The 137,388-nt window shown below is 57.2% G+C and overlaps 6 protein-coding genes across 11 annotated transcripts in view; 5 read left to right on the forward strand and 1 right to left on the reverse strand.

The window, feature by feature from the left end:
• UBL7 (ubiquitin like 7) overlaps positions 1-9,843 on the forward strand; it is an 11,037-nt gene extending 1,194 nt beyond the window's left edge. For 2 of the 3 annotated variants that reach the window (XM_064389289.1, XM_064389291.1), the window contains exons 2-11: positions 1-23; positions 470-589; positions 1,106-1,188; positions 1,287-1,371; positions 2,682-2,739; positions 4,727-4,860; positions 4,977-5,026; positions 5,599-5,766; positions 6,381-6,503; positions 9,464-9,843. The exon at positions 1-23 is cut by the window's left edge and continues 172 nt beyond it. In XM_064389289.1, coding sequence (XP_064245359.1) covers positions 1-23; positions 470-589; positions 1,106-1,188; positions 1,287-1,371; positions 2,682-2,739; positions 4,727-4,860; positions 4,977-5,026; positions 5,599-5,766; positions 6,381-6,503; positions 9,464-9,601 — 982 coding nt within the window. In that variant the 3' untranslated portion in view covers positions 9,602-9,843. The remainder of the gene's footprint in view (positions 24-469; positions 590-1,105; positions 1,189-1,286; positions 1,372-2,681; positions 2,740-4,726; positions 4,861-4,976; positions 5,027-5,598; positions 5,767-6,380; positions 6,504-9,463) is intronic. The other variant, XM_064389290.1, reaches the window with a different exon arrangement.
• An 11,254-nt stretch (positions 9,844-21,097) lies between these two features.
• SEMA7A (semaphorin 7A (JohnMiltonHagen blood group)) lies at positions 21,098-49,334 on the forward strand. The gene is made up of 14 exons (XM_064389286.1): positions 21,098-21,327; positions 37,451-37,584; positions 38,641-38,691; positions 39,232-39,327; positions 39,404-39,488; positions 40,441-40,551; positions 42,353-42,492; positions 42,742-42,920; positions 43,015-43,123; positions 43,615-43,813; positions 44,839-44,954; positions 45,536-45,687; positions 46,779-46,846; positions 47,849-49,334. The coding sequence occupies exons 1-14, from the start codon at positions 21,213-21,215 to the stop codon at positions 48,193-48,195; spliced, it is 1,902 nt and encodes a 633-aa protein (XP_064245356.1). The 5' UTR covers positions 21,098-21,212; the 3' UTR covers positions 48,196-49,334.
• A 3,458-nt stretch (positions 49,335-52,792) lies between these two features.
• LOC135280908 (cholesterol side-chain cleavage enzyme, mitochondrial) lies at positions 52,793-68,265 on the forward strand. The gene is made up of 9 exons (XM_064389298.1): positions 52,793-55,412; positions 56,694-56,849; positions 58,716-58,915; positions 61,483-61,686; positions 62,876-63,036; positions 63,738-63,904; positions 64,131-64,209; positions 65,694-65,885; positions 66,661-68,265. The coding sequence occupies exons 1-9, from the start codon at positions 55,132-55,134 to the stop codon at positions 66,781-66,783; spliced, it is 1,563 nt and encodes a 520-aa protein (XP_064245368.1). The 5' UTR covers positions 52,793-55,131; the 3' UTR covers positions 66,784-68,265.
• An 8,148-nt stretch (positions 68,266-76,413) lies between these two features.
• ISLR2 (immunoglobulin superfamily containing leucine rich repeat 2) lies at positions 76,414-80,461 on the forward strand. Of its 2 annotated transcripts, none has more exons than XM_064389280.1 (2): positions 76,414-76,554; positions 77,410-80,461. In XM_064389280.1, exon 2 carries the CDS (start codon positions 77,416-77,418, stop codon positions 79,507-79,509), a length of 2,094 nt encoding a protein of 697 aa, XP_064245350.1. In that variant the 5' UTR covers positions 76,414-76,554; positions 77,410-77,415; the 3' UTR covers positions 79,510-80,461. The 2 variants fall into 2 exon arrangements, with proteins under 2 accessions (XP_064245350.1, XP_064245349.1); XM_064389279.1 differs by lacking the exon at positions 76,414-76,554 and adding an exon at positions 76,624-76,919 and having other exon boundaries at positions 77,097-80,461.
• A 4,464-nt stretch (positions 80,462-84,925) lies between these two features.
• LOC135280903 (immunoglobulin superfamily containing leucine-rich repeat protein-like) lies at positions 84,926-88,440 on the forward strand. Of its 2 annotated transcripts, none has more exons than XM_064389287.1 (2): positions 84,926-85,306; positions 86,207-88,440. In XM_064389287.1, the coding sequence occupies exons 1-2, from the start codon at positions 85,169-85,171 to the stop codon at positions 87,458-87,460; spliced, it is 1,392 nt and encodes a 463-aa protein (XP_064245357.1). In that variant the 5' UTR covers positions 84,926-85,168; the 3' UTR covers positions 87,461-88,440. The 2 variants fall into 2 exon arrangements, with proteins under 2 accessions (XP_064245357.1, XP_064245358.1); XM_064389288.1 differs by having other exon boundaries at positions 86,210-88,440.
• A 1,258-nt stretch (positions 88,441-89,698) lies between these two features.
• On the reverse strand, positions 89,699-113,424 carry STRA6 (signaling receptor and transporter of retinol STRA6). 2 transcript variants are annotated; one of them, XM_064389178.1, is made up of 18 exons: positions 113,142-113,424; positions 108,473-108,613; positions 107,632-107,710; positions 106,456-106,541; positions 105,038-105,174; positions 103,793-103,959; positions 102,807-102,929; positions 101,392-101,459; positions 101,222-101,298; positions 100,259-100,320; positions 99,006-99,186; positions 96,864-96,939; positions 95,584-95,717; positions 94,446-94,563; positions 93,406-93,507; positions 92,341-92,504; positions 91,486-91,623; positions 89,699-90,652 (listed from the first exon to the last, which is right to left on the reverse strand). In XM_064389178.1, the coding sequence occupies exons 2-18, from the start codon at positions 108,592-108,594 to the stop codon at positions 90,435-90,437; spliced, it is 2,052 nt and encodes a 683-aa protein (XP_064245248.1). In that variant the 5' UTR covers positions 108,595-108,613; positions 113,142-113,424; the 3' UTR covers positions 89,699-90,434. The 2 variants fall into 2 exon arrangements, with proteins under 2 accessions (XP_064245248.1, XP_064245249.1); XM_064389179.1 differs by having other exon boundaries at positions 89,700-90,613; positions 113,142-113,421.
• Positions 113,425-137,388: the final 23,964 nt, after the last annotated feature.

Consider the following 137,388-nt stretch of genomic DNA (forward strand, 5'->3'; position numbering starts at 1 on the left):
CATGCCGGACCCCGAGCTCATCGGTGCGTGCCCCGCCGCCGTCCCGCCGCTTGGGGACACCCGCGGCCCGTCCTCGCCGCGGCCGGGACGCGACATCCTGCTGGTGCTGGTGGTGGGAGGGCTCGGTGTTCATTCCCCGTTTCCTTGGGATCGCGGCGCTCCAGCCGCGGCAGTGCCCTTGTTCGGGAATATTCGGGCTTTCCACCAGCCGTGTGTCCTTGCGAGAGCTCTCCTGAGAGCTGGGAGGGAGGTCAGCTCTTACGCAGGAGGTGATTCTGCCAGCTCCTCTAGATCAGCTCCGTGATTTCCCTCCTGGTTCTCAGCTCCACAGCTTTCCTGTGTTGTTCCCTAGCCAGCTGGAGCAGCTACAGCTGCTCAGTAACCCCTCGGGCTCTGAGGCACACCTAGAGACCCCCAGCTGGTTCTGAGAGCACCACAGGTGTTTATCTTCAAGTGTTTCTCCCCCCAGACCTGATCTACTGTGGCCGGAAGCTGAGGGATGACCAGACCCTGGATTTTTATGGAATCCAGTCTGGCTCCACTGTCCATGTCCTGCGCAAGTCCTGGCCTGAGCCTGACCAGAAACCAGGTGAGGAGCTGTGGGGATTGCCCTGTGCATTCTCCTTGGGATGTGCTTTATTAGGGACTGAGGAACAGCTTCTCTAGGGATTCACTGAATGAATCCCTGTGTTTTAGGAACCCTCCCAGCAGCACCTGGGTGTTGGTTTTCCTGCTGACACAAGAGTTAAGGAGTGAGCTGTGCAGCATGGAGGGGGATCAGCCCTTCCTTAATTGCCTGTGATCCATTCTAGGCATTGCCAGGGGATGTGGAGCAAAGCCCCAGGGATGAGCAGGCTGCTGTGTGCCTGACTGTACAAAGAGAGGAGCTTGAGCTGGCATTCCTGTAATGGCACACGTGGGAGGATATTTCTGACTATTTTTATGATCTGAGAATGCAGCAAGTCATTACTCTGCAGTGCCTGCACCCCATCCAAGGATGTGAGAGCATCCCTGTTGCAGCATGGAGGTCCCAGTGGGCTGTGGAATGGCTTTGAGGGCTGACAAAGGCCCAGCTGTGTTTTGTTGTGCTGTTTTGTCCCCTCAGAGCCCGTGGATAAGGTGGCAGCAGTCCGGGAATTCCGTGTGCTGCACACTGCCCTGCACAGCAGCCCTGCCTACAGAGATGCTGTGAGTGCTCTGCTCCTGGGGGAATTCAGCTGTCCCCTCCCTCTGGGGACAGTCCCACAGTGGGGGACATTCCCAACCTCCTCTGCTTTCCCTGGCAGGTCTTCAAGATGCTGGGAAACAAGGAATCCCTGGATCAGATCATTGTGGCTACTCCCGGCCTCAGCAGCGACCCCGTGGCTCTGGGTGAGTCTGGCTGGGATGCACAGGATCTGAGGAAAGGCTGGATTCCTGATGGGGAAGGGACAGACACAAATCTAGGTTGAATTCCTGATAGGGAGAAGAGAGAGTTAAAAAACACCTTCATTTTTTTGTCCCTTTGTGGTGCGTGAGTCAGTGACTGTGCAAGTGTCAGTTTTGCTCCATTGGTGATGTTTGGGAATGGATCCTGACTTCAGAAGGGTCAGGGAAAGAAGGGATGGAGCTCTCTGCTTGGTTGCAGAAGGGTCAGGGAAAGAAGGGATGGAGCTCTCTCTTGGCTTCAGAAGGATCAGGGAAAGAAGGGATGGAGCTCTCTGCTTGGTTTCAGAGGGGTCAGGGAAAGAAGGGATGGAGCTCTCTGCTTGGTTTCAGAGGGGTCAGGGAAAGAAGGGATGGAGCTCTCTCTTGGCTTCAGAAGGATCAGGGAAAGAAGGGATGGAGCTCTCTCCTTGGCTTCAGAAGGGTCAGGGAAAGAAGGGATGGAGCTCTCTCCTTGGCTTCAGAAGGATCAGGGAAAGAAGGGATGGAGCTCTCTCCTTGGCTTCAGAAGGATCAGGGAAAGAAGGGATGGAGCTCTCTGCTTGGTTTCAGAGGGGTCAGGGAAAGAAGGGATGGAGCTCTCTCTTGGCTTCAGAAGGATCAGGGAAAGAAGGGATGGAGCTCTCTGCTTGGTTGCAGAAGGGTCAGGGAAAGAAGGGATGGAGCTCTCTCCTTGGCTTCAGAAGAGTCAGGGAAAGAAGGGATGGGGCTCTCTCCTTGGCTTCAGAAGAGTTGGGAAAAGAAGGGATGGAGCTCTCTCCTTGGTTTCAGAAGAGTCAGGGAAAGAAGGGATGGGGCTCTCTCCCTGCTGCAAAGTTCTCCAAAGTGGTTGATTAAATCCAGCCTGCTCTGGGATGGTGGCAGCCCAAGGCAGGTGGAATTTGGGATACCACAGAATGGTTCATGAAATCCAGCCTGCTCTGGGATGGTGGCAGCCCAAGGCAGGTGGAATTTGGGATGCAGTCACAGCCTGGCTGCAGGGAGCTGGGGCCCAGCTTCCATCCTGCCCTTGAGGTGGGGCACCCATGGATCTGCAGGAAAAGCCCTGTCCCTTTTGTCCCTTGGGTGTGTGGCTGTGACCACACAGAGCCTCTCCAGGAACACAAAGGCTTCAGAGGAACAATGGGAGTATTTGTGGTGTTTACTCATGACTCACTTCCTGGAAAACAATTCCTATTTATTTGTCCTTGTGGCTTTTGTGTGACTGGCTCCTGTGTGTTGTATCCTGTCTCACTGTGTTTCCTGGTCTTTTCCAGGAGTTCTGCAGGACAAGGATCTGTTCTCTGTGTTTGCAGACCCCAACATGCTGGACACGTAAGTTCCCCAAGCTGGGGCAGTGATTCAGCAGTGCCTTTGTGTCCCTGTGTGTCACCTGGGTGGGACAGAGCTCTGCTCCTGCCTGCCAGGCTGGGTCATTCCTCTCAGGAACCACAGATCCACCGCCTGGGTTAATCCAGAGGGTGTTTGGTGGGAGGCAGGGCCATCATCACCTCCAGATCAGGCTTCAGGCCTGGATGAACTTCTCACAGAGAGAGCTGCTCCCATGAGAACCTTGGAAAAGTCAGCATGGGTCCAGAAGGGTCCTTGGTGAGCTGAGACAAGGTCTAGTGTGGTGCAGTAGAGGATTCTTGGAGAACTGAGGAAAGGTCCAGCATGGGATCCAGAGGATCCTTGGTAAACCAAGGAAAGGTCTAATGTGAATCCAGAAGGATCCCTGGTGAACCAAGGCAAGGTCAGGTCCGGAAGGATCCTTGGAGAACTGAGACACGGTCCAACATGGAGTCCAGAAGGAGCCATGGTGAACTGAGACAAGGTCCAACATGGGGTCCAGAAGGGTCCTTGGAGAACCAAGGAATGGTCCAGTGTGGATCCAGCATGGCTCCAAGGCCAGGTCCAGCGTGGATCCAGCATGGCTCCAAGGCCAGGTCCAGCGTGGATCCAGCATGGCTCCAAGGCCAGGTCCAGCGTGGATCCAGCATGGCTCCAAGGCCAGGTCCAGCGTGGATCCAGCATGGCTCCAAGGCCAGGTCCAGCGTGGATCCAGCATGGCTCCAAGGCCAGGTCCAGCGTGGATCCAGCATGGCTCCAAGGCCAGGTCCAGCGTGGATCCAGCATGGCTCCAAGGCCAGGTCCAGCGTGGATCCAGCATGGCTCCAAGGCCAGGTCCAGCGTGGATCCAGCATGGCTCCAAGGCCAGGTCCAGCGTGGATCCAGCATGGCTCCAAGGCCAGGTCCAGCGTGGATCCAGCATGGCTCCAAGGCCAGGTCCAGCGTGGATCCAGCATGGCTCCAAGGCCAGGTCCAGCGTGGATCCAGCATGGCTCCAAGGCCAGGTCCAGCGTGGATCCAGCATGGCTCCAAGGCCAGGTCCAGCGTGGATCCAGCATGGCTCCAAGGCCAGGTCCAGCGTGGATCCAGCATGGCTCCAAGGCCAGGTCCAGCGTGGATCCAGCATGGCTCCAAGGCCAGGTCCAGCGTGGATCCAGCATGGCTCCAAGGCCAGGTCCAGCGTGGATCCAGCATGGCTCCAAGGCCAGGTCCAGCGTGGATCCAGCATGGCTCCAAGGCCAGGTCCAGCGTGGATCCAGCATGGCTCCAAGGCCAGGTCCAGCGTGGATCCAGCATGGCTCCAAGGCCAGGTCCAGCGTGGATCCGGAAGGATCCAAGGCCAGGTCCAGCGTGGATCCGGAAGGATCCAAGGCCAGGTCCAGCGTGGATCCGGAAGGATCCAAGGCCAGGTCCAGCGTGGATCCGGAAGGATCCAAGGCCAGGTCCAGCATGGATCCAGAAGGATCCAAGGCCAGGTCCAGCATGGATCCAGAAGGATCCTTGGTGAACTGAGGCAAGGTTGGCTCTAGAAGGGTCCTTGGTGAACTGAGGCCAGGTCCAGTGTGGATCCTTGGTGTTCCAAGGCCAGGTCCAGGGTGGATCCGGAAGGATCTTTGGTGAACCGAGGTCAGGTCTAACACAAATCTAGAAGGATCCAAGGCCTGGTCTAGTGTGGATCTAGAAGGATCCTTAGTGAACCAAGGGCAGGTCCAGCGTGGATCCAGAAGGATCCTTAGTGAACCAAGGGCAGGTCCAGCGTGGATCCAGAAGGATCCTTGGTGATCCAAGGGCAGATCCAGCGTGGATCCAGAAGGATCCAAGGGCAGATCCAGCGTGGATCCAGAAGGCTCCCTGGCTGCCTGGAGGCGTTTGTGCCGGGCAGCAGAGGTGGCGGTGGCTGTGCCCGGGGTGCCTCAGGGCTGGTTCCTGGGTTGCCCCGTGCCCTCGCTCAGCTGTGCCCGTGTGTGCCCAGGCTGATCCCGGCTCACCCTGCCCTGGTGAACGCCATCGTGCTGGTGCTGCACTCGGTGGCGGGCAGCACGCCCCTGCCAGCCGCGGACACGTCCTCGCGGGCCATGGCCTTGGGCTCCTACCGGGACATGCCAGGTACGTCCCCTGCAGGGGGAGCTCAGTGCTGGGCCTGTCCTGGCTGCTCAGCCAAAAACTCCAGCTCCCAATTCCTGCTGGTTTGCCACGTCCTTTCATTCCCCTTCCTGCTGCAGGTGGCTTTCTCTTTGAGGGGCTCTCTGATGATGAAGATGACTTCCACCAGGTAAGCAGCCAGGTTGGGTGAATACTTCTTTTTGGGTTTAATTTGTAGCCCTGAGACTCCCAAGCTCTTCTGTTTCAGTCTGGTGAGCAGCACAAGCTTCTCTGGCTCCCCAGGGGGATGTGGAGACAAACATATTGATCCTGGCTGCTTCCATGCTGCTCAGGAGAGGGTTTTCCTCAGTACTGAACACACAACAGGAAAATGGAACAGAGGAAATGCTCTCACAGCAAAACTGGAGCGTGGGAATGTTGATCCCTGCCTTTCTACACTCTTCCTTTCCATAGGACAAAGGGTTCTGTAAGAAAAACTGGATATTTGGGTCCAAACGTGCCTGTAACAGGGAATTGTTTTGTATCCACCACCCTGGTTTGGGGCTGGTGGATGATAGAGTGAGAGGTTTCCTGCCAGTTTCCACAGCTGACTCTGTGGGAAAAAGCACATCCCACTGGCATGTTTGTCTTCCAGAACTTCCACCCTCAGACATTTGGGTTTGGTAGGACAGAGACCTGTGGTTTGCCTGGGACACAAACACAGAGAGGTCACAGCTGGGGCTTTTCTCTCTCTCCACGCAGAGCACGAGGTCCACCCCTTCCAGCAGCACGTCCGGCTCGCGCCCGGCCTCGCTGGGCTACGCGGGGGCGGCGGGGCCGCGGCCCATCACCCAGAGCGAGCTGGCCACAGCCCTGGCCCTGGCCAGCACCCCCGAGAGCAGCTCCCACACGCCCACCCCGGGCACACAGGTAACGCCTGGGCTGCCACAGCTGGCTCTGCTTTCCTCAGGGACGGGTGCTCTTCCCTTTGATCCCACGCCTGGCACCCAGGGGACAGCCACCACCAGCCCTGCTCAGCCCTGGCACACCTGGCTGTGCCTTACCTCAGGAACAGGTTCTCTTCCCTATGATCCTACCCTGGGCTCCCAGGGAATGTCCAGCACTGGTTCTGGTCAAGGCTGGCAGACCTGGCTGTGCCTTCCCTCAGGGATGGGTTCTCTTCCCTTTGATCCCACCCCTGGCACCTATGGAACAGCCACCACCAGCCCTGCTCAGCCCTGGCACACCTGGCTCTGCCTTCCCTCATGCAAATCCACATGATCCCTATCTGATCCCAGCACCCAGGGACAGCCAGCACCAGCCCTGCTCAGGGCTGGCACCCCTGGCTCTGCCTTCCCTCATGCAAATCCATGTGGTCCCTGTCTGATCCCAGCACCCAGGGACAGCCAGCACAGCCTGGATCAGCTCTGGGACACCTTCCTTCCCCCCTGGAGGAGCTCCCTTCCCCATGGGATGGAGGGGAGGGGGTGCTGCAGGTGTTGCTCTGTGCTGGTTCCTTCTCCTGATGTGTCACCTCCTCCTAGGGTCACTCCTCGGGGACGTCCCCGATGTCATCCAGTGTGCAGTCGGGGACACCCATCACCAACGACCTGTTCAGCCAGGCCCTCCAGCACGCCCTGCAGGCCTCGGGGCAGCCCAGCCTCCAGGTCAGTGGAATCCTGCATCCCCTGGCATCTCCCAGCTGCCTCCTGTGGTGGCACATCAGCCTGGGAGGGCCATCACTGGTGCCTTTTTGGGCTCCCTAAAAGCAGAGGCCAGACAGAATTAAGGGAATAAAAAGCTGTTCTGTTTATTGAAGGGCCATTTGGGACAGGTGAAGCCCCATCCAGGGGCTTTACCCAAAAATGGACCACAGGTCATGGGTTTTCATATCTGTAAGTTGGGTCCCTTTGCATTTTGGGGGTTAATCTTCTAATTAAACCGTCAGGTAATAAAGTCATTTACCCCAAGTTTCTAAAAACAGGAGCCATACAACATTAAGAGAATAAAAAGCTGTTATATTTTTGAAGAGCCTTCAGGTACATTTTGAGCAAATAAAGCCCTCCTAGGGGCTACACCCAAAATGGACCAATGATCTCAGGTTTTCAGACTTCTATAAATTTGGTCCATTTTTATATTGGGGGCTAATCTCCTAATTAGACCTTCAGGTAATAAAGTCATTTACCCCAAATTTCTAAAAACAGAGGCCAGACAACATTAAGAGAACAAAAAGCTGTTCTGTTTATTGAAGGGCCATTTGGGGCAGGTGAAGCCCCCCACTCCAGGGGCTTTACCCAAAAATGGACCACAGGTCATGGGTTTTCATATCTGTAAGTTGGGTCCCTTTGCATTTTGGGGGTTAATCTTCTAATTAAACCTTCAGGTAATGAAGTCATTTACCCCAATTTTCTAAAAACAGGAGCCATACAACATTAAGAGAATTTAAAGTAATTATATTTTTGAAGAGCCTTCAGGTACATTTTGAGCAGCTAAAGTCCCCCCAGTGACTACACCCAAAAATGGACCACAGGTCACAGGTTTTCATTTGGTCTGTTTGCATATTGGGGGTTAACGTTCCAATTACACCTTCTGGTAATGAGTAATTTACCCTGAATTTCTATAAATGGAGGCCAGACAGAATTAAGAGAATATAAAGTAGTTATATTTTTGAAGAGCCTTCAGGTACATTTAGGACAAATGAAGCCTCCCCAGGGGCTACACCCAAAACTGGACCACAGGTCACAGGTTTTTATACTTCTGTAAGTTTGGTCCCTTTGCATATTGGGGGTTACTTCATTACCCAAAGCTTTAATTAGAAGATTAATTTACTCCAAGTTCGTAAAAACAGAGACCAGACAAAACTAAGAGAATAAAAAGCAGTTATATTTACTGAAGGGCCTTCAGGTACATTTAGAGCAGATAAAGCCCCCAGGGGCTACACCCAAAAATGAACAATAGCTCATGGGTTTTCAGACTTCTGTAAATTTGGTCCATTTGCATTTTGGGGGTTAATCTTCTGATTAAACCTGTGGGTAATGAAGTCATTTACTCCAAGTTTGCTGCTCCAGCTCACTTTTGTTTACATTTCTGGGGCCTGAGGCAGGGAGGTGTCCTTGATTGCCAGGCCTGGAGAGGAATTGTTGTGTCTGCCCAAAATGGGAAAGCAGCAGCTCACGCTGTGTATGGAGTTTAGAATTATACAAAGAATTGCAGGATTACAAATACATGAAAAATATAAAAGCTAAAATCCTAAGGCAGCATCACAGCCACTGCAGAAGAACTGGGTGGAACTGGGATGGAGGTGTTATAAATGCATGTTATATTTTGGCTTTTTGCAAATATTGAGATTAATACTGTATGTATAATGTTAAAATAACTTTTATTTCTGCTAGTAACAAAAAACTTAGACATAGTAATAGTAGTAGCTAATCTAGTTATAAATGAAATAATAAATTAATCTAATAAATAAGCTAATAGTTTAATCCAGATAACATCCAGTAGACATATAATGAAGACCTTGCTATTAATGTACCATCAACATTTACTGTCTGAAGAAAGTACAGATTAAAGCCCAGACTAAAAGTAATAAAGAAAAAAAGCCAAAACCACAACTAAGAAACATGCATAGTCTAAAAAAAATCAAACCCAAAGAAGAGCCATACAAAATAGTTCCTAAAATAGATAACTAGTTTATAGAAAAAAAGTAAATATACATAAGAATCTGTGAATATCCAAGCTAATGTAATAGAAAAAGTATTTTTAAAATGTCCCTGAAGGTAAGTGTGCTCTTGTCTGAGTGCCAAGGTGCACCCAGCCATAATCTTTACTTAACTATCTTTATCTCCTATTGTCCTTTATTAAACTTTCAAATTTTACCAACTAAATAAACCACGTTTTTCACAGAGGGGTGGTGGCTTTGGGGACTTTGCAGCATCACTGAGCTTTCAGGAGCTGTTTGCACAGCAGCTGGCTGAGGTGGGTGAGAAACATGTTCACTCAGCTGTGAGCATTAAAAAAGTTTAATGAAGGACAGTGGGAGACAAGGACCACAGAGCAAAGGTTATTGTGGCATCAGCCAAGAGCCCCCTGTTATCTTCAGGGATACCCCTTAAATACCTTTAATTACATCAGCCCTCTGCATACTCACAGACCCTTATGCATTGTAAATTTTCCCCAAACTAGTTTACACATTCCAAGAATTGTTTCGCATGGCTCCTCCTCAGTTCCACCTTTTAGCTCACGTGGATTCCTTGGCTGTGGTTTCAGTCCCTTTTTGTCCCCTGCAGTTTGGGCCTGTCCCTCACTGCCCGCAGAGGGTGAGTGCTGCTGCTGGCAGATGTGTGCAGGGTGCCCATCCTGTGCCACTGGGTGCTGTCCCATGCCAGCAGGGATTGTCACACACTGATGTCAGCTTAATGAGCACTGAGCTTAATGAGCAACAGAAATGAAATCCATATCTTTATAACAAAGGTACTGTAGCACCACACAGATAGAATCCCTTCAATATTTACAAAAAGCCAATATTATGATGTGTGTCTCTAACAGCTGGGACACTGGGCAGTGGGAAGAGCTGCTGCTTTTTCTGCTGGGGTTCTCACCCCAAACCTGTCCTGTTTGCTGTGAGCAGAGCCAGTGGCAGCCCCAGCTGCAGCAGCTGCGAGACATGGGCATCCACGACGACGAGCTGAGCCTGCGGGCCCTGCAGGCCACAGGAGGGGACATCCAGGCTGCCCTGGAGCTCATCTTTGCTGGGGGGGCTCCCTAAACCCTCTGCTGGACTGGTGAGTTGTGCTGAGGCAGCAGCTGGGCTGGCTCTGCTCTCCTGTGGGGAGCACTGAGGGCAGCTCCAAATCCTCTCTCCGACCTCCTCAGGACTCCAGCACCAAGCCACCTCTTCCCTTCTCCGTGCTGAGACGTGGCCCCTCCAGTTGTACCATGTTTTATCTGTCCCCACCCTCTGCCTGTTGTTTCATTCCCTGGATTAAAGGGGCCCTGCTCAGTTCCCTGCCTGCTGTGTGGGTCGTGCTCTGTCCTGGCTTGTGTTGCAGGTTCCAGCAGGGCAGGAAGGGGAAGCATTGCTGGCCAGGGGTCTGAGTACAAATCACAAACACGTCTCAAGCAGTTCATTTTCCAGCATCACTCTCATTACATGGTTATGACAATGGGAAGATGCCAGCAGCAGACAAAGCACTCAGTGTTACAACTCACTTGAAAGTTTTGTGGCCAATCACACAAAGCAAAGACATATTGACAGCAGTTCTACCCAAGCACTGTAAGCACACATACCTCTGGTTAAAACAATGTTTCCTTATTTCAAATACAATACATGCTTGTAAGCTTTAAGATACAATGCACAGGGCTCCATTATTAAGTTAGGAGTTCCTCATATCTTGCTAGATAGACTTTTCTGTAGCTTTGGAAGTTATTCTAGCCAAGTGTTAATGCACAGGCCATTGTTCTATTTGTCCTTATTTTCTACTTCTTATATAACTTTTCTGCTGACAAATCTTATGGCTCTGTTTGCAGTTGGCTCACTTAGCTCTAATTACAGTTCTGCTGTTTCTGAGGCCTGCCTTTTGCAGCTTTCCCAAAACCCTCAGATTTTAAGGATCCCACAAATGGAACTGCAGGGAAAGCTCTGCCTCGGTGGGATGTGGTGCTTTCAGCAGAGGGCACGGCCAGCACGAGGTGACAGTGACAAAGGAATGACAAGGGCTGAGTGGGAGCTGGAGAAATGCCCGGTGTGGCTTCCACCACGTGCCGCGGCTGCAAAGCCAATTAACGGCGTTTGCCTGTAATTGCAATCAGTGGGGGCAGCGAAAAGCCAGGCCTGGAGCCGGGCCCGGCATGGCTGGGATTGAGCCGGGGTTAACGAGGCGTGAAAACGGCAGCGGGCTCTGGGAGCAGAGAGCCTCTCCTGCCTCACCTGCAGGCTGCCGTGCCCCCTGATCGCTGTGATCCTCGCTGATAGCATCGCGGTGTCACCCAGCACACCGGGATTGTTCTCTGCGGGGACCCCTGCGCTGATAGGCTTTAATCCTGTCGAGAGGATTAATGGCCCGAGGGGAGGAGGGAGGGGCTGCTTTTGTGCTCAGCCTGGAGCAGATAAGATGTGATGGACATAAATGGCTCTCTGCTCTCGGCACGCACACGGATTTTGTGTGTAAGGAAACCGATTAATCCCTTCCCATCCCTGGATCCCTTCGCAGGGGCAGGACAGAGCACATGCACAGCCCTCCCTTCCCCAGAGCCCTGCTTCTAGCCCCAATCCTCTGGGATAACCACGGATTAGCCGGATCACAGATGCTCCTGCCCAAAGCTGGGAAGCATTTGCAGGCTCTCCCGGCCACCAGCACGTCCAGTTTGCCTTCCTGCACCACCTGAATTCTCAGTTTAGGGCTCAAACTGGAGCAGCACGTCCAGTTTGCCTTCCTGCACCACCTGAATTCTCAGTTTAGGGCTCAAGCTGGAGCAGCACGTCCAGTTTGCCTTCCTGCACCACCCGAATTCTCAATTTCAGGCTCATTGCTGTCCCAAAACGGTGTTTTTCGTGTCACTCCTGGGCTATTTGATCCCTCTGTTGACCCACGTTTGGCACGAAGCCGTTCTCGCTGCTATTTCTGCTTCCCAACGCCCCCAGCGAGCTGAGAACTGCCTGGATTTTTTGGGTTTTTTTGGGCTGGAAGTGACTTTTCCCAGATTTCCTTTCCCAAAGGCAGGGCTTGGCTGGGAGCAGCAGCTCAGGCACAGGCAGTGGCTGCAGCAGAGCAGAAGTTGGCAGCGCTTCCCTTGCCGTGCCTGAGCACAGGGGGAGCTGCGGGGAGGGGGAGAGGCTCTGCTGCCTCCTGCACGGCTGGGCAGCCTCGGGGCTCTGCTGCAGCAGCTCCTGCAGCAGCTCCTGCAGCTCGGAGGGGGCTGGGAGTGGTTCTGCAGCCCCGGGGCTGCACATTCCTGCTCCCAGCCTCACGTGGCAGGGATGCTCAGGGGCTCTGCAGGGGCAGCAGAACAGCAGGGAAAGGCTTGAAAGGACAGGGTTAGGCTGGGACCAGGCAGGAATTGTTCTCTCTGAGGGTGGGCAGGCCCTGGCACAGGTGCCCAGAGAGGCTGTGCTGCCCCTCTGTCTCCAGCCTGGAGGGTGTCCCTGCCCATGGCAGAGGTGGAATGGGGTGGCTTTGGGGCCCTTGTCACTAATTGTGAGTGGCTGAACAAAGAGCAAACTGAAGCCTGTTCCTTGTGCTCCATCCCTGGAGGTGCCCTGCCATGTTGGGAGCAGGGTGGATCTGCTCTGCTGGGCTCTCAGTTCATCCCTCTCCTGCCCTCTCCGTTCTCCAGCCCAGCACCCTGGCTGGGCTTTACTGGGAGCAGACTGGGAAGTGGGTGTTGCCTGACCCTGGAAGAGCAGGAGGTCAGGCCACAGTTCCCCGACAGGAACCTTCTGTTTGTGACATCAAAGAGCTGCTCTTGGTCTGCTTCCCTGCTGGCCTGGCTGGGGCTGCCAGGGGAAGCTGGGACAGCAGGGATGGATGGCAGCAGCTGCTTTTCCTCCCCTGTTTTCCATAATCCTGTTTTTCATCCCACTGCTGGACACCTGGAGGGGGTGGAGGTTTGGCTGGGCCCTGCACCATGTGTTTTCTGGAGCCCTTCTTCTCCTTGTCTCTCTCATTTTGGGCTGATTTGTCTCTGCTGGTTAATTTTCCAGCAAAAACAGTGGAGAGGAGGCAGAGCAGAATCTCCCAGGTGGCTTTTGCAGTGTCTCAACCAACGTTGGACAGATTTCCATGGGATAATGTTGGCTCCTTGCTCCCCCAGCCTGACTATTCCCAGTTTGTCCCAGTCACACGTTGCCCTGAACACATAAATTCCAGAAAATCAGTGAAGGTGACTTTCCCTGATGCTCCAGGATTTGTTGGGCAGGTACATCCAGCAGGAGCAGCAGCAGGAATTTGTCTGGCACAGCCTTTGCCCATCAGCTTTCTTTTTTGCAGAGGTTTCCTGGCTGCTCCCAGCTTTGTCCTTGTAGGAAAGGCCAAAACACATCAAAAATTTGAGTTTTTCTTCCTTTCCCAGCTCCATACTGGTCCAGTGGGCTCAGGGGTCTCAGGGAAGGGACAAAAGAAGAGGGGACAGAGGTGTCCTTGGCAATAAGGACATTTTGGTCTTACTCTTTCTCAGGGAAACTTTGGAGAAAGGAGCAAAGTTCTGATTTTGGGACAGCTGATGAGGTGAGAGCAGGGAGACAGGGCAGGTGACACATCCCAGTGACCTGTGTCCTGTGGGGTTTGCTCCCTTGCCTGCCATGAATCTCCATTTTCCTGTTAGAAGTGACAAAAAAGGAGCTCTGATTTCAGCCCTCAAAGCTCCCTTTTAAGGTTACAGAGTTGAGAGGCCCCACGTGATCCACAATAAAAACCAAGCAACTATTTTAATTTGGTGAAAGCAGAAATGGGCTGCAAATGTCACCCCGTGAGAATATTTCTATTTCCTTATGTTCCCTTTTATATTTATAGTGTTCTAATATTCATAAACGTGTCCCAAAATCCCTTTGAGAGGCTTTCTCCCCCCCAATCTCTGAAATAAGTGCTGATTTAAGAGCAGGGTCTGCTGGTTCAGCAGGGATGAATTAATTCAGGGGTTGAGTTGGAGCTGTGGGGTTCCACTCCAGGAGCCATAAAAGCATCACAGGGGATCCAGAATTCTTTTTTTTTTTCCTGCAAGAGCCAAGAACAGAGACTGAAGCAAAACTTTGGAGCGGGGTGAGCAGAGAAAAACCCATTTCTAAGAGATTTTCCAGCATCTGGCTGTCAGAGGCTGGGGCTGTCAGAGGGTGTTGAGAACAGACCCCACACGAGGTTTGTCCTTAAACTGGTCAGTCTGTGGCCTCTGTGTCACCCTGGGGTGGCCTCAGGTGCCAAGGCTGTGCAGCAGCTGGACAGGAGGAGCTGTGGGGCACGTCCTGGCTCCCAGGAAAGCTTTGAGGGCTCCTTTTGGGGCCCACTGGGGCAGCAGGAAGTGACAAGGACAAGGCAGCCAGCAAGGGCTTTGTCCTCCAATGTCACTGGGGCAGGAGGACATGACAAGGATGGGGCAGCCAGCAAGGACTTTGTCACCTGATGTCACTGGGGCAGCAGGAGGTGACAAGGACAGCCAGAGGAGCAGAGCAGTCAGGAACAACGTTGTCTCCTGATGTCACTGGAGCAGGAGGAATGGGTTTCTTTTGGGGTGCCTGTGGCCACAGGGGCCTGAGGAGGTGACAAGGACAGGGCAGCCTGGAAGGTCATTGTCCCTTGATGTCCCTGAAGCAGGAGGAGCCAGCCCAGAAGGTCCCAGCATTTCCCTCCATGCTGCTGGATTAAAGTTCTGGAATGTTCTGCCCAGGGAGGTGCTGCAGTCCCCATCACGGGGTGTGTTTAACAAAGCCTGGATGTGGCACGGGGTGCCAGGGGTCAGTTGAGCTGTTGGGGCATGGTGGTGATCTTGAAGGTCTCTTCCAACCCAGTCATTCTGTGAATTCTGTGGTTTTGCTGCTCCTGAGCATTCCCCTGCATGCTGCAGGATCTGTGTGCTGTTCCTGTTTCTCTGCATGGAGCTGGATTAAAGTTCTGGAATGTTCTGCCCGGGGAGGTGCTGCAGTCCCCGTCCCTGGGTGTGTTGAACAAAGCCTGGATGTGGCTCTCAGTGCCAGGGGTCAGTTGGGGTGTTGGGGTTGGACTCGATGACCTTGAAGGTCTCTTCCAGCCTGGTCATTCTGGGAATTCTGTGGGTCTGTGCTGCTCCTGGGGAGGGAAGCAGTGCTGGCCCCTCAGGATCCCCTTGTGGGGTTTGTCTGGCTGCCCTGCAGCGCTCTGACCCTGGAGGATTCTCAGTTACACATCATTTAATCACCCCAGCTCCTGCCAGCTGCTGTCTGCTCAGATGAGTTCCCAGCTGTTTTAATGCCTTGGGAAGGCTGACCTGGAGCAGAGGCTAGACAGAGCTCAAGAATAAAGCAGGGATTTATTAAAAGCCTCCATGGATCCACCTTGGGCAGCACAAGAGCCAGGGCTACACCCAAGATGAACCAAAATGGTCACAAAATGGACAGCTGGTCATGGGGTCTCTCACTTTCATCAGTTCTGCTTCATTTGCATATTGCAGTTAATTGTCCAGTTACAGCAGTTACAGCTTTAAGTTATGAAGCCCATCCTGCTTGTTTTTCTCTCTTCAGCCCACGTTGTTTGTGCCCTTGGGGCTGAGATCTGGATCATTTGTCCTTGGTCCCCAGCTAGAGCAGGAATTGTTTTGTCTCCCTGCTCTGTGAGGAGAGCTCACCATCCCATAATATGAAGCCCAGACCCACACACTAAAGCAGCACAGAATGTGAAAAATAGAAAACCCAAACTTGAGGCATCCGCTTTGTTCTCCCCCCACCCCATTCCTCATTCCTTTTTTCCCTTTTTCCTCCCTGAGCCGATCCCTGTCCCAGAGGGGCCCTGTGGGACCGGGCTGGCCCCACAGCAGGTGACAGGCAGCACCAGGAAGGACAGATGGCACACGGGCAGAAAGGGAAGCTCTTCCTGCCCAGCCCAGTGGAAAAACGAGCCAAAGGGACTCTGGGGACATCCTGCTGGAAGAGGTGGAGAACTCCCTGTGTGTGCTGGTCCAGTGTCACCACAGCCACCGCCCCTCTGCGTCACTGGGCCCGGGGGTGGCTCTGAGGGGTCACAGTGGGGAGGAGAAGCAGGACCGGGCCCTTTTCCCCCTTTCCCCCCCTTTTCCCCCCCTTTTTCTCTGTCTGTCCCTTCCTGGCGAGACAGATAGCGCTGCTGGAAGCACTCCAAGGTCATGGCCAAGGAGTTTGCTTTTCCTGAGCAGCTCGGCTTTATGAGGCCAGAGAGGGCTCTGGCTCTGGGCCCAGAGCTCCTCCACATCCAGGTGAGTTTGTTTGGACTCCCTGCAGAAGAATGTGGGCTGAAACTCCAGGCAGATTGCAGAGGGGTCAGACCTCAGCCAGCTGTGTGCAGGAGAATTTTGTGCCTCTGCTGGGGCTGGTAAGGGGAGGTTATCACCTTGGTTAGGGGATGGTGGTGCTGGACCCTCCCTGGGCATTCCAGAGCTGCTGGCAGATGTGGGAATCCCATTTTGGGGAGCCTGAGACGTGGCCATTCCCACTGCAGTGCTGCCCTGGAGCTCAGCACGCAGGGAAAGCAGGCTCAGGACTGCAGAACACTCTGACCTGCTGGAACCTCACAGGGACATGGAGCTGACATGGAGCTCTCATGGTGGGAGAGTGGTGAGCAGAGCCACCCATTGCTGTCCTTTTTGTTGTTCTAACCTTGCTTCACTGCGTGAGACTCCACACTGGATTTTGTTAACTCTGCCCTTTTGGCACCCCTGCCTCGTTTCCTGCCCCACCAGTGAGTCCCCTCTTGTGGGAAATGAAATTGTAGAAAATTCTCCGAGTTTGATATTTGTTTACATGCAAATAGTATGTTTGTACAGTGTGTAGATTTACATACTATGTCAACAAAAATAGTAGGTTTACATAGTATGTATTTGTGTGTAAGCAAATATCAAACTTCTATCAAACTCGGAGAATTTTCTACAAATTCATTTCCCACGCTCTGTGAGGATGTGACACCCTCAGGTGGTGCTCCAGAGCGGCTTTGGTGACAAGGGTGGGCTGTGGCTGTGGCCTGTCCTCAGGCAGGACCTGTGGCCAGTAAATCACGTTGTGACACTGGCCTGGAAGGTCCTGGGCAGGCCCCTGGGCTTTCCTTTGGAGGCACGGGAGGAAGGGGACTCCCAGCTGGGGTTTTGTGCTGCTCTCAAAATCACTGAGTGCAAACCAGCTGGGTCACAAGTTCCCTTCTGGCCAAATCTCTTGGGAAATCTTTTCTGGGGGGGGATGAAATCTGCTGGGAAATCTCATCTTGGGGGTACGTGGCTCTCCACCCCTTTCCTGAGTGGTTTGTAAAGCTCTGGGGGTGGCTCTGAGCTCATTTGGGCCCCTTTGGTGGCACTTGTGCTGTGCTGTCTTTTGGCAGAACCCAGGGGGAACTTGTGCCAACTGCACAGAGCCCCCAGACTCAATCCAGCTTGAGGAGAGTTGGGAAGTTCCCAACCTCTGCAGGGCCGTGGCCTTGGAGGGGGATGGTTGAGGTTTTTTGGTTGCTGCATACCAGGAATGTGATCTGGGGGGGAGAATTTAGGTGTGGAGAGCAGAAACTGCAGCAGCTGATGAAGGATCTGCTCTGCTCGCTTCCCTCCTCACTCTGTCAGCTGGGAATGAAGGGTCTGTCAGCACCAGCAGGAGCTGTGAGGGGGATTTCACTGATTCCCACTCCCAAGGCAGCCTTCCCAGGCAGCCTGTTCCCAAAACGAGCAGTGGGAGCTCTCGTCTTCCAAAAGTTCTGTCCCAGCCTCCCGGGCTGTCAGCCCCGCCCACAGCTTTAGCACAGGATTTTCCAGGTGCAGCATCCCAACCTTGTCTGGGAAGAGTGATGGAAAAGGATGAGGATGTTCCTCATCCCCTTTCTCCAGCTCATCCCAACCTTGCCTGGGAAGGGCTAATGGAAAGGAGGGATGAGGAGCATCCTCATCCTGTGTCCAGATGATCCCAACCTTGCCTGGGAAGGGCTAATGGAAGAGGGGATGAAGAGCATCCTCATCCTGTGTCCAGATGATCCCAACCTTGCCTGGGAAGGGCTAATGGAAAAGAGGGATGAGGAACATCCTCATCCTGTGTCCAGATGATCCCAGCCTTGTCTGGGAAGGGCTAATGGAAAGGAGGGATGAGGAACATCCTCATCCTGTGTCCAGATGATCCCAGCCTTGTCTGGGAAGGGCTAATGGAAGAGGGGATGAAGAGCATCTTCATTTGGCCAGCTCATCCCAATCTTATCTGGGAAGGGAGGATGGAAAAGGGGATGAGGAACATCCTCGTCCTTTCTCCAGCAGATCCCAACCTTGTCTGTGAAGGGAGGATGGAAAAGGGGATGAGGAACATCCTCATCCTGTGTCCAGATGATCCCAACCTTGTCTGGGAAGGGCTGGTGGAAAAGGAACCTCCTCATCCTTTCTCCAGCTCATCCCAACTGTGTCTGGGAAGGGTCATGGAAAAGGGGATGAGGAACGTCCTCATCCTTTCTCCAGCAGATCCCAGCCTTGTCTGGGAAGGGCTAATGGAAAAGGGGATGAGGAGCATCCTCATCCTGTGTCCAGCTGATCCTAATGGAAAAGGGGCATGAGGAACATTTTCATCCATTGTCCAGTTGATGCCAGTGGAAAAGGGGCATGAGGAACATCTTATCCTTTGTCCAGCTCATCCCAGTGGAAAAGGGGGATGAGGAATATCCTCATCTTGTGTCCAGATGATCCCAATGGAAAAGGGGCATGAGGAGCATCCTCATCTTGTGTCCAGATGATCCCAACCTTATCTGGGAAGGGCTGATGGAAAAGGAACCTCCTCATCCTTTTTCCAGCTCATCCCAACCTTTTCTGAGAAGGGAGGATGGAAAAGAGGGATGAAGAACATCCTCATCCTTCATCCAGCTCATTCCAATCTTGTCTGGGACAGGAGGATGGAAAAGAGGGATGAGGAACATCCTCATCCATTGTCCAGCTCATTCCAATCTTGTCTGGGACAGGAGGATGGAAAAGAGGGATGAGGAACATCCTCATCCATTGTCCAGCTCATTCCAATCTTGTCTGGGACAGGAGGATGGAAAAGAGGGATGAGGAACATCCTCATCCATTGTCCAGCTCATCCCAGCCTTGTCTGGGAAGGGCTGATGGAAAAGGGGATGAGGAACATGCTCATCCCAGTCTTATCTGGGAAGGGATGATGGAAAAGGGGAATGAAGAACATCCTCATCCTTTGTCCAGCTGACCCCAATGGAAAAAGGGGATGAGGAATAGCCTCATCATTTGTCCAGCTGATCCCAATGGAAAAAGGGGATGAGGAACCTCCTCATCCTTTGTCCAGCTCGTCCCAACCTTGTCTGGGAAGGGCTGATGGAAAAGGGAATGAGGAACATCCTCGTGCTGTGTCCAGCTCAGCAGGGTCCCTCTGGCAGTGTCACACCTGCCTTGTGGCACAGCAAAGGTCCTGCCTGGCTTAGCCAGGGCTGAGATTTCTCTTGTTGTTCCTTTTTTCCGTGGAAGATGGTGCTTCCAAGGGTCACATTCCTGGCCGGGGGAAGGTAACAGATCTGGTTTTGTGGATAAAATCACCACACGCCTGCTCGGGTGCCAAGTGCAATCCGAGCTCTTTGGGTTGCCTGGGCCACAAACATGATGAATAAAACTGTTCTTCTTGGGGGAAAAAAAAAATAAATCTGTGTTTCTGACAAGATTCCTGGGGGAGGCTGCCTCCTGATCCGTGCTGGAAGCGAGGCGCATGATCTGGGAGAAAGCTGCTCACGAGTTCTGCTGGGGAAGTTCTGATCCCAGAGTGGAGCAGATGGAAATTTCTGCAGGAAGGGGCTGAGCTGCTGCCTGGAATCTGATGCTGCCTGCTCCTGAGCTACCAAACTCAATCTGGGAGCTGCTTCCCTGCTTTGGGAAGGGTGTTCATCATTCCAGCACCTCCTGCACAGCGGGCCAGGCTGGAAACGGGCTCTGGGGAGCTGTGCTGCTCTGGAAGGTTGGGTTTTCCTGGGGGTGGTGTTCTCCACATCCTGCCCATCGCCTGGAATCGCTTTCCCACGCAATGAGCTCATGGTTCTGGGAGCCAGGCTCCCCCCTGGCTGCGCTCACCCTTCCCTGCGAGGCTGCCCAGAGCACCTGGAGGCGCTCCAGGATGGGCTCGGAGCACCCTGGGACAGGGGGAGCTGTTGGGCACCAAGGGCCCTTCCACCCCAAACCACTCTGGGATCCTGCAGACACTCCTAAAATTCTGAGGGAGCTTGAGTCCTGAAACCTCCTTTTTCAGGAGCACTTTGGGGGAAGAAACCTCCTTTTTCAGGAGCGTTTTTGGAGAAGAAACCTCCTTTTTCAGGAGTGTTTCTGGGGAAGAAACCTCTTTTTCAGGAGTGTTTTGGGGGAAGAAACCTCCTTTTTCAGGAGCGTTTTTGGAGAAGAAACCTCCTTTTTCTGGAGCGTTTTTGGGGAAGAAACCTCCTTTTTCAGGAGCGTTTTGGGGGGAAGAAAACCTTTTTCAGGAAGAAAACTCCTTTTTTCCTGCTGGAAACCAAGTGATAACAGGGTCTGACGGCTCAGGGAGCAAACAGGGACCTGCAGCTGCCCCCGGGGCAGGTCGGGCTGAGCTCAGAGCGCTGCAGGGCTGGGAATCACCACGGCCAGAAGTGAGTGTGTGCCTTCCCCCTGTAATTACCCCTGTAATTACCCCGGCAGCTGCGTGGCCGAAGAAAGATGAACCCACACACACAAAGAAGCGCCGGGAAATCCCTGTGGCTCCTTCAAATTCACCATTAGGCGGCTCATTAATTTATTTTTGCTTCCCTCAGCGTGCCCCCTTTGCCCTGCTCGTCCCTGCAGGAGCGGAGCGGGGCCGGGGCTGAGCTTCAATCGCCGCTTTAAAGGGCACAGCTGCGGCTCCATCCCGGTGGGCTTCTCCCATTCCGGTCACGTCCCGCTCGCTCTCCGTGCTCGGAATGCCCCGCTCCTCTCATTAACCACAGCCACAAAGGCTCCCGGGCCTCCCCGGGGGGACCTTTGCGACAAAAAGGTGACCGTGCCACCCGCGGGGTGTCCTTTGGGAGAGCGGCCGCGTCACCAAGGTTCGGGATGCTCGGGCAGGGCTCACCGTCCTGCCGGCTCCCGGAGTGTGACATCCACTGGGGATGTCATTCCCTGCCACGTGTGCTCGGGAGAGGGGGTGTGACAGCGCGGGGAGCCCGTGGTGACACTCGCGTGTCCCTAGGAGCGGCCCTTCCCTGCTGCATCCCGCTCCTCCTGGATCCAGCTGTGCCGCTCCCCATCCAGCTGTGCCGCTCCTGCCACCGCAGCTGGCTCGGGGCACACAGCACCCCCGTGTCACAGCACCCCCGTGTCACAGCACCCCCTCTGTGCCCTATTCTCGGCCCCATTTCCGTTCCCCTCTCACCCGTCCCATCCTCTTTCCCCTCCGCAGCCCCCGCGGGAAGTTCTTCGCAAACCCCGGCCCCGCTGCGGCTTTTCCGCGGGGGACAAAACCACCGACCCCCTCCCCGAGGGGAGCGAGGAAAACCCAAAAAAAGCCCCCGAGGGCCGCGGTGGAAGCCGTGCGGAGCTCAGGTGTGCGGAGGCGAGCTCGGGCTGTCTCTCCCATTTTCCCTGCGCAGGGCCCGCCCTCCAGCACCATTGGCTGCGCCCGGCCGCTCGCAGCCTTTTGTACGCGGCGAGATGCGGCTGTCAGCCCGCCCGGCCGCCGGCCCCGGCTCGCTCCCGGACTAGGAATGGGCAGCAGGAAGTCGCCTGTTGCCCTCCTGGTGGCCCTGTGGCTCGGCCAGCTGGGCGCGTGGGCAGCGGGGCGCCCCAAGGTGAACCCCCGGATCATCGCGGCTCCCCAAGGTGAGTCCGGGCTGCGCCCTCGGCATGCGGCTGCTCCCCGCGCCGGCTCCTTCCTACCTGGGGCTCGTCCTCTGAGCACTCCGGGCTATTTTTATTTCTTTTGTGTCCTCGGGGAGGCTTTTGGCTCTCGTTAAAACGCCTGTGGGCTGAGGCTGCTGGCTTTTAATTGGCTTTTTAAACAGTTCTTTCTTTTTCTTTTATTTATTTTTTTTTTTTTTTAGTGGTTTAAAAGCATTTTCCTACGAGCTGGGGATGTTAAAGGCTGTCGAAAAGCGCTTTTTTCCCCCCTATCTGCTGGGTATATTAAAGGCTGTCAAAAGCTCTAACATATTTCTTAACTTGCAGCTCTCCAGAAAGGAGAAGTGTGTATTTACATAGTTAATGCGCTTATTTATCTGCTTGAACTCGCCCTGCTCGCTGCAGACGAGTTTGGGGAGTAAATATTTGCCGAGGACCGCTGGTCTCGGGGAAAAAATTTACAAACGGCACGTAAGGACTTTGTAACCAGAGTGGATCTGAGCGAACCCGAACAAAGAAATGTTTTCAAGGCTCCGAGCCTGGTGTGCCGGCGCTGGTTTCATCCCGAGTTTTGGGATGAATCCCCTCCAGGCTGGCTGGAACAAAGCCCCGTTGGCTGTGCCGGGCGGGCTCTGCAGCACAAGGGCTCCTCTGTTGCTCCCCATTCCCTGGCAACTTCCGAGAACGCCCATTTCCCCCGCTCCGCTCCGTGCCATCTGTTCTCCTCCGCTGGCATTTGCGTGCCCTTCCCCGGGCTGGCGGAGCGGGGAGGGGGTGCTGGCCGTGTGCGCGCCTCGGGGGTGGCCTCTGCTGTCACCTTGTCACACAAAGGGGAGCGGCGCCGGCACGCAGGGCAGGGGAGGCTGCTCCGCTATGGCGTCACCGGCGGTGGCTGCGGGAAAAGGGGACGGGGCTGCTGCTCCGGGGACATCCCCCTGTCCCCTACAGCGGTGGCTGGAGACTGAGGGACACGGAGGGGCGGAGTGGCCGATCCCCACCTGTGTCCCCGCACAATGCTGTCACTCGTCGCTCACCCGTGCCTGGGTGGCACTGAAAGCTGCTAGCACCTGTCACCGAAACCAATCAGGGCGTTCATTTACTCTCTGTGCTTATCTGTGCCTGTAATTATTTCGCAGAACTCGGCGGGGCCCCGGGCTAGGCGGGATTGCAGTCAGGGAGCGAGCCGTGTCCTATTTCACATCTCCTTGGTGTCACCTCTACCCTCCCGAAGCAGTAGCGAGGAGGAGGAGGAGGGTGAGGGAACGGGCAGGGGCTGCTGTGGCCACAAACCCCGCTGAACTTCCCGTGGCCCGGGCACGCTGAAAGCTCAGCATGTTCGGCGTTCCGGGCTCCGCACGTGGCTGCTGCAGCTGCAGCCGGCTCCCAGCCCGGCCCTCGCCCACCGGGCGGGGGGATGGAGCCGCGGCGCTGATTTCCAGCTCGCAGGGCTGCCTTTCAGCTCGCAGCGCTGATTTCCAGCTCGGCCCCCCGTTCCTGGGCGGGGGGAGCAGCGTTCCGGGCCCGCTGCTGCCTTTGCAGTGGTGCAGGGCTGGCCCTGGCTCTGCGGGAGCTGGCAGCTCTCCCCTAATTAAATTTCTTCCACGCCACGGCCCCGCACAGGCAGCAGGTGATGCGGCTCGGCAAAGGCACCTCCACGTGCCCCAGCCCCGAGGAGGGCAAGGGTGCGGAATTGTGGGGCTGGGCAGAGCCGGGCTCTCTGCAGGAGCGATCCCTCCCTGCCTGCAGCGCAGGGAATCGGGCAGAGCTGCAGCTGCTTTGCCATCCCGCGGCCTGGATCCCCTCACCAGCACCGTGCACGGCGAGTCTGTGACACCAAAAGGCTCAATTCCACCGCTTTGGTGACATCTGGAGCCTCCTGGGCTCTGCCAAACCCTGCCCTCGCTGCAGCTCCCGCTGCTTTGGCCCCCAGTTCCCAGTAAGAAATAGCAGAGGGGACGTGGGCAGCTGGGACAAAACACACCCAGGCCGGGGTGGCACAAGCCTGAGCTCACCCCTGCAGACCGAGGAGCACCGCGGGCCTGTCCTGCTGCTCGGAGCCCCTGCATGAACAATTCCCACCACTCTGGAGCACGGTGCTCTGCAGCTCCGTGGGCCCTGCAGCCCCACAGGGGGCCAGCTCTAGGTCACCGTGGGCAAGTGGTCACTGCCGAGCACTCCTGGCTCTGCAGGGTTCCCTCCTCTCACGGAGCCCGGAGCAAAGGTCAGCTCCACATCACCGCTCGAGGCGTTTTTGCCGGCAGGGCCTTTGCCCGTTCCCTTTGGAGGCTGACCCGGGAGTGTCCCCGGCTGCTGCCCGTCCCCGTGTCCCTGCGGAGTGTCCCCATCATCCCTTCCCTCCCCATCCTCCCCTGCCTCCCTGGATTTTCCCCTGCCCGGCTGATGTGCTTTAGGAAAGGTGCAGCCGCATCCCACGCGGAGCTTTCCCCGTGTCCCGGGGAGGGTGACAGCGGAGGGGACAGCCCAGCCCGGCTGTCTCCTGACCGGAAAGTCACCGAGCATCGCAAAACGCTGAGCGTGGCACGGAGCCTGGGGCTGCTGCAGGCCGGGCTGGAGCTGCTGCCACGCTCAGCAATTCGTGCCTGCTCAGCCACACGTGCAGAGCGCCGGGGAAAACTCATCCCACCGCGGGGTGGGCTGGGCTCCGACTGTTTAATTGCTCCCAACTCATTAACAGGTGAGCTGCAAGCCGAGATAAGGAGGTCCCCGAGGGAAAGGCAGGATTAGACACTTGACCCTTGGCTGCCTCGGCGGGGTGAGCTGGCTCCAGCCGCCCCAGGGTACAGCGGGCACTCGGATTGGCACTTCTGGGAATCCGCCTGGAGCAGCTCCTGGGCTCTGCCGGCCTTGGCTGCCTCCTTGCCTGGGAGAGCTGTGTCAGCAGGGCTGGCGGGGAGCTCTACGTGCCCTGGCACAGCAGGGCTAGATCCCCCTGGAACCTTCTGGAAAGAGCTGCAGGGGGGTTTGGGATCGGGGGTGGAGGGGCAGGACACAGGGAATGGCTCCCGCTGCCAGAGGGCAGGGATGGGTGGGATTTGGGAAGGAATTCCTGGCTGGGATGGATTTCCCAGAGCAGCTGGGGCTGCCCCTGGGTCCTGGCAGTGCCCAAAGCCAGGTTGGACATTGGGGCTTGGAGCAGCCTGGGACAGTGGGAGGTGTCCCTGACTGTGGCAGGGCATGGGCTGAGATGATCCTTGAGATCTTCATCTCCTCCTGTTGTGGCAAACGAGGGATTTCTGGTGCCAGCAGCAGCTTTTCTCCTCGGTGACAGCATCTCTGGGGTTTTTTGTGGTCCCGTGGTGTGAAACATCTTTGTAGGACACTTTCCCACCAAGCTCTCAGAGCATCACCATTTCCAGGAGAAAGCTGCTCGCTTTCCCAGCAGTGCTATTTTCTCCTTTTTCACAGGGTTGGGGGATGCTGGGAACTGAAAATGTTGGTTGGGGAAGAAAAAAAAAAGAAAAAGAAAAAAGAAATATGTTTTGCTGTGCGCAGATTGAAAAAGAAGAAAAGCAAACCAAACAAATGGAGTGAATCACAGGCACCTCCTGTTGCAAGAGCACGACACAAAAACAACAGGCAGGGCACGACTGGTGGAAGTTGTGGCTGGAAAAGGGAGCCAGATGCCAATTCCTGACCAAGCTCCCAGCTCTGCACCAGCCAATTTGGGGACAGAACTGCTGCAGACCGGCCTGGGAAGGTGTTCTGTGGGTGATGCAGTCGGTGCCTTAAATGGGACACACTAAATTTAGACCCGAGTGCTTGAGTACAAACTAAATCTGAGCTTGAGCACGGAATAAATCTAAGTCCAAGGTGCTTTTTAGGGAAAATCTCACATCCTAAAACGGGCTGGGAGGTGAGCGAGGAGGGGCAATGGGTTCCAGCCGGCTCCGTGGCTATTCCAGGCTGCTCCAGAAATAGGGCTGCTTCCTCCTGCCGGGCACCCTTTTGCTACCAGCCCAGCCCCACCCGTGTGGCACGCCGTGGGAGTGCCGGGGGAGCAGGATGTGGCGGTGTGATTTAAGTGTAAGGTTTGGGTGATGCAGCCCTTAATGACAGCTCTCTCTGTCACCTGTCCCCTCCCCGCCTCGCTTCACGGGGTCAGGGCAGCGATGATTCCACGTCTTGCTATGCATGGGGGTAAATATTCCCGTCTGGAGGGTGGGAGGGAGAGGGCACGGCGAGTTTCGGGAGTTTGCTTGAGGAATTCGGGGCCGGTCCCAGCTACACACCTGCCCTCGCCCTGCCCCGGCCTGAGTTTTGGGAAGTCTGCTGTCACATTCCTGCCCCCGGGGCTTTCCGAGGCTGGGGAATGCGAGCTGTGGGCAGGGCTGGACGTGAGGGGAATGGGAAATCCTTGTCCCGGCTCAGCGGGCACGCACAGGGTGCTGGGGAGGGCTCGGGGCATCCCTGGCACAAACCCGGGATGGCCCAGGGCTGGCACCCACAGGGAGAGCACGGCAGGTGGGGGAGCCTCCAGCAGCAGGGGGCTGGAAAGGCATGGTGGGGATGTTCCTGATCCCTCTGGGAAGGGCATGGCTGATCCCACTGGGAAAGGCACGGTGGGGCTGTTCCTGATCCCTCTGGAAAGGCACGGTGGGGCCATTCCTGATCCCACTGGGAAGGGCATGGCTGATCCCACTGGGAAAGGCACGGTGGGGCTGTTCCTGATCCCTCTGGAAAGGCACGGTGGGGCCATTCCTGATCCCACTGGGAAGGGCATGGCTGATCCCACTGGGAAGGGATGGTGGGGCCATTCCTGACCCCACTGGGAGGGATGGTGGGGCCATTCCCAAACCCATTGAGATCCTTCTCAGTCCCACTGGGAAGGGCACAGCAGGGCCATTCCTGATCCCACTGGGAAGGGCATGGTGGGGCCATTCCTTATCCTTCTGGGAAGAGCACAACGGTGCCCTTCCTGACCCCGCTGGGATCCTTCCCAATCCCTATGGGAAGGGCACCATGGGGCCATTCCTGACCCCACTGGGAAAGTCTTGGTGGGGCCATTCTTGATCGCACTGGGATGGATCCTTCCTGCCTCCACTGGGAAGGGCACAGTGAGGCCATTAGCAACCCCACTGGGATCCTTCCCAATCCCTCTGTGAAGGGCACAGCAGGGCCATTCCTGATCCCACTGGGATCCTTCCTGACCCCCCTGTGCCCAGCCCTGCCCAGGAAGGGTTTTCCAGCTGTGGGGAGCTGGGATAGGGATTGGATGGAGCGTGGTTGTTCTGCTGCTGGAGCTGCTCAGGGCAGCTTTTCCCCCTGGAAGGCCTTTCCTGGGAAATCAATGCCTGGGTTTGACTTTCCTGGGCTGGGAGGGGCTCCCCGGATCCGCCGAATCCATCCTTTGTTGCATTGACACAACATCCAGCAGTGCCTGTGCCATTGTTGGATAAAATTCCATCATCACAGCCTGGGGCCGGCGCTGCAGAGCGGAGCCTTTGCAGAGTGGCAGAACCTGGCTCTAAATTTAGCCCCTGCAGCCGTGGGGTGCAGCCAGGAAGGCCGGACCTGCCGGATGGCACAAATCCACGGAATCAAAGGCTCCGGCCTCGCCTTGCAGCTCCAGTGCTGCATAATTATGGGGGGAGCGAGAGTGGGGCCGTGTTAGTATTCATGGAATTGCTGCCGAGCCCGCCAGCCAGGGGTTTGATGTTTAACAAGGAGAATTCCAGCGTTCCCGGAGCCCCGGCTTTGAATCCAGGGCCTGTTCCCCGCAGGATGAGGGTTAGGGGTCTCTTTTGTTGCTGGCTGAGTGGGTGTTTGGGATCAATTCCAGCTCCAGCTCGGAGCAGGGATATCACCAGCACAGCTCCCAGAAGAGCTCTTGGGATCCCAAATCCCAATCCCAAACCCAGCAGCTCAGTTCCCAAACCAAAAGGGATTTTTCCCCCTCAAGGCGCTCCTAGGAATAGCTCGGGAATGGTTGACGTGCCGGGATATTTCCTTTCGGGAGCGTGCCTCTGAAAAAGCGCATTTGTGTGCTCCGAGAGCGCTCTGCAGCGTGGCCCTGCCGGGCATCGGGATCGCCGGCTTTTGTGGGATGGATTATCCCCGTTAATGCGGGCTCCATTGTGTGCCCGGCTCGGGAGAAGCTGGGCAGGGCAGGGAGCGCCCCAGGGCACGGTGGGCACCGGGAACACAGGAACAGGGAAAAGCTGGGCAGGGAGCACCCCAGGGCACGGTGGGCACCCCAGGAACAGGGAAAAGCTGGGCAGGGAGCACCCCAGGGCACGGTGGGCACCCCAGGAACAGGGAAAAGCTGGGCAGGGATCCCTCAGGGCACGGTGGGCACTCCGGGAACAGGGAAAAGCTGGGAAGGGCAGGGAGCACTCCAGGACACGGTGGGCACCCCGAGAGTGCAGGGACGTGGGGGGGAAAGGAGCAAGGGAAAAGCGGGATGGAGGAATTCCCAGCTGGAGTGGAAAACCCCGCTGGGTGAGGATGTTGGTGGTCCCGCAAGGCCGTGCCTTTCCCTCGGAGAGGAGCTCGGAAGGGCTGGGGAGGCAGAGATGAGATGGGATGAGATGAGATAAGAGAGAAAGAGAACACAGAGCTCTGTTGGCGGGTGATGAATCGCTGCTCATCTCCAAAGCGGCTCGGGGGGATGAGAAACTCCGGACGAGCCCCGGGGCCGCGCCTTGCCGGGATCTCGGGGTGAGGCAAGGTGTGAGATGGCTCAGGCTGCTTTCACATCTCTTCTTTTGGGGTTTCCCGCCAGCTCCTGGGCCCCTTAGTGGGTTTTTTTTTTTATGTGTCCCCCCAGTCCCTCTCTCCCCGCCTGTGCTGGTTCTGAGTGAGCAGCTGGAGCTTACCCCAGCTGGAAAACGGGAAGGAAAGCAGCCCACAGCCCCATTCCCTGCTTTTGGGAACCGCAGCCTTTCCTGCAGGATGGAGGGAACGGCAAAATTCCCGTCAGGGCTTTTACCCGGCCCGGGCTGATGGGAAAGCACTTTGGAAAACCTTTTAACTGCTCCTTCCCGGGATGCGGCTGAGGGAAAGCCCGGCCCAGGCATCGCTGCGAGCCTGGCCCTGCCCTGCCCTGCCCCAGAGGCTCGAGAGAGGCTGGGCTGCCTTTGGAACACCGGGAATTCCACCAGGACTCGCTGATCCGCGTTCCAGCTCCGCGGTGGGATGGACACGAAGCCGCGGCAGGGAGTTCCCGGCTCACTCCTTCGGCCAGGAGCTTTCTGTCTGGTTTCCCCTGGAGATTTTGGGGGTCCCTGCTCCTTTCAGGAACAGGGGAGAGCAGGAAAGCAGGGACAGGTGGCCACGATCCTGTCAGCTCCGAGCTGAGCAGGAGAGGGGAGCGTGGAGGGGGCAAAAGTGGGGCCAGGGTGGGGTTTGGACCCCGAGGGAGCTCCTGAGGGATGGGATGGAAACCTGGAGGGATTGAAAGCTGGGCCAGGGTGGGATTTGGACCCGGAGTGGGCTCGTGGGGGGATGGGACAGGAACCTGGAGGTGTCATTGTCACTTCTGCTCTGCTGCTTCTGCTTCCTTTGAGAAATGACTCAGGTTGGGGCACGGGGCAACCTGAAACACGACAGGGCTGCTCTGGGGTGATCCCTCAGCCCTTCCTCCCAGCCTCTCCTTCTCCAGAGGGGTTCCCTGGGGACTCTGGGGGAGCAGGACCCTGCTCCTGGGGCGCAGCCCCGGCAGAGGCTGGGGACAGGGGGGGACAGCAGGGAGGAAGTGGCCTCCACGCATTCTTGCCTCTTGCGTTTCTCCTTTCGCCTCCTTCTCGGAAACCCCTCCAGAAAATGTGAAATGTGTCACTTCTCACATTGGTGTGGGATGGTGGTGGCAGCGTGCTGGGACCTCACAGCCACAACCCTTCAAATTTTCTGTGACAGGTCAGAGCAAACCTGCCCAAAACTGAAATGCCTCATTTACAGCCGGGCTGTTCCTATAAAAAACCCCTTTGCTGCAGGCTCTGTCCCAGGAGCCTGCCAAGGCTGCCTGAGGCGTCCATCCCGTGGGGATGGGACACTCCTGTCCCACCAGGCTGCCTGAGGGTGGCAATGGGACACTCCTGTCCCCGCTGTGCCCCTCCCCTCAGTGTCACACTGTTCCCTCGTGTCACTCTGTTCCCTTTGAGCAAAGTCACGCTGGAAGGAAAACTTAGCACAGCAGCTCCTTGGAGACATATTTCCCCTTCCTGAAATGCCTCATTTTGGGAATTTATAGAATGTCTAAAAAAAAAAAAGAAAAGAAAGAGAAAATGCAGCTTGGCTTCTTGCTGGCATCCTGCTGGAGCTCGGGGAGGAGGGAGGCAGCGGTGTGGTGAATCCAGCCCTGCTCTGGGGACAGAGGGGACCTTGGGCTGTCCCTCTGTCCCTGGGAGAGGGTGGGGAGGTGGGGAATGCAGGGATTGTCCTCCTGGCCTGGGGAAATGACGAAACTCCAGCCGCACTGCGGAGTTTGGGAGCTGGGATGGAGTCCTGAGCGTCTCAGGGAGTGGCTCTGAATCACAATCCCGGGAGAAGGGGACGGGGCTGCTGTCACTCATCCTGTGGGGAGCGGGACAGGGATCGGTGTCGTCATATCCTGACTGAGACAGGGATTGGTGTCATCACATCGGGAGTGGGACAGGGATTGGTGTCACCTCATCCTGTCTGACACTGGGACAGGGATTGGTGTCACCACATCGGGAGTGGGACAGGGATTGGTGTCACCTCATCCTGTCTGACACTGGGACAGGGATTGGTGTCACCACATCGGGAGTGGGACAGGGATTGGTGCCATCACATCCAGACTGGCAATGGGACAGGGATCGGTGTCACCGCATCGGGAGCAGGACAAGGATCGGTGTCATCTCATCCTGTCTGACACTGGGACAGGGATCGGTGTCACCGCATCCAGGCGCTCCCGGTTGCCATCCCCGCGGCAGGGTCGTGCGGAGAGCCCGGCTCGCTGGCCCTGACCAGGCGGGATGAGGGCTCAGGTGACATCCGGGGCCGCTCCCGCATTCCCAGCCCGTCCGTCAGCGTTTCCTGCTGCCTCCAGCGCCGGTCCCAGGCGGACGCGCTGTCACCGAGGTGGGAACGTGTCACGGCGCTGGGGAAAGGAATCCGAGCTGGGGAACGTTTGGAGGCTGCGCGGGCAGCGGAGCAGGTGGCAGTGCCATCGGGGCCACGGCAAGTGACAGCGCTGCCACGCGTCACAGCGACACTTCCCGGGGACCGCCTGGGCGCTGCCAGCGCTCGGCACCGTGCCCGTGCCAATCCCGCTTCTTCCCGTGCCAATCCCGTTTCTTCCCGTGCCAATCCCGCTTCTTCCCGTGCCAGTCCCGGTTTGCCACGTGCCAATCCCGGTTTGCCACGTGCTGGTGGCTCGGCCGCGTGTCCCCGTTCTGCGACAGGGACAGGAGAGCTGGGGGTGGCACAGCTCAGCCGAGGGGCCGTGTGGGAGCGGGCAGTGCCAGGGGAGGGCAATTCCAGGGACAGGGAATTCCAGAGAAAAGGGCAGTTCCAGGAGGGGACAATTCCAGGAGAGGACAATTCCAGGGAAAGGGCAATTCCAAGGAGAGGGAATTACAGAGAAAAGGGCAATTCCAGGGAAAGGGCAATTCCAAAGAGAGGACAATTCCAGGGAAAGGGCAGTTCCAGGGAAGGGGCAATTCCAGGAGGGGACAATTTTAGGGAGCAGGCACACTCCCTACCCCGCTCTCCCACCTCACATTCCAAGGTTATTCCCACTTTGTAGGCATTTATGGGCAGGAAATGAAGGATCTGCTTCGTGCCCACCCCAGCTCCCAAAATCCAGGTTCTGCTCCCACCCCACTTCCACTTCCATTTATTTCAGATAAATATTTCAGATAAATGTTTAATTTCAAATCCTGATTTTATCCCTTGGGAGCATCCCCTCCACCCTGCTCTGCCCCGCCCCAGCACAGCATTCCCACAGAATTCCTGTTGGATTCAACCCTTTCCTGACTTCCAGGTGGGACAACTGGGAGGCGTTTTAAAACCTTTTATTCCATTTTCAGTCTCGTGTGGAGGGCGAGGCAGTACAGATTTATAAACCACGCCATAGCAATCAGGAGAAGTCAGAAAAGAGCTTAATCCACCCAATTCCTTTTTCCCCCGGAGCCGGGAGCGGTGCGAGCCGGTGACTCAGGAGCGTCTGGGCTGCGGGAGGCGCTGCCAGCCGGGAATGCTGGAGCCGGGACAGGAGAGGGGAGGGGAGGGGAGGGGAGGCGGCGCTGACTCAGCCCCAGCGGGCCGGGAGATGGGGTTTGCCGCGAGAGGCTGCAGCCCACGCTGCCCCTCTGCTCCGGGGGTGGGAACAGCCGGCTCCGGGATGCTCTGGAATGTTCCAGGGTGCTCCGGGATGCTCCCGGATGCTTTGGGATGCTCTGGAATGTTCCAGGGTGCTCCAGGATGCTCTGGGATGCTTTGGGATGCTCTGGGAGTTCCAGGATGCTTTGGCATGCTTTGAGATGCTCCTGAGTGCTTTGGGATGCTCCCAGATGCTTTGGGATGCTTTGGGATGCTCCAGGACACTCTGGGATGCTTTGGGATGCTTTGGGATGCTCTGAGGTGCTCCAGAATGCTCCCAAATGCTCTGGGATGCTCCAGGATGCTCTGGGATGCTCCCGGATGCTTTGGGATGCTCTGGAATGTTCCAGGATGCTCTGGGATGCTCCAGGGTGCTCTGGGATGCTTTGGGGTGCTCCCGGATGCTTTGGGATGCTCTGGAATGTTCCAGGATGCTCCAGGATGCTCTGGGATGCTTTGGGATGCTCTGAGAGTTCCAGGATGCTTTGGCATGCTTTGAGATGCTCCTGAGTGCTTTGGGATGCTCCCGGATGCTTTGGGATGCTCTGAGGTGCTGCAGAATGCTCCCAAATGCTCTGGGATGCTTTGGGATGCTCTGGGATGCTTTGGGATGCTCTGGGATGCTCCAGGATGCTCTGGGATGCTCGGGGATGCTTTGGGATGCTCTGGAATGTTCCAGGATGCTCCTGGATGCTCTGGGATGCTCTGGAATATTCTAGGATGCTCTGGGATGCTTTGGGATGTTCCAGGATGCTCTGAGATGCTCCAGGATGCTTTGGGATGCTCTGAGAAGCTCCGGGATGCTCTGGGATGCTCTGGGATGTTCTGGGATGCTCTGGGATGTTCTGGGATGCTTTGGGATGCTCCCGGATGCTCTGGGATGCTTTGAGATGTTCTGGGATGTTCGAGGATGTTTTGGCATGCTTTGAGATGCTCCTGGGTTCTTTGGGATGTTCTGGGGTGCTCTGGTGCTTCTCAAGGGGCTCTTGGTCCCGCAGGGAGCCGCTTGCTCTGTCACCAAAGGTTGGATGCAAAGTGGGATTACTTCCCTCTCTCTGTGAAAAACACGAGAATGCACACAAGTGAATTTTCACTCTCCTGTGAAAATGTAAAAAGTTTAATGAAGGACAGTAGGAGATGAGAACCACAGAGCAAAGGTTATTGACACTCAGCCAAGAGCCCCCTGTTATCTTCAGGGATACCCCTTAAATACCTTTAATTACATCAGCCCTTTGCATACTCACAGACCCTTATGCATTGTAAATTTTCCCCAAACTAGTTTACACGTTCCAAGAATTGTTTAGCATGGCTCCTCCTCAGTTCCACCTTTTAGCTCACGTGGATTCCTTGGCTGTGGTTTCAGTCCCTTTTTGTCCCCTGCAGTTTGGGCCTGTCCCTCACTGCCCTCAGAGGGTGAGTGCTGCTGCTGGCAGATGTGTGCAGGGTGCCCATCCTGTGCCACTGGGTGCTGTCCCATGCCAGCAGGGATTGTCACACACTGATGTCAGCTTAATGAGCACTGAGCTTAATGAGCAACAGAAATGAAATCCATATCTTTATAACAAAGTCACTGTAGCACCACACAGATAGAATCCATTAATTTTTACAAAAAGCCAATATTATAATATGAATGTATAAGATCTCCATCACATCTGGAGCATCTCCCAGCTCTCATCCCTGCTCCCTTCCCTCCCCAGCATCCTCCGGGATGTCCCTGTCCCCGATCTGATGTCCCCTCTCCCCAGCATCCTCCGGGATGTCCCTGTCCCCGATGTGATGTCCCTGTCCCCAGTGTGATGTCCCTGTCCCTGCTGTGATGTCCCCGCTCTCTTCCCTCCCCAGCATCCTCCGGGATGTCCCTGTCCCCAGTGTGATGTCCCTGTCCCCGATCTGATGTCCCTGTCCCCAGTGTGATGTCCCTGTCCCCACTGTGATGCCCCTGTCCCCAGTGTGATGCCCCTGTCCCCGATCTGATGTCCCTGTCCCCAGTGTGATGTCCCTGTCCCCGCTGTGATGTCCCTGCTCCCTCCCCTGTGGCTCTGCCCAGCACAAAGCCGCCCTTTCTCCATTCAGGCCCCGGAGCAGGGACATTTCCAGGGACAGTGGTGCCATTGATTGCCGCCCGGGCCGCGGGGCTGGCGGCAGACGCCGGGCACGGGGGCTCGGAGGGGTCAGCCAGGCCCTGGGAATGAGCCCTGTGTCCCCTGGAGTTCAGGGATGGATTTGGGAGCAGGGGTGACGGCAGGGCCAAGCCCTCCAAGGGCAACGGCCTTCATTTCCAGCGTCAAAAGCAGCTTTTGAGAGATGTCCCATTCCTTGGGGACACAGTGGGACACGGCCCTGTCCCTGGCAGTGCCCAAGGCCAGGCTGGATGGGAATTCCAGCACCCTGGCACAGTGGAAGGTGTCCCTGCCCTTGGCACAGGGTGGAACGAGATGAACTTTAGGGTCCTTCCATTCCCAACAATTCCATGCTTTTATGGCACTGAGATGATGCCCTCTGCCTCCTCATCTTCATCTGATGCTGTTCAAACCCCAGACCCGCAGCTTGGGGTGCAGGAATGTTCCCCCATCCCACCAGGGGATCAAACCCCAGACCCACAGCTTGGGGTGCAGGGATGTTCCCCCATCCAAAGGATCCAAACCCCTTCCCTAACCCATGCTGCTGCAGGCAGAGCAGGACTTGGAACCAGCCCTAGAGGACTCAGGACCAGCCCTAGAGCACTCAGGACCAGCCCCACAGGGCTCAGGACCAGCCCTACAGGGCTCAGGACCAGCCCTAGAGCACTCAGGACCAGCCCCACAGGACTCAGGACCAGCCCTAGAGCACTCAGGACCAGCCCCACAGGGCTCAGGACCAGCCCTACAGGGCTCAGGACCAGCCCTAGAGCACTCAGGACCAGCTCTGCAGGGCTCAGGACCAGCCCCACAGGGCTCAGGACCAGCCCTACAGGGCTCAGGACCAGCCCTAGAGCACTCAGGACCAGCCCCACAGGACTCAGGACCAGCCCTAGAGCACTCAGGACCAGCCCCACAGGGCTCAGGACCAGCCCCACAGGGCTCAGGACCAGCCCTACAGGGCTCAGGACCAGCCCTAGAGCACTCAGGACCAGCTCTGCAGGGCTCAGGACCAGCGCTAGAGGACTCAGGACCAGCGCTAGAGGACTCAGGACCAACCCTACAGGCACCCCAGCCCTACAGGGCTCAGAACCAGCTTTGTAGGACTCAGGACCAGCTCTGCAGGGCTCAGGACCAGCCCCACTGGGACCCCAGCCCTACAGGGACCCCAGCAGCCGCTCCTGGAAGCTCCAGCCGGCTCGGTTGCCAGCTCCGAGCCCAGCCCGGCTCGCTGGAGGCTGGCAGAGCTGTTTCCTCTCTCGGCTCTGATTCACGGCGGTCCCCGGGGAGCTGCAGGATAAACAACAACCTCGGCGCCGGCCAAATGATTGTTTAGGGCTGCTTTGTTTTGGGCTCGCAGCTCGGCAGGGCTCGGGGAGCTCAGGAAGAGCCCCCAGAGGAGCCTCAGGGCAGCCGGAGAGAAGTGTGGCAGAGGAGGAGGAGGAGCTGAGTTTGGAGCTCAGACTCAAACTTGGAGATTCGCCTGGGTTAGCAGCGATTTGGGGGCTGGGGTTTCAAACCCAGTGAAGTTTGGGGAGGTCTGGGCAGACCCCCCCGAGGCGTGTTGGTGATGGGGTCACGGCACTTCAGGGGGGATTTTGGGAAGGGAATTGTGCCTCTGCTGGCTGCAGAATCAGCCTGGAAGGTTCTGTGCCAGCTTCTCCAGCTCGGGCTCAGCGGTCTCCAGAGCCTCTGGGCACAGGGGCAGGAAGGGACGGTCCCAGGGGAACGGCACAGGAAGCTGTCCCCTCCTTGTGTCCCCAAATCGGACCTGGGCGGTTCTGGCAGCTTCCCCAAGCCCTGCTGGGAAAACTCTGCTTGTTTTAAGGGATGAGGGGCCCGCAGGAGGTGGGAATAACCCCACACCCGGCGGGAATTCTGCGCCCCGGTGACCTCCGAGGTGCCTCTTGCTGGCGGGGCAGAGGCAGCGCCGGGCCGGGCAGTGCCAAGTGCCAGCCCTGGCAATTAAGAGCCACGCGCCGCTGATTAATTGCCCGGCGGTGCCTGCCAGCTCCAGCGGCGCTCCCGGCCTTTGGCCGAGCGCTGGGAATGCTGCCCAGGGCAGAGGCCGCTGCCTTTGGGAAAGGGAAAAGCGGGAATGGCGAGCTCGGAGTGCCGGGTGGAGGGCAGCCCCGAGCCCCGGAGCCATCCCCGGGCACTCCTGGGCATTTTGGGATCCCGGGGGGGAGCAGGGCCGGCCTCGCCCAGCCCAGCTGGGCACGCAGGGGAACGGAGCGGGTTTGTAGGGAAGGGGGGCTGGAGAAGGTGGGATGTGAAAGAGGAAGGGCAGAGGGGCAGACAGACGGGTCTGCTGCCAGCTGGGGCGTCTGAGGGCTGGCTGCCACTCTTTGTTCCTGTCTGGGACACGGAGCCTGGGGGTGGTGGCTTTGGGTGAATGTTTCTGCTGTCAGACCTGGGCTCTGGCCTGGGATCCACACCCTGTCCATCCTCCTGGAGATCCACACCCTGTCCATCCTCCTGGGATCCAAACACTGCCCATCCTCCTGGAGATCCAAGCCCTGTTGATCCTCTTGGGATCCCAACCCTGTCCAACCTCCTGGAGATCCAAACCATTTCCATCCTCCTGGAGATCCAAACCCTGTCCATCCTTGTGGACATCCACAGCCTGTCCAACCTCCTGGATCCTTTCTGGATCCACACCCTGTCCATCCTCCTGGAGACCCAAACCCTGTCCATTCCTCCTGGGATCCAAACCCTGTCCATCCTCCTGGAGATCCACACCCTGTCCATCCTCCTGGAGATCCACACCCTGTCCATCCTCCTGGAGATCCACACCCTGTCCATCCTCCTGGGATCCAAACACTGCCCATCCTCCTGGAGATCCAAGCCCTGTTGATCCTCTTGGGATCCCAACCCTGTCCAACCTCCTGGAGATCCAAACCATTTCCATCCTCCTGGAGATCCAAACCCTGTCCATCCTTGTGGACATCCACAGCCTGTCCAACCTCCTGGATCCTTTCTGGATCCACACCCTGTCCATCCTCCTGGAGACCCAAACCCTGTCCATTCCTCCTGGGATCCAAACCCTGTCCATCCTCCTGGAGATCCCAACCCTGTCCATCCTCCTGGAGATCCACACCCTGTCCATCCTCCTGGAGATCCACACCCTGTCCATCCTCCTGGAGATCCAAACCTTGTCCATCCTCCTGGAGATCCAAACCCTGTCCATCCTCCTGGAGATCCAAACCCTGTCCATCCTCCTGGAGATCCACACCTTGTCCATCCTCCTGGAGATCCACGCCCTGTCCATCCTTCTGGAGATCCAAACACTGCCCATCCTCCTGGAGATCCAAGCCCTGTTGATCCTCTTGGGATCCCAACCCTGTCCAACCTCCTGGAGATCTAAACCGTTTCCATCCTCCTGGAGATCCAAACCCTGTCCATCCTTGTGGACATCCACAGCCTGTCCATCCTCCTGGATCCTTTCTGGATCCACACCTTGTCCATCCTTCTGGTGATCCAAACCCTGTCCATCCTCCTGCAGATCCACACCCTGTCCATCCTCCTGGAGACCCAAACCTTGTCCATCCTCCTGGAGATCCACACCCAGTCCATCCTCCTGGGCAGGTCCTTTCTTTCCTCCTGGAGGATGGACACGGGCAGGGGCAGGGATGGGATCCGCGGGTGCCCCCAGAGCAGCTCCCTGAGCTGTGTGCCCTTCCCAGGTGCCAAGGAATATGTGTTCCCACGGAGGGAGAGGCTCCCCGTGTTCTTCCACCAGGAAAACACCTCCTCCATCTACGTCGGGGGCGAGGGGAGGCTCTACTACTACGACTTTGCAACGCGCGAGAACTACACGGTGAGGAGGCGCTGCTAACGGGTGTGGCAGCAAAACCCCAAAAAAGCCTCTGGGATCCATCTCCTGGCCACCATTCCGGGCCTGGATGAGCCTGCTCTGTGCCCAGCCGGCTCCATCCTGCCAGGGAACAAAATCCCAGCAGGAAAGAACGGGTTAAAATTAGGGTTGGGGTTAGGGTGAGGTTTAGGGTTATGGTTAGTATTGGGGTTGCGGTTAAGGTCGGGGTTGGGGTTAGGGTTGGGGTTAGGGTTAGGCTTAAATCTTCCCTGTTGGCCATGAGCAGGTGCTTCCTTGGGTGGGATTCCTCTGGGTTAGGGTTAAGTTTAGGGTTATGGTTAGGATTAGGATTAGGGTTAAATCTCCCATGTTGTCCACGGGTGGGTTTTACCTTGGGTGGGATCCTTTCAAGGTTCTCACTGCTCCACACAGAGGGTGTTTCCAGCCAGAGATCTTTCCTGGATCCATCCTGGATGTTTCCAGGCTGGAGATCTTTCCTGGATCCATGCTGGATATTTCCAGCTGGGGATCTTTTCTGGATCCATGCTGGATCTTCCTAACCAGGGATCCTTTGTGGATCCATCCTAGGTATTTCCAGCCAGGGATTCTTTCTGGATCCATTCTGGATGTTTCCAGGCTGGGGTCCTTTCTGGATCCATGCTGGATTTTTCCTACTGGGGATCCTTTCTGGATTCATCCCAGATGTTCCCACCCATGGATCCTTTCTGTATCCATCCCAAATGTTTCCAGCCTGGGGATCCTTTTGGGATCCATCCTGGATGTTTCCAGCTTTAGATCCTTTCTGAATCTATCCTGGCTGTTTCCAGGGGATCCTTTCGGGATCCACCCTGGATGTTTCCAGCCAGGGATCCTTTCTGAGAGCAGCAATGCTCAGATTCCGTCACTGGCATCCAGCCCGGCCTTCCTGCGGGGTTTCAGGCACCAGGGGTTGGGGACAAGGACACCTCGTGGGTTTTGGTGACCTTGTGGTGCGCTGAGCCCACCCCTGGTGGCATGGGGAGAGCAGGAATGGAAACGTTTCCCTCTCTTTTATCCTAGGAAGAGTTCCCGGTGAAAAATGAAGGCCAGTGCGTGTCCTCCGGGAATCTGGTAGGTCCCACCCGTGAGGGGACAGTGGGGTGGCGTGGGCTGGAGGATTTGGGTTGAGGAGGGAACAGTGGGATGGGGAGGATTTGGGTTGAAGGAATAACGGGATGGGGAGGATTTGGATTGAAGAGGGAAGAGTGGGATGAGGAGAGCTGGAGGATTTGGGTTGAAAGAAGGAACAGTGGGATGGGGAGGATTTGGGTTGAAGGAGGGAATATGGGATGGTGAGGATTTGCATTGAAGGAATAATGGGATGGGGAGGATTTGGGTTGAAGGAGGAAACAGTGGGATGGGGAGGATTTGGGTTGAAGGAATAACAAGATGGGGAGGATTTGGGTTGGAGAGGGAACAGTGGGATGGGGAGGACTTGGGTTGAAGGAGGAAATATGGGAGGGGGAGAGCTGGAGTATTTGGTTGAAGGAGCTGCGTGTGCTCCTCATGAGCTCCCTCTGGACGAGGAGATCTGGGAAAACCCAGGAGGGATCTGGGCACTGGTGTGGTGCTGGGGGCTCAGTGCCAGTGCCAGGCTCCTCTCCCCGGCAGGAGGACAGCCGGAATTTCCTGACCCTGGTGGAGCAGTACGGGGACGGGCTCTTGGTGTGCGGGACCGGCGCCTGCGCTCCCACCTGCTGGAACGTGGTACGGACCCTTCCCCCAGCCTGGGAGGGCAAAACCCGGCCTGACCCCACTCAGGATCCCTTCTGTCCTTCCCCAGACCCAGAGGAAGGAGAGCCCGCCCTGGGATGGGAGAGGGATCGCTCCCTTCACCCCCGACTCCAACACCCTCGTCGTTGTCGATGGTAAGTGGGATATTTTCCCATTTTCCTGTGGTTTTGTTGTGCTCAAAACCTTCCTGGGACAAACAGCAACCCCCTGAGGCTGCTCCAAGGGCTTTGTCCCCTTGGCTCACCTCATTTTGTCCCCGTGGAAATGCACATCCCTTTGGGACAGAGGCTGGAGATTCCCACCGGGGCTGGGATGGGGACACTGGAAATCAGGAATGCCTTGGGTCAGGAGAGACCTGAATTGGGAATGCTTTGGGAATGTTTTGGGTCAGGAGGGACCTGGGAAGGAGGGACCTGAACTGGGAATGCTTTGGGAACGCCTTGGGTCAGGAGGGACCTGAATTGGGAATGCTTTGGGAATGCTTTGGGTCAGGAGGGACCTGAATTGGGAATGCTTTGGGAATGCCTTGGGTCAGGAGGGACCTGAATTGGGAATGCTTTGGGAATGCCTTGGGTCAGGAGGGACCTGAATTGGGAATGCTTTGGGAATGCCTTGGGTCAGGAGGGACCTGAATTGGGAATGCTTTGGGAATGCTTTGGGTCAGGAGGGACCTGAATTGGGAATGCTTTGGGTCAGGAGGGACCTGAATTGGGAATGCTTTGGGTCAGGAGGGACCTGAATTGGGAATGCTTTGGGTCAGGAGGACCTGAATTGGGAATGCTTTGGGTCAGGAGGACCTGAATTGGGAATGCTTTGGGTCGAGAGGGACCCGGGAAGGAGGGTTCTGAATCAGGAATGCTTTGGGTTGGGACAGACCTTGGAAGGAGGGTCTGCAGTGATCCCACTGCTCCAGGCCTGCTGTGGGGACAGGTGAGGATCCTTCCAGGAATCTGTCCCTGCCACCCTTCAGGGACAGGGTGTCATGACTGGGATTCCTGTTCCATACCCACCATCCCAGTGATGCCCAGGAAGTCCTGGCTGCTTTCTCTCCTCCTCATGCTCTCCCCACTCCCTGCTGTCCCACAGGCCAGGACATCTACTCCACCATCAAGAAGAGCCAGCAGAATGGGAAGATCCCTCGATTCCGCCGTGTGAGGGGCGGGGGAGAGCTCTACACCAGTGACACCGTGATGCAGAGTGAGTGGGGACATTCCCACTGGGGGGACATTCCCACTGGGGCGATCCCCACTGGACTCTGCCCCCCCCCAGCTGGCTGGGGGCAGGAGAAGCTCCAGAGCTTCTCGTGGGGGCTGATTGATGTCAGATTGAGCAAAACTCGTTGGTTTTGCTTGCTTGCTTTCGCAACGCCTGTAAATCCATAAAAAAGGAATGTTTGGGTTGCTTTAGCCAAGTCTGCAGGCTCAGACACCAAATGTTTGACCAGTTTGATCCCAAACAAACCCTTTGTGACCTGTTTGGTGTGCCAGTGCCAGCCAAGGAGTGGCCAATACCCAGTGGTGACAATTATTGGTGTGAGGCTGCCAACGAGACCAGTCCCATAACCAGCTGGTGTTACCCTGATCTTCTTAGAGCACCTTCTGAACCTCAGGAACTGGAAATTCTGGGTTCTTTGGCAATGGAATTTTGTGCTGAGGGCGATCCACAGTTAAATGTTGCTCCCCACCAACTCCAGTTTGTGGTGCAGCTCTACTGCCCCAGTGCCCCCTAAGCTTAATCCAACAGATCAGGTGCCCTTGGTGCCAGCCAGGAGGGAGCCAGCTGTCTCCTTCCCCTGACCCCTGTCCCAAACCAGCACAAAAGTGACTTCCCTGTCCTTGGGGCTGGCCCGTCCCTCCTGCAGGGTGGAAGGAAATTGGGTTGTGCAAAATGCCCGGCAGCTGCCCCGCGGCGTTGGGCAACTTCCAGTGCGGGCAGGGGCCCGGGCAAACCCCAGCCAGGGCCAAACCCGGGGCAGGACAGGGAGGGGACACCAGGAAAGGACCCTGCTCCACTTCCCTGGGCTTGTGGTGGCTGCTGTGGGGGGGAAATGGGGGATTGTTGAGATAAAAAACGGAATTAAAATGACAGTGGGATAAAACAGGGAGGGGGAAACCAAACCAGACCTGAGAGCCCCAGGGCTGCCAGGCTGATCCTGGGACATTCCCTGGCATGGGAACAACAGGGCTCTGATCCCTGGAGGTTCCCTGCCATGGAAACAGCAGCTCAGGATGCTCAGAGCGACCCAGGGGTGCATTAACAGGAATGGTGTTATGGGATTTTCCCAACACACAGCACGATTGCTCCTCCTGAGGGATCTTCCTTCCTTCCTTCCCACACCAGCTCCCAGAGCCAGGAGGGACGCGGGGTTCCGTGGCTGCCCCAGGCTCCAGGGAGTGATTTCCTGCAGGGAATGGGTCTGTGCAGTCAGGCAGGAGGCACTGGGAAGGTGGCACTGATGCCTCAGGTTTAGCTTTTATATTTTCAGATTTAGTGTGTGGGTCTGGGCTTCACGTTAGGGGATGGTGAGCTCTCTGCACAGAGTGGGGTGACAAAACAATTCCTGCTCTAGCTGGGACCAAGGACAAATGATCCAGATCTCAGCCCCAAGGGCATAAACAATGTGGGCTGAAGAGAGAAAAACAAGCAGGATGGGGTTTCATAATCTAAAGCTGTAACTGGACAATTAACTGCAATATGCAAATGAAGCAGAACTTATAAAAGTGAGAGACTTTGGTTGTCCATTTTGTGACCATTTTGGGTTCATCTTGGGTGGGTTCTTGTGCTGCCCAAGGTGGATCCATTGAGGACATCCTTTTAATAAATCCCTGCCTTATTCTTGAGCTCAGTCTCAGTTCCAGCTCAGCCTTCCCAAGGAGGGGCAGCCTGGGCTGAGATCTGTCCTTGCCCTCTGCCACAGCCGTGTCCCTCTCCCTGCCCTGTCCCCACCGCTGGCTCCCCCGATGAAATCAGGTCCAAGCTCTGTCCCTTGCCTCCCCAGACCCTCAGTTTGTCAAGGCCACCACGCTGAGGCACGAGGAGCCTCACCAGGACAAGATTTATTACTTCTTCCGCGAGGACAACCCGGACAAGAGCCCCGAGGCGCCCCGGAACATCTCGCGGGTGGCCCAGCTGTGTAAGGTACCTTGGGGACAGGCTGGGGTGACAGCCAGCACAGCTCCAGGGGGGACAGGGGACGTGCCAGCTCCCCTGGGCTTGCCCGGGCTTGGTTTGGCCCCTCTGAGTGGGGCACAGCCTCGTAGGGGAGAGAATTCCCCTCTCTGTCTCACCGGGATGGCAGGACCGGGATTGTGGCAGCACCCCATCAGGACGGGCACTTTGGGGTGTCCCCCCAAACCCTGACTCCCTCCCTGCTGTCCCTGCCCCCAGGAGGACAGGGGAGGGACCAGCTCCCTCTCAGCCTCCAAGTGGACCACGTTCCTCAAGGCCACCCTGATCTGCGTGGACCCCGTCACCAAGGGCAACTTCAACTGGCTGCAGGACGTCTTCTTCGTGCCCGCGGGCGACTGGCGGCGCTCCAAGGTCTACGGGCTCTTCACCAACACCTGGTGAGGGGCCCTGGCCCAAAGCCTCCCTTCCAGCCCTCTTCTTCCTCTGGCAAACATGCCCGGTGTCCCCCTGACCCCATCGTTGTCCCCTCAGGGGAAGCTCTGCCGTCTGCGTCTACTCCTTCGGGGACATCGACACCGTGTTCAGGACATCGCGGCTCAAAGGCTACAACGGGCCCAGCCCGGAGGTCAAACCTGGCCAGGTGAGGGAGGGCCCGGGGGACCCGGGGAGGGGACACGGAGCGAGGGACGAGCTGGGAACGGAGGGAGGCTGGAAAAGGTGCGATCCCTTTGTGGAAAGCACGGGGACAGAGGATCTCAGAGGGCACCTGCCACGGGCACAGGGACAACACCCGCGGGGCAGAGCTGTCCCCTTCCCCCGCCGTCCTCAGCGCCCCGCCCGCCTCTGACTCCGGTCCCTTTTGTCCCCTTCTGTTCCCTCTGCCTGCAGTGCATCCCGTCGGGGCAGCACCCTGATTCTGGTCCCTTTTGTCCCCTTCTGTTGTTCCCTCGGGGCAGCACCCTCTGACTCTGGTCCCTTTTGTCCCATTTTGTCCCCTCTCCTGCAGTGCAGCCCCACGGGGCAGCACCTTCTGATGGTCCCCTTTGTCCCCATCTGTCCCCTCTGCCGCAGTCTCGGGACAGCACTCTCTGACTCCGGTCCCCTTTGTCCCCTCTGTCCCCTCTCCCGCAGTGCGTCCCCTCGGGGCAGCACACGCCCAGCGAGACGTTCAAGATCGCGGACAGCCACCCCGAGGTGGAGCAGCGGGTGGAGCCGCTGTCCCCGTCCAGGAGCCCCCTGTTCCACAACAAGCACCGCTACCAGAAAATCGGCGTGCACGAGGTGGCCGCGGCCGACGGGCAGCGCTACAACGTCCTCTACCTGGCCACAGGTGCGGGGACGGGGACAGGGGACGCTCCCCGCGGGCAGGGCTGCCTTCCCAGCCTGGCATATGCTCGTCAGGCAGCAGCGAGCTGCCAAATTTCGGGAACAGCTGATGGCTGCCAGGCTGGCTGTGTGGGCACAGCCGGGCAGCGTCCCAGGCACGGGGGAGGCGGGCACGCTTCGTGCTGGGGGGCAGAGATCCTTCCCCAGGGAGCAGCTCCGTCGGTTTTTGGTGCTTCCCGAGCTGTCCGGGTGCCTCCCACCCGTGGGATGTGTTCCCTGGCACTCGTGGAGGGACCTGCAGGGGTTTAAATTGCTGGTTTTGTGATGGGGAAAGTGCAGCCGGCGCTCGGTGGGTGGCTGGGGTTGGATTGGGGCCCACGAGTGGTGGGTTTGGGATTTTACAGTTAGAAATAGAGAGAAACAGGGAAACTGAGCAAGAGAGTTGGAAACAGAGAAATAGAGACAGTTAGAGAGAAACTGAGAAATACAGAAACAGAGAAACAGAGCGAGAGAGAGAGAAACAGAGAAACACAGTTAAAGAGAAAGAGAAACAGCAATAAATGGAGAAAAACAGAGAAATAGAGAAACAGAGATACAGGAACAGAGTAACAGGGAGAAACAGAAATATAGGAACAGAGAAACAGAGAGAGAAGCAAAGAAACAGAGAGAGAAACAGAGCAATAGAGTTGAAATAGAGAGAATCAGAGAGACAGAGCAATGGAGAGTTTGCAGCATCCTGGGTCTAAATGCAGCCAATGCCCTGCAGGGTGCCCCTGGGCAGCCTGATCCAACAGGAAGGGCTGTGGGGTGGACATGGAGTCACCTGGGGGTCCTGCAGGAGCTGGGCTTCCCCTCCCCCTGGCTGAGGGGAGAAGGGATCCCTTTGGGAAGGGGGAAGCACGAGGATTCCCAGCCCAGCTCCCTGGGGTGCTGCCCTGCCCTCGCTGGGTGCCAGGTGCAGGTGGCACCTCCTGGCAGCGTCACCCCTCTCAGGGTGCCTCACCAGGGCTGTGCCCGCTCTCTCCCCAGACAAGGGGTCCATCCACAAGGTGGTGGAGCTGCCAGACGGCGTGCAGAACATCGTGGAGATCCAGGTGTTCCCCAACAAGGATCCCATCCAGGCCATGATCCTGGACCACGCCAGGGTGGGTCCCTGCTCCAGGGGTGGGTCAGGCATGGATGGGTCAGTGCCAGCTCCGGGGTCTGGGAGTGAAATCATGGAATTATTTGGGTGGGAAGGGACCTTTAATGACCACCCTGTGATGACCCCATGACCTTCAATGATCACCCTATGACCTTTAATGATTCCAGTCCCACTTTCCACTGTCCCAGGCTGCTCCAAGCCCCAGAGCCCACCCTGGCCTTGGGCACTTCCAGGGATCCAGAGGCAGCCACAGCTGCTCTGGGAATTCCATCCTGGTCCCTCCCCACCCTCCCAAGGAACAATTCCCAATTCCCAATGTCCCTCTGGCAGTGGGAAGCCATTCCCTGTGTCCTGTCCCTCCAAATTCCCTCTCCAGCTCTCCTGGAGCCCCTCCAGGCCCTGGCAGGGCTCTGAGCTCTCCCTGAGCCTGCTCCTCTCCAGCTGAGCACCCCCAGCTCTCCAGCCTGGCTCCAGAGGGGCTCCACCCTTGGAGCGCCTCCATGGCCCCCTTCCAGCAGCTCCAGCCCCTTCCTGACCTCCCCTGGGACACGGAATGACAGCTCCTGTGCTCTCCCCCCGCAGGCCGTGCTCTACGTGGGCTCCAGCAGCCGCGTCCTGGAGCTGCCCATGGACATGTGCGGCGCCTACCGCAACAACTGCCACAGCTGCGTGCTGGCCAGGGACCCCTACTGCGGCTGGGCCAACGGCTCCTGCCTCTCGCTGGCCCTGCGCCGGTGCGTGGGGCCACTCCCACCCCAATCCCACCGGGAAAACACCCACACCCCCAGCATTGCCCTCCCGGGCTGAGTGCGCGAGTGGGTTTGGGGTGGGTGTGCTGTCCGCGAAGGTTTGGGGTGCTCTGGGTGGATCCGTCCCTCCCTTGAAGGGTTTTGGGCATGCAACCCCTCTCCCCAAGAGTTTGGGGTTGTCTCCATAGATCCCTCCCTCCCTTGGAGGGTTTTAGGCACTCCCAGAAGGTTTGGGGTGCTCTGGGTGGATCCGTCCCTCCTTTGAAGGGTTTTGGGCACCCAACTCTTCTCCCCGGAACTTTGGGGTTCTCTCCATAGATCCCTTCCTCCCTTGGATGGTTTTGGGCACCCAATCCCTCTCCCCAAAAGTTTGGGGTGCTCTGTGCAGATTCATCACTCCCTTGAAGGGTTTTTGGCACCCAACCTCTCTCCCCAAGACTTTGGGGTTCTCTGCATGGACCCATCCCTCCCTTTAAGGGTTTTAGGCACCCAGCCCCTCTCCCAGAAAGTGTGGGGTGCTCTGTGTGGATCCATCCCTCCCTTGAAGGGTTTTGGGCACCCAGCCCCTGTCTCTGAAAGTTTGGGGTTCTCTCCATAGATCCCTCCCTCCCTTGAAGGATGTTGGGCACCCAACCCCTCTCCCCAAGAGTTTGAAGTGCTCTGTGTGGATCCATCCCTCCTTTGAAGGGTTTTCAGCACCCAGTCCCTCTCCCCAAAAGTTTGGGGTGCTCTGCGCATATTCATCACTCCCATGAAGGGTTTTGGGCACCCAGCCCCTGTCCCTGAAAGTTTGGGATGCTCTGTATGGACCCATCTGTCCCTTGAAGGGTTTTCAGCACCCAACTCCTCTCCTTGAAAGTTTGGAGTGCTCTGCATGGATCCATCCCTCCCTTGAAGGGTTTTGGGCACCCAACCCCCGTCCTTGCTGCTGGGTCTCACGTGGGTCATCTCCAGCCTTCTGAAATTGGGATGGGAGGGGGAGATTCCCGCTCATCCCACTGCTATGGGGGATTCCCATCCCTGAATTGCCGCTTCCCAAAGTTCTCTTGGTGCTTATTCCCATTCCCATCCCCCAGGGATGTGCTCCAGAACCTGAACTTGGACTCATGGCGAGGAAGCTGCCAGAGGGGCGACGTCAAGGAAGGTACACGGAGGTGTTGTGGCTGGGGGAGGAATTGTTGGATTCTCCAGGCTTTGGATGGGTTGGGTGGGTTTGGATGAGTTTGGGTGGGTTTGGATGAGTTTGGGTTGGTTTGGATGGGTTTGGATGGTTTTGGATGAGTTTGGGTTGGTTTGGATGGGTTTGGATGGTTTTGGATGAGTTTGGCTGGGTTTGGACAGGTTTTAATGAGTTTGGCTGGGTTTGGATGAGTTTGGGAGGGTTTGAATGAGTTTGGATGGGCTTGGACAGGTTTGGATGAGTTTGGATGGATTTGATTGAGTTTGGATGGGTGTGGATGGGTTTGGATGGGTTTGGATGAGTTTGGCTGGGTTTGGACAGGTTTGGATGGGTTTGGGAGGGTTTGGATGAGTTTAGATGGGTTTGGACAGGTTTGGATGAGTTTGGACAGGTTTGGACAGGTTTGGATGAGTTTGGATGGATTTGATTGAGTTTGGATAGGTTTGGATGGTTTTGGATGAGTTTGGATGGTTTTGGCTGGGTTTGGACAGGTCTGGATGGATTTGGATGGGTTTGGATGGATTTGAATGAGTTTGGATGAGTTTGGATGAGTTTGGATGAGTTTGGATGGATTTGGATGAGTTTGGATGAGTTTGGCTGGGTTTGGACAGGTCTGGATGGATTTGGATGGGTTTGGATGGATTTGAATGAGTTTGGATGAGTTTGGATGGGTTTGGATGAGTTTGGATGAGTCTGGACAGGTCACTTGTCTTGGTTTGAAAGCCAGGTGTCTGCTGAGGAAGGCAGGAGTCTCCCCTGAAATGGAAAATGTAAACCCCCTCCCTCCAAATTATCAATACAATTTTGAAATTAAGGGGCTCTCAGGCAGAGACATGGGAGCAGGACTAACGGGGCAGAGCAGAAGTTTCGAGGAATTCTCCCTCAGAAGCCACCTCTGAGGCTTCCCCACCCCACCAAAACCCAAACTACCCCCGACTAACCCAACCTCCCACCGCGTCCCCGCAGACGACTTCAGGAACATCTCGGTGATGCCCCTGTCCCGCTACTACCTCAACTGCTCCATCGAGTCCCACTACGCCACCTACAACTGGTACCACGAGGACGTGCTCATCAAGAGCTGCAACACCTCGCACCCGCAGCACGACTGCTTCCACTTCATCCCCAGCGTGCGGCGCGAGCACTACGGCCACTACGTGTGCGTGTCCGAGGAGGATGGCTTCCGCCAGGCGCTGGTCAAGGAGCGCCTGCTGGACCGCCAGCGCTTCCTGTGGCAGCGCGGCCGCGCCCCGGCCCCGCTGGCCTCGTGGCTGCAGCTGCTGCTCGTGGTGGCCCTGGCCGAGCTCTTCCACTGAGGCCGAGCCGCCCGCCCTGCCCGCGGCCGCGGGGCTTTCCGCGGCTCCGTGCGCCCTCCGCGCCGCGAGGAGGGGGGACGCGGCCGGCCATGCATGCGCTGATGCTCGGGGCGAGGCCGCTCCTTGCATGTGATGAAGATGAGGAGGAGGAGGAGGAGGAGCCGGCCCTCGGCCTCCGGGCTGCGGGGTGCCCGCGGGGGCCGCTGCCTCCCGAGGTTTTGGGGGGTGATGTTGGGGTGGGCAGCGGCTGGGGCACCCCCGGCGAGGCCCCTCCTGCTGAGGGGGGCTCGGAGGCCCGAGGGGGGCTCGGTGCGCTGTTTTTTGGTGTGGGAGGGAGGTCGGGAATCGGCGCCGCCGAGTGGGAATTTGCATGGAAAAGCCTCGGAAGGTGGCTGGATTTGGGGTGTGGGGCGGGGAGGGGAGGTGGGAGCAGAGCCCGGAGCGGAGCGGGGGGCGCCGGGGGGATGCTGGAGACGCACAAATCCTCTGCGGGCAGCGGGGGCAGCGCAGGGGCCGGGCCCGCTCCCACCCTGGCCCCGGCGTCCTCAGGGAAAGCGGCCGCGGATCTCAGGCACCGGGGGGCCGCGCCTGTCCCCGCTCTGTCCCTGTCCCCCCGGGCCGGGCTCGGGCTCCGCTCCCCCCGCGCTTTCGGAGGTCTCGGAGCGAGACTAAACTGTGAAAATCGGGATTTTCTCCCTGCAAAGGGGGGTCCCGCTCCTTGTCCCAAGCTTGCCCAGCCCGGAGCGGCCCGGCCCCGGGCGGGGACAGCCAGGGGACATCCCTGCCGTGCTTCCAATGCCTGTCCCGGCTCGGGAGAGCCGCGGGGCCACGGGCAGCGGGCCAGAGCTTCCTACTGCACTACATCCCCGAGATGTTCCCGTGCCCAGCCCAGGACAGAGCTCACAGCCCTTCTCAAAGCACTTTAACTTTGTGGACTAACAGATATTTATTATATCGACTGCTCGTTTCTGTCTTGTAGGATTTTATAATATTACAGCAGGCGGGGGCGGATCACAGGAGATGGAAAATTTAAAAAACCCACCACAACAGCTACCAAAAAAAAAAAAAACAAACCAACCCCAACCCTTTCAGACCTGTAACCAAAGCGGATGGTTGGAATAAAGAGTGGAAGAAAAGCAGGAGAGTTCTCGCTGGGAGTGACGGGGCCGGGATCTCCCCCGGCCTTTTCCGTGTCCTGCTCTCTCCAGCCCCGGCTTTGCTGCTCCTGTTTCGGGCCAGCGGCAAATTCCCGCTGGAAATCCCAAAGGAGGGAGCGAGCAGCAGCCCTGGGCAGGGAGGGGCGGGAATAGCGGCGGGGGTCCTGCTGTGGAGCCTGCCTGGGATGCTCGGGATTTTTGGGAAAAGCGAGCTGGGAGGAAAAAGGGCTGGGATGGGGCTGGAGGCGGCGAGGAACGGGAATTGGGGATTTTGGAAGGTGCTAAAAAGGCAGGAGCGGAGGAAGCCTCCGGCAAATCCCCCGGCGCAGAGGCAGAGCCGGCTCGGGGCTCCTCCCGGTCCGTGTCCGCTCCTCCCGCTGCTCCTGCCGGGAATGTTTCGGGATGGGTGAAGGGGACTGCGGTGACGCAGCGCTGGGGACACGGCGGTGGCACTCACGGGGGCGAGGTTTGGCGGCCGAAAGCGAAACCTTTCCCTGCCTCCATCCCTCCCTGGCACAGAATTCCCGCTGGCGCCGGGGCCGTGCGGGAAGGGAGGAGGCAGGAGCGGGGAATGGCGATTCCCGAGCCGGGAATTTCGGCAGCCCCGTGGGGTGGGAACGCGAGGAGCCCGGAGCCCGGGGGGAATTTTTGGGTGCAGCTCACGGACTCCGAGCTGTTCCCATTCCCAGCTCCACCGGCGGGACCCCAAAGCTCCAAAATCCCTGGAAAGACGCTCGGGAGCAGCGCACGAAGAATTCCCACCCTGGAATGGGTGGGAGCGGGCGCAGGGAGCCAGAATTCCAGTTTGGCCGCCCCAAATCCCTTTCCTTGCCCAAAATCCCGGCTGAGAGCGGGGGCCGGAGTCCCCGGGTGACAGCGACACGGGCTCGCAGGACAAAGCAGCCAGGACAACCCGCGGAGGTTTTTGCCGGAATCCCCGAGGAAAGCGGCGCGGGCCGAGCCCTGCGGGTGTGTTTTTATCCCGGGACACGCTCCCTGAAACCCGGCCAGCCAAAACCCGGGATTTGTTGTGGCCTCGGGGCTGCCCGGGGGAGCCGCGATGTCCCCGCGCTGTCACCTCGCTGTCGCGGGGGTTATTCTGGGATCTGAGCTCCAGCACATGGGGTCAGATATTCCAGCAGCCTTTCCAGGCTTTTCCCGGCACGGGCGGAGCAGCGGCGAGCAAAACCCACCAGGAGCTTTTGGGGTTTTAACCCCAGGGCCATTTTGGGGCTATTCCACACGCTTCAAACAAAACCACCAGGAGTGTTTGGGGTTTTAAGCCCAGGATCATTTTTGGGGCTATTCTGTGGTATTTCCCAGGACGAGGGAAGAGATGGATCTGACCCCATGTTTTCAGAAGGCTGATTTATTATTTTATGATATTATATTATATTAAAAGAGTGCTATATAAAACCTATACTAAATTATATAGAGAAAAGAAAAGGATACATCAGAAGGTTTAACAAGAACGATAATGAAAACCCGTGACTCCTTCCAGAGTCCTGGCACAGCCCGACAGTGATTGGTCATTAAGTCAGCACAATTAACATGAAACCAATCAAGCGTGCACCTGTTGGTAAACGATGTCCAAACACATTCCACAGCAGCGAAACGCAGGAGAAGCAACTCGAGTAATTATTGTTGTCATTTTTCTCTGAGGCTTCTCGGCTTCCCGGGAGAGAAATCCTGAGGAGGGATTTTTCAGAAAATATCTCAGTGACGTTATTGCACACGCTTCAAACAAAACCCGCCAGGAATGGTTGGGGTTTTAATCCCAGGGTCATTTTTGGGGCTGTTCCAGCCCGGGGGCAGCTCCAGGAGGAGGATTTGTGTGTGGGACCATCCTGTGTCCTCATGGAGTCCAGGCAGGGACAGGGAGGGATCCAGGTGGGATCTGAGGGGATCAAGGTGGGATCTGAGAGGGTCCAGGTGGGATCTGAGAGATCCAGGTGGGATCTGAGAGGGTCCAGGTGGGATCTGAGAGGGCCCAGGTGGGATCCAAAAGGGATCGAGGTGGGATCTGAGGGGATCAAGGTGGGACAAGGGCTGGGCAGAGCAGGGAGAGCGGTCCGAGCGGGAACCGCGGCGCTTTCGGGGAAATGAGATGGCCCGGGAGAAACCGGGGGAAGTAAAACTCGGGATCATCCCACAGCGGCCCCTTCCTCCTCCTCCTCCTCCTCCTCCTCCTCCTCCTCCTCCTCCTCCTCCTCCTCCTCCTCCTCCTCCTCCTCCTCCCCCCGCGGGCTGGGACGCCCCAAACCCCAAAGGCCTCTCAGCTGTGAACCCCGGCAATAAAGGAGCGAGCAGAAATTCGTTTTAACGGAGAAAGGGAATAAAACCCGTCATTTTTAAAATTCCAGTTTCACCTCAGAGCCCACCCTGGACCCCCCCTCTGGATCTGGAGCATCCCCAAATCCCTGAGGGGTGCTGAGGAGGAGGGTGAGCCTTCCTCCCGTGCCAGGGAAAGCCCTCCAGGGCGCGTTTGCCACCCAAACGTTTCGTTTTCAACACGGTTGTGACAAAAATGAGTCCCGGGGGTTCTGGGGGGGATTTCACCGCCGGGGTTTTCCCGGACGAGGAGCCCGGCATGAAAACCCTGCGGGGAAAAGAAGAAATTGGGGGAAAATCCCTCAAATCCAGCGGGGAACCGAGCGGGATGGAGCCCCAGAGGGACCCTGTGGGGCGGGGGGCTCTCTGTGGGGCAGGGGGGTCCCTCTATAGGGCAGAGGAGCCTCTGTGGGGCAGGAGGGTCCCTCTATAGGGCAGAGGAGCCTCTGTGGGGCAGCGGGGTCCCTCTGTAGGATTTCTGGGGCAGGGGGGTCCCTTTAGGACAGTGGGGGGTCTCTATGGGGCAGGGAGGTCCCTCTAGGGCTTTCTATGGGGCAGGGAGGTCTCCATAGGTCAGGGGGGATCCCTGTGGGGCAGGGGGGTCTCTGTGGGGCAGAAGAACCCCTCTGTAGGATTTATGGGGCAGGGGCGTCCCTGTAGGACAGGGGTGCATCTATGGGGCAGAGAGGTCCTTATGGGGTTTTGTATGGGGCAGGGTGTTCCCTCTGGAGGTTCCTATAGGGCTTTCTGTGGGGCTGGGAGGTCTCTGTAGGACAGGGGCACATCTATGGGGTAGGAGGGTTCCATGGGGCAGAGGGGTCCCTGTAGGGTTTTCTGTGGGGCAGGGGGGTCTCTCTGGGGCAGGGTCCCACCGAGAAAGCCCTTATAGGATTTCTGTAGGGCAGAAGGGTCCCTGAGCTGCTGCTGTAGGGCAGGGAGGTCTCTATAGGGCAGGGGGGTCTCTGTGGGGCAGAGAGGTCTCTATAGGGTTTCTATGGGGCAGGGGGGTCCCTCTAGGGTTTCTGTGGGGCAGGGGGGGGTCTCTATAGGGTTTCTGTGGGGCAGGGAGGTCTCTATAGGGTTTTCATGGGGCAGAGGGGTCTCTGAGCTGCTCTGTGGGGCAGGGATGTCCCTATAGGGTTCCTGTGGTGCAGGGAGGTCTCTATAGGGTATTTATGGGACAGGGAGGTCTCTGTAGGGTTTCTGTGGGGCAGAGGGGTCCCTGTGCAGCAGGGGCAGTTTCGGGGTCAGGAAGCGAAGCCGCAGCTCCAGGCTCGGGCCCCCGGGGATGTGGCAATGTCCCCTGAGTGTCCCCTCCGGGCCATCCCATCCCATGGGCTCGGGGGGCAGAGACCCCAAATCCCTTCCCGGCCCCAAATCCCTTCCCGGCCCCAAATCCCCGCTGCAGCGGGGCGTGCCCGGGTCCCCGGGGGAGGGGTGGCCCTGGTGTCACCCGCTGGCCCCAGAGGTGACAAACCCCGCGGTGTCACCTCCCCCGCGCGGCCGGAGCGCTGCGGAGGGGCCGCTGGTGGCGGCGGGGGTGGCACCGGGGACAGGGCCACGCGGGGAGGTGACACCGCGGGGAGGTGACACCGCGGGGAGGTGACGCGGCTCTGTCCCCGCTCCTGTCACCGCGGCTGGGGACGAAGTGTCGCCGCGGGTCCCTTGGCACCGCCGAGCCCTTCCGGAGCCCCCGGCAGGGGACACGGCTGTCCCCTCGAGCTCCGCGGGTGGCGGAAAGCTCGGTGGCTTCTCCGGCTGGGGACAAGGGCAGGACCCGTGAGGGGACACCCGTGTGACAGGGGACACCCGTGTGACAGACGACACTCACAGGGGCGGTGCTGGCGTGTCCCCACCCTGCGGGAAGGGGCTGCAGGGGGTGCGGAGGTGACACACTGATGGGCTGTGACGTCAGGGGTGGGGACAATGGCTCGGCGTGGAGCTGCGTGTCCCTCGGTGTCCCTCCGTGTCCCCTAGTGTCCCTTCATGACCCTCGGTGTCCCTCGGTGTCCCTCTGCATCTCTCTGTGTCCCTCAGTGTCCCCCCGTGTCCTTCCATGTCCCTCCATGTCCCTTGGTGTCCCTGAGTGCCCCTCAATGTCCCTCTGTGTCCCCCAGTGTCTCTCGGTGTCTCTCCATGTCCTGCACTGTCCCTCAGTGTCCCTCGGTGTCCCTCCTTGTCCCTCGGTGTCCCTCCTTGTCCCTCGGTGTCCCCTGGGCCCTGCCCCGTGTCCGTGGCAGGAGGGGACACAGCGGGTCCCCCCCAGGACGGTGACAGTGCCGGGGGACAGGAGGGGTGGCACTGTGCCACCATGTCCCCAAGGCGTGGGGCTGCAGCCAGCGGGGTTTGGGGCTGGGCCAGCAGTGGGGACAGGGACAGCGGGGGACACGTCCTGGCCCTGGAGAGGTGACAGGGGGGGACAGGGACCATGGGGCAGGAGGGGACAGCCCGTGTGCCCAGTCAGGGGACAGCGCTGTCCCCGCGGTGGCACTGACGGGCCCGGCGCGCCCCCCGGTGCTTGTCGCCGGTGTCGCATCCGCCGCCAGCCCCGCTCGGGGTCCCCGCCGCTCGTCCCTGTCCCGGGGACACCCCAGAGAGGGGACCCCGTGTCCCCTCCCCACTGTGCCCCACCCCAGCGGGAACTGTCGCACCTGGGGACAGGGGACAGGGGACAAGGGACACGGGACAAGGGACAAGGGACAAGATTCATCCCCGGCTCGGGACACCCCAAAAGCCATTCCCTGCTCCCACGGGGAGTTTGGGGTTTTGGGGTTTGAGATTTGGAGTTTGGGGTTTGGGTTTTGGAGTTTGGGGTTTTGGGACTTGGGATTTGGGGTTTGGAATTTGGAGTTTGGGGTTCGGGGTTTGGGATTTGGGATTTGGAGTTTGGGGTTTTAGGCTTGAGGATTTGGGGTTTGGGGTTTGGAGCTTGGGATTTTGGCTTGGGATTTGGGGTTTGGAATGTGGGGTTTGGGGTTTTGGGTTTTGGGGTTTTGAGTTTTGGGGTTTGGGATTTGGGGTTTAGGATTGGGGTTTGGGATTAGGGGTTTGGGATTTGGGACTGGGGATTGGGGTTTGAGATTTGGGGGTTTGGAGTTTGAGATTTGGGGTTTGGAATTAGGGATTTGGTGTTTGGGATCAGGGTTTGCTGTCTGGGATTTGGGACGGAGCCCTCAATGCCGAGCCCGCCCCCGGCACGTGAGGCGCCCCCAGCAGTGGCACCGAGTCCCCAAGGCCACCCCCGGCGGGGTGACCCTGGCTGGCGGCCCCCAAGGCTGTCCCGGCCGGGGTGACGCGCCCCGTGCCTCGTTATCATTTTTGGGGCACATCCCTCCCTTCCGCCAAGGCCACCGTGTCACCTGGCGGCGGCGGGGCTGTCCCCGCGGGGCGGGGCGGGAGCGGCTCGGTATAAGAGCGAGGTCCCCGCGTCCCTCGGGGCCACCTCCCCATGCTCGCCCAAGCTGTCACCCAGCGCGGGGCCCTGCGGGGATGTCCCCGAGCCGCGGCCGCGCGGGGTCGCTGGCTCGGGGGGGCTGCGGGCGCCGTCCCCCCGGCTGTCCCCCCGGCTGTCCCCGCGGCTGTCCCCGCTGTCCCCAGGCCCTTTGACCAGGTGCCCGGCGAGTGGCGGGCGGGCTGGCTCAGCCTGTACCGCTTCTGGCAGGAGGGCGGCCTGGGCACGCTGCACCTCAGCATGGCGCGCAACTTCCAGCGCTTCGGGCCCATCTACAGGTCAGGCGGTGTGGCCTCCGCGTGTCCCCCTCCGTGTCCCCTCCCCGTGTGCCCTGCCCCTGTCCCCTCCCTGTGTGCCCTGCCCCTGTCACCCCCTTGTGTGCCCTGCCGGCTCCTATGTCCCTGTCCCCTCCCTGTGTCCCCTCCTGTGTCCCCTCCCTGTGTTCCCTGCCCGGTCCCCTGCCTCTGTCCCCACCCGTGTCCCCCACAGTGTCCCCAGCCCGTGTCCCTTCCCTGTGCCCACTCCCCGTGTCGCCTTGCCGATCCTCTGCCCGTGTACTCTCCTCCTGTCCCCTCCTTGTGTCTTGTCCCCGAGTCCCCTGCTCGTGTCCCCTCCCTGTGTCCCCTCCCTGTGTCCTCTCCCATGTCCCCTGCCCTGTCCCCTGCTCGGTCCTCTCCCCGTGTACTCCCCTCGTGTCCCCAGTCCCTGTCCCCTGCTCCTTTTCCCTCCCCCCGTCCCCTGCCCGGTGCCCTGCCCGTGTCCCCTCTCGTGTCCCCTTCCCTGTGCCTCCTGCCGGCGTCCCCTCCCCGCATCGCCTCCTCGGTCCCCTGCTCGTGTCCCTTCCATGTCCCCCCACCCGTGTCCCCTCCACCTGTCCCCATCTCACTCCTCTGCTTGTGTCCCCTCTTTGTGTCCCCTCCCGTGTCCCCTCCTGTCCCCAGCCCAGCCCCGCTCCCAGTCCGGGGCTGAGCTGCTGGAGGAGCCTGGCCCGGCTTGGGGACACCGTGAGGGACAAGAGGGGAGGGGACAGGGACCGCGGGGTGGGAGGGACAGGTCCTGTGCCCAGGGAGGGGACAGGGAACTTGGGACGGGATTTGGGGACAGATGCTGTGCCCAGGGAGGGGACAGGAAAGCTGGAGCAGGGGGACACACATGTAGGGCCCAGGGAGGGGACAGGGACCGAGGGGTGGGAGGGGAAAGGGCTGTGAAGGTCAAGAGGGGACAGGGACTGCGGGTCAGGGGGACATCCCCTGTGTCCTGTGGGGGGACAGGGACTGTGGGACAGGGCCCTGTGGATGAGGGATTTGGGGATAATGGGGGACAGGACACTGTCATGGGGACAGGACACTGTCATGGGGACAGAACAGGACATTGCCATGGGGACAGGACCTTGCCGTGGGGACAGGACACTGCCATAGGGACATGCCACTACCGTGGGGACAGGACATTGCCATGGGGACAGGACAGGACACTGCTGTGGGGACAGGACACTGCCATAGGGACATGCCACTGCCGTGGGGACAGGCCGCCCCCAGGGCACTGGCGCTGCTGGTCCCCAGGGAGAAGCTGGGCGTGTACGAGAGCGTGAACATCATCAGCCCCGCGGACGCGGCCACGCTGTTCCAGGCCGAGGGGGCCCTGCCCGAGCGCTTCCGCGTGCCCCCCTGGGTGGCCTACCGCGACTTCCGCAACAAACCCTACGGCGTGCTGCTCAAGTGAGTGGGGACCCCAAAGCCCGAGGGGCACCCCGACCCTCCGGGGAGGGGGACCTCAAATCTGGGCTCCTCAAGGGAGTGGGGACCCCGTATCCCCAGTAGCGGGGACCCCAAACCCCCAGCAGTGGGGACCCCAAACCCAGGCTCTTCAAGGGAGTGGGGACACCAAATCCCTTCCAGTGACTGGGGATCCCAAACCTGGGCTCCTCAAGTAAGTGAAGACACCAAATCCCCTCCAGTGAGTGGGGACCCCAAAGCCTCCAGGGGCACCCCAACCCTCCAGGGAGGGGGGACCTCAAATCTGGGCTCCTCAAGGGAATGGGGACCCCGAATCCCCAGCATTGGGGACCCCAAACCCAAGCTCCTCAAGCGAGTGGGACACCAAATTGGCCCTGGACACTCCTCCAGCAAGTGGGGACCCTAAATTTGGGCTCCTCAAGGAGTGGAAACCCCAAATCCCGGCTCCTGACACTCCTCCAGTGAGTGGGGACCCCAAATCCAGGCTCCTCAAGGAAGTGTGGACCCTAAATCCCCTCCAGTAAATGGGGACCCCAAATCCTCTTCAGTGATTTGGGATCCTAAATCTGGACTCCTCAAGTGAGTGGGGACCCCAAGTCTGTTCTCAAGTGAGTGGGGACCCCAAATCCCCAGAAGTGAGAACCCCAAACCCAGGCTCCTCAAGCAAATGCTGACCCCAAATTCCTTCCAGTGAGTGGAGACCCCAAGCCTGGGCTCCTCAACTGAGTAGGGACCCCAAATCTGGTCTCCTCTAGTGAGTGGGGATGACAAATCCCCTCCAAAGAGTGTGGACCCCAAATCTGGGCTTCTCAAGTGAGTGGGGACCCCAAATCTCCTCAAGTCATTGGGGAACCCTAAATCCCCCTCAAGTGACTGGGGACCCCAAATCCAGGCTCATCAATTGACCCCAAACCCCAAGGAGTGGGGACCTCAAATCTGGCCTCCTGTCACTCCTCAAGTGATTGGGGATCCCAAATCCCCTGCAGCGAGTGGAGACCACAAGTCTGGGCTCCTCATATGAGTGCAAACCCTTAATCCCCTCCACTGAGTGGGGACCCCAAAACCGGGCTCCTCAAGTGAGTTGGGAGCCGAAATCCCCAGAAGTGGGGTCCCCAAACCTGAGCTGCTCAAGTGAGTGGGGATCCCAAATCCCCTCCAGTGAGTGCTGACCCCAAATCCAGGCTCCCCAAGTGATTGGGGGACCCCAAATCTGGGCTCCTGCCGCGACAGTCCCAGGGCAGGGTGCGGGCACGACCGGAGGGCGTTGGGGACCCTGGCTGTGTTTTGGGGCCCTGGGCCGTGTTTTGGGGCTCTGGGCCGCGCTTTGGGGCTCTGGGCCGCGCTTTGGGGCCCTGGGCCGTGTTTTGGGGTGCCATGGGCCGTGTTTTAGGGCCCTGGGCTGCACTTTGGGGCCCTGGGCCGTGTTTTGGGGCCCCGGGCCATGTTTTGGGGCCCTGGGCCGTGTTTTGGGGTACCCTGGGCCGTGTTTTGGGGTGCCATGGGCTGTGTTTTGGGGACATTGGCCGTGTTTTGGGGTGCCATGGGCCGTGTTTTGGGGTGCCCTGGGCTGTGTTTTGGGGCCCTGGGCCGTGTTTTGGGGCCCTGGGCCGTGTTTTGGGGTGCCATGGGCCGTGTTTTGGGGTGCCCTGGGCTGTGTTTAGGGCCCTGGGCCGTGTTTTGAGGCCCTGGGCCGTGTTTTGGGGACATTGGCTGTGTTTGGGGCCCTGGGCCGTGTTTTGGGGTGCCCTGGGCTGTGTTTGGGGCCCTGGGCCGTGTTTTGGGGCCCTGGGCCGTGTTTCGGGGTGCCATGGCCGTGTTTTGGGGTGCCATGGCCGTGTGCCCGCGCAGGACGGGCGAGGCGTGGCGCTCGGACCGGCTGCTGCTGAACCAGGAGGCGCTGGCCCCCGCGGCCGTGCCCGCCTTCGTGCCCCTGCTCAGCGCCGTGGGCGAGGACTTCGTGCGGCGCGCGCGGGCCCAGGCGCGGCAGAGCGGCCGCGGCTGCTGGACCGGAGACTTCAGCCAGGAGCTCTTCCGCTTCGCCCTCGAGTGTGAGTGACACCTGGCCCCAAAAAACCTAAAAAAACACAAAAAAACCCATAAAAACCAAAAAAATCCACCGCCCCCCCAAAAAAACCCAACCAACCAACCAACAAACCAACCAAAAAAAAACCAAACCAAAACAAAAACAAAAAAATCCCCCCAAACCCCCCAAAGCCCCAAATCCCAAATAAGCCCCAAAAAACCCCTACACATCCCAAAAAACCAATCCCCCAAAAAACCCCCAAAACCCTAAAAAAACCCCAAACCCCAAAGAACCTCAAAAACCCTAAAAATTCTAAAGCCACCAAAATCCCCTCCCAAAAAAACCCACCCCCTCTCAAAACCACAAAAAAATCAAACCCCGCCAAAAAACAAAACAAAAAACCAACCCAAAACCCTAAAAAACTGAACCCCCCCAAAAAACCCTAAAAATTCTAAAGCCACCAAAATCCCCTCCCAAAAAAACCCAACTCCCCCCCAAAACCACAAAAATCTCAAACTCCACCAAAACCAAAAAAAACCCACCCCAAAATCCCCCAAAACCCAACCCTCCAGAAAAAACCCCCCAAACCCCAACAGCCCACCCCAAAATCCCCAAAACCCCCCAAAAAACCCCAAAACCCCAAAAAACCCCAAAAACCCTAAAAAACTGAACCCCCCCCAAAAAACCCTAAAAATTCTAAAGCCACCAAAATCCCCTCCCAAAAAACCCAAAGCCCCCCCAAATCCCCCCAAAACCACAAAAAACTCAAACCCCGCCAAAAAACAAAACAAAAAAACCCCCAACCCCCCTCCCAAAAGCCCAACCCTCCACAAAAAAACCCCAAAATCCTCCAAACCCAAAAAACCCCCAAAACCTCAACAGCCCACCCAAAAAACCCCCAAAACCCCCAAAACCCCAAAACCCCAAAACCCTAAAAAACTGAAACCCCCCCAAAAAAAAACCCTAAAAATTCCAAAGTCAGCAAACCCCCCCCAAAAACACCCCAACCCCCCCAAAGCCCAAAAAAACAAACAACCCTCCCCCCAAAAATTTCCCCAAACCCCTAAAAGCCCCAAAACAAAAAAAAAACAACCCCCCCCCAAAAAAAAAACAAAAAAAAAAAAAAAACAAAAAAAAACCAAAAAACCCAAAAAACCAAAACCCCCAAAAGACCCCAAAAAAACTCCCAAAAAACCCTAAAACTCCCCAAAACCGCCAGCCCCAGCCTCAGGCATTGGCCAAAGGACAGCAAAGAAGGGTGGCCCCTCCCCGGGTGCGCTGTCCCCTCCCCGGGTGCGCTGTCCCCTCCCCGGGTGTGATGTCCCCTCCCTAGGTGGCCTGTCCCCTCCCCGGGTGTGATGTCCCCTCCCTAGGTGGCCTGTCCCCTCCCCGGGTGTGATGTCCCCTCCCTAGGTGGCCTGTCCCCTCCCCGGGTGTGCTGTCCCCTCCCCGGGTGCGCTGTCCCCCAGAGCAGCCTTTGTCCTCTCGTGGCCCCCAGCTGGTGACATGCCAGCCCCTCAGGGACAAACAGGAGGCCAAGCCAGGTCTCCATGGCCACGGCAAGGCTGGAGGTGGCCTTGGGGACAGGGACGTGTCCCTGACGGTCACTGGGAGCGCCTGGGCCAGGTCTCCATGGCCTTGGGGACAGGGACAGGTCCCTCACAGCCACTTGGAGCACCTGGGGCTGGTCGCTCTGGCCATGGGGACAGGGATAGGGACAGGGCATGTTCCTGATTGTCCCTGTCCCCAGCCACGTGCCATGTGCTGTACGGGAGTGCCTGGAGCTGGTCCTTGTGGCCATGGGGACACGTCCCTGACTGTCCCTGTCCCTGTCCCCAGCGGTGTGCCATGTGCTGTACGGGGAGGTCCTTGTGGCCCTGGGGACTGGTACAGGGACAATGACATGTCCCTGACTGTCCCTGTCCCTGTCCCTGTCCCTGTCCCCAGCGGTGTGCCATGTCCTGGGGAGGTCTCTGTGGCCATGGGGACATGTCCCTGACTGTCCCTGTCTCCGTCCCATCCCCAGCAGTGTGCCACGTGCTGTACAGGGAGGTCCCTGTGGCCATTGGGATGAGGACAATGACAATGACGTGTCCCTGACTGTTCCTGTCCCCGTCCCCTGCCGTGTGCCATGCACTGTACGGGGAGATCCCAGTGGCCATGGCCATGGGGACAGGAACAATGGCATGTCCCTGACTGTTCCTGACTGTCCCTGACTGTCCCTGTTCCCAGCAGGGTGCCACGTGCTGTACAGGGAGGTCCCTGTGGCCATTGGGATGAGGACAATGACAATGACAATGACAATGACAATGACGTGTCCCTGTCCCTGTCCCCAGTGGTGTGCCACGTGCTGTACGGGGAGCGCCTGGGGCTGGTCCTTGTGGCCATGGGGATGAGGACAGTGACAATGACAATGACAATGACAATGACAATGACAATGACAATGACGTGTCCCTGACTGTCCCTGTCTGTCCCCAGCGGTGTGCCACGTGCTGTACAGGGAGTGCCTGGGGCTGGTCCCAGTGGCCATGGGGATGGGGATGGGGACAATGACAATGACAATGACAATGACGTGTCCCTGTCTGTCCCCAGCGGTGTGCCACGTGCTGTACGGGCAGCGCCTGGGGCTGCTGCAGGATTTTGTGCAGCCCGAGGCGCAGCGCTTCATCGAGGCCGTGTCGCGCATGTTCCACACCACGGCGCCCATGCTGTACCTGCCGCCCGCGCTGCTGCGGCGCCTGCGCAGCCGCACCTGGCGCCAGCACGTGCAGGCCTGGGACGCCATCTTCTACCAGGGTCAGTGCCACCCGCCACCTCCCCTGCCACCTCGCCCTGCCACCTCTGGGGACACCTCGCCCTGTCACCTCACCCTGACACTTCTGGGGACACTCGCCCTGTCATCTTGTCCTGCCACCTCATCCTGTCACCTCACCCTGCTAGCTCGCCCTATCACCTCTGGGGACATCTCTGGGGACACCTCTGGAGACACCTTGCCCTGCCACTCTGCCCTGCCACCTCACCCTGTCACCTTGCCCTGCCACCTCTGGGGACACCTTGCCCTGCCACCTCACCCTGTCACCTCTGGGGACACCTCGCCTGGTCACCCTGCCCTGCCACCTCACCCTGTCAGCTTGCCCTGCCACCCCTGGGGACACCTCACCCTGCCACCTTGCCCTGTCACCTCATCCTGTCACCTCACCCTGACACCTCTGGGGACACCTTGCCATGCCATTTCACCCTGTCATGTGACCGTGTCAGCTCGCCCTGCCACCTCTGGGGACATTTCTGAGGACACCTTGGGGGACACCTCATCCTGTCACCTCTGGGGACACCTTGCCATGCCATTTCACCCTGTCATGTGACCCTGTCACCTCACCCTGTCACCTCTGGGGACACCTCACTCTGTCACCTCTATGGTCACCCCATAGCCATTCCTCCACCTCTCAGCCTTTCCCAATCACCCCACAGACACCCAAACCAATCACATAAACACCCCCATAAATCCCGCTGCAGCCCGTCCTCCATCGTTCCGTTTCTCCAAACACCCAACCTTCCTTCAAAACCTCCTCCAAAACTTTTTTCTGACCCAACCTTCCTTCAAAACCTCCTCCAAAACTTATTTCTGACCCAACCTTCCTTCAAAACCTCCTCCAAAACTTATTTCTGACCCAACCTTCCTCCAAAACCTCCTCCGAAACTTATTCTGACCCAACCTTTCTTACAAAACCACCCCCAAAACTTATTTCTGACCCAACCTTCCTTCAAAACCTCCTCCAAAACTCATTTCTGATCCAGCTTCTCTCTCAGCATTGTCCATCCTCTTCCCCAACACTTCTAAATCAACATTTCTTACCTCAAAATTTACGCGTAGATATTAAAATTTCCTACAAATCCATTTCCCTCTGGGAGGTTTCACCTCCGCGGTGAAGCCGCTCCCAGGGCGGTGACACTGACGTGTCCCCGGGGTGTCCCCGTGTCCCCTCAGCGGACCAGTGCATCCAGAACGTGTACCGGGACCTGCGGCTGCGGCGCAGGAGCAGCCGGGAGCACGTGGGCATCCTGGGCAACCTCATCCTGCGCGACAAGCTGCCCCTGGACGACATCCGCGCCAGCGTCACCGAGATGATGGCCGGCGGCGTGGACACGGTACGGGCCTGGGGACGGGACAGGGAGAAGGTCCTGGGTGGGACAGGGAGAAGGTCCTGGGTGGGGACAGGACAGGGAGAAGGTCCTGGGTGGGGATGGGTGGGACAAGGAGAAGGTCCTGATTGGCACAGGGAGAAGGTCCTGGATGGTGATGGGTGGGGCAGGGAGGGAGAAGGTCCTGGATGGGGCAGGGAGAAGGTCCTGGTTGGCAAAGGGAGAAGGTCCTGGCTGGTGATGGGTGGGGTAGGGAGAAAGTCCTGCTTGGTGTTGGGACAGGCAGAGGAAGGTCTTGGTTGGTGATTGGTGGGACAGGGGGAAGGTCCTGGTTGGTGATGGGTGGGGCAGTGCCAAGTCAGGGAGGAGAAGGTCCTGGCAGCACCAAGCAGGTCCTGGCAGCTCTGAGCAGGTCCTGGCAGGGTTCAGCAGGTCCTGGCAGGGCTCAGCATGTCTTGACAGCCCTGAGCAGGTCCTGGCAGCCCTGAGCAGGTCCTGGCAGGGTTCAGCAGGTCCTGGCAGGGCTCAGCATGTCTTGACAGCCCTGAGCAGGTCCTGACAGCCCTGAGCAGGTCCTGGCAGGGCTGAGCAGGTCCTGGCAGGGCTGAGCAGGTCCTGGCAGCCCTGAGCAGGTCCTGGCACCATGGAGCAGGTCCTGGCAGGGCTGAGCAGACCCCGGCAGCTGCGTGCCCCGTGTCTGTCCCCAGACGTCCATGACCCTGCAGTGGGCCATGCTGGAGCTGGCGCGGGCCCCGGGCGTGCAGGAGCAGCTGCGGGCAGAGGTCCTGGCAGCCAAGCGCGAGGCGGGCGGCGACCGCGAGAAGATGCTGAAATCCACACGGCTGCTCAAGGCCGCCATCAAGGAGACACTCAGGTGAGGAGGAGGAGGAGGAGGAGGAGGAGGGGCTCAGGTGATGGGTGGGGCAGGAAGGGAGAAGGTCTTGGGTGGGGCAGGAGGAGGAGGAGGAGCTCTGGTGAGGAGGAAAGGCTCAGGTGAGAAGGAGGAGGAGGGGTCCGGTGAGGAGGGGCCGCTCAGGCGAGGAGGTCACAGCGCCCTCCCCGGAGTGTCCCCAAAGCCCGCGGTGGCACGTGTCGCGCAGGCTGCACCCGGTGGCTGTGACCCTGCAGAGGTACACCACGCACGAGGTCATCCTGCAGGACTACCGCATCCCGCCCGGGGTGAGGGACACCGGGACATGGGGACAGCGGGGACAGGGGGACAGGGGGAGGTGGGGACATGGAGACAGCGGGGACAGGGGGGACAGGGGGACAGTGGGGACAGGGGGACGTGGGGACAGAGGGGACACGGGGACAGCGGGGACATGGGGACAGGGGAGACAGGGGGAGGTGGGGACACCGGGACATGGGGACAGCAGGGACAGGGGGAGGTGGGGACATGGGGACAGTGGGGACACGGGGACATGGGGACAGCGGGGACACGGGGACACGGGGACATGGGGACAGGGGGGACAGGGGGACAGGGGGATGGTGGGACATGGGGATATGGGGACAGGGGGGACATGGGGACACAGGGACACAGGGAGGTAGGGATGTGGGGAGATGGAGATGCAGGGATGCAGGGAAATGGGGACATGGGGAGGAGGGACACAAGAATGTGGGGAGAGGGGGACACAGGGACAGGGGGGTGTGGGGACACGAGGACACTGGGATGTGGGGATGCAGGGACACAGGGAAATGGGGACACAGGGACACGGGGACATGAGGACATGAGGATGTGGTGACACGAGGACATGAGGACATGAGGACACAGGGACATGAGGACATGGGGACATGAGGACATGGGGACAACAAGGATGCAAGGACATGAGGACACGAGGGCATGAGTACATGAGTACATGATGATACAAGGACATGATGATACAAGGACACGAGGACACAGGGACATGGGAACATGGGCTCATGAGGACATGAGGACACGAGGACATGAGGACATGATGATACAAGGACACAGGAACATGTAGACACAAGGACTGGGGACACGAGGACACAAGGACATGACATGAGGACATGAGGACATGAGTACATGATGACACAAGGACACGAGGACACGGGGACATGGGAACATCGGGACACAAGGATGTGGGGACATGAGGACAAGAGGACACGAGGACATGAGGACATGATGATACAAGGACACAAGAACATGGAGACACAAGGATCAGGGACACGAGGACATGAAGACACAAGGACATGAGGACATGAGGACATGATGATACAAGGACATGATGATACAAGGACACAAGGACACAGGGACATGGGAACACGGGGACATGAGGACACGAGGATACGAGGACATGAGGACATGATGATACAAGGACATGAGGACCTGGAGACACAAGGATCGGGGACACGAGGACATGAGGACACAAGGACATGAGTACATGATGATACAAGGAGATGATGATACAAGGACACGAGGACACGGGAACATGGGAACATGGGGACACAAGGATGTGGGGACATGAGGACACGAGGACATGAGTACCTGATGATACAAGGAGATGATGACACAAGGACACGAGGACACAAGGACATGGGAACATGGGCTCATGAGGACACGAGCATACGGGCACATGAGGACATGGGTATGCAGGGACACGGTGACACAGTGACACGGTGACACGAGGCCCTGTCCCCCGCAGACGCTGGTGCAGGTGGGGCTGTACGCCATGGGCCGCGACCCCGCCGTGTTCCCGCAGCCCGAGCGCTTCCGGCCGCAGCGCTGGCTGGCCGCCGGCCCCAAGCCCTTCCTGGGGCTCGGCTTCGGCTTCGGGCCCCGCCAGTGCCTGGGCCGCCGCATCGCCGAGCTGGAGATGCAGCTCTTCCTCATGCACGTGAGTGTCCCCTGTCCCCGGCGCCGGGGGACAGCGCCGTGGCTGTGGGGGTCATCCTGCGGGGTCCCCAGCATGAGGGGACAACACAGCGACCGTGGGGTCTGTCCCTGTGGAGTCCCTGACGGGAAGGGACATCACGGTGGTCACAAGGTTCATCCTGTGGGATCCCTGATGCGAGGTGACAGAGTGGTGGCCGTGGGGTCCATCACACAGGTCCCCAACATGGATGGCTGTGGGGTCCTTACCCATGGGGTCCCCAACACGAGGGGACAGCGCGGTGCCCGTGGGGTCTGTCCCACAGGGTCCCCAACATGAGGGCAAAGTGTGGTGGCCACAGGGTCTGTCCTGTGGAGTCCCCAACATGAGGGGACAGCACGATGGCTGCAGGCTCCATCCCCTTGGGGTCCCCGATGTGAGGGGACATCATGGTGGTCACAGGGTCCATCCTGCAGGATCCCTGATGTGAGGGGACAGAGCGGTGGCCGTGGGGTCCATCACACAGGTCCCCAACATGGATGGCCGTAGGGTCTGTCCCATGGGGTCCCCAATGCCAGGGGACAGCACGGTGGCTCCAGGCTCTGTCCCCACATGAGGGGACAGCTCAGTGACCATGGGGTCTGTCCCCATGGAGTCCCTGACACGAGGGGACAGCGCGGTGGCCCAGGGTCCATGCTGTGGGATGCTGGCCCGGCTCAGCTCGGAGTGGCCTCGGAGGTGGCCCCGGGCCTGTCCCACGGTGTCCCCAAGGCCCCAGCGCCGTGTCCTCCCCGCGCAGCTCCTGGAGAACTTCAGGATCGAGACGGCGCGGGCCGTGGAGATCGGCACCAAGTTCGAGCTCATCCTGGTCCCGGACCGGCCCATCCAGCTGAGCCTGCGGCCCCTCGAGGGCCAGCCCTGAGGAGGGGACACGGGGACAGCGCCGCACCCGCGGTGGCGCCTGGGGACAGGGGCACGCTGCCAGGGCCGCGCTCTGGGGACACAGAGGGGGAGGGGAGGGGATGGGGGTCCCCTCTGGCTCCGGGGTCCCACCGAGCTGCCCCGAGCCCCTGGAATGTCCTGAGCCTCTGGAGTGTTCTGGAATGTTCTGGAATGCTCTGGAATGTTCTGGAATGTTCTGGAATGTTCTGCCTGGCTTCGCTCCATGGGAAGGGCCGGGAGGGGCTGGGGGCACGGGGGGGGCACAGGGGACATCCAGAACCTCTCTGGGGGCAGGGGACACCGGGGACACTGGGGACACAGGGGACACTGGGGACACTGGGGACACTGGGGACATTGTAACATGGGGGGCATTGGGGGCATTGGGGGGACTGGGGACACCATGGGGACAGTGGGGATAGTGGGGACAGTGGGGACACTGGGACAGTGGTGACAGTGGGGACACTGGGGACATTGGGGCATTGGGGACCCTGGGGACACCAGGGACACTGGGACCCTGGGGACACCAGGGACACTGGGATACTGAGGACATTGGGGACATTAGGGACACCGGGGACACTGGCTACACTGGGGACATGGGGAGTCACTCCCAGGGGAGGGCTCTGCAGTGGGCAGTGACACACTGGGGACACTGGGGACATTTGGAACACTGGGGACATTGGGGACACTGGGGGTACTGGGATACCGGGGACATTGAGGACAGTGGGGGTACTGAGGGACATTGGGGACACTGGGGACACTGGGGACATCGGGGTCAGTGGGGACAATGGGGGACACTGGGAGTCACTCCCAGGGGAGGGCTCTGGGGTGGGCAGGAGTCACTGGGGACATTTGGGACACTGGGGACACGGGGGACACCGGGGACATTGGGGACATTGGGGACATTCTCCTCCCATGGGAAGGCTCTGGGGGGGGCAGGGGACACTGGGGACACTGGGGGTCACTCCCAGGGGAGAGCTCTGCAGTGGGCAGTGACACATTGGAGACACTGGGGACACTGGGGACATTCCCAGGGACGGGCTCTGGGGTGGGCAGGGGGACACTGGTGTCACTGTAGGGTAACTGTAGGACACTGGGGACACTGTAGGACATGGGGGACACTGTAGGACACTGCAGGACACCGCTGTCACTGCAGGTCACTGCAGGTCACTGCAGGTCTCTGGTGTCACCACTGTCCCCTGTCCCCGGCTCACCAGGGCCAGCCCGCGCTCCCGCAGGCGCGTCCCCAACTCCTGCTGCTCCCGGGCCCGGCTCCGGGCGGCCTCCTGCAGCTGGGACAGACCCCAAGGGGCTGGGACAGACCCCAAAGGGCCGGGACAGACCCCAAAGGGCAGGGACAGACCCCAAAGGTCAGGGACAGACCCCAAAGGGCCGGGACAGACCCCAAAGGGCTGGGACAGACCCCAAAGGGGCTGGGACAGACCCCAAAGGGGCTGGGACAGACCCCAAAGGGACGGGAGAGACCCCAAAGGGCTGGGACAGACCCCAAAGGGCCGGGACAGACCCCAAAGGGCTGGGACAGACCCCAAACAGGCCGGGACAGACCCCAAAGGGCTGGGACAGACCCCAAAGGGCCGGGACAGACCCCAAAGGGCTGGGACAGACCCCAAAGGGCCGGGACAGACCCCAAAGGGCCGGGACAGACCCCAAAGGGCAGGGACAGATCCCAAAGGGGCAGGGACAGACCCCAAAGGGACTGGGGACACCAAATGGGCTGGGACAGACCCAAATGGGCTGGGGACATCAAAATGGGCAGGGACAGACCCCAAACTGCCATGGGGACCCCAAAATGGGCTGGGACAGACCCCAAATGGGCTGGGACCCCAAAATGGGCTGGGGGACCCTGAAATGGGCTGGGGACCCCAAACCAGGCAGGGGGACCCCAAACCATGATGGATGATCCCAAAAACATGCTGCGTGATCCCAAACAAGCTACATGACCCCAAACACTCTATGTGACCCCTCGCCCCCTGTGTGACCCCCAGCCCTCCCGCGGTGCCCACCTGCCTCTCCAGCGCCCGGGCCCGGCCCTGCGCCTCCTCCAGCCGGGCCAGCAGCTCCAGCTTCTCGCGGGCCCCGCGGAGCCGCTGTGGGCACGGCAGAGCGGCTGGGGACCGCCCCGTGCCACCCCCGTGCCAGCCCCGTGCCACCCCCGTGCCACCCCTGCCAGCCCCGTGCCACCCCCATGACACCCCCGTGACACCCCGCTGCCGTGTCCCCTCTGTCCCCTGTGTCCCCCGTGTCCCCTGTGTCCCCCGTGTCCCCTGTGCCAGCCCCGTGTCCCCGGTGCCAGCCCCGTGTCCCCTCCCGCTCTCACCGCGGCTCCGGGCGGCTCCTCCCGCTTCGGGGCCAGCAGCGCCGCCAGGGTGGCACCTGTGGGGTGGCACCTGAGAGCTGGCACCTGTGCGGGGGCACCTTCGGGGGAACAGCGGGACGTGTCCTGTGTCCCTCTGGGCGCGGGGACAGGGGGACAGCGAGCGCCGGCCTGTGCCGGGCCCGGGGCTCGGGAGTGGGGGATCCCTGCCAGGGGGGACAGGGGGTATGGGGACATCCCTGAGTGTCCCTGTCCCTTTCTGCCCACCCCGGACCATAATAGGGAGGACTGGGGACATCTCTGAGGGTTGGGGACATCCCCAAGGGTCTCTGTCCACTCCTGCCCACCTGGACCATCCCAGGGACCCCACAGCCGGGTTGGGGACACCCCGGGTGTGGCTGTCCCCTCCTGCCCACCCCGGCCCATCCCAGGACATTGGGGACACCCCGGCTGTGGCTGTCCCCTCCTGCCCACCCCGGCCCATGCCAGGGACACTGGGGACACCCCGGCTGTGGCTGTCCCCTCCTGCCCACCCCGGACCATCCCAGGACATTGGGGACACCCCGGCTGTGGCTGTCCCCTCCTGCCCACCCCGGACCATCCCAGGACATTGGGGACACCCCGGCTGTGGCTGTCCCCTCCTGCCCACCCCGGACCATCCCAGGGACACTGGGGACACCCCGGCTGTGGCTGTCCCCTCCTGCCCACCCGCGGCTCTCTCGGCGCTCCTGTCCCGCAGCAGCCGCTCCATGGCCTCGATCACCTGGGCACAGGCACCGCTGTCGCCGTGTCCCCAGCGCGGTGCCAGGGCTCCGTGCCCAGCCCGGGCCGGCCCGGGGGGCTCGCGGTGTCCCCGGCCCGTCCGTGTCACCCGAGCCGTGTCACCCGAGCCGTGTCACCTTGTCCCGCTGCCGGCGCCGCTGGAGCAGCAGCAGCTCCTGCTCGCGGTCGTTCTTCTGCGGGGAGAGCGGCCCGGGAGTGCCGGGCACGGCCCGAGCCCGGGGCAGCCCCCGGTGCCCGCGGGGCCCTACCCGGATCAGCTCGTTCTGCAGCCGCTGCTCCCGGGCCCGCCGCGCCCGCAGCTCCGCCGCGCCCGCCGCCAGCTCGCGGGACAGGGTGGCTGCGGGGACAGCGCTGTCACCGCCGGGGATGGCAGTGCCCTATGTCCCCAGGGTGGCTGCGGGGACAGCGCTGTCACCGCCGGGGATGGCAGTGCCCTATGTCCCCAGGGTGGCTGCGGGGACAGCCCTGTCACCGCCGGGGATGGCAGTGCCCAGCGTCCCCAGGGTGGCTGCGGGGACAGCCCTGACACCACCGGGGATGGCAGTGCCCAGTGTCCCCAGGGTGGCTGCGGGGACAGCGCTGTCACCACCGGGGTGGCTGCGGGGACAGCCCTGTCACCACCGGGGTGGCAGTGCTCAGTGCTGCGCCCGTCCCCAGGGTGACACACCATATCCCTGTCACCCACCCCCGGTGGCAGTGTCCAGTGCCCTGCCCGTCCCCAGGGTGACACACCATGTCCCTGTCACTCATGTGGGTGGCAGTGCCCAGCATTTCCTGCCCGTGCCCAGGGCACTGTGCCTTGTCCCTGTCACCCGCAGCTGGCAGTGCCCTGCCCGTGCCCGCACGCACCCAGCCTGTCCCGGGTCAGCGCGTCCAGCTCGGTGCTGCGGAGCTGCGCCGGCTCCCGCCCCTCCATCCCATGGAGGTGGCACTGCTGTGCCCGGGTGTCCCATGCAGGTGGCACTGAGTGTCCCATGCGGGTGGCACTGGGTGGCAGTCGCGCGTCGCCGAGCGGGGCTGGCTGTGACAAGGCAGTGCCACCACCAGGTGTCCCCTTCGCACAGCGGCTCGCGGGCTGGCGCTGCTCTGGGGACACGGGGACACCGACACGGGGACACTGATCGTGTGACATTGGTGACGCTGACCCTGTGACACTGGGTCAGTGTGACACTGTGAGACAGACACCCTGTGACACTGACACGATGACCCCGACACTGTGACACTGACATTGGTGACACTGGGGACATTGACACTGTGACACCGTGACACTGACCCTGTGACACTGATGCTGGTGACACACTGGTGACACTGACGCTGTGACGCTGACCCTGTGACACTGACACGTGTGACACTGACACTGTGACACTCACCCGGTGACACTGGGGACACAGACGCGGTGACACTGACACGGTGTCACTGCCATTGTCACACCGCCATTGGTCACGAGCCCACCAGGCCCCCCCGCGTGTCCCCCCGAAGGTCCCTCGGTCACCCCTGGGTGGGCTCAGGTGGGAGGGGAGACAGGGAGAGATGGGAATGGGAGCAATCCCAAAGGATCAGGACGTCATTCCCAATCCCACAGCAATCCCAAAGGATCAGGACGTTATTCCCGATCCCACAGTGATCCCAAAGGATCAGGACATTGTTGCCAATCCCACAGTGATCCCAAAGGATCAGGACGTTATTCCCAATCCCACAGTGATCCCAAAGGATCAGGACGTTATTCCCAATCCCACAGTGATCCCAAAGGATCAGGACGTCGTTCCCGATCCCACAGTGATCCCAAAGGATCAGGACGTTGTTCCCGATCCCACAGTGATCCCAAAGGATCAGGACGTTATTCCTGGAGTCCTGGGCTGTGGGATCAGGATCTTCTTTTCCCTGCCCCTATCCTGCCCCAAAGCTCATCCACCCCAAAAAACGGGGCTGGCACTTCCAGAGGGGCAGAACACCTCCCAGAAAAACCCAAATCCTGGAAAAAGTTGTCTAAAAATACTGCAAAAATCCTACTGTCCCAAAATTCCCTTCCCTGCCAGGAAAATCCCATTTTCTGGGTGTTTTTAGGGCCATGAACGGCTCTGCTGGAATGACATTGAGGATCCCGATGGGATGGGATAAATGATTCCCAGCCCCATCAATCAATTCCCAAAGGATCACTGGGAAAAGGGAGCCAGGAGAGGGAGAGGGGGAAACGGGATGGGAACATAATGGGATAAATCTGGGGTGGGGATGGAAATGGATCTGTGCCCTCCATGGATCCATGGATCCATCCATCCATACATGGATCCATCCATCCATCCATCCATCCATCCATCCATCCATCCATCCATCCATTATCCATCCATCCATCATCCATCCATCATCCATCCATCCATCCATCCATCCATCATCCATCCATCCATCCATCCATCCATCCATCCATCATCCATCCATCCATCCATCCATCCATCCATCCATCCATCATCCATCCATCCATCCATCATCCATCCATCATCCATCCATCCATCCATCCATCCATCCATCATCCATCCATCCATCCATCCATCCATCCATCCATCCATCCATCCATCATCCATCCATCCATCATCCATCCATCCATCCATCCATCCATCCATCCATCATCCATCCATCATCCATCCATCCATCCATCATCCATCCATCCATCCATCCATCCATCCATCCATCCATCCATCCATCATCCATCCATCCATCCATCATCCATCCATCCATCCATCATCCATCCATCCATCCATCCATCCATCCATCCATCCATCCATCATCCATCCATCCATCCATCATCCATCCATCCATCATCCATCCATCCATCATCCATCCATCCATCCATCCATCCATCCATCATCCATCCATCATCCATCCATCCATCCATCCATCATCCATCCATCCATCATCCATCCATCATCCATCCATCCATCATCCATCCATCATCCATCCATCATCCATCCATCCATCATCCATCCATCCATCCATCCATCATCCATCCATCCATCATCCATCCATCATCCATCATCCATCCATCCATCATCCATCCATCATCCATCCATCATCCATCCATCCATCATCCATCATCCATCATCCATCATCCATCCATCCATCATCCATCCATCCATCCATCCATCCATCCATCCATCCATCCATCATCCATCCATCATCCATCCATCCATCCATCCATCCATCCATCCATCATCCATCCATCATCCATCCATCCATCATCCATCCATCCATCCATCCATCATCCATCATCCATCCATCATCCATCCATCATCCATCATCCATCCATCATCCATCATCCATCCATCCATCCATCATCCATCATCCATCCATCATCCATCATCCATCCATCCATCCATCATCCATCCATCCATCATCCATCCATCCATCCATCCATCCATCCATCCATCCATCATCCATCCATCCATCCATCCATCCATCATCCATCCATCCATCCATCCATCCATCCATCCATCATCCATCCATCCATCATCCATCCATCCATCCATCCATCCATCCATCCATCCATCCATCCATCATCCATCCATCATCCATCCATCCATCATCCATCCATCCATCCATCCATCCATCCATCATCCATCCATCATCCATCCATCCATCCATCATCCATCCATCCATCCATCATCCATCCATCCATCCATCCATCCATCCATCCATCCATCCATCCATCATCCATCCATCCATCCATCATCCATCCATCCATCATCCATCCATCCATCATCCATCCATCCATCCATCCATCCATCCATCATCCATCCATCATCCATCCATCCATCCATCCATCATCCATCCATCCATCATCCATCCATCATCCATCCATCCATCATCCATCCATCATCCATCCATCATCCATCCATCCATCATCCATCCATCCATCCATCCATCATCCATCCATCCATCATCCATCCATCATCCATCATCCATCCATCCATCATCCATCCATCATCCATCCATCATCCATCCATCCATCATCCATCCATCCATCCATCCATCCATCCATCCATCCATCATCCATCCATCATCCATCCATCCATCCATCCATCCATCATCCATCCATCATCCATCCATCCATCATCCATCCATCCATCCATCCATCATCCATCATCCATCCATCATCCATCCATCATCCATCATCCATCCATCATCCATCATCCATCCATCCATCCATCATCCATCATCCATCCATCATCCATCATCCATCCATCCATCCATCATCCATCCATCCATCATCCATCCATCCATCCATCCATCCATCCATCCATCATCCATCCATCCATCCATCCATCCATCATCCATCCATCCATCCATCCATCCATCCATCCATCCATCCATCATCCATCCATCCATCATCCATCCATCATCCATCCATCATCCATCCATCCATCCATCCATCCATCATCCATCCATCCATCCATCATCCATCCATCCATCCACCCATCCATCCATCATCCATCATCCATCCATCCATCCATCCACCCATCCATCCATCATCCATCCATCCATCCATCCATCCATCATCCATCCATCCATCCATCCACCCATCCATCCATCATCCATCCATCCATCATCCATCCATCATCCATCCATCCATCCATCATCCATCCATCCATCCATCCATCCATCCATCCATCCATCCATCATCCATCCATCATCCATCCATCCATCCATCCATCCATCCATCATCCATCCATCATCCATCCATCCATCATCCATCCATCATCCATCCATCCATCATCCATCCATCCATCCATCATCCATCCATCCATCCATCATCCATCCATCCATCCATCATCCATCATCCATCATCCATCCATCCATCCACCCATCCATCCATCATCCATCCATCCATCATCCATCCATCATCCATCCATCCATCCATCATCCATCCATCCATCCATCCATCCATCCATCCATCCATCATCCATCCATCATCCATCCATCCATCCATCCATCCATCATCCATCCATCCATCATCCATCCATCATCCATCCATCCATCATCCATCCATCATCCATCCATCATCCATCCATCCATCCATCCATCATCCATCCATCCATCATCCATCCATCATCCATCCATCCATCATCCATCCATCCATCCATCCATCCATCCATCCATCATCCATCCATCCATCCATCCACCCATCCATCCATCATCCATCCATCCATCATCCATCCATCATCCATCCATCCATCCATCATCCATCCATCCATCCATCCATCCATCCATCCATCCATCCATCATCCATCCATCATCCATCCATCCATCCATCCATCCATCCATCCATCATCCATCCATCATCCATCCATCCATCATCCATCCATCATCCATCCATCCATCATCCATCCATCATCCATCCATCATCCATCCATCCATCCATCATCCATCCATCCATCCATCCATCCATCCATCCATCCATCCATCCATCCATCATCCATCATCCATCCATCATCCATCCATCCATCCATCCATCATCCACCCATCCATCCATCCATCCATCATCCATCCATCCATCATCCATCCATCATCCATCCATCCATCATCCATCATCCTTCCATCCATCCATCCATCCATCCATCCATCCATCCATCATCCATCATCCATCCATCATCCATCCATCCATCCATCCATCCATCCATCCATCCATCCATCCATCCATCCATCCATCATCCATCCATCCCGGGCAATGGGATCAGGCTCTGATCCCGGCAGGCTCAGCTCGGGGCGGTGCCGCTCTCTGTTGCGACTCAGCCGTGTCGGTGACCCCGGCAGGAGCCGCTCTCCCCCCCCAGTCCCCGCCGAGCCCCCGGTCCCGGCCGCGGGGCGGGGACTGAGGAATCGGGGTCGGGAGCGGGAGCGGCGGGCGGGAGCGAGGCGGGATCGATCCCGCTCGGATCGATGGCTCCTGCCCGGGGCCGGGCACACCGCGCTCCGCGGATCCCGCTTTCCCGCGGGGGGAGCGCTCCCGGGGCGGCCCGCGGGAGCAGCGTCCCCCCCGCTCCCGTCCCCGTCCTCCCTGCCGGCTCAAGGCGCGCTGAGCGCCCGCACGGGCCGGCATCGCCCCTGGAATTCCCGCATGGATCGGGAATGGCAGCACGGCAGAGTCCGACCTGCTCTGCCTCCATCCTCCGAGGGTGCGCGGGCGGGACGGGAGAGCCGCGCCCCGACGGCATCGCCGCCGCTCCGGGGCAAAGCGGGATCGGCGCAGCGGCGGCGGAGCGGCGGAGAACGCCCGCGGGCCGAGCAGCACCGGCGCCTCCGCTTTTTTGGGGGGTTATTTCTGCGTTTTCGGGGGTACCGGCGGTGCGGGAGCGGCCGCGGGCGGCGCCGACCGGCTGGGTGGGTGGGTGGGTGGTGGGCTGGGAGAAGGAAGGGGGTGGCGAGCGGGCGGAGGGGGAGGCTGGCAGAAATGCAAATCGCTGCCTCTCGCTGTGCCTCGGCAGCCCAGAGCCCGCACGGCCCCGCCGCCGCTCGCAGCTCAGCCCCGGCAGGCGCGGGGGCAGCGGGCGGGGTCCCCCCGGTCCCCCCGCCCCTCGGCCGGCTGGCAGGAGGAGGATGAGGAGCGCCGGGAAGGGCTGAGGGTGGCGGAGAGGCACCTAGGAGAGGGTGAGTGGCGGGGACAGGGCGACAGGAGAGGGGGAATAGGGCGGGGATGAAGTAGGGAGAGACGGGGGAGAGAGGGAGGGGAGAGCTGGAGGGAAGGGAGAGCAGAGGGAAGCGAAAGAAATAACTGGGGAAGGAGGGATGAAAGCAGAGGATAAAGAAAATGGAGGTTAATTAGTTGGTTATTTCGCGGGGGGAGTGGCGGAGGGAAAGCCTGATAGAGCCGGGGAAAAGAAAGTGAGAAGGGTGGGAAGAGCCGGCTGGGAAAGGGGGAAGGAAAAACCTGATCGAGCCGAGAAATAGAGAGTGAGAAGGGTGGGAAAGGGAGAAGAAAAAACCTGATTGAGACGAGAAATAGAGTGAGAAGGGTGGAAAGAACCGGCCGGGGGAGAGGGAAGGAAAACCTGATTTAATCGGGAAATAGAGAGTGAGACGGGTGGGAAAAGGAGAAGGAAAAACGTGATCCAGCCGGGAAAAAGAGAGTGAGAAGGGTGGGAAGAGGAGAAAGAAAACCTGATTGAATCGGGAAATAGAGAGTGAGAAAGGTGGGAAAGGGAGAAGGAAAAACCTGATTGAGACGAGAAACTGAGAGTGAGAAGGGTGGGAAGAGCCGGCCAGGGAAGGAGAGAAGGAAAAACCTGACGGAGCCGAGAAAAAGAGAGCGAGAAGGGTGGGAAGAGCCGCCGGGAAGGGGAGGAAAGCGGGGGAGAGGGCGAGCAGGGGATGCGCGGGAGGCAGCGGGCGGCAGCCGGGGGGAGCCGGGCACAGACAATGGGGCGCGGCCCCGCCGCCTCCACCTCCCGCCGCCGGGCGGGGCCGGGGCGCGCTGGCGCTGAGCCCCGCGCTGTCCCCTGCCAGGGGGACATGGCCCCGCTGCTGGCGCTGCTGCTGGCGGCCCTGCTGGGCTCGGGCCGGGCGTGCCCGGAGCCGTGCGCTTGCGTGGACAAGTACGCGCACCAGTTCGCCGACTGCGCCTACAAGGAGCTGCAGGCCGTGCCCGCGGGGCTGCCCTCCAACGTGACCACGCTGAGCCTGTCGGCCAACAAGATCAGCTCGCTGCCCCGCGGCGCCTTCGCCGAGGTGACCCAGGTGAGCTCGCTGTGGCTGGCGCACAACGAGATCGCCACCATCGAGCCCGGCGCGCTGGCCGTGCTGGCGCAGCTCAAGAACCTGGACATCAGCCACAACCAGATCGTGGAGTTCCCCTGGCGGGACCTGCGCAACCTCAGCGCGCTGCAGCTGCTCAAGATGAACAACAACCGCATGGCGCTGGTGCCGCCCGACGCCTTCCGCACGCTCAAGGACCTGCGCTCGCTGCGCATCAACAACAACCGCTTCGCCACGCTGGCCGAGGGCATCTTCGACTCGCTGGGCTCGCTGTCGCACCTGCAGATCTACAACAACCCCTTCGAGTGCTCCTGCGCGCTGCGCTGGCTGAAGCGCTGGATGGAGAGCACGCTCATCTCCATCCCCGAGAAGGAGTCCATCGCCTGCGCGCTGCCCGAGCGCCTGCGCGGCGTGCCGCTGGCCAAGCTGCCCGAGCTGCGCTGCGCCGCGCCCGCCGTCAGCATCGCCCTCTCGCCCGAGCTGGACGCGGCCGAGCTGCCCGACGGCTCCACGCTGAGCCTGCACTGCGCCGCCAGCGGCTCGCCGCCGCCCGAGCTGCGCTGGAAGATCCGCACGGCCGGCCAGAGCCTGGAGCTCGGCGGCAGCGGCCCCGAGAGCGCGGCCAAGGAGGAGCCGCGCCCCGAGCCCGAGCGCTTCGTGGCGTTCAAGAACGGCACCTTGGTGATCCCGCAGCTGAGCAAGCGCGAGGAGGGCACCTACACCTGCGTGGCCACCAACGAGGTGGGCAGCAACCACTCCTCGGTCAGCGTGGCCGTGGCGGGCGCGCAGAAGTACCCGCCGGCGGCCGGGGGGGACCCGCTGGGCGGCAAGGGGCAGCCGGGCGACAAGAAACCCGACGCCGAGGCGGCCAAGAACAGCGTGCTGACCCCGGAGGAGAGGGGCAAAGCGCTGGGCCCCACCCGGCAGAGCCGGCCCGGCTCGGCGGCGGGGCCGGAGCCTGAGGGCCGGGGCCGGGTCCCGTTGGAGCCGCCGGGCCTGGAGAAGAAGTGCGGGGCCTCGGCGGGCGGCTCCAAGTACATCTCCAACCACGCCTTCAACCAGAGCGGCGACTTCAAGCGGCACAGCTTCGAGCTGGGCGTCATCGCCCTGGACGTGGCCGAGCGCGACGCCCGCGTGCAGCTGACGCCCACCCAGCCCGGCGGGGGCCACCTGGGCGTGCTCTACCTGTGCCAGCAGGGCCGCCAGGGCCACGCCCTGCTGCAGTGGTCGCAGATCGAGGCCGGCGTGAACTCGTACTGGTTCCAGGGCCTGAGCCCCGGCACCAACTACTCGGTGTGCCTGAGCTCGCCGGGCGAGGAGTGCCGGGTGCAGGTGGTGTTCACCACCAAGAAGGAGATCCCGTCGCTCATCATCATCGTGGTGGTCAGCATCTTCCTGCTGCTGCTGGCCACGCTGCCGCTGCTGGGCGCCACGTGGTGCCACCTGCTCGCCAAGCTGCAGGCCAAGCCCTACAAGCTGATCATGAAGGCGCAGAACCCCGACCAGATGGAGAAGCGCATGGCCGCTGACTTCGACCCCCGCGCCTCCTACCTGGAGTCCGAGAAGAACTTCGGTCCCGGCGAGGCCGAGGCCGAGGAGGAGGAAGAGGAGGAGGAGGAGGCGGGGGATGAAGAAGGAGCGCGGTGGCGGCGCGGGAGGGAGGGGGAAGGCGCGGCGGAGCTGGAGCGGGAGGAGAGCGTGGCCGCCAGCTCCATGGCGGAGTCGCAGTCCAAGGGCGGCGCCGAGGAGTTCGAGGTGCGCTCCGAGTACAGCGACAAGCTGCCGCTGGGCGCCGAGGCCGTCACCATCTCCCCGGAGATCAACGGCAACTACCGGCAGCGGCCCCGCTGAGCCCCGAGCCCCGGCCCCGCTGCCCACCCCCGCTTCGCCCGGGGAGAAACCTCCGGGAAGGAGCGGAGCCACCCCCGCCTCTCCTCTCCCTCCTCCTCCTCCCTCCCCTTCCCCTTCTCGCCCGGTGCTGCCGGGATGAGCCTCCCACGATTTCGTTTCCATTTCGGGCACCGGCGGTGCTCGCTGCCGGCTCGGCGGCAACAACGATTCCCTCTCCCCTGCCTCCCTCCGCCGCCCGCCACCCCCGGGTTTTCCTTCCCCCCCAAGGAAAAAAACGAAAAAAACCCGAGAAAACGGCTAAAAGCAACAAGCCCCATAGCCCCAAATTCTCTTTGCGGGAATCGGTTCAGTCCCCGCCGCTCCTCGGCGCCCGGTGAGTCCCCTCTGCTGCCCGGTTCTCTCCTGTCGAGCCCGGAGCTGTCCCCGCCGCTCCCCGGTGTGTCCCCGCCGCTCCCCGGTGGGTGCCCACCGCGCTCCGGCGCATCCCGATTTTCCCCGGCGAGTGCCGACATTCCCGGTCCCCGGCACTCCCGGGCGGTTCTCTCCAGCCTCCGATGGATTTGGTGCTCCCGCTCCCCGCCGCTCCCGTTCCCGGTGGGTCCCGGCGCTCCCCGCCGCTCCCGTTCCCGGTGGGTCCCGCTCTCCCCGTTCAGCACCGGCCTCACCGGGACAGCTCCGCGCCCCCGAGGCGCCGAGGGCTCCCCGCTCCCCAATGCCGGTCCCCGCTCCCCGATTCCCGGTCCCCGTCCCCTCCCCTCGGTGTGTTTTGGGTAGAGTAGCCTTGTAGCCAAGTGTGTGTGCCGCAGACGCGCCCGGAGCCGGCCGAGGTGGCCGCGGTGGCCCCGGTGGCCGCCAGCCCGCTGGCCGCTGGCCCCGGTGCCGCGCAGAGCCGCGGGCGCTTTCTCTGCGCGCTTCTGTCCGTGACGAGTCAATAAAAGGGATTGAAAGTGGAGCCGCCTCCGTGCTTGGGGGGAAAAGCCGCGATTGTGTCCCCAGGGCGGGGAGGGGACAGCCGGGAGGTGGCACCGCCGCAGCCGCCTCCTTTTATGTGTTTTACCGCATTCTTTAATAGCGTAAAAACATCAGTTCATTTTTTCCGGCCATAAAGCAGGCGCGGAAATCGCGTTTGCGTGCCAGCGGAATCGCCCAAATCTATTAAATCTTCCCTATAAATTCACTCCGGAGGGGAAAAAAAAAGGAATTCCATTTTCCCCCGGTGAGCATCGGAATCCGCTGGAGCAAGGAAACATCCCACGGATGTGTGTTTTCCATCGTTTCATGGATCATTTTCTGTCGTTTTCCAGATCATTCTCTATAATTTTAATTATAATTTGTATCATTTTTATGTAATTTTAGATATGCTTTCTATCATTTTAGAGATGTTTTTATCATTTTAGATATGATTTCTGTCATTTCAGATATCTTTTATTTATCATTTTTCCTGTAGTGTATTTAATTTTTGGTGGAATTTCTACAATCCCCACCTCTCTGTTTTTGTAAAAAAACACCCCAAACCTCACGCTTTTTTGCCTTTTTTTCTCCCCAAACTCCTCTCCCTGCCAGTGCCACCTCGGTTCCCAAGCACTCCCAGCACTGATCCCAAAATTCCCGCTGGATTTCTGCTCCCAATCCCATCCCACCGACGAAATCCCCCCCCGCCATCCAACATTCCTTTCTCCAGGGGAAAAATTGCCCAAATCCCTCCAAAATCCCCCCAAAATCCCCCCAAAATCCCGGGAGTCTGAGGCTGCTCCAGGTGTTCGGATCTGCCTGGCAGAGCCTGGATATTCCCATCATTGTTTACATTCCCATAATTGTTGCCATTTCCATAATTAATTGTGGATATTCTCACAATTGTTGACGTTCCCATGATTGTTGATATTCCCATAATTAATTATGGATATTCCCATAATTGCTGACATTCCCATTATTGTTGATATTCCCATAATTGTGGACGTTCCCATAATTGAGCGCCGCGCTCGGGAGTCACGGCGGGAATGGAAAAAGAACAATCATTGCAGCTGCCTTTAATTAGGGATCCACGGATTCCCGGGAATCCGGGATTGAGGCGGGGATTTGCTGCTCTCCAGGAGGCCACAAATAAAGGGGGGCGGGGATTTGCATTTTTCCTGGAAAAAATTCCTGCTGGGAATGGTTAAAGCATCCATAGAACTCCCAAAAATCCTCTGGCTTTATCCCCATGGCTGGAATGAGCGGAGAGGTCTGGAGGGAATTCCAGCCCTGCAGTGGGAATGTCCCAGTTTGACCATCTGGGAATGTCCCAGTTTGACCAGTTGGAATGTCCCAGTTTGACCAGCTGGGAATATCCCAGTTTGACCAGTCAGGAACATCCCAGTTTGACTAGTCAGGAACATCCCAGTTTGACCAGTCGGGAATGTCCCAGTTTGACCAGTCAGGAACATCCCAGTTTGACCAGTTGGGAATGTCCCAGTTTGACCAGTCAGGAACATCCCAGTTTGACTAGTCAGGAACATCCCAGTTTGACCAGTCGGGAATGTCCCAGTTTGACCAGTCAGGAACATCCCAGTTTGACCAGTTGGGAATGTCCCAGTTTGACCAGTCAGGAACATCCCAGTTTGACCAGTCAGGAATATCCCAGTTTGACCAGTCAGGAATATCCCAGTTTGACCAGTCGGGATGGGTGGGCCCAGTATGACCCAACTGGGAATGTCCCAGTTTGACCAGTCAGGAATTCCCAGTTTGACCAGTTGGGAATGTCCCAGTTTGACCAGTCAGGAATATCCCAGTTTGACCAGTCAGGAACATCCCAGTTTGACTAGTTGGGAATATCCCAGTTTGACCAGTCAGGAACATCCCAGTTTGACCAGTTGGGAATATCCCAGTTTGACCAGTTGGAATGTCCCAGTTTGACCAGTCAGGAATTCCCAGTCCAAGCAGTTGGGAATGTCCCAGTTTGACCAGCTGGAATGTCCCAGCTTGACCAGTCAGGAATATCCCAGTTTGACCAGTTGGGAATGTCCCAGTTTGACCAGTTGGGATGGGCAGGCCCAGTATGACCCTACTGGGAATGTCCCAGTTTGACCAGTTGGGAATGTTCCAGTTTGACCAGTCATGAATGTCCCAGTTTGAAGAGCTGGGAATTTCCCAGTTTGACCAGTTGGAATGGCCCAGTTGGGATGGCCCAGTTGGGAATGTCCTAGTTTGGGACATTTGGGAATTTCCCAGTTTGACCAGTCAGAAATGTCCCAGTTTGACCATTCAGGAATTTCCCAGTTTGACCTCTTGGGATTGGCCCAGTACGACCCAACTGGGAATTTTCCAGTTTGAGCAATCAGGAATTTCCCAATTTGATCAGTTGAGAATGTCCCAGTTTGACCAGCTGGGAATTCCCAGTTTGACCAGTTGGGATTAGCCAAGTACGACCCAATTGGGAATTCCCAGTTTGACCAGTTGGGAATGTCCCAGTTTGACCAGTCGGGAATGTCCCAGTTTGACCAGTTGGGAATTCCCAGTTTGACCAGTTGGGAATTCCCAGTTTGACCAGTTGGGATTAGCCCAGTACAACCCAATTGGGAATTCCCAGTTTGACCAGTCGGGAATGTCCCAGTTTGACCAGTTTGGGGAGGACAGGGACCATTCCCGTTCCCATTCCCGTGTGGGGTCTGCAGGATGAAATCCCCACAATCCCGATTTTCCGGCCTTTTCTCAGGAATTCTCCGCAGGGACATGAGGAGGTGGCCCTTGGGGACATCCCCGGTGCCATCCCCGGTGCCATCCCCGGTGCCATCCCCGGTGCCATTCCTGGATTCGGGAATTTCCTCCTCCCTCCCGATCCAGCCCCGGTCCCACAACCCCTCTGTGGGGTCACCCTGCCACCCTGTGTCCCCAAAGCCTGTCCCCAAATGATGTCCCCAAACCCTGTCCCCACTCCCTGTCCCCAAACCCTGTCCCCAAACCTTGTCCCCAAAGCCAGTCTCTGCCCCCTGTCCCCAAATCCTGTCCCCACTCTCTGTCCCCAAAGCCTGACCCCAAACCCTGTCCCCATCTCCTGTCCCCAAAGCCAGTCTCCACCCCCTGTCCCCAAATCCTGTCCCCGAACCCCGTTCCCAAAGCCTTGAAGCCAAAGCTTGACCCCAAATCCTGTCCCCAGACCCTGTGCCCACCCCCTGTCCCCAAAGGCTGTCCTCAAATCCTTTCCCCACCCCCTGACCCCAAACCCTGACCCCAAACGCTGCCCCCAGTCCCTGAGCCCAAACCCTGACCCCAAATCCTGACCCCAAACCCTTTCCCCACCCCCTGTCCCCAAACGCTGTCCCCACCCCGTGTCCCCAAGCGGGGCTTTGGGGGATTTTGGGGATCAAGGGTTTGGAGGGGGGACAAGAATTTAGGGGATTTGGGGGTCAGGGGTGTGGGGGGAGAGGTTTGGGGGGATTTGGGGGGACAGGGAATTGGGGTGATGGGGTTTTAGGGGATTTTGGGGTGCAGAGCTGTGGGTGGATGGGGTTTTATGGGATTTTGTGGGGTAGGGGTGTGGGGGGAGAGGTTTTGGGGGATTTGGGGGAGCAAGAGTGTGGGGGAATGGGGTTTTAGGGGATTTTGGGGGGTCAGAGGTGTGGAGTGACAGGTTTTTGGGGGGAAGGGGTACGGGGAATGGGGTTTTAGGGGATTTTGGGGGCAGAAGTGTGGGGTGATGAGGTTTTTGGGGGTTAGGGGTGTGGGGTAACAAGGTTTTAGGTGATTTTGGGGTACGAGGAATTGGGGTGATGGGCTTTTATGGGATTTGGAGGGGCAGGGAATTGTGGTGACGGGGTTTAGGAGATTCTGTGGGACAGGAAATTGGGGTGATGGGGTTTTAGGGGATTTGGGGGGTCAGAAAATTGGGCTGAGGGGTGTTTCGCGGATTTTGGGGGGCAGAGATGTGGGGTGATGTGATTTAGGATGTTTTGGGGCAGGGAATTGAGGTAACGGGGTTTTAAGATTGATTTTGGGGGGCAGGGATGTGGGGTGACAAGGTTTTAGGGGATTTGGGGGGGCAGGGGTGTAGGGTGATGGGGTTTTAGGGCATTTTGGGGGACAGGAATTTGGGATAATGGTTTTTTAGAGGATTTTGGGGCTCACGGGTGTGGGATCACGGGTTTTAGGGGATTTGGGGGGGCGGGGATTTGGGATGATGGTTTTTTAGGGAATTTTGGGGGGCAGGGATTTGGGGTGACAGTTTTTTAGGGGATTTCGGGCTCAGGGGTGTGTGTTAACGGGTTTTAGGGGATTTTGGGGGGCGGGGATTTGGGGTGACGGTTTTTCAGGGGATTTGGGGGGCAGGGATTTGGGATAATGGTTTTTTAGAGGATTTGGGGCTCACGGGTGTGGGATCACGGGTTTTAGGGGATTTTGGGGGGGCAGGGATTTGGGGTGACAATTTTTCAGGGGATTTTGCTCTCAGGGGTGTGTGCTAACAGGTTTTAGGGGATTTTGGGGGACAGGGATTTGGGGTGACAATTTTTCAGGGGATTTTGCTCTCAGGGGTGTGTGTTAACGGGTTTTAGGGAATTTTTGGGGGGCAGGGATTTGGGATGATGGTTTTTTAGGGGATTTGGGGCTCAGGGGTGTGTGCTAAGGGGTTTCAGGGGATTTTGGAGGAGCCGAGGACGGGCCCCGCGGGCGGGCGCGGGTCGGTGCCATGGAAAACAATCCGGGCCCGGGGGACGGGGAGGGGACGGGCCGGGAGGAGGAGGAGGAGGAGGAGGAGAAGCCGAGGAGGGCCCGGGAGCGGCGGGGCCGAGTCCAGCGGAGCGGGGACACCGGGGCTCCACCGGCGGTGACGGGGCGGGGGCAGCGGGCCCGGGGAGCGGGGCTGGAGCGGGGAAAAACGGGGAAAATCGGGAAAAAACTCCGGGAAAGGAGGGAAGGAAGGAGGCAGGGCGGTTATTCACGGCTCTGGAATGCGCCGGGAGGCGGTGGGGGAGCCCCGGGGGGGCTCTGGAAAAGGGGTGGGATGCCACCCGCAGCTCCAGGGGGGAAAAAATTCCAAGATTCCCCTCCCCAGTCCCCGGGAGATGGGGTCTGTCCCTCCCTGAGCACCCCAAAATGTCACCTGGAGCTCCCCCAGAGCCAGCGGGGTGCCTTTGCCACCCCTCAGGTCCCGATGGGGTTTATTCCCGAGCATTCCCGCTGGGAATGGCAGGGCTGGGAATGGAGGGCAGGGGAATTCGCTTGCCAGGCTCAGACAAAGGGGTCTGGCTGCCAGCTGCTGGGAATTCCGAGCAGGAACGAACCTCTGGAGTGCCCTGGAAAAGTCACGGAGAGGGGAATGAGGAGTTAAGTTGGGAAAAATTCCCTTCCCAAGAATTCCAGCGGCCGCGGGGACCCCGCAGCCCCTGGCTGAGAGAGGCGCCGGGTTTTTTCCATGACACGCTCTGCGAGCCCGCTGGAAATCCCAAAAATTCCGAGATTTATGGGAAGGCTGGTTGGGAAAGAGCTGCGGCGGCTCTGTTCCTCCTCAGGAACCCGGAACCCCCCGGCTCCCGCTCCTCATCCCAAACATTCCATCCCAAACCCGGAAAAGGTTTTCCAGAGGGGGAAGGACAAGCTCGAGGGGGAGAGGGGGAACTCCCCTGCTCGGGCCGGGATTTAGGGGATCTCCCAAACCGCTTTTGCCAGCTGGAATCGTTTCCCATCCCGGCTGTTTGGCCGGGCTCATTCCCATCTCTGCTCCCAGCAGGACGCGAGGATGAGGCCGCTGCTGGGCGCCCTGGCGCTGGTGACACTGCTGTCCCCAGGCCTGGCCTGTCCCGCGCCCTGCTCCTGCTCCACCAAGAAGAACGGGCGGCTGCTGGCCGAGTGCGCCTACCGCGAGCTGCGGGACGTCCCGCGGGGCCTGTCCCCCAACGTCACCATCCTCACGCTCTCCGCCAACCGCCTGGGCCACCTGGGCCGCGCCTCGCTGGCCGAGGTGCCCGAGCTGCAGTCGCTGTGGCTGGGCTACAACCACATCTCCTCGGTGGAGCCCGGCGCCTTCGCCGCCCTGCCGCACCTCAAGAACCTGGACCTGAGCCACAACCGGCTGGCGGATTTCCCCTGGCAGGACCTGCGCAACCTCAGCGCGCTGCAGATCCTCAAGCTCAGCAACAACCGGCTGGCCGCGGTGCCGCGCGGCGCGCTGGCCGGCCTGCGGGAGCTGCGCTCGCTGTGGCTCAACGACAACGAGCTGGCCACGCTGGCCCGCGGCACCTTCGAGGGGCTGCCGGCGCTGGCCCAGCTGCAGCTCTTCCACAACCCCTTCAACTGCTCCTGCAAGCTCTTCTGGCTCAAGGAGTGGGCGCACGGCACCTCGGTGGTGCTCTCCAGGGCCGGCTCCACGCTGTGCGCCGCGCCCGCGCGGCTGCGGGGCCGGCCGGTCACCGACATCCCCGGCGCGCTCTGCGTGCCGCCCTCGGCCCAGCTCACCTACCTGTCCGGCCCGGCCGCCGCCGGCCCCCGCGACGGGCTGACGCTGACCCTGCACTGCAGCGTGGCCGGCAGCCCCCCGCCGGAGATCCGCTGGCAGATCCGCACGGCCGGCCGCCGCGTGGACATCCACGGGCCCACGGTGGCGCGCGACGGCGGCGCCAAGGCGGGCCGGCAGCGCTTCCTGGCCTTCAAGAACGGCACCATGGCCATCCCCGACTTCGGCAAGGAGGATGAGGGCACCTACACCTGCCTGGCGGTCAACGACGTGGGGACGAGGGACGTGTCCGTCAACGTGGCGCTGGCCGGCTCGGCCAACCCGGCCGAGGAGCTGCCCCGCGACGACCCCCAGGCCGGGCACCCCGGCGGGCACAGCTGCGCCAAGGGCGACGAGCTGGACCCGTCCGGGATGGGCGACAAGTTGGTCATCGTCTACCGCGTGTCCGGCCAGGCCCGCAGCGGTGCGGGAGCCCGGGAATTCCGCCTGGGAATTCTGCCGCTGGCTCTGGGGCTGCTGCTGTGGTGAAGGGCGAGCGGCGCCTCGGGATTCCCGTTTTTCCGTAGTTTTTTCCTCTCGTAGTGCCTTTGCTGAGCTTCTGGCATCCGGGAGCGCTCCGGAGCCTGACGGGGCCACCACAGGCCCGGGGCGGGTGGTCCAGCCCTTGCCATTCCCGCTCCTGGAGGAGCTCAGGGAACGTGGGGCTGATCCAGCCGGGATCCAGCCGGGATCTGCCACCAATTCGTGGCTGTCCCAAAGTGCCACTTCCTGCTTTTTTCCCTGCCCGGATCCGAGGGTGGCCACAGGAGGTGACAGCGGTGACAATCCTGCCCCAGAGCCACCACGGCTGCCACCAGGGAGGGATCCAAGGATAAAATCCCTGGGAATGGGGGACACGGATGGGACAGAGGATTGGGATGGACCCACAGCCTTGGATGGGGAATAATTCCTGGGTTTTATCCCTGTAGGAGCATTCTGAGCACCTCCAAGTCCCTGGAATGCTGCAGGAATCCCAAAAACCCCCTGACCGCCATCCCAAAAACCCATCTGGGCTGGACCCACCAGGCTTGAGCCAAAGATTCCCAAACTGTTCCCAGTGGGAATGGGGGAAATATTAGGAACAGCAGAGAAACTCAGCTGCCTTGAAGCCATAAACATTCCCCGAGTGCTCCAGAATTCCTAGCAGGACAAATATTCCTTCTCAACATGTACCGGGAAACCCTCGGGGGATTTTGGGAATGTCCCCGGCCCCCAGACTGGGATACAGCACCAGAATTCCCAATGGGAATCTGGGCGCGCCCTGCAGCCCCGTGGCCTTGTAACGCCCTGTAGGGACAGCAGTAAATGCCTTTAATTAATGCCTGTAATTAATGCCTTTAATTACAAAATACCCATCATAAACATCTGTAATAAAGAAACAATAAATACCTTGAATTAATAAGCACCTTGAATTAATAATTACTTTTTTATAAACAACTTGAATAAACTCCTTTTTTTTATCTAAACCATTTGGCCTTCGCTTGGTCTGTGCATCCCAAAATCCCAAAATCCCCAAATCCCCTCGAGCCAGCAGCTCCTGGGCCCCCCCAGATTGTCCCCAACCCTCCTGGAACAGGGGACACTTCTGTCATTCCCAGCTATCCCAAATCCTTCCCAGTGCTGAAGAATCCCCAAATTCTTCCCAATTCTGGAGCATCCCCCAAATTTCCCTGCTCCCCCCCCCCCCCCCAAACCTGGAAGGAAACCCCAAAATCCTGGGATACCTCAAATTCCCCCCCTGCAGCTCCCTGGGAATGGAAGCGACCCCAAAATCAGAGCCTGGAGCTCTCCAGCACCGAAATTCCTGGTCCAGAGTTATTTTAGGGAAAGGGCAGCCGAGGTCTCTGTGGGGAACTCCTGGATTCCCATAAATTTTTCCCACTGTGGGATAAAAACCGTGGCCCCAATGGAAGTTTTGGGTGCATTTCACAGGATCTGACTTTTAAACTCCATTTTATCCCTGGGAATTGCGGGATCCAGGATTATTCCTGAAATTCCAGCTGGGAAGCAGGGTTGAGGATGAGGATTTGGGGTTTCCAGGCGAGTTGGGAAGCACCAGGAAGGGGAAGAAAATCCCAAATCCCGCCCAGGACATTGCTGCTATCCCGAAAACCACAGAAATTCCATGGATCTCCAGGGAGCCTTGGGTGGGGCTGTGAAAACAGATCCCAAAATTCAGCCCCGCCCGTAGCATGGAGCTGCCACAGATTGTAGGGATTTTTAAAGGGATTTTAGAGATTTTTGGGATTTTTAAAGGGATTTTTAAAGGGGTTTCAGGCTGCCTTTTTAGCTGCAGGGGTCGGGATGGGCTGGGAGGGAATCCTGGGAAAAGGGAGGGGTGTTCCCAAGGAAACCCCAAAGCACGGGAATCACCCCCGGTGTCCCCAAACCGTCCTGAGAGTACTGGGAACATTCCAGAAGGAGGGAATGTGGTCCCTGGGATCCTGCAGAGAGCAGCTCTGGCCAACCCCAAAGGAAATCCAGGATGATCTGGCAGTTCCGTGGGCTGAGAATTCCCAAGGGAATCTTGGGGTGTTTGGGATCCACCAGGATCCTGCTCATTCCAGCCCAAAAAGGCAGGAATGCCGGGATTTAAGAGCAGGAAGAGGTGATCCAGCACCACCTCATTCCCATCCCGCTGGTGTTTTCTCCCCAGAATTCCCCATTCCCATTCCCACCCTTCCCAAAGCTGTGGGAGTGGTTTTCCCATAAAACCGCCCTAAAGCGGGATCACGGATCGGATCCTGACGTTCCCAGCTGGAGCAGAACCCCGAAATCTCTGCTGGACGAGGTCATCCCAACCGTTCCCTGGATTCGGGGCTGGGATGGTCCCAAATCCCGCTGGAAGTGGGAACATCCAAAGAAAACTGCACATCCCGGGAGTAGGAACGAGGTATCTGTTTATTCTCCTTCCCCTGCGCTTCCCAGGGAGGCTTTCCACGGATCCCAGCCCTGGAAAACCCCGGGATCACCACAAAACCGGGAATGGAAGAGGACGGGGAGCAGCGCGGGATTTGATCCTTCAAAAATCAGGGGAAAAAAATGTCCCAGGAGTGGATGCGGAGCCCAAATGGAGCTGGGATCGGGAAGGGAGAAGCCGGGAATGGGAATTTTCTCCCACGTGGAGCTCCCAGGGTAATTCCTGGTGGTTGAGAATTCCTTTGGCCAGCTGGGGATCCCTCCCAGCTCCTCTCCCCGTTCCCTGGGAATTGTCCCGTGCTGGAAAAGCTGCTGAGAACCGGGCTGGTTGCAGGAGCGAATCCCAAAATATTTTCGGGATCTGGGAACGTTTTCCTTGGCTCGGCTCCATCCAGGCTGGAGGTGTCACCTCCGGACCTTGGGAGTGGCTTGATGTGGATTTAGGGATAAACCCTCAGAGTGAGTCCAAAGGCTGGGAAAGGGCGAGGGAAGCATCCAGAATTTGGGGATGGAAGATGGAAGACGGGATGGGATTCCCGGGAATTCAGGGCCTGGGAACGCCGAGCTGGGCGCCGTTGGCCGCGGGATCGGCCAGCGCGGTTTTTCGGGAAGCGGTCAGCGAGGGGTTGTGCAGGAGCGTGTAGGCCACCCACCAGCGCGCCCGGATCCGCCGGATCCGCGCTCTCCCCGGAGCCGGCTGCTTGGGATGCATCAGCTGGAGGCCTGGAAGGAGACGGGAGCAGCAGGGAGAGGATTCAGGGCCTGGAAAAGCACCAGGAGAGCGGGAGAGGGTTGGGATGAGGTGCAGAGGGGTGGATTCCTGCTGGGAAAGGGGAGGTTGGGAGGGAATTCCTGCCTGGGATGGAATTCCCAGAGGAGATGTGGCTGATCCTGGATGCCCAAAGTGCCCAAGGAAAGGTTGGACAGGGTTTGGAGAAGGTTGGGATAGTGGGAGGTGTCCCTGGACGGGCTTTAAAGGCCTTTCAACCCAAAGCATTCCAGGATTCCCAGACTCCAGCCCCAGCCCCATTTCCCTGGAGCCACCAAGATCCCACCACACCCCAGAGAGCCCCATCCCATCCCTGGGGTGGGATCAGCCCTTGATGGATGGATGATGGATGGATGGATGATGGATGATGGATGGATGATGGATGATGGATGGATGGATGGATGGATGGATGGATGGATGGATGGATGATGGATGGATGGATGGATGGATGGATGATGGATGGATGGATGGATGGATGGATGGATGGATGGATGGATGATGGATGGATGATGGATGGATGGATGGATGATGGATGGATGGATGGATGGATGGATGGATGATGGATGGATGATGGATGGATGGATGGATGGATGGATGATGGATGGATGGATGGATGGATGATGGATGGATGGATGGATGGATGATGGATGATGGATGATGGATGGATGGATGGATGATGGATGATGGATGATGGATGGATGATGGATGGATGGATGGAGGGATTCATGGATGGATGATGGATGTGTCCCCACACCAGCCATAGGTGCCACCCAGAGGTCACCACCGTGTCCCTTCCCCCCAGTCCCCCTGTGTCCCCAGGTCTCACCTTCCTCCAGCTGGGTGTCCCGGGGCGGTGCCGGCGGCTCCGGCCGGCCGGGCTGGAGCAGCAGGAAGCAGAAGGCCTTCAGCAGCGGGTGGCACTGGCTGACCTCCACCTTCAGGTAGTGGCAGTAGGTGCGGTACCCTGCGGGGACACCGCGCCCTCGTTGGGGACCGCATTCCCTATTCCCACCCCGGAGCCCAGGGACAGATCCAGCTCTGGTCTCCACGCTCCCACAGTCCCGGCAGGAAAAGCAGGGACCAGCCTGAGGTCCCCTCCCCTTTATCCTAGGAGATGAGGTGAAGCCCCAAAGTTCATCCCACATTTTTGGGGATAAATATATAGGACCCAGCTGGCACCACCTGCTCCAGGTTTTCCATTCCTAATGTTCTGAAGCCATCCTCAATCCCAGCAGGAAAACAGAGGAAGGCCCGAGGTCCCCCAAGCTCCCCTGAGGTCCCCTCTCCTTTATCCCGAGACATGAGGTAACTGCTGGTGGAACCCCAAAGGTCATCCCCTGTTTTTTGGGATCAAAGAGCAGGACCAAGCCGGAACTGGGAGAAGCCACCTGCTGCCATCGTCCCATTTCCAAGCCACCCTCAATCCCACAGGAAAAACGGGGAAAGCCTGAGGTCCTTTCTTCTTTATCCCAGGACACAAGGTGACCACTGGTGAAGCTCCAAGGTCACCACTCTTTTTTTTGGGATAAAAAGCAGGAATCAGGAGAAGCCACCTGCTCCAGGTGTCCCACTCCCAACGTTTGGGGCCACCCTCAATCCCAGCAGCTCCGGGCCCCCATCCCAACGCCCACTGGTGGGACAAGGACCCCGCTGGTGGCACGGTGACCTCTTGCCATCCCACCTGGGTCGAAGGTCTCCACGCCGCGGTGCATCAGGCTGATGTCCATCCGGCAGAAGTGGACGGCGTTGTAGAGGCCGGAGATGACCACGCGCCACACTGCGGCCATGACGCCCACCAGGACGTTGATAGGGAAGAGCAGGAAGGTGACGATGTACAGCGCGCGCCTGCAGGGCACACAGAGCCACGGGATGGCCCTTCCCGGGAAAACTCCGGCCACCCCACACCGCCCGGCCCTGTCTGCATCCGGCCAGGTGGCTCCATCCCGCTGGGACGAGCCAACGCCACCCCAGGCTCCTGGAGAACCATCAGGAGCTCCTTGTCTCCTCGGAGAGTGAGGAACCATCCAAAATGTGGGGTTGGGATTTTGGGATGGAGGCCACCAGCTCCAGGAGAGCCTCGCTGGCCTGCCAGGAGGACACATGGGTCCGTCTGTCACCCCGGTCTTGGGTGGTGGCACCATCCCTGAGTGAGGGACAGCTGCCGTGGTTTGGGATGGACACCGGGAGAGCCTCTGTGCCCTGCCAGGGGGTGGCACAGGACACTTGGGTCCTTCTGTCACCGTGGTCTCAGGTGATGTCACCACCTGAGTGAGGGACATGTGCTGGTGGCCTGGGATGGAAACCAGCTCCAGGAGAATGTCGCTGTCACACCAGGGGATGCTCAGCTCCCTCTGTCACCCCGGTCTGGTGGTGGCACCATCCCTGAGTGAGGGACATCTGCTGGTGGTTTGGGATGGACACCGGCTCCAGGAGAGCATCACTGCCACACCGGGAGGACACCTGGGTCCCTCTGTCACCTTGCTCACAGGTGGTGACGCCATCCCTGAGTGAGGGACATCTGCCAGCGGTGACCAACCCCACCCGGCCAATCCTGAGGGATCTGGGCTTGCCCAGCCTTGGAAACGGGGTCAGTGGAGCAGGGCCAGCCTCGCCGGTGCCACCCCACCAAAACCCAGGCCAGAACATCTGGAGAAACCTCCTGGGAGCCTGGAATTCCTGCCAAACCCCTCTGGGGACAATGGGGGACACCTGGGCACAATGGGGGACGATGGCGGTGTCCCTGTACCTGTTGGTGATCTCCTTCTGCAGGGAATGCTGCTCCAGGAACTGGAAATGGGCCAGGAGATGCTGCAGGAGCACGGCCACCACCAGGGTCAGCCAGAAGGGCCTGGAAGGACACGGGGAATGTCCCAAAACTCCGGGAATGTCCCAAAACACTGCCTTGGGTAGGAACCTCCAGTGGTGGTGGAAAAATCCCAAATGGAGCATCCCAAACCCATCCAGGGCCATTCCTTGGGGTTTCCAGCCCTTCCCAAGGGCTCACTACATATTCCAGATGATCCCAAAGACTGGGATGGACATTGGGAATGTCCCAAAAGACTGCAAATGTCCCAAGGCACCACCCAGGCAGCAGAAACCTCCAGCGGTGTTGGAAAAATGCCAAATGGAACATCCCAAACCCATCCAGAGCCATTCCTTGGGGTTTCCAGCCCTTCCCAAGGGCTCATCACATGTTCCAGATGATCCCAAAGACTGGGATGGACATTGGGAATGTCCCAAAAGACTGCAAATGTCCCAAGGCACCACCCAGGCAGCAGAAACCTCCAGCGGTGTTGGAAAAACCCCAGATGGAATATCCCAAACCCATCCAGGGCCATTCCTTGGGGTTTCCAGCCCTTGCCTGCTCACCGCATGTTCCAGATGATCCTGAAGAGCAGGATGGACACTGGGAATGCCCCAAAACACTGGGGGTGTCCCAAGGCACCAGGAATGTCCCAAAATACCACCAAGGGCAGAAGCTTCCAGTGGTGTTGGAAAAACCCCAAACAGAAGATCCCAAACCCATCCAGGATGATTCCTTGGGGTTTCCAGCCCTTCCCTGCTCACCACATATTCCAGATGATCCCAAAGAGCAGGAGGGACACTGGGAATGCCCCAAAACACTGAGAATGTCCCAAATCAACAGGAATGTCCCAAAAGACCGTGATTGTCCCAAGGCACCACCCAGGCAGCAGAAACCTCCAGCGGTGTTGGAAAAACCCCAGATGGAACATCCCACACCCATCCAGGACCATTCCTTGGGGTTTCCAGCCCTTCCCAGCTCACCACATGTTCTGGATGATCCCGAAGAGCGGGGAGCTGGTGCCGAGCTGGAGTGGGATCACCACCAGGAAGGTGAAGGCCACGAAGCAGAGGAAGAAAATCACCTGCTGGATCAGGAGACCTGGAATGGGAACACGGAGCGGGAATCCGGGATGGAAAAATGGCTCTCATTCCCCAAATCCTTGCGTGGGGCTTTCCCGACATCCCATAAAAACCCCAAACTAGTCCCCAAAACCAGGTCTGCATTCCCAAGGGATTGTCCCCACAATTCCTGGGGCTGGAATGAAGATTTTCCCTCTTTTTGGGGTTCCCCACCCCATTCCCAGGATGATCCAGATTGAGATGGGGATGAGGAACCCCCAGAATGTGCTAAGGACAAGAGGCTTCCAGAGCTTTTCCCACCCAAAGATTTGGGATTGAGCCAAACCCACTTCTTCCTCTTTGAATTCCCAACCCAATTTTTCCCATTTTTCCCATTTTTCCAATTATTTTTCCATTTTTTCCCAATTCCCAACCAGCCGGTGTTGCCCAAATCCGCCAGATTCCATTTGAGGAAAGGGGGCTAAAAACCCTCCTGGAATTGGGGCAAAACCAGGGAATTGCTGCTTAATCCATAAGAAAATTGGGATCCTCACCCCATGATCCCAAAATTCCGTTCTCCAGGCATCATACCACTTCTTACTCCTCTCTGAATTCCCTACCCAATTTTTCTGATTTTTTTTTGCAATTATTCCCATTATTTTTCCAGTTTTTCCCAATTCCCAACCATTCAGTGTTCCCCAAAACCCACAAGATCCCATTTGAGGAAAGCGGGCTAAAAACTCTCTTGGAAAAAGGGCAAAAATAGGGAATTGTCACTTAATCCTAACGAAAATCAGGATCCCCCATCCCGTGATCCCAAAATTCCATCACCCAGCCATCATCTCACCCTTTCTTCCTCTTTGAATTCCCAACCCAATTATTCCCATTATTTTTTCCAGTTTTTCCCAGTTCCCAACCATCGGTGTTCCAAAAACCTGCCAGATTCCATTTGAGGAAAGAGGGCTAAAAACCCCCCTGAAAATGGGGTGAAAATGGGGAATCGCTGCTGAATCCTTAGGAAAATTGGGATCCCCACGTCGTGATCCCAAAATCCCGTTACCCAGGCAGGCGAAGGCCGCCTGGAAGCTGGAGAAGGCCATCCAGCAGACCAGGGATTCCCGGGAAGGCCGCAGGATGTGGGCCTTGGAAAACACGTCCAGCACGGCGCCCTGGTACAGCGCCCGCAGGTTGGACCTGGGTGGGAAACGGCGCGGATTGATCCCGGCCCGGGACCGGGACATCGGGAATGGGGACGGGGACATCGGGAATGGGGCAGAGACATTGGGAATGGGGGTGGAGACATCGGGAATGGGGGCGGGGACAACGGGAATGGGGGCGGGGATATTGGGAATGGGGCAGAGACATTGGGAATGGGGACGGGGATATCGGGAATGGGGGCAGGGACATTGGGAATGGGATGGGGACATCGGGAATGGGGGCGGAGACATTGGGAATGGGGACGGGGATATCGGGAATGGGGGCGGGGATATCGGGAATGGGGGTGGAGACATTGGGAATGGGGACGGGGACATCGGGAATGGGGATGGGGATATCGGGAATGGGGATGGGGGCATCGGGAATGGGGATATTGGGAATAGGAACATCAGGAATGGGGATGGGAATATTGGGAATGGGAATGGAAATATCGGAATTAGGATAGGAGCATTGTGAAAGGGGATGGGGATATGGGGATGGGAACATTGGGAATGAAGATGGGAATATTGGAAATGGGGCCAGGGACATTGGGAATGGGGATGGGGATATCAGGAATAGAGATGGGGACATCGGGAGTGGGGGCAGGGATATCAGGAATGGGAACATAGGGAATAGGGACAGGGATATTGGGAATGGGGATGGGGACACTGGGAATGAGAACACTGGGAATGGAGACAGGAATATTGGGACTGGGACCAGGGACATTGGGAATGGGAATATTGGGAATGGGGCTGGGAATATCGGGAATGGGGATGGGAATATCAGGATTGAAGCTGAGAATATTGGGAATGGGCATGAGGACATTGGGAATGGAGCTGAGAACATCGGGAATGGGAACAGGGATATCGGGAATGGCAACATTGGGAATGAGGATGGGAACACTGGAAATGGGGGAAGGAATATCAGGAATGGGGCAGGGAATATTGGGAATGGGGATGGGGACATTGGGAATAGGGCTGTGGACATCAGGAATATGAACATTGGGAATGGGGACAGGGACATCAGGAATGGGAAAACTGTGAATGGGGCCAGGAACATCAGGAATGGGGCTGGGGATATCGGGAATGGGAACCTCGGGAATGGGAATCTCAGGACTGGGAATGCCGGGAGCGGGGCCGGCCCCACCTGTGCATGCCCAGGCTCCGGAGCAGCATGGCGCAGGTGAGCAGGCAGCACAGCACCAGCGAGCAGATGTAGCACACTGCGGAAAAACGGGAAAAATTCTGGAATTGGGGTTGGGAATAACGCTGGAGCGGGGTTCTGCTGGGAATTGCACCTCAGGGATGGAGACCTTGGGATTGTCAGCGTGCCTCAGTTTCCTCTTTTGTCACTCACTCCTTCAGCTCCCAAGGGGGGATGGAGGGGAGAGAGCGAGGGAAAAGGGGAAGGGAAACCCAGGAAAATCCTTGGAGAGACCTGGGATAGGCAGGGCTGGGCTGGGCTGGGGGTCTTGGGAAAGAGGGAGGAGGGAAAAAATAGGATGAAAGAGGCTTGGGGATCCAGGAAAAACCCCAGAAATCCTCCCTGGAGCTGGTGGGATCCCAAGGAAGGAGGGGAACATCCCTGCTATTCCCTGATCCCCGGAATTCCCTGATCCCTGAAATTCCTTTATTGAAAATCCCTCATCCCTGAAATTCCTTTATCCCTGGAATACCCTCACCCCTACTATCCCTTCATCCTTATTCCCTCATCCCTGAAATTCCCTGACCCCTGCTATTCCCTGATCCCTGGAATTCCCTGATTCCTGGAACTCCCTCATCCCTGCTATTCCTTCTTCCCTGCTCTTCCCGCATCCCCCATCCAAGGATTTCCACTCTCCAGGGATCCAGGCCCATCTGTTCGCTTCCAGCACGTTTCCAGGCCTGCAGCATCTGCCGGCTCTTCCCTCCAGCTCTTCCCTCCGGCTCTTCCCAACGGCTTTTCCCGGAGTCTCTTCCCGCCTTGGCACGCGCCAGCCTGGCACAGCCCCATCCCTGCCAGCTGCTCCCGAAATCCCTCTGGAATCCACCCAATCCCTGCCGCCTACTCCCAAAATCCTCCCGGATTCTGCCCCATCCCATCCTCCCAAAATCCCCCTGGAATTTGCCCCATCCCATCCCCCCAAAATGCCCCCGGAATTTGCCCCATCCCATCCTCCAGGCAGGGAATCCTCCGCAGTCCCTCTGGAATCCTCCTTGTCCCATCATCCAGGCAGGGAATCTTCTGGAAATCCCTCTGGAATCTGCCCCATCCTGTCCTCTGGACCAGGAATCCTCTGGAAATGTCCCTGGAATCCTCCCAGTCCCATCCTCCAGGTGAGGAATCCTCCCAAAATCCCCTTGGAATCTGCCCCACCCCATCCTCCAGGTGAGGAATCCTCCCAAAATCCCTCTGGAATCCTCCCAATCCCATCCTCCAGACGAGGAATCCTCCCAAAATCCCCCTGGAATCTACCACATCCCATTCTTCCAAAATCCCCCTCATCCCATCCTCTGGGAAGGAATCCTACCAAAATCCCCCTGGAATTTTCCCCATCCCATCCTCCCAAAATCCCCCTGAAATTTGTCCCATCCAATCATCCAAGGCAGGAATCATTGGGAAATCCCTCTCGAATCCCCTCTGGAGCATTGCTCCAGTTGGGGTCGGGATCAGGATTGGGATCAGGATCGGAATCGGGATCGGTATAGGGATTGGGATTGGGATCAGGACTGGGATTGGGATCAGGACTGGGATTGGGACTGGGATCAGTATTGGGATCAGGATTGGGATTGGGATCAAGACTGGGATTGGGATAAGGATCGGGATCAGGACTGGGATTGGGATCAGGATCGGTATCGGGATCAGGATTGGGTTCGGGACTGGGATTGGAATCGGGATTGGGATTGGGATCAGGACTGGGATTGGGATCAGGACTGGTATCGGGATCAGGATTGGGTTCGGGACTGGGATTGGAATCGGGATTGGGATTGGGATCAGGACTGGGATTGGGATCAGGACTGGGATCGGGACTGGGATCAGTATTGGGATCAGGATCAAGACTGGGATTGGGATAAGGATCGGGATCAGGACTGGGATTGGGATCAGAACTGGGATCGGGATTAGGATCAGGATCAGGATTGGGATCAGGATCGGAATCAGGATTGGAATCAGGACTGGGGTTGGAATCGGGATCAGGACTGGGATTGGGATCAGGATCGGGACTGGGATTGGGATCGGGATCGAGATCAGGATCTGGATCGAGACTGGGATCGGGATCGGGACCGGGCTGGGGCTGGGGCCGGTCTGCACCTTCCAGCGCCCACAGGAAGTGGCGCGCCGTGCGCAGCTCCTGCTCCAGGTCCCCGGGCGCGGCCGCGCCCTGCGAGGGCACCAGCCCGAACTGCACCAGCAGCACCACCACGTCCTTGGTCATTCCCGCCCGGACAATGCGCAGCGGGGGCACCACGGCCACCAGCAGCAGCACGGCCACCTGCGGGGACACAGGGCCACCTCAGCTCCGGCACGGATCCCTCCGCATTTCGGGATTTATGGATTTGCGGCTGAGATCCTGCAGGATTCACAGCTCAAATCCCACGGGATTTCATGATTTATGGCTGGATCTCGCAGGATTTCAGGATTTGTGGCTTGGATCCCATGGGATTTTGGGATTTACAGCTTGGATCCTGCAGGATTTAGGGATGTACGGCTTGGATCCCACAGGATTTGGGGATTTACAGCTTGGATCCTGCAGGATTCACAGCTCAAATCCCACAGGATTTCATGATTTATGGCTGGATCTCGCAGGGTTTCAGGGTTTATGACTTGGATCCCATGGGATTTTGGGATTTAGAGCTTGGACCCTGCAGGATTCACAGCTCAAATCCTATGGGATTTCATGATTTATGGCTGGATCTCGCAGGGTTTCAGGCTTGAATCCCGTGGGATTTATAGCTCAGATCCCACAGGATTTTGGGATTTACGGCTCGGATCCCGTGGGATTTCAGGATTTACAGCTTGGATCCCGCAGGATTTAGGAATTCACAGTTTGGATCACGCGGGATTTAGGGATTTACGGCATGGATCCCACAGGATTTTGGGATTTACAGCTTGGATCCCGCAGGATTCACAGCTCACGGGATTTCGTGATTTATTGTGGGATCCCGCAGGATTTCAGGATTTATGGTGTGGATCCTGCAGCATTTATGGCTCGGATCCCAGAGGATTTTGGGATTTATGGCTCAGATCCCATGGGATTTAGAAATTTATGGCTTGGATCCTGTGGGATTTACGGCGCGATTCCCTCAGGATTTTGGGATTTACAGCTTGGATCCTACGGGATTTATGGATTTACGGCACGGATCCCATGGGATTTAGGGATTTATGGCCCAGATCCCATGGGATCTAAGGCTCAGATCCCATGAGATTTAGGGATTTACAGCATGGATCCTGTGGGATTCAGGGATTTACAGCTTGGATCCCATGGGATTTAGGGATTTACGGGAGCATGGAATTCTGGAAGGAATTTTAACACCGGGATCCTCTGGGAATGTCCCTGGTGTCACCTGGTAGACGGCGACGACGGCCACGGTGACAGACACCACCAGCTTCAGCGGGATCCGGAATCCTGGAGGGAAAATTGGGAATTTGGGGTGTGAGCAGGATCAGGGTGCACCCAGCAAAGGGAACACCCTGTGGAATGGGATTTCCACAGGGAATTCCTGCTGGGATGAACAGTCGGGAATGGATGGGGCTCCATCCTGCTTTTCCATGGAAATTTGGGATATTCCCTGCCCCCTCCATGGATGGAAAGAGCCTGGCTCCGCATTCCCAGGATTTCCCCTCCTCGGTGCAGGACAATTCCCTTGCATGGCTTTATGGGGCTTCCATGAGGATCCCATCATTCCCAGGACCCCTTTTCCATGGATTTATGGGGCCACCATGGGGTTTCCATCACTCCCAGGACCCCTTTTCCAAGGGCTTATAGGTTCTCCACAAGGATCCCATCACTACCACGGATTTATGGGGCCTCCATGAGGATCCCATCTTTCCCAGGACCCCTTTTCCATGGAAACGGGCCTCCATGGGGTTCCCATCATTCCCAGGACTCTTTCCCATGGATTTTTGGGGTCTCCATGAGGATCCCACCACTGCCAGGACACCTTCTCCATGGATTTATGGGACCTCCATGGTGTTCACATAACTCTCAGGACCCCTTTTCCATGGATTTATGGGGTCTCCAGGAGGATCTCATCATTCCCAGAACCCTTTTCCATGGATTTACGGTATCTCCATGTGTTTCCCATAATTCCATGGATTCATGGGGCCTCCATGGGATTCCCACCATTCCCATCACTCCCAGGACCCCTTTTCCATGGATTTGTGAATCCCTGCCCCAAGCACGGCTGGATTTGGGCTCCAACCCAGGCCAGGCTGGACAGGGCTTGGAGCAACCCGGGATTTTGGGAATGGCCTGGCTGATCCATAAATCCCAATCCCTGATCCCACGGGATTTTCCAGGTGCCCACCTTCCTCGGGAATGTAGATGTAGGAGAGCAGGTAGGAGCGGATCCGGGAGCTGAGGCTCTCCTCGATCTTGACGGAGCTGCGGGAAGTGGGAGAGGGTGACATTCCCGACCTTTGGGAATGAGGTTTGCCAGGAATGGGATTTGTCGGGAATGGGAATTTCCATCCTTACCTCCCCTTCCGGCCCCGCTTGGACAGCACGGCCTTGAGGTACTTCCTGCAATAGCTTTTCCCGGAAATCTGGGAATAACGGGTGGATTTAGGGTGGCAGAGCTGCCTTGGCCACCCCCTCATCCCAGGCATATCCCGATGGGAATTCCCGACCCCGAGCCAGCATACGGAATGTGCGGTGTTGGTATGGAAAAGTGGGAATAAAGTGGGATTTTGTTCCCAAACCCCTCTGGGATCCCTCGTTCCCTCCCTGTCAGGGTCACCTCAGGCCTTTCCCGCTTTTCCCTCCTCCCTGCTCAACAAAGCCCCAAGCTCCGGGGATTATCCGGGAAAACGAGGAGAGCCCGGAGCCGGCCTGAACGGAGCCATTGATCCGGGAGCCTCTTGTGTAAGGGATTTATCCCGGAGGAATTTCCCAACCCCGCTGCTGGTGCAGGGACAGCAACGGAGAACCCACAGCAGGGGGAGGGGAACACGTGGAGATCCTGATCCCGATCCCAAACCCAGTCCCGGGATAGCAATGGAGAACCCCAGCGCCAATGCCAGGAGGGGAACGCATGGAGATCCCAATCCCGATCCCAATCCCAAACCAAGTCCCGGGATAGTAACAGAGGACCCCCAACAGCAGAGCTGGGAGGGGAATGCACAGAGATCCTAATCCCAATCCAGAGCCCAATCCCAATCCTGGTCCTAATCCCAATCCTGATCCCAAACAGGCTCTCAATCCTGATCCTGATCCCAACCAGGCTCTCAATCCTGATCCTGATCCCAATCCTGATCCTAATTCCAATCCCACTCCCGTGGGCCAATCCTGAGGTCCCAAATTCCTGAGTTCCCAATTTCCCATGTCCATATTTACGGGCTGTCCCTGTTCTGGAGGCTGCACAGCAGCAGTGCCAGGTACCAATCCCAACCCCAATCCCAATCCTGATCCTCGTCCTAATCCAAATCCAGAGTTCCCGAATTCCCAAATCCCCATGTCTGTACCCAGGGCTCAGGGATGTCCCCGCTGCGGAGGCTGCGCAATCCCAATTCCGATCCCAATCCTCATCCCGATCCTGATCCTGATCCCAACCCCTATCCCAATCCCAATCCCAGTTCCAGTCCCGATCCCGACCCCGAGTTCCCGTGTCCGTACCCGCGGCTCGGGGCTGTCCCCGCTGCGGAGGCTGCGCAGGAGCAGCGCCGGGTACCAATCTCAAGCCTGATCCTGATCCTGATCCCAATCCCAATCCCAATCCTGATCCTGATCCTGATTCCAATCCTGAACCCAATCCTGATCCCGATCCCGAATCCAATCCCAATCCCAACCCCGATCCCAATCCCAATCCTGATCCCAATCCCAATCCCAATCCCAGTCCCAATCCCAATCCCAGTCCCAACCCCGATTCCGATCCCGAGTTCCCGTGTCCGTACCCGCGGCCCGGGGCTGTCCCCGCTGCGGAGGCTGCGCAGGAGCAGCGCCGGGTACCAGAGGCTGAGCAGGGACAGGGACAGCAGCACGGGGACATGGGACAGCAGCGAGTACAGCCGGTGGATCTGCGCGGGACAGGGACACGGGGTCACTGCCACCACCCGGGGACACTGCCACCACCCTGGGCCACTGCCACCATTCTGGGGACAGCACTACTGCCCTGGGGCCACTGCCACCCCACTGGGGACACCACGTCACCACTACCATCCTGGGGACACCACCCTCAGGGACACAGGGTCACTGCCACCAGCCCAGCCAGGGGCACTGCAGGGACACACTGGGAGCTGGCCAGGGAACCCCTCAGGGCCACTCTGGGAGGTGACAACACCTCAGGGCCACCCCAGGACGCCACCTCCACTTTGGGCCACCTCCGCTGTCCTTTTCCTGGCCTCGGGGCCACCCCAGCAGGTGACAAGGGAGCCACAACTCCTCAGTGCCACCGCAGCAAGCTGTGACACCTCAGAGTCACTCAAGGGGGTGACAAGGGAGCCACAACCCCTTGGGGCCACCACAGGAGGTGACAAGGGAGCCATGACCCCTCAGTGCCACCCCAGCAAGCCGTGCCACCTCAGGGCCACGCCAGGAGGTGACAAGGAAGCCACAACCCTTCAGGGACACCCCTGGAGGTGACAAAGGAGCTGTGCAAGCTGTGCCACCTCAGGGCCACCCCAGGAGGTGACAAGGGAGCCATGACACCTCAGGGACACCCCTGGAGGTGACAAGGGACCCCCACCGCCTCAGTGCCACCCCAGCAAGCCGTGCCACCTCAGGGCCACCCCAGGGTCACCCCAGGAGGTGACAAGGGAGCCCCACCCCTCAGTGCCACCCCAGCAAGCTGTGCCACCTCAGGGCCACCCCAGGAGGTGACAAGGGAGCCCCACCCCATCAGTGCCAGCGCAGCAGGCCGTGCCACGTCGGTGCCACCCACCTTGGGCGCCAGGGGACACTGGGCGCGGTGCCAGGCGTGCGCCCCGCAGTGTCCCCAGGCCAGCAGGGTCCCCGCGGCGTAGCCCAGGCGGTGGCGGGGGCCGGCGCAGGCCAGCAGGGGCGAGTACAGCGCGGGGACGTAGAGCAGCGCCAGAACCTTCCAGAACTCTGCACGGCACAGCGCCACCGCAGCGCGACACCGGGTCACCGGGGGGTGACAGTCCAGTCCCCTCCGGGACACTGACACTGCCCTGGGACACTGCCCTGGGGACACTGCCACTGCCCCGGGGACACTGTCCCACCCTGGGACACTGCCACCACCCTGGGACACCACCCTGGGGGCACTGCCACAGCCCTGGGGACACTGCCCTGGGGACACTGCCCTGGGGACACTGCCACCACCCTGGTGACACGGGGTCACTGCCACCAGCCCAGCCAGCCCTTCCCAGGTGAGGATTTGGAAATTCTGGGCCCTTCCAAGAGTGGGGATTTAGGAATCCAAGCCCCTCCCAGGTGGGATCTGGGAGCCCCGAGCTCTTCCCAGGTGGGGATTTAGGAATTATAAACCCTTCCCAGGGTGGGGATTTTGGGAATTCCAAGCCCTTCCCAGGTGGGGATTTTGGGAATTCTGAGTCCTTTCCATGGAGGGGATTTTGGGAATTCTGAGCCCTACCTAGAAATGGGATTGGGAATTCTGAGCCCTTTGCAGGGTGGGGATTTTGGGAATTCTGAGCCCTTCCCAGAGTGCAGAATTTAGGATTTCTGAGCCCTTCCCAGGGATGCGATTTGGGTATTCCAAGCCCTTTCCATGGATGGGATTTGGGAATTCTGAGCCCTTCCCATGGATGTGATTTGGGAGCCCCAAGCCCTTCCCAGGTGGGATTTGGGAGCCCCAAGCCTTTCCCATCTGGAATTTTGGAACTCTGAGCCCTTCCCAGGTGGGGATTTGGGAATTCTGGGCCCTTCTGAGAGTGGAGATTTTGGGAATTCCGAGCCCTTCCCAGGGATGTGATTTGGGAATCCGAGCCCTTCCCAGGTGGGGATTTTGGGAATTCCGAGCCCTTCCCAGGGATGTGATTTGGGAATCCGAGCCCTTCCCAGGTGGGGATTTTGGGAATTCCGAGCCCTTCCCAGGTGGGATTTGGGAGCCCCGAGCCCTTCCCAGGTGGGATTTGGGAGCCCCGAGCCCTTCCCAGGTGGGATTTGGGAGCCCCGAGCCCTTCCCAGGCTGTGGCCCGTGTCTCACCACGCGTGGCGGGTGTCCCCGCGCGTGTCCCCGGCAGCGGCTCGAGCAGCAGCAGGCGGCAGAGCTCGGAGCAGAGCAGCGCCAGCACGGCCGCGGCCACCGCGCGGTGCCCGTCCTGCTCCAGCAGGTTCCCGGGGCTGCAACGGCCCCGCCGCAGTGACCCTCCGTCCTGGGAGCTCGGGAATGCCCGCTCCCTCCCTGGGAGCTCGGGAATGCCCGCTCCCTCCCTGGGAGCTCGGGAATGCCCGCTCCCTCCCTGGGAGCTCGGGAATGCCCGCTCCCTCCCTGGGAGCTCGGGAATGCCCGCTCCCTCCCAGCCATGTCAGGAATTCCCGCTCCTTCCCTGGGACTTTGGGATTTTGGGATTTCCCGCTCCTTCCCAGGCATGTCAGGAATTCCTGCTTCTTCCCAGGGACCGTGGGATTTTGGGAATTCCCGCTCCTTCCCAGGGACCTTGGGAATGCCCGCTCCTTCCCAGGGGCTTTGGGATTTTGGGATTTCCCACTCCTTCCCAGGGACTTTGGGAATTCCCATTCCTTCCCAGGCATGTCGGGAATTTCTGCTCCTTCCCAGGGACTTTGGGATTTCCCACTCCTTCCCAGGGATGTCAGGAGTTCCCACTCCTTCCTGGGACCTTGGGAATGCCCGCTCCTTCCCTGGGAGCTTGGGAATTCCTGCGCCTCCCCAGGGATTTTGGGAATGCCCGCTCCCTCCCTGGGATGTCGGGAATTCCCACTCCTTCCTAGGGATTTTGGGAATGCCCGCTCCTTCCCAGGGACCTTGGGATTTTGGGATTGCCCACTCCTTCCCAGGGGTTTTGGGAATTCCTGCTCCTTCCCAGGGACCTTGGGAATGCCCACTCCTTCCCTGGGAATTCGGGAATTCCCACTCCTTCCCAGGGACTTTGGGATGTCGGGAATTCCCGCTCCTTCCCAGGGAGGGGATTTTGGGAATTCCAAGCCCTTTCTAAGGAAGGACCAGCAGGGTTTGGGAATTCAGAGTAATTTCCAGCAAGGGATTTTGGGGAATTCCTGTCCTGCTCCTTCCCAGGGAGGTACTATGGGAATTCCTGATCCTTCCCAGGGATTTTGGGAATTCCTGCTCCTTCCCAGGGATGTCAGGAATGCCCACTCCTTCCCAGGGATGGGATCAGCAGGGTTTGGGAATTCCGAGCCCTTTCCATGGAGGTGATTTGGGGAATTCTGAGCCCTTTAAAAGGATGGGATTTGGGAATTCCAAGTCATTTCCAGGAAGGAGATTTTGGGAATTCCAGGTCCTCTCCAAGGATGGGAGTTTCAGATTTCCAAGGACTTTCCAGGGTGGGGATTTGGCAATTCTGAGTCCTTTACAGGGAGGAGATTTTGGGAATTCCGAGCCCTTCCCAGGGAGGGATCAGTGGAATTTTGGGAATTCCGTACCTGAGCAATCCCGGGACGCCGTTCCAGCAGTTCAGGTGGAGCCGGCGGCGCTTGACCAGGAAGGACAAGACCAGGATCACGGCCAGCTGGAACGGGACGGAAATCCATGGAAAAGGGTCCTGGAGGGCTGGGAACCCCCGGGAGACCCCATAAATCCATGGGAAAGGGTTCTGGGAATAGTGGGAATGATGGGATCCTCATGGAGGACCCATAAATCCATGGAAAAGTGATCCTAGGAATGATGGGAACCCCACGGAGACCCCATAAATCCATGGAAAAGAGACCTGGGAATGATGGGAACCCCATGGAGGTTCCATAAATCCATAGAAAAGGGTTCTGGAAATCATGGAAATTATGGGAACCCCATGGAAACCCCATAAATTCATGGAAAAAGGACTTGGGAGTGATGGGAACCCCATGGAAACCCCATAAATTCATGGAAAAGAGACCTGGGAATGATGGGATCCTCATGGAAACCCCATAAATCCATGGAAAAGTGATCTGGGACTGGTGGGAATGGTGGGAATGATGAGATCCTCATGGAGGACCGATAAATCCATGGAAAAGTGATCCTAGGAATGATGGGAATGATGGGAACCCCATGGAAATCCCATAAACCCATGGAAAAGAGACCTGGGAATGATGGGATCCTCACACAAACCCCATAAATCCATGGAAAAGGGTTCTGGGAATGATGGGAGTGATGGGAACCCCACGGAGACCCCATAAATCCATGGAAAAGGGTTCTGGGAATGATGGGATCCTCATGGAAACCCCATAAATCCATGGGAAAGGTTTCTGGGAGTGGTGGGAATGACGGGAACCCCACGGAGACCCCACAAATCCATGGAAAAGAGACCCGGGAATGGTGGGAATTATGGGATCCCCATGGAGGTCCCATAAATCCATGGAAAAGGGTTCTAGAAATCGTGGAAATTGTGGGAATCCCATGAAAACCCCATAAATCCATGGAAAACAGACCCGGGAATGATTTGGGAGGAATTTTGGAGTTTGTATCCCACAGGGAAGTGAAATCCTGGGAATCCGGGAATTCTGGGGTGGTTTAGGCGGGAAAACCCCTCCAAGATGAAAGGGAATGGAACGCGGGGATGTGGGATTGGGGTTTTTTTCCAGGAATTTTGGGATGGGGATGGGAATTTTGGGGCGGATACTCACGGAAATGGGAGCCATGATGGTGTGGTACAGCTGGGGGGAGATCGTGGGGTGGCATTCCGGGATGGCGTCGGGAAGAAGGCTGGAAAAATGGGAAAAATCCCAGATTTGGGTGGGTCTGACCCTAAAAGGGCCAGGAAAAATGGGAAAAATCCCAGATTTTGATGGGGATAAATCTGGGAATGACACGGCTGGCCCCAAAAATTCCACGGCTAAAAAGCCAGGAATAAATCTGGGAATGACCAAAATTTCCAGGATTTTAGAGGGTCCAAACTGTGGGAAGGGACACTTGAGGACATTTTGAGGACATTTTGGGAATATTTTGGGGGCACTTTTGGGGACAGTTTTGGGGATTTTGTGGTGACACTTTTGGGGACATTTCGGGGAACATTTTGGGGACATTTTCGGGACACGTTTGAGGATCTTTTGGGGACAATTTTGGGTCCCTTTTAGGACATTTTTAGGGACAGTTTGGGGCCACTTTTGGGGACATTTTGAGGAAATTTTGGGGCCACTTTGGGGACCTTTTGGAGACACTTTTGGGGACATTTTGGGGACGTTTTGGGGACATTTTCAGGACACGTTTGTAGACCTTTTGGGGACAATTTTGGGGAAAATTTTGGGCCCCTTTTAGGACATTTTGGGGCCACTTTTGGGACACTTTTAGGGCATTTTGGGGACATTTTGGGGACATTTTTAGGGACATTTTGGGGACTTTCGGGGGACAGTTTTGGAGACCTTTTTCGGACATTTTGGGGACATTTTGGCGGCACATTTTGGGATGTTTTGGGACATTTTGGGGCCACTTTTGGGGCCATTTTGGGGCCATTTTGGGGCCACTCACTCATCGTGGGGCGCGGGCTCCGTGGATTCGTAGATGTACCAGTCGGATCCCAAATCCTCATCCAGGAAAATTCCCGGCTCCAGGGGGGAATCCCGAAATCCCGCGGAGCCGTTGGGGGCCATGGCCGCCCCTCCCCCGCAGCTGGAAAAGCGGGAAAAATCCCGGGAAAGTGGGAAAAATTGTGGGAAAGAGGGAAAAATGATGGGAAAGTGGGAAAAATTGTGGGAAAAACAATGAGAAAGTGGGAAAAACACTGGGAAAAGTGGGAAAAATTATGGGAAAGAGGGAAAAATGATGGGAAAGTGGGAAAAAATTGTGGGAAAATGCTGAGAAAGTGGGAAAAACACTGGGAAAAGTGGGAAAAATGCAGAGAGAAGTGGGATGGGGGTTGGAAAAGTGGGAGGGGGCTGGAAAATGGGAAAAAACTGGGAAATGTGGGGGAAATGATGAGAAAAGTGGGGAAAAGGCTGGGAAAAGCAGGAAAAACTCCAGGAAAAGAGGGATGGGGGCTGGAAAAGTGGGAAAAACACAGTGGAAAGTGGGGAAAAAATGTGGGGGAAAGTAGAAAAAATGCCAGGAAAAGTGCCGGGAAAAGAGGGATGGGGGCTGGAAAAGGGGGAGGGGACGGGGAAAGTGGGAAAAACTCCGGGAAAAATGGGGAAAATGCTAGGAAAAGAGGGAAAAATACAGGGAAAAGAGGGAAGAATACAGGGAAAAGAGGGATGGGGGCTGGAAAGGTGGGAAAGAAGCTGGGAAAAGGAGGAAAAACGCCAGGAAAAGTGGGATGAGGGCTGGAAAAGTGGGAAAGGGATGGGGAAAATCGCCGGGAAAAGTGGGGAAAACACCGGGAGAAGCGGCTCTGATCCCAATTCCCAGCGGAATTCCCGCTGTTCCCGGAGCGGGGCCGCTCCCAGGGCCGATCCCGCCTTTGTTTGGGTTTTCCTGGGAATTCTCGGCGCTGGAAAAGCGGCGCGAAGGTCGCGGGGCGGGGGGGGAGGGGCAGCGGCGCTGTCCCCGAAGTGCCACCAGCGGCATCCCGGGAATTCCGGGAGCACTTTGGGGCCGGGACCACCCCAGCGTCCCTAAATGCCACCTGAGGGGTTTGGGGACACCCCGGGGCTTGGGGACACCCCGGGGATGTCCCAATGTCCCCAGGGCCGGGAGGGGACAGCGGGAGCAGCCCCGGGGACACTGCAGGGTTTGAGGGCACGGCTCGGGATGTCCCCGATGTCCCCAAGGGAGAGCGGCCTCAGGGACACCCCGGGGCTTGGGGACACCCCGGAGCAGGTCTGGGATGGCTCCAAGTGTCCCCAGGGGACAGCAGGAGCAGCTCCATGGTCACCCTTGGGGACACCCCAGGGCTTGGGGACACCCCGCGGACAGGTCTGGGATGTCCCCAGTGTCCCCAGGCTGTGAGGGGACAGCTGGGGCTGGCTCTGCTCCAGCGCTGGAATTCCCCCGGGATTGGGATCGGGATCGGGATCAGGACTGGGGCTGGAATTGGGATTGGGATCGTTACAGATCCAAGAGACCCCCGCAGCTGCCCCCAGCAGTGGCACTGTCACCGACTGTCACCGACTGGCACCGACTGTCACCCCTGGCACGGCGGCCCCGGCAGATTTTCCTGGGATTCCCCCCATGCCCCCATGGAAAATGTGGGATTTGTGCCTCCATTCCCAAAAATCCACCGGGAATCAGAGCCCGCCCCCTCCACGGTCCTTGTCAGGGTGATCCCAAATCCCAAAACCCAATCCCAGATCCCATCCCAAATCCCAAACCCCATTCCAAACCCCCATCTCAAATTCCATCCCAAAACCCATCCCAAATCCCAGTTTGGGATCCCACTGATCTCAAATCCCACCCAAAATCCAGTCCGGGTTTGGGAGCTGGGAATGGGCTTTGGGATTTTGGGAATGGGGTTTGGGTTTTGGGAATGGGCTTTGGGTTTGGGATTTTGGGAATGGGGTTTGGGATTTGGGAAATTGGGAATGGGCTTTGGGATTTGGGAATGGCGTTTGTGTTTGGGATTTTGGGAATGGAGTTTGGGTTTTGGGAATGGGCTTTGGGTTTGGGATTTTGGGAATAGGGTATGGGATTTGGGATTTTGGGAATGGGGTTTGGGATTTGGGAATGGCATTTGGGATTTGGGAAATTGGGAATGGGCTTTGGGATTTGGGAATGGCGTTTGTGTTTGGGATTTTGGGAATGGAGTTTGGGTTTTGGGAATGGGCTTTGGGTTTGGGATTTTGGGAATAGGGTATGGGATTTGGGATTTTGGGAATGGGGTTTGGGATTTGGGAATGGCATTTGGGATTTGGGATTTTGGGAATGGAGTTTGGGATTTGGGATTTTGGGAATGGGGTTTGGAAGTTCCCAATTTTTTCAGCCTCCCAGGAGTCAGGGAACAGTCCATTCCCGATTTCCAGGACAGGGAAGGCTCATTCCCGATTTTCCAGGAAGGCTCATTCCCGATTTTCAGTGAACAGTCCATTCCCCATTATCTGGGAACGCTCATTCCCGGCTCCTTCCCGATTTTCCACCTCTGGAGCGCCCCAGGAATTGTCCCCCCATGGAATTGGATCCCTCAGCTCCTTCCTGACTCCCGAAATCCCAAAAAAGAGAGGCGGGAACTCCAAATCCCAGCGGGATCCGCATTCCTGGCCCGGCCCTTCCCAGCTCCCGCGTTTTCCTTGGAATCCGATCCCGCCGCTCCTCCCGCGGCCTTGGAGCGCTCCGGGAAACTGCCGCCCCTCCCCCACCCCCTGCTCCCGGGAATTCCGGGATCCGGGATAAAACCGGGAATGGGATCCAGGAGGGAATTCCCAGAATAAAACCGGGAATGGGAAAGGGATTCAGGAGAGAATTCCCAGAATAAAACCAGGAATGGGATCCAGGAGAAAATTCCCAGAATAAAACTGGGAATGGGATGCAGGAGGGAATTCCCAAAATAAAACCGGGAATGGGATCCAGGAGGGAATTCCCAGAAGAAAAGGGGGAATGGAAAAGGGATCCAGGAGGGAATTCCCAAATCCCAATCCTGTTTTTAGTCCACATGATCCGAATTTCATTCCAGGGTTTTCCAGGGAATTCTTGGGCTGAGGGGTTGGGATCATCAGGATTGCCCTTAATTCCCAATCCTGATCCCTGCAAATCCTAAACATGGATTTAGGATTGGATCCCACTCCAGCACTGCCCCCAAGAGACCCCAAACTTGGTGATCCGGCCCCAAAACGATCCCCAAAAAGCTGTGGGAACGAAGGGACGAAGCTCCTGAACACCCAAAGCCTCTCCCAGGATTTTTTTGGGAAAAGCCTCTGGAAAAGCAGCCCCGGAGCTCTCCAAACCCCGCAAACATCCCAGAGATTCCCAAGGGATTCCGGAACAATCCCAAGGGATTGAGGAGCTTTTTCCCAACCCCATTCCTGAGCCCACCCCAAAATCCCCACGGTTCCCCCATTCCCAAAATCCTGGGAGAGTTGGGACCTTCTCCAGCTCTTCCCAGACCCATTCCCAACCCCATTCCCATTCCCAATCCCATTCCTGTTCTCCTTGATCCCACCCCAAAATTCCCCCCAAATCCCTGCAGTTCCCCCATTCCCAGAACCCCGGGATCTCCTCCAGCTCTTCCCAATCCCATTCCAGACCCCATTCCCAATCCTATTCCTGGTTCTCCTTGTTCCCATCCCAAAATTCCCCCAAAATTCCCCCAGTTCCCCCTTCCCAGAATCCCGGGAGCTGCTCCAGCTCTTCCCAATCCTATTCCCAACCCCATTCCCAACCCCATTCCTGATCCCAACCCCATTCCCAATCCTATTCCTGGTTCTCCTTGGTCCCATCCCAAAATTCTCCCAAAATTCCCCCAGTTCCCCCATTCCCAGAATCCCAAATCCTGATCCTGGGATTTTTGCAGCCCCCAGGGAAAGGGAAACTGGGGGTGAAATTCCTGCTGGGGGACGGAATTTGGGATTTTTTTGGGATTTTCCTGACCCTGGAATGCCAGAACCTCCAGGGAAGAGAAAACCGGGATGAAAGCGCTGCTGGGGGGCAGAATTTGGGAGTTTTGGGATTTTCCTGATCCTGGGATTCTGCAGCCCCCACGAAAAAGAAAACCGGGAATTAAACCCCTGCTGGGGGCAGAATTTGGGATTTTTTTGGGGATTTCTCTGATCCTGGAATGACACAGCCCCCAAGAAAAGGGAACCCGGGGGTTAAACCCCTGCTGGGGGATCGGAATTTGGGATTTTTGGGAATTCCCACACACCCATGGCAGGATTTGGGACCTCTGGGGGTTAAATCCCTGCTGGGGGGGTGGAATTTGGGATTTTTGGGGGATTTTTGGGAATTCCGGCACCCCCAGGGCAGGATTTGGGACCTCTGGGGGTTAAATCCCTGCTGGGGGGGTGGAATTTGGGATTTTTGGGGGATTTTTGGGAATTCCGGCACCCCCAGGGCAGGATTTGGGACCTCTGGGGGTTAAATCCCTGCTGGGGGACCGGAATTTGGGATTTTGGGGATTTTTGAGGGATTTTTGGGAATTCCCGCACCCCCCCGGGCAGGATTCGATCCCAAATTCCCCCCCTGGAATCCTCAGCCGAGCCGGGAGAGGAAACAACCCCAACCCCACAGAAAGGGGAGGGGAAAGAGGGCAAAACCCCAAATCCAGGTTTACCTTCTCCTCCTTTCCTTCTTCCCCTCCTTCCGGCCGCGCCCGCGACTCCCGCGGCGAGCCGGGCTTTGCTAAGCTCGGTCTAAAGGCCGGCCCGGCCCGGCCATGCAGCCCGGGAGGCTCCGGGCGCTTTGGGATTTCGGGAAAACTTTGGGATCTTTATGCCCTCCATGGAGCCTTGGCCGGGGGCCACGCGCGGGGCTTTGGGGATTTAAACCCGGCCCAGCGGGGCTCGGGGCCGGGCTCGGGGCAGGGGGCGGCTCCCGGCTTTTCCCGGGATTTGGGATTTGCTGGGATGGACGGCCAGGGTCGGGAATGGGATGGGAGCTCCGGGATGAGCAGCGGCGGGAGCGGAGCGCGGTCCCTGCCCCGAATCCCGCAAATTTCTTGGGGTTTTGGGGGGATTTGGGGCTAAACCTCCTTGGGATGGAGGGGAAGGCAGGGATTGGGGTGATCCCATAGGGATTGGGATGATCCCACAGGGATTGGGGTGATCCCATAGGGATTGGGAGGATCCCACAGGGATTGGGAGGATCCCACAGGGATTGGGGTGATCCCACAGGGATTGGGATGAGCCCACAGGGATTGGGGTGATCCCACAGGGATTGGGAGGATCCCACAGGGATTGGGAGGATCCCACAGGGATTGGGGTGATCCCACAGGGATTGGGGTGATCCCACAGGGATTGGGATGGGAACATCCCTCGTTCCCACTGGGACCAAATCCAGGGGAAGCTGAGCCCCAGCCTTTCCCCTAAATCCCACAAATTTATTGGGGATTTCTGGGAATTTGGGGCTAAACCCCCTTGGGATGGAGGGGGAAGGCAGGGATTGGGGTGATCCCACAGGGATTGGGGTGATCCCACAGGGACTGGGATGATCCCACAGGGACTGGGATGGGAACATCCCTCGTTCCCACTGGGATCAAATCCAGGGGGAGCTGATCCCAATCCTTTCCCCTAAATTGCGGGGTTTTATTGGGGTTTTTTTGGGAATTTGGGGCTAAACCCCCTTGCGATGGAGGGGGAAGGCAGGGATTGGGATGATCCCACAGGGATTGGGATGTGCAAAACTGAGCCCGATCCTTTCCCGAGATCCCGAGGTTTTATTGGGATTTGTTGGGAATTTTGGGAAAAACTTCCTTGGGATGGAGGGGGAAGGGCAGGGGGAGCTGATCCCGATCCTTTCCCCTAAATCCCGGGGGTTTATTGGGGTTTTTTTGGGAATTTGGGGCTAAACCCCCCTGGGGTGGAGGGGGAAGGCAGGGATTGGGATGATCCCATAGGGATTGGGGTGGGCAAAGCTGAGCCCGATCCTTTCCCCTAAATCCCACAAATTTATTGGGGTTTTCTGGCAATTTAGGGCCAAATCTCCTTGGGATGGAGGGGGAAGGGCAGGGTTTGGGATGATCCCACAAGGTTTGGGATGGCAACATCCCTCATTGTTGATGGGATGAAATCCAGGGAAAGCTGAGCCCAACCCTGTCCCCAAATCCCCAAATCCCCCGGTTTTCTTAGGATTTCTTGGGAATTCAAGGATCCTTTCCCCAAATTCCCCAAACTCTATAGGTTTTTTTGGGATTTTTCCTCTCCTGGCACATCTGGGGAGGGAATTTGGGGGAAAATATCCCTGGGGTGGAAGGGGGAATAAAGACATGGGGATGATCCCACAGGGATTGCGATGATCCCACCAGGACTGGGATCATCCTACAAGGATTGGAATGATCCCAACGGGATTGGGAATAACCCCATAGGGATTGGGATGAGCCCACAAGGATCGGGATGATCCCATAAGGATTGGAATGATCCCATAGGGATTGGGATGACCCCACAGGGATTGGGATGATCCCACAAGGATTGGGATGATCCCACAAGGATTGGGATAATTCCATAGGGATCAGGATGAGCCCACAAGGATTGGAATGATCCCATAGGGATTGGGATGACCCCACAAGGATCAGGATGCACAAAGCCAAGCCCGATCCTTTTCCCAAACCCCAAATCCCACCATTTTCTTGGGGTTTCTTGGGAATTCAGGGACACCAAGCCTCGGGATCATCCCCAGGGATCCCACAGAGAACGCGGGAAAGGGACAGAAAAGATTTTGGGGTGCCGGGAGGGCAGGAGCAGCCCCAGGCCCATCCTCCATCCCACAAATCCCGGAGCTCGGGGAAAAACCTCGGGAATGCGGACAAATCCCCACGTGACACCAAATACCGGCAAAACCCATCCGGGCGGAAAATCCCGTTGGATTTTAGCCCGAGCCTCGTGACCCCGAAGGATCTTTGGGATTTGTTTTGCTTTCCCCACTTTTCCCAGGGTTGTTTTAAAGGGGAAATGCGGCTGGAGGATCCCAAAAGAGATTCCTGGGGAATGGGCGGAATTCCGAGTCCTCGGGGGTTTTCCTTAATCCTAAATGAAAATATTCCCGGGGAAATCCATCCCAGTTCCCAGCAGGGTCATCAAACCCCTCCAGATATCCCAGGAAAGTTGGAATTCCAGGAATTGCAGGAGTTTGGGGTTTTTCCTGGGAAAGCGGCTCGGATTTGGGGCTGCCTGGACATCGAGGGCAGCCCTGGAAAAGCAGGAATGGGAAAAGCGGGAAAAGCATCCCAGATTATCCAGGGACACGTCCAGGGATGGGAATTCCAGGGATGGGGAATTCCCTTTTTTCTGGTTTTATCTTGGAGCGCTGGACAAGAATCCAGGGAATTCCAGCGTCATCCGGCTCATCCTCATCCCAATTCCATGGGATCCTCATCCTGAATTCCATGGAATCTTCATCCTGAATTCCATGGGATCCTCATCCCAATTCTGTGGGATCCTCATCCTGAATTCCATGGGATCCTCACCCCAATTCCATGGGATCCTCATCCCAATTCCGTGGGATCCTCATCCTGAATTCTATGGAATCCTTATCCCATTTCTGTGGGATTCCATGGAATCTTCATCCCAATTTTTGCCTCATCCTCATCCCAAATTCCATGGAATCCTCATCCATATTTCTGTGTGATCCTCATCCCAAATTCTGTTTTATCCCAATTTCCAACTCATCTCAATTTTCAACTCATCCCAATTCCCTTCTCATCCCAAATTCCATGGAATCCTCATCCCGATTCCCACCTCATTCCAATTTCCGTGAAATCCTTATCCCAGTTTTTGCCTCATCCTTGTCCCAATTCCTTCCTCATCCCAAATTCCATGGAATCCTCATTCCTATTTCCGTGGCATCCTCATCCTTATCCCCATTTCTATGGAATCCTCATCCCAAATTCCACCTTATCCTGTTTCTCACCTCATCCGGATTTTGGAGTCATCCCAAATTCCATGGAGTCCTCATCCCGATTTCTGTGGGATCCTCATCCCAAATTCTGTTTTATCCCAATTTCCAACTCATCTGAATTTTCAGCTCATCCCAAATTCCATGGACTCCTCATCCCGATTCCCACCTCATCCCAATTTCCATTGAATCTTCATTCCAGTTTTTGCCTCATCCTCATCCCAATTCCATGGAATCCTCATCCCTATTTCCGTGCCATCCTCATCCTCATCCTCGTCCTGATTTCCATGGGATCCTCATCCCAAATTCCACCTTATCCCAATTCCCACCTCATCCCGAAGGACCAGGACATCCCAGGGAGGTGTGGGATTTCTTTGGGAATTCCAGCCGAGGGATTATGGGGCTGGAATTTTTGAGTCAGGATTTTGGGGCTGGAATCTTGGGTCTGGGATTTTGGGGCTGGAATTCTGGCTCCATGCCTTGCGGGTGCCTGGGAATCCCAAAAAAAAAAAAATCCCAAAACTTCTCCTCCCCAGGGCCTCCGGCGCCATTTGATCCCAACCCTTTCCCCCGGGATAATCCTGTTGTTTCAGGCCTGGAATGTGGGATTTTCATGGAATGCGGAGCTGTCTGGGACAGGAGCCACCTGCGGGCCCGGCTCGCCTTTCATCCCGAAAAATGTGGGAACTTCATCCCAAAAAAATGTGGGAACGGGCCCTGGAGGAGGTTCCAGCATTCCTGAGAAACTCCGGAATTCCCGGGAATTGGATGGGATGGATCAGGGATGGATCCTGGATCCAAATGTGGCTGATGCAGAGTTTGGGAATCTCTCCTTGAATTCCCAGGATTTGGAGGATCCAGAATTTGGGAATCTCTCCTTGAATTCCCAGGATTTGGAGGATCCAGAATTTGGGAATCTCTCCTTGAATTCCCACGATTTGGAGGATACAGAATTTGGGAATCTCTCCCTGAATTCCAGCAGGACTTGGAGGATCCAGAATTTGGGAATCTCTCCATAAACTCAGGCATGGCTAATCCAGAATTTCCAGAGTCTTCCCCTAAATTCCCAGGATTTGGATGATCCAGAATTTGGGAATCTCTCCCCAGATCCAGGCAGGGCTTGGGGGATCCAGAATTTGGGAATTCTCAATTGCAGCCTCAGGAATTTTGGCGTCTCCGAGGTCCCAGAGCCCCAAAATCCCGGGAATTCTGCGTTCCAGTGCCACATCCGTTGGTTCTGTGCTCCCGGCGGGAATTCCGCTCCGGCTGGTGGATGGGAAAGGCCTCGGCACTGGGATAACGATTTGTCCAGAGCCGCTGGATAACGAATTCCCAGGAATTGGAGCCTTTGGGTGAGGAATTCCCAGGAATTGGGGCCTTTGGTTGAGGAATTCCTAGGAATTGCAGCCTTTGGATAATGAATTCCCAGGAATTGGAGCCTTTGGGTGACAAATTCCCGGGAATTGGAGCCTTTGGATGATGAATTCCCAGGAATTGGAACCTTTGGGTGATGAATTCCCAGGAATTGGAGCCTTTGGGTGATGAATTCCCAGGAATTGGAGCCTTTGGGTGAGGAATTCCCAGGAATTGGAGCTTTTGGGTGACAAATTCCCAGGAATTGGAGCCTTTGGATAATGAATTCCCAGGAATTGGAGCCTTTGGGTGACAAATTCCCGGGAATTGGAGCCTTTGGGTGACAAATTCCCGGGAATTGGAGCCTTTGGATGATGAATTCCCAGGAATTGGAACCTTTGGGTGATGAATTCCCAGGAATTGGAGCCTTTGGGTGAGGAATTCCTGGGAATTGGAGCCTTTGGATAATGAATTCCCAGGAATTGGAGCCTTTGGGTGATGAATTCCCGGGAATTGGAACCTTTGGGTGATGAATTCCCAGGAATTGGAGCCTTTGGATAATGAATTCCCAGGAATTGGAGCCTTTGGGTGACAAATTCCCGGGAATTGGAGCCTTTGGATAATGAATTCCCAGGAATTGGAGCCTTTGGATAATGACTTCCCAGGAATTGGAGCCTTTGGATAACGAATTCCCGGGAATTGGAGCCTTTGGATGAGGAATTCCCGGGCATGGAGTAGCTGCTGCCACAGATCCGGGATTATCCCATGGATCATTTCCAGCAGCAGGGAGGGAAAAAGAGGGGAAAAAGGGGGGAAAGAGGGAAAAGAAGGAGGGGAAAAAAAGGGAATAAAAAAGGAAAAAAAGGCGGGGGAATGAGGGGAGAATAAAGAGGGAAAAAGAGGGGAAAATGTGGGGGAAGGGGAGGGGGAAAAGTGGGGAAAAGGAGGGAAAAGGAGGGGGGAAAAGGGAAGGTAGTGGGAAAAGGGAGGGGAAAGAGAGGGGGAAGGGGAAATGGAGCGGAAAATGGTGGGGAAAAAAGTGGGGAAAAGTGGGAGAAAAAAAGGAAAAAGAGGGAATAAAAAGATGGAGAAAAGAGGGGGAAAAGTGGGGAAAATGAGTGACAAAAGTGGGGGGAATTGGGAAAAAAGAGGGGGAAAGGAGGGGGGAAAAGGGAAAAATAATGAAAATGTGGGAAATGAAAAATAATGAAAAGTAGGGGAAAGGAGAAAAATTATGGGGAAAAGAGGGAAATGGTGGGGGAAAAGTGGGGAAAACTTGGGAAAAGGAAGGATAAAAGAGGGAAAATAGGAAAAAAGAGGGGGGGAAGAAGGGAAAAAAGATGGGAAAATGGGGGGAAAATATGTGGATTTGGGATTTGTGGAGTTTTCAGGGGTTGGAAAATGGAATCAAAGCCGCTCCCAACTCTGTTAATGTCGGGGTTTGCCCCTCTGGATTTTCCATGGAAAATTCTGACTGCTGGAGATTCCAGGGGTTTGGAAAACGGGACCTTCCTGGGACAGAAATCCCAGGGAAGAAGAGGGAAAAAAAATTCCCCAGGAGCAGGATGGGAATGGATTGGCACAAAACAGGAATCCTTTTTTTTTTTTTTTTTTTTTCCCTAAAAATGAGGGAAAAAATTCTTGGGTGGAAAAGCTGGAAAATCTCCAGGTTTTCCATCAGATCGCCTGGAAAAGTGCAAATTCCAAGATTTAATTCCCACAATTTTCCGGCATTGTGGCTCTGGAAGTGTCCTGGGAGTGGAGGAAAAGTGGGACAGGAGGGGGAGGGAGTGGGAGAAGTCTGGGAAGGGAATTCTGGGCGGGAACGGTGACAAATTCCATTATGGAACAGGTGGATTGGGAATCGGCCCCGGAATCGGGAAGGAAAATGAATTTGGAGATTTGGAATCCTGAGGCCATTCCTGGATGGATCTCCGGGGAAATTCTGGGAGTTGGGGTGGGATGGAAGGAGGAGGGAGCTGCTGGGAAAATGCTGGGATTGTTAATGAGCTCAGCTCCGGGGGGAAATTCCCTAAAAATCATAAGGATGAGGAGAATAAGTGGAATTTATTCAGCTCAGCCTGGATCCGAGGAAAAATCCTGGCTGGATCCAAGGAAAAATCCTGGCTGGATCCAAGGAAAAATCCTGGCTAGATCTGAGGAAAATCCAGGCTGGATCCGAGGAAAAATCCAAGGAAAAATCCCAGCTGGATCCAAGGAAAATCCATCCTGGATCCAAGGAAAAATCCTGGCTGGATCCAAGGAAAATCCATCCTGGATCCAAGGAAAAATCCTGGCTGGATCCAAGGAAAATCCTGGCTGGATCCAAGGAAAAATCCAAGGAAAAATCCCCTCTGGATCCGAGGAAAATCCTGGCTGGATCCAAGAAAAAAATCCTGGCTGGATCCAAGGAAAAATCCTGCCTGGATCTGAGGAAAAATCCTGTCTGGATACAAGGGAAAATCCATCCTCAATCCAAGGAAAAATCCAGGCTGGATCTGAGGAAAAATCCAAGCTAGATCCAAGAAAAAATCTCAGCTGGATCCGAGGAAAATCCTGGCTGGATCCAAGGGAAAATCCAGCCTTGATCCAAGTGAAAATCCCAGCTGGATGGAATGAAAAATCCAGAATTTCCATCCCCGGATGTTTGTGTTTTGGGCCTGGTCCTGGCCGTGCTGAGGGCGTTTTCCAAGGATTTTTGGGATTTTCCAGCAGATCCAGAATATTCCAGCGTCCTCCTCCCATCCCACACCCCTGAGGAATCTGAGATGGGAAACCTCGGAGACGATGGGAAAAGCATCCATGGGAAAGGGATGGATGCGGTTGGATTTTCCCTTTTCCCTGGAAGCAGGAGCAGCGTTTTTCCCATCTGGAAGTTTTTCCTGGTTTTCCGCCTGTGGTGCAGGCTGGGATCTGTTCCTGGAATTAATGGGGCAAAAATGACAATTCCAGGATCTGATCCAATTCCAATGGGGAATGGAGATGGGATCGGGAATGGGGCGGATCCAGGGGGATGGGATGGGATGGGATGGGATGGGATGGGATGGGATGGGATGGGATGGGATGGAGTAGATCCATAGGGATGGGATTGGATCCATAGGGATGGGATAGAACAGATCCATAGGGATGGGATGGGGCAGATCCATAGGGATGGGGCTGTCACAGGATTTGCTGGGATGTCCCAAGGATCCGTTGGAATTCGGCATCCCAGGCCCTGGGATACCCTGACCATTCTTTGGGATGCCCTGGCTGGATTCCAGGATATCCTGACCCTTTTTTGGGATACCCTGACCGGATTCCAGGATATCCTGGACAAATCCCGGGATATCCTGACTGTTCTTTGGGAGGCCCTGGCCATTTTCCAGGGTATCCTGGACAAATCCTGGGATATCCTGACCCTTTTTTGGGATGCCCTGACCAGATTCCAGGATATCTTGGCCCAATCCTGGGATATCCTGACTGTTCTTTGGGGTGCCCTGGCCGTTTTCCAGGGTATCTTGGACAAATCCCAGGATGTCCTGACCCTTTTTCAGGATGCCCTGACCGTATTCCAGGATATCCTGGACAAATCCCGGGGTATCCTGACTGCTCTTTGGGATGCCCTGGCTGAATTCCAGGGTATCCTGACCCTTTTTTAGGATTCCCTGCCCATGTTCCAGGATGCTCCGGCCCTTCCCCCTCCCATCCGTGTCCGACGCCGCCTGGTTAAATCCGTTATTCCCGTTATTCCACCCCGGGCGTTTAGCGCCCTGAACGGAGCCTGGGGAGCCATCAGGCAGGAAAAGCATTCCCAGCCTCTCCATCTTCCTCCGGAATTTATGGAGTCTCGGGAGTGGGATAAAGCTGCCACGCTCCCAACAGCCGCTCGTAAATCACCGCAGCAGGGAGGGCGCGGAGCAGCGGCTGCTCCTGGATTTATCCGGGATTGCTCCTGGATTTATCCCAAATCACTCCAGGATTTATCCTAAATTGCTCCTGGATTTATCCCAAATCACTCCCAAATTTATCCCAAATCACTCTAGGATTGATCCTAAATTGCTCCTGTAATTATCTGGGATGCTCCTGGATTTATCCCAAATCACTCCAGGATGTATCCCAAATTGCTCCTGAATTTATCTGGAATCTCTCCCAGATTTATCCTGGATTGCTCCTGGATTTATCCCTGACAGTTCCCAGATTTATCCCAGATTGCTCCAGGATTTATCCCAAATCACTCTCGAATTTATCCAGGAGTGCTCCTGAATTTATCTGGAATCTCTCCCAGATCTATCCCAGATCACTCCTGGATTTATCCCAAATTGCTCCTGGATTTATCCCTGACAGTTCCCAGATTTATCCCTGATTGATCCTGGATTTATCCCGGATTGCTCCCGGGTTTATCCGGGTCTGGGGGTTCCCTCCGAAGGGTCCTGGGGTGGTTCAGGGTCCGGCAGCTCCTCCTGGAGCATCCCAGCTGGAATTGGAGCCACGGGGGGAACACTGATCCCAAAAATTCCAGGAGAACCCGAAAAGCAGTGGGGAAAACACAGCCAGGACCAGGCAGGGAGCCATTCCTGGACTTCCCAGAGCCATTCCCAGATATCCCAGGGATATGGGACTGCCACTCCTGGATATCCCAAAGCCATTCCCAGATATCCCAGGAATTCAGGGCGGCCATTCCCAGATATCCCAGGGCTATTCCCGGATATCCCAGAGATGTGGGGCTGCCATTCCCGGATATCCCAGCAATTCCAGGCTGCCATTCCCAGATATCCAAGGAATTCCGGGCTGCCATTCCCAGATATCCCAGAGCCATTCCCAGATATCCCAGGATTTCCAAGCTGCCATTCCCGGATATCCCAGAGCCATTCCCAGATATCCCAGCAGTTCCGGGCTGCCATTCCTGGATATCCCAGCAATTTCAGGCTGCCATTCCCAGATATCCCAGGAATTCTAGGCTGCCATTCCCGAATATCCCAGCAATTCCAAGCTGCCATTCCCAGATATCCCAGAGGCATTCCCAGCTATCCCAGCAATTCCAGGCTGCCATTCCCAAATATCCCAGGATTTCCAAGCTACCATTCCCAGATATGCCAGAGCCATTCCCAGCTATCCCAGCAATTCCGGCTGCTATTCCCAGATATGCCAGAGCCATTCCCGGACATCCCAGCAATTCCGGGCTGCCATTCCTGGATATCCCAACAATTCCAGGCTGCCATTCCCGGACATCCCAGCAGTTCCGGGCTCCATTCCCGCTCCAGCCGCGGCCGCTCCCGGCCGGCAGCGATTCCTCCCCGCAGCTCCGCTGGGGACCGGGAAGTGTTGATGGAAAAACAAATTATTCCGGCTGCAGGCGCCGCTAATCAACCCGGCCGTGAATAATTAATGGCGCTCGTTAATGAGGTGCTCAGGGCGGCCGGGGATGGAGGCTCTGGGAATGTTCGGCGGGATCCAGGGATGCTCCCAACGTCCCGGATTTTGGGGACACCGGGAATGGTTTTTCCCTCCACCCCCCCCCAGGAGCGAGCTGCAAATTCCCGGTTTGGGAGGAGTTTTCCTCCCTGGAAAACAAAGCAGGGAAACAAATCCCAGGAGGGAATTCCGGGACTCCTGTTGGATTTGGGGTTTTTTAGGGATCGTTGGAGGTTTTTGGGATGCTTTGTTTTCCCAGGAGAGCAGCTGTCGGGAAAACCAGCTCGGGTTTTTGGGAAGATGGAAACAACCACGACAGGATGAGGGTGAGAGCTGGAAAACCAGGAATGTGAAAGAAAATCGGGAAAAACGCACAACCAAATGTCCCAACGTTGGGTCTGGAGCTGGGAATGTTCCGAGGTGTGGGAACAATGGGAGCAGGGCTGGAATTCCCAGCTGGAATTCATCCAGCTCGGCTTGCAGGGAGCCTTTGGCTAAGCCTGGCTCAGCCGAGCTGAGCTTGGCTGGGGCCCGGAGCAGTCTGGGATATTTGGGAAGTGCCCATGGATATGGGATCAGAGCAGTCTGGGATATTTGGGAAGTGCCCATGGAATGGGATGGGAACAGTTTGGGGTAACAGGAAGTGTCCATGGATATGGGATCAGCTCTAGATTCCCTTCCCACTGAAATCATGCTGGGATTTTTGGGATTGGAGCAGTCTGGGATATTTGGGAAGTGCCCATGGAACGGGACCAGAGCAGTTTGGGATATTTGGGAATCACCCATGGATATGGGATGGGAACAGTCTGGGATATTTGGGAAGTGTCCATGGAATGGGATTGGAGCAGTCTGGGATATTTGGGAAGCACTCATGGATATGGAACAGGAGCAGTTTGGGATATTTGGGAAGTGTCCATGGATGTGGGATCAGCTCTGAATTCCCTTCCCACTGAAATCATTACAGGATTTTTGGGATAAGAGCATGAAGGGGATAGTGGGAAGTGCCCATGGAATGGGATCAGAGCAGTCTGAGATATTTGGGAAGTGCCCATGGATGTGGGATCAGAGCAGTTTGGGATATTTGGGAAGTACTTATGGATATGGGATGGGAACAGTCTGGGATATTTGGGAAGCACCCACAGATATGGGATTGGAGCAGCCTGGGATATTTGGGAAGTGCCCATGGATATGGGATGGGAGCAGTTTGGGGTAACAGGAAGTGCCCATGGATATGGGATCAGCTCCAGTTTCCCTTCCCACCGAAATCATTCCGGGATTTTTGGGATCAGAGCGCGCAGGGACAGCGGGGACCCAGGCAGAGCAGCCCTGGCCCCATTCCCGGCCGGAATTCCGGCTCCCTGCGCCCGGAACCCCTCGGGGTGGGCTGGGATCATCCCGCTCGGGGAGCGCTCCTCTCCCTCGGTGTCACCTTCTGTCACAGCGCCTGTCCCCGGGAGGAAATCCCGGGAGAGCATCCCTGGAAAGCGCTGATCCCGCCTTTCCCCGGCTGCTGCCGGGCAGATTCCCGGATTTCACCCGGGGCTCCGGAGCTCGCGATTCCAGAGGCTGGCAGGGCACGCAAGGGAAGAGCCACCCTGCGGGGCCGGGGGACACGGGAGTGACACTGAGGGACACTGAGGGACACTGAGGGACACTGAGGGACACGGGAGTGACGTGGGGCGGGTTCAGGACAAAGCCACCCCTGGGAGTGACATGGGACACAGGAGGGACACGAGTGTGACACAGGAGGGACACGGACCTGGGGCTCAGGACAGAGCCACCCCGGGAGTGACACAGGAGGGACACGGAAGGGACACGGAAGGGACACGAGAGTGACGCGGGAGCAGCCCGGGCCCCAGCTCGGGACAAAGCCACCCTTGAAGGGACACCGGAGTGACACGAGAGTGTCACAGGAGCGACACGGGAGTGACACGGGGCCGGGTTCAGGACAAAGCCACCCCTGCGGTGCCGGGAGTGGCACCGGGTGACAGCGAGTGGCACAGGTGACAGCGAGTGGCACCGGGTGACAGCGAGTGGCACAGGTGACATCGAGAGCCAGGCGGGCTCAGGCCGGGGGCCACACGCGCGGAGCGGCGATCCCGCCTTTTATCCCCCAATTCCAGACTTTTATCCATGAATTCCAGCTATTTATCCCTCAATTCCAGCTTTTTATCCGGGAATTCCAGGGTTTGATCCCCCAGTTCCAGGTTTACATCCCCGAATTCCAGTTTTTAATCCCCCAATTCCAGTTTTTTGTCCCTGAATTCCAGTTTTTCATCCCTGAATTTCAGTTTTTCATCCCCAAATTCCAGTTTTTTCTCCCTGAATTCCATCTTTTCATCCCTGAATTCCAGCTTTTAGCCCCCCATCCCAGCTTTTTACCCAGGAATTCCAGCATTTACCCCCAAATCCCAGCTTTTTATACCCAAATTCCAGCTTTTTATCCCCCAGTCCTGTTTTTTTATCCAGGAATTCCAGTTTTTTTATCCCCTAATTCCAGTTTTTATCCCAAATCCCGGTTTGGTTTTTTTTTTTTAATCCAGGAATTCCAGTTTTTTTTATCCCCCCATTCCAGTTTTTTATCCCAAATCCCGTTTTTTTATCCAGGAATTCCTGTTTTTTTATCCCCAATCCCGTTTTTTTACCCAGGAATTCCAGCTTTTGCCGGCGCGGGTCCCAGTGTTTAACCCGTGCCGTGCCGAGCCGGGCCGGGCGGCGCTGCCGTGCCAGACGCGCCGTCTCGCACCCGCCGGGCTGTGAGCGGAGCGGGGGGGGCGGCAGCTGCCGGCAATTAACGAGGTCGTTAATTAATCCCGGCGGCTCCGCTGCCAGCCCCTGTCCCCACGGATGGCGGGGAGGGGACACCAGGTGGCCCAGGGGTGGTGGCAGCTCAGAGGTGGCCCAGGGGTGGTGGCAGTCGCCAGGTCCCCCTGAAGGGCTCTGATCCCAGTCCCTGTCCCCAAGGGTGGCAGGGAGGGGACACCAGGTGGCCCAGGTGGCCCAGGGGTGGTGGCAGTCCCCGGATCCCCCCGGCTGGGCTCTGATCCCAGTCCCTGTCCCCAAAGGTGGCAGGAAGAGGACACAGGGTGGCCCAGGGGTGGTGGCAGTCGCCAGGTCCCCCTGAAGGGCTCTGATCCCAGTCCCTGTCCCCACGGATGGCAGGGAGGGGACACCAGGTGGCCCAGGAGTGGTGGCAGTCCCCGGATCCCCCTGAAGGGCTCTGATCCCTTGTCCCCAAGGATGGGAGGATGGCAGGGAGGGGACATGAGGTGACCCAAGGGTGGTGGCAGTCCCCAGATCCCCCCAGGTGGGTTGTGATCCCAATCCCTGTCCCCAAGGGTGGAAGGGAGGGGACACGAGGTGGCCCAGGTGGCCCAGGGGTGGTGGCAGTCACCAGATCACCCTGAAGGGCTCTGATCCCAGTCCCTGTCCCCAAAGGTGGGAGGATGGCAGGGAGGGGACAGGAGGTGGCCCAGGGGTGGTGGCAGTCACCAGATCACCCCGGCTGGGCTCTGATCCCAGTCCCTGTCCCCAAGCGTGGCAGGGAGGGACACCAGGTGGCCCAGGGGTGGTGGCAGCTCAGAGGGACACAGGGTGGCATGCTGGGCTGGGGACGCTGTCGTGGCCTCCCAGAGAGGGTGGCACTGCGGTGACATTGTCACATCCATTGGGGTCACGGGGCTCAGGGAGAGGCCGCGGTGACCAGGACACCTTGGGGACACTGTCCCCGGCCTGGTCCCCAAGCCACGCTCCTGGGGGCCATGCAGGTGTCACAGACACATTGTCCCCACTCTGTCCCCTCCCCGCAGGCTGTCACCACTAACCAGGGGACAAACCTGAGACAAGGGGAACTGTTGGGGACACAGTTCCTGATCTGTCCCCTCCCTCCGGGCCATCACCATCAAACAAGGGACAAGTTTGGGACATGGGGACGTGCTGGGGACACTGTCCCTGGCTTGGTTGTGCTCTTGGGGACACTCTTGGGGACATCTTGGGGGCCATGCAGGCGTCCCAGAGACATTGTCCCCACTCTGTCCCCTCCCTGACGGCTGTCACTGTTAACCAGGGGACAAATCTGGGACATGGGGACGTGCTGGGGACACTGTCCCCGGCCTGGTCCCCAAGCCACGCTCCTGGGGACCATGGAGGTGTCACAGACGCATTGTCCCCACTCTGTCCCCTCCCCGCAGGCTGTCACCACTAACCAGGGGACAAGTTTGGGATGTGACAATCTGTCGAGGACATTGTCCCCAATTTGTCCCCTCCCTGCCGGCTGTCACCGTTAACCAAGGGACACGAGGGACAGGGAGGAATTCCGGAATTCCCAACGTTGGAATTCCGCAAAATGGCGCCCGAGGATCCGCGGGGTCGAGAGATGGGAGGGGATGGGAAATAAAATAAAATGTGAAATAAAATATAAAGAATAAAATAAAATACAAAATACAAAATACAAAATACAAAATATAATAAACTTGATAAATAAAAAAGGACTTGATAAAGGGGGTTGATAAATAAGATAAAAAAGGGTTGATGAAAAAGGGGTTGATAAATAAAAGAGGGGCTGATAAATTAAATAAAAGGAGTTGATAAATTAAAGTGGAGTTGATAAATCAATAAAAGGGGTTGATAAACTAAATAAAAGGGGCTGATAAATTAAATAAAAATGGAGGATAAATTAAATAAAAAGGGATTGATAAATTAAATAAAAGGGGATGATAAATTCAATAAAAGGGGAGTTGATAAATTCAATAAAATTGAAGAGGCTGAAAATTAAATTAAAATAAAATAAAATAAAATATATAAACTAAACTAAAATAAAATAAATATAAAATAAAATAAAATATAAAAAATAAAAATAAAATAAAATAAAATAAAATAAAATAAAATAAAATAAAATAAAATAAAATAAAATAAAATAAAATAAAATAAAATAAAATAAAATAAAATAAAATAAAATAAAATAAAATAAAAGAAAGAGGGGCTGCTGAGTGGGCAGGGTGCGGCGGGAGCAGCCCGTGCATTATGCAGGAGCCGGGGGAGGCAATTAACGGTGAGGGCTTCGATCTCGGGTCCCAGCACCCGGCCTGGGGCTGCTTTCCGTGGAGAGCTGGAAAAACGGCTCCTTTCCATGGAAAAATGGGGAAAGCAGCTCCTTTCCATGGAAAAATGGGGAAAACGGCTCCTTTCCATGGAAAAATGGGGAAAGCAGCTCCAGTTCCACGGAAAACCAGGGCAAAACAGCTCCTGTTCCATGGAAAAATGGGGAAAGCAGCTCCTTTTCCATGGAAAAATGGGGCAAAACAGCTCCTTTCCATGGAAAAGCAGGAAATCCAACTCCTTTTCCATGGAAAAATGTGAAATCCAGCTCCTTTTCCATGGAAAAGTGGGAAGAGCAGCTCCTTTTCAATGGAAAAGTGGGAAATCCGGCTTCTTTTCCATGGAAAAATGGAGGGAAAACAGCTCCTTTTCATGGAAAGGTGGGAAATCCAGCTCCTGTTCCATGGAAAAACAGGGAAAGCAGCTCCTTTTCCATGCAAAAATGGGAAGAGCAGCTCCTTTTCCATAGAAAAGTGGGAAATCCAGCTCCTTTTCCATGAAAAAATGGGAAAAGCAGCTCCTGTTCCATGGAAAAGCTGAAGAGAGCAACACAATTTCCATGGAAAAATGAGAAGAGCTGCTCCCTTTCCATGGAAAACCACTGCAAAACAGCTCCTTTGCCATGGAAAAAAATGGGAAAGCAGCTCCTTTTCCATGGAAAAGCGGGAAGAGCAGCTCCTGTTCCATGGAAAAATGGGGAGGAAGCAGCTCTTGGGGGCTCCTCTTCCCTGGAAAAGTGAGGTCAGGGCATCCTTTTCCATAGAAAAATGGGAAATCCAGATGCTGTTCCACAGTGAAGTTGGAGAAAGCAGCTCCTTTTCCATGGAAAAATGGGGAAGAAGATCCTTTTCCATGGAAAACCAGGAGAAAGCAGCTCCTTTTCCATGGAAAAGTTGAGAAAGCAGCTCCAGGGTCAGCCGACCCTCAGGATGGTGTTTTCCAGGTCATCTCTCCAGCCAGGACTTTCCTTTTTCCAGGAAAAAGGAGCCCCCTCTGCTGCTTCCCCCCAACTTTGCCAGGGAAGATTCCGGAACAGCTCCAGGGACAGGGACACGGGGTTGGGAAAAGGTGGGAATGTCATGGATGGATGATGGATGATGGATGGATGGATGGATGGATGATGGATGGATGATGGATGGATGGATGGATGATGGATGATGGATGGATGGATGGATGGATGATGGATGGATGATGGATGATGGATGGATGGATGATGGATGGATGGATGATGGATGGATGATGGATGGATGGATGATGGATGGATGGATGGATGGATGGATGGATGGATGGATGGATTGATGGATGGATGGATGATGGATGGATGATGGATGATGGATGGATGATGGATGGATGATGGATGGATGATGGATGGATGATGGATGATGGATGGATGATGGATGGATGATGGATGGATGATGGATGGATGATGGATGGATGATGGATGGATGGATGGATGATGGATGATGGATGGATGATGGATGGATGATGGATGGATGATGGATGGATGGATGGATGATGGATGGATGATGGATGGATGATGGATGGATGGATGATGGATGGATGGATGGATGGATGGATGGATGGATGGATGGATGATGGATGGATGATGGATGGATGGATGATGGATGGATGGATGGATGATGGATGGATGATGGATGGATGATGGATGGATGGATGATGGATGATGGATGGATGGATGGATGGATGATGGATGGATGATGGATGGATGATGGATGGATGGATGATGGATGGATGATGGATGGATGACGGATGGATGGATGATGGATGGATGGATGGATGGATGGATGATGGATGGATGGATGATGGATGGATGGATGATGGATGATGGATGGATGGATGATGGATGAATCGATCCATGGATGGATGGATGGATGGATGGATGGATGGATGGATTGATGGATGATGGATGGATGGATGATGGATGGATGGATGGATGGATCGATCCATGGATGGATGATGGATGGATGAATCTATGGACGGATCCATGGATGGCTGTGGCATTCCTGGAGGCGTTCCAGCCACTCAGGATGTTGCCCAGACTCCATCACTCCGTGCCCCCAGTGCCCCCTCATGCCAGGACCATTCTCCAGCCCTGGCACCGTCCCCATTCCCCGACCCAAACTTGCCGGCTCTCTTTGGCCATTCCCGTGCTGATATCCCGAGCCACGGGATCGCTGCTGCTCCATCCCCACGTTGCCATGGCAGCCGGGTGTTTTTCAGGATGCAGGACAGGAGAGGCCCCTGTCCATCACCATAGCGAGGGAGGCAGGAACACCAGGAAAAACGGGATTCCATGGAAGTGGCAGCCACAGATCCCCCTTAAAACGTTCCTGTCCTAAAAGGCTGCGATCCCGGCGTCCCAGGGAATTCCAGGGATTTGGGGAGGGAAAGGGAGCCTGGAACAGCGGTGGGAGTTCCCTGAGAGGATGGACATGGATTGGGATCTTCCTTTTGGGATACTCCAGGGTCCTGGAAGCGCCTCGGCCCCGCTTCTCTCCTCTGGATGTCCCAAACATCCCCCATTCCTGCCCCCAGGTGTTCCTGGACATTCCCAAATCCCCCATTCCTGCTTCTAGGGGCACCAGCGTCCCACACATTCCCCATTCCCACCTCCAGGGCCTTGCGGGATTCCTGGGCATTCCCAAATCCCCTCTTCCCAAAGGCCTTGTTCCCACTTTCACGGGGCCCCTGGACATTCCCAAATCCTCCATTCCTATTTCCAGGGGTTCCAGGAAATTCCCAAATCCCCCATTCCCAAATCCTCCATTCCTATTTCCAGGGGTTCCAGGAAATTCCCAAATCCCCCATTCCCAATTCTGGGGGTTCCTGGACTTTCCCAAATCCCCCATTTCCAAATCCTCCATTCCTTTTTCCATGGGTTCCTGGATGTTCCCAAATAATCCCCCATAGCCAATCCCCCATTCCCATTCTCCCACTGCCAATCCCCCATTCCCAAATCCCCCATTCCCCATCCCCAATCCCCCATTCCCAAATCCCCCATCCCCATTCCCCCATTCCCAAATCCCCCATCCCCAAATCCCCCATCCCCAAATCCCCCACCCCCAAATCCCCCATTCCCGTTTCCAGGGGGTTTGGAGCCTCTCCCTCCCCCTCTCCCAAGCACTCAGCGATGACCTTGGAGCGGGGACCGAGGCCCCAATTAAGGTAATTAGCGCAATTAGAGGCTCGGGCCCTCCCCCGCTCCTTTCAGTGCCCACAAAGCTCCTCAAGGCCGCGGCACCGCAGCTGCTCCGGGGGGCGGGGCTGCCCTGGCCCTGTCCCCAACTGTGGGGTCCCCTGTCCCCACCTGCCCTGTCCCCCTGTCCCCATGGCTCTGGTGTCCCCCTGTCCCCACCTGCCGTGTCCCTCTATGGCTGCCCCATCCCCCTGTCCCCACCTGCCCTGTCCCCCTGTCCCCATGACTCTGGTGTCCCCCTGTCCCCCTGGCTGCCCTGTCCCCCTGTCCCCATGACTCTGGTGTCCCCCTGTCCCCCTGGCTGCCGTGTCCCCCTGTCCCCACCTGCCGTGTCCCCCTGTCCCCCTGGCTGCCCTGTCTCCCTGTCCCCACCTGCCGTGTCCCCCTGTCCCCCTGGCTGCCCTGTCTCCCTGTCCCCACCTGCCCCGTCCCCCTGTCCCCGAGCTGCAGAAGAATAGAATAGAATGAAATCTAGAATATAAAATAGAACATCGAAAAACAGAAAACTGAAAACATAGTAAACTGAAATAAAATATAAAACATTAAAGATCAAGTAAAAATAAAATGAAGTAATATAAAATATAAAATGCAATAGAATACAACAAAATGAAATAAATAAAGTTAAATAAATAAAATAAATAAATAAAATAAATAAAATGAAATGAAATAAAATAAAATAAATAAAAATAAAATAAAAATAAAATATAAAATACAACTCAGGGCTCCCCAATGCCCCCGAGCTGTGCCCCCCCCCCTCAGCTTCCCGCTGGGATGAGGATGGAGCAGCACAGGGCAGGAATATCGGGAGCGCTGGGAAAAGTGGGATAAGGGCCCAGGAAATGGATCAGCCTGCAGGGATAATAACTCGGGATGGGATAAATCCTTATCTTTTATCTCTTATCACCCTTATCAACCCTTATCATCCCTTTATAATCCCTTATCATCAACTATCATCTCTTATCATCCCTTATCATCTCTTGTCATCCTTTATCATACACTATCACCCCTTATCAACACTTTTTGTCCCTTATCACCTTTTATAATCCTTTATCATCCCTTTATAATCCCTTATCATTCCTTATCACGCTTATCTTCCCTTATCACCTCCTGTAATCCTTTATCCTCAACTGTCATATCTTATCCTCCCTTTTTGTCCCTTATCATCCCTTATCAACACTTTTTGTCCCTTATCACCTTTTATAATCCCTTATCATCCCTTTATAATCCCTTATCACCAACTATCATCTCTTATCATCCCTTATCACGCTTATCTTCCCTTATCACCTCCTGTCATCCTTTATCCTCAACTATCATATCTTATCATCCCGTTTTGTCCCTTATCACCTCTTATAATCCCTTATCATCCCTTTTAATCAACTATCATTCCTTATCATCCTTTTCCAACTCTTATCTCCCCTTTTCAACCCTTATCAACCCTTATCAACCCTTTATCAAACCTTTTCACGCCTCACCGCCCCTCATCATCCCGTGTCACCCCTTACAATCCCTTATCATCCTTTATTGTCACTTATCATCCCTTATCACCCCTTAATGATAATGATGGAGAATCCATCCTGGAGAATCCTGGGAAAAATCTGGAGTGTTCCCATTCCTTGGATCCTAAATCCAGAACATTCCCATTTGCTTGGCCCTAAATCCAGAACATTCCCATTTGCTTGGCCCTAAATCCAGAACATTCCCATTTGCTTGGCCCTAAATCCAGAACATTCCCTTTTCTTGGACCCTAAATCCAGAACATTCCCATTCCTTGGACCCTAAATCCAGAACATTCCCATTCTTTGGACCCTAAATCCAGAGTATTCCCTTTCCTTGGACCCTAAACCTGAGCATTTCCTGTCCTTGGACCTTAAATCCAGAACATTTCTTGGACCCTAAAGCCATAATGTTACCATTCCGTGGATCCTAAATCCAGAGAGTTCCCATTCCTCAGACCCTAAATCCAGAGTGCATCCCTTCCTTGACCCTAAATCCAGAACATTCCCATTCCTTGGACCCTAAACCTGAGCATTTCCTTCCATTGGACCCTAAATCCACAATGTTACCATTCCTTGGACCCTAAATCCAAAGCGTTCCCATTCCTCAGACCCTAAATCCAGAGTGCATCCCTTCCTTGACCCTAAATCCAGAACATTCCCTTTCCTTGGACCCTAAATCCAGAGCATTCCTAGGACCCTAAATCCATAATGTTACCATTCCTTGGATCCTAAATCCAGAGTGTTCCCATTCCTTGACCCTAAATCCAGAACATTCCCATTCCTTGGACCCTAAATCCAGAACATTCTACAGACCCTAAAGTCAGAGCGTCCACATTCCTTGGACCTGAAATCCAGACCATCCCCATTTGAATGGCCCTAAATCCAGAATATTCCCATTTCCTTGGACCCTAAATCCAGGGCGTTCCCATTCCTTGGATCCTAAATCCAGACCATTCCTTGACCCTAAATCCAGGGCGTTCCCATTCCTCGGACCCTAAATCCAGACCATTCCTTGACCCTAAATCCAGAGGGAGCGTTCCCATTCCAGCCCGTGTCCCATGGGTGTCCCCACCCCATTGTGACAGGACTTGGGGCACCCCCAGCGGTTTTGGGGCTCCCAGGGCGACCCCAAGGAGACAACGGAGACCCCATTGAACTGTGGGGGAGCTATTTAATGAACCCAGCCAATTAACGGGGGATTAATTGATCCAGGTGGCCGGGACAGCACAGATAAAGGGTCCCCAAACACCCCATAATTAATGAGCCCCAAACACCCCATAATTAATTAATGAGCCCCAAGCACCCCATAATTAACCCTGCCGATCCTAACGAGGCCCTCGTTAACATTTCAAGCCCTGGGCCTTTCCCTGTCCCCTCATCAATTCCGGGATAATTAACCCCCAGAGCCTGGAACGGGATTTGGGATCAAGGGCATCAAAAATCCAGGAACAAATCCCGATCCCCCTGCAGCAGGGGCCGCCCCCTTCCCAAAAGTCCACCATGAAATCCCTTCCTGCTTTTTCCCCAAAAAACCCTGGAAGGGGCGGGGAGGAGCTGGGGGTGTGGGATTTGGGGTTTGGGATTGGGGTTTGGAGTTTGGATTTGGGGTTTGGGATTGGGGTTTGGAGTTTGGATTTGGGGTTTGGAGTCTGGGATTTTGGGTTTGGGGTGTGAGATTTGTGTCGGGCAGCTGAAAGCGATGGGGACAGGGATGGCCAGGATTGGGATGTGGGTTTGCCTCATACAGGGAATAAACGGGAAATTTAGGGTTTTTCTCTTCCTGGGGATGTTATTCCCAGCAATCATTCGGGATTTTCCCAGGCAGAGGGGACCGGGAGGGATGGATGACCCCACAACATCCCGCAGCAATCCCCCAAATCCTTACAGCCACCTCCTGCCGCTTTTCCTGGAACCGGGACAAACCCCACGGAATTAGGGCCGGGATTGGGTTACAAAACCGGCTCCTTACAAAACAAACCTTCCCCTGATCCCGATCCCTGATCCCAACAAAAACCAGGCCATTTGGGGGATTTCGCCCCGCGGGGCCTCCAGATGTTCCCAGATGTTTCCCCCCCACCCCACAGCTGCCGTCCCCAGCTGCAAAACCCCATTCCCGCCCTGCCACCCCACACAGCCCGGCACGACCCCAAAAGAAACCCTTTTCCCCGCTCAGAGGGAATTCCCACATCCACGGGGCTCTTCCCGCCGCACGAGCCCAGCCCGGCCTGGCCAGGCAGGAGTTAAGCCGCGCCTAGCTAGGCGGGGGGAAGGGCAGGCCGAGCGCAGCCGGCGGCATAAAGAGAGGGCGGTTTTCCCTCCCGTCAGCTCTTTGGGGTTTTTTTTCTGTCCCCGTTTCCATGAAAAGCTCCCACTCCCGCCTGTCACATCAATCGCGGCTCCGCGCTAATTGCAGGGGGGTGGCGATGTCACCGCGCCGGCGGACACGCGCGACAGCCGGGGCGGGCACGGGGCGGCGCGACTCAGTGGGAATTTGAACGGGGATTTTTGGGGTTTTTGCCTTCCCTGGGGGTGTGCTGGGATGGAGAAGTGGGAATAAACGGGAATTTCAACGGGAATTTTGGGGGTTTCCCTTTCTGGGGATGACTGGGATGTGCTGGCTGTGGGTTCTCTTTGGGGAATCAAATGGGAATTTTGGGGGTTTCCCTTTCTGGGGATAACTGGGATGTGTTGGCTGTGGGTTCTCCTTGGGGAATAAGCCGGGAATTTTGGGGTTTTCTCTTCCCTGGGCTGTGTTGGCTGTGGGTTCTCTTTGGGAAATAAACCAGGAATTTTGGGATTGTCCATTCGTGGGAAATGCTGGCCGTGGGTCCTTGGGGTGCATGGGGGTTTTGTCCCAGTTTGGGGCTGGAGAGGGAAAGGAGATGCCAGAATTGGATCCATCCCCAAATCCTGAATCCATCCCTCATTCCCTGCCCCAATCCCAGATCCATCCCCCATTCCCTGCCCCAAATCCTGAATCCATCCCCCAAATCCATCCCTCATCCCCTGCCCCAAATCCCAAACCCATTCCCCATTCCCTGCCCCAATCCCAGATCCATCCCGATCCCCTGCCCCAGATCCCTGCCCCAATCCCGGCTCCTGCCATCCCTCCCTGTCCCTCAGGCTGTGGGACAAAGCCACCAAGGGGTTTTGGGGACGTTCCCGCTGCCACCCCAGCCCTGCCGGGTGCAGCTCCCAGCGATCCCGATCCCAATCCTGGTTTTATTCTGATTTTTCCCAGACTGAAGCGGGGCCGAGGGAGCCTCGTGTGACCCCTGATCCCGGGCTTTGGGAACAAGGCCGGCCTTGTGCCGGGCCAGGATTTTGGGATTTAGGGATTTTGGGATTTCAGGAAGGGCTGTTCCTCCTCCAGCTCGTTAAGCAGCTGGGTGTTAATTAACCCCGGGAGAAGCGGCTTCCTGGGCTCTTCTATTTGGGATTTCTCCATCTCAGGGAGCTCCATGCATTGCTGAGGCCTGGCAAAATCACTCTGCTCCCATAAAACCCACCTGGTGGGAACGGGATCCCCCAAATCCACCTGGCAGGAACAGGGCCAGGTGTGACCCCATTTTGGGGCCGGGTGTGGCTCCACTGCAGGGTTGTACACCTCACCCTACAGGGACCGGGTGTGACCCCGTTTTGGGGCTGGGTGTGACCCTACTGAGGGGCTGTACACTCCACCCTACAGGGACTGGGTGTGACCCTACAGGGGCTGGGTGTGACCCCATTGTAGGGCTGGGTGTGACTGAACTGAGGGCCTGGGTGTGACCCCACTGCAGGGGCCGGGTGTGACCCCATTGTGGGACTGGCTGTGACCCCACAGCAGGGCTGTACACCCCGCCCTACAGGGGCTGGGTGTGGCCCCATTGTAGGGCCGGGTGTGACCAAACTGAGGGACTGGGTGTGACCCTACAGGGGCTGGGTGTGACCCTACAGCAGAGCTGTACACCCCACCCTACAGGGGCTGGGTGTGACCCCACAAACGGGAGGCGATCCCTGGGGATTTCGGGATCCGGACCCGCCTCTCGCCGGGTGTGACCCTACAGGGAACATTCTGGGGGCACTGAAAGTCGCCCCCATCCCGAACCCCGCGGTCGGAGCCTTCCTCCCGCCTCCTCCTCCTCCCGCGGCCCGGGAGCTGCCGGAGGGAGGGAGGGAAGCAGAGGAGGAGGGAGGGGAGGAGGGAAGGAGCAGCGACCTTCTCCTCCCCGCTCCTCAAGTGCCTCCGCGGCACCTTCAAACTCGCCGTTGCCGCGGCAACCGGAGCTCCGGGCCGAGCTTTTGTTCCCAAAACCGCGGAGGAGGGAGCGGGGCAGGGCCGGAGCAGCGGGAGCTCCGCGGGGGCCGCTCCTTCCCCGGGAGGGGCGGCGGGGATGGGGCAGAGCTCGGGCTGGGGCCGCTCCATCCCCGGGAAGGGC

This window comes from Passer domesticus, chromosome 14 (genome assembly GCF_036417665.1).
Source record: "Passer domesticus isolate bPasDom1 chromosome 14, bPasDom1.hap1, whole genome shotgun sequence".
Taxonomy (NCBI): Eukaryota; Metazoa; Chordata; class Aves; order Passeriformes; family Passeridae; genus Passer; species Passer domesticus.

Bases quoted from the DNA above. Each gene is read 5' to 3' on its own strand.
- SEMA7A (XM_064389286.1), top strand. From the start codon at position 21,213: ATGGGCAGCAGGAAGTCGCCTGTTGCCCTCCTGGTGGCCCTGTGGCTC. The intron at 38,692-39,231 runs GTAGGTCCCACC...TCTCCCCGGCAG, and splicing joins GCGTGTCCTCCGGGAATCTG to GAGGACAGCCGGAATTTCCT. The intron at 42,493-42,741 runs GTACCTTGGGGA...CCCTGCCCCCAG, and splicing joins GGGTGGCCCAGCTGTGTAAG to GAGGACAGGGGAGGGACCAG.
- LOC135280908 (XM_064389298.1), top strand. From the start codon at position 55,132: ATGCTCGCCCAAGCTGTCACCCAGCGCGGGGCCCTGCGGGGATGTCCC. The intron at 63,037-63,737 runs GTACGGGCCTGG...GTCTGTCCCCAG, and splicing joins TGGCCGGCGGCGTGGACACG to ACGTCCATGACCCTGCAGTG. The intron at 64,210-65,693 runs GTGAGGGACACC...TGTCCCCCGCAG, and splicing joins ACTACCGCATCCCGCCCGGG to ACGCTGGTGCAGGTGGGGCT.
- ISLR2 (XM_064389279.1), top strand. From the start codon at position 77,275: ATGCGCGGGAGGCAGCGGGCGGCAGCCGGGGGGAGCCGGGCACAGACA.
- LOC135280903 (XM_064389287.1), top strand. From the start codon at position 85,169: ATGGAAAACAATCCGGGCCCGGGGGACGGGGAGGGGACGGGCCGGGAG. The intron at 85,307-86,206 runs GTGACGGGGCGG...CTCTGCTCCCAG, and splicing joins ACACCGGGGCTCCACCGGCG to CAGGACGCGAGGATGAGGCC.
- STRA6 (XM_064389178.1), bottom strand. From the start codon at position 108,594: ATGGCCCCCAACGGCTCCGCGGGATTTCGGGATTCCCCCCTGGAGCCG. The intron at 102,930-103,792 runs GTGGGTGGCACC...TGTCCCGCGCAG, and splicing joins AGTGTCCCCTGGCGCCCAAG to ATCCACCGGCTGTACTCGCT. The intron at 101,460-102,806 runs GTACGGACACGG...CGTTATTCCCAG, and splicing joins GGGACAGCCCCGGGCCGCGG to ATTTCCGGGAAAAGCTATTG.